This window comes from Rana temporaria, chromosome 12 (genome assembly GCF_905171775.1).
Source record: "Rana temporaria chromosome 12, aRanTem1.1, whole genome shotgun sequence".
Classification (NCBI taxonomy): Eukaryota; Metazoa; Chordata; class Amphibia; order Anura; family Ranidae; genus Rana; species Rana temporaria.
The window spans coordinates 134,806,647-134,950,473 of NC_053500.1; the positions used below are offsets into that span (position 1 = coordinate 134,806,647).

A 143,827-nucleotide genomic window follows, 5' to 3' on the forward strand; every position below is an offset into this window, starting at 1 on the left:
GATGTAAGGGGACACTCTGATGGGCACGCCTGATGTAAGGGGACACTCTGATGGGCACGCCTGATGTAAGGGGACACTCTGATGGGCACGCCTGATGTAAGAGGACATTCTGATGGGGGACACCTGATGTAAGGGGACATTCTGATGTAAGGGGACATTCTGATGGGCACGCTTGATGTAAGGGGACACTCTGATGGGCACGCTTGATGTAAGGGGACACTCTGATGGGCACGCTTGATGTAAGGGGACACTGATGGGGACACCTGATGTAAGGGGACACTGATGGGGACACCTGATGTAAGGGGACACTGATGGGGGACACCTGATGTAAGGGGACACTGATGGGGGACACCTGATGTAAGGGGACACTGATGGGGACACCTGATGTAAGGGGACACTGATGGGGGACACCTGATGTAAGGGGACACTGATGGGGACACCTGATGTAAGGGGACACTGTGATGTAAGGGGACACTCTGATGGAGAACACCTGATGTAAGGAGGCACCTCTTATATACCCCCGCCCCCGCAGAGGGCTCCATATCTAGCCTGTTATTGTCAGGTATTTGTGGCTGTGCCCCTCATAGACCCTTCTATGTCTCTCTGAGGCCTAGTCAGGCCCCCCGCAGTCTCCAGCCTCAGGCCTGCTTCTCTGAGAAGGCCCCCAGAGCTCGGCGTATTGTCTGTCTCCTCGCTCACATCCCCCCCACCCCACCTACTGCCTGTGACACGGCTTCCTCACCTCTGCTCCCTTCGCCGCTGAAGAGCCTCAGCCTTTGGGAGTACCAAGATGGCCTCCGCCGGAAATGACGCACATCCCGGAAAAGCAGAGGAGCGCGCACGGCGGGGCGTGTACGGCTTTCATTCGCCATTCCTGAGGGTGGGAGCTGTAAGAGCGGGGAACCGAACCGGCACCGGTAAGTGTGCTCGCCTGGCGCCACAGTGACGGCTGGAGGGAGGAGCGGGGGAAGGTCGCCGCTGTCATGTGACAGGGGAGTCACCATAGCGACGGCTAAGTGGGGAGAAAAGGGGGAAGTCTGACTGTTGCCCCTAGCAACCCATTAGGGCTAATGTCACCCGGGGTAAATGAGAGCTGGAAGCTGATTGGTTGATGTGGACTTGCTCTGGGCCCTGGAGAAAGGAAAGGGCCACATGACTGCCTGCAGCCTCTGAGTGTCACCTGTCAGTCAGAGGTTGTGCTGGGACTTGTAGTTGTCCAGCAGCTGGATTGGCCCCACCATGCTCAGCCAATGAGGAATGGCGCTGGGTTACGCCCCGGTCTGACCGCCATTGTAGACACAAGAAAGGTGTGGCACATGGCCCGGTGACCCCAGAATTCCTGCCATGGGGAGACCGACCATCCTACAGTCATATTCCAGTTATGGGTGGAGACTTGGGCGGGGCCGAGCCGTCCGTCCGCTTCTTATAGGACTTAGAATTGGAGAGTAATTCTGGGGTGGGGTCATACCCAAATCGGGGTGTCCCTAATTTTGTTGCCCTTTGCATAAATCTTAATGAGGTGCAGGGGTGTACTCAGGTGGAGGGAAGAAGAAGGGCGCTCTTGGGTGGAGGGTAGAAGGTGGTGCATTTAGGTGGTGGGCGGAGGGTAGAAGAAGGGCGCTCTTGGGTGGAGGGTAGAAGGGGGCGCACTCAGGTGGTGGGGGAAGGGTAGAAGGTGGTGCATTTAGGTGGTGGACAGAAGGAAGTAGGGGGGTGCACTCAGGCGGAGGGGGGGACGCACTTAGGTAGTGGGCCGAAGGAGGAAGAGGCACGCTCTCAAGTGGTAGGCAGGAGGGGGGCGCACTCAGGTGGTGGACGAAGGGTGGAAGGGGCGCGCGCTTAGGTGGTGGTAGAAGGGGGGCACACTCAGGTGGTGGACGAAGGGAAGAAGGGGGGCGCATTCAGGTGGTGGACGAAGGGAAGAAGGGGGCACACTCAGGTGGTGGGCGGAGGGTAGAAGGTGGTGCATTTAGGTGGTGGGCGGAGGGTAGAAGGTGGTGCATTTAGGTGGTGGACAGAGGGAAGTAGGGGGGTGCACTCAGGCGGAGGGGAGGACGCACTTAGGTAGTGGGCCGAAAGAGGAAGAGGCACGCTCTCAAGTGGTAGGCAGGAGGGGGGAACACTCAGGTGGTAAGCAGAAGGGGGAAGGGACACACACAGGTGGAGGGTAGAAGGGGTGCACACTCAGGTGGTGGACATAGAGAAGGTGGGGTCCACACCCAGAGGGTGGACGAAGACGGGGGGGGGGGGGCACTCGGGTGGTGGACGAAGAGAAGGGGGGCGCACTCAGGTGGTGGACGAAGAAGAGAAGGGGGGCGCACTCAGGTGGTGGACGAAGAAGAGAAGGGGGGCGCACTCAGGTGGTGGACGAAGAAGAGAAGGGGGGCGCACTCAGGTGGTGGACGAAGAAAAGGGGGGCGCACTCAGGTGGTGGACGAAGGGTGGAAGGGGGGCGCACTCAGGTGGTGGAAGAAGGGGGGCGCACTCAGGTGGTGGACGAAGGGAAGAAGGGGGGCACACTCGGGTGGTGGAAGAAGGGGGGCACACTCAGGTGGTGGACGGAGGGTAGAAGGGGGGCACACTCAGGTGGTGGGCGGAGGGTAGAAGGGGGGCACACTCAGGTGGTGGGAAGAAGGGGAGCACACTCAGGTGGTGGACGGAGAGGGAAGAAGGGGGGCACACTCAGGTGGTGGACGAAGGGAAGAAGGGGGACACACTCAGGTGGTGGACGGAGGGTAGAAGGGGGGCACACTCAGGTGGTGGGCGGAGGGTAGAAGGGGGGCACACTCAGGTGGTGGACGAAGGGAAGAAGGGGAGCACACTCAGGTGGTGGACGGAGAGGGAAGAAGGGGGGCACACTCAGGTGGTGGACGAAGGGAAGAAGGGGGGCGCACTCAGGTGGTGGACGGAGAGGGAAGAAGGGGGGCACACTCAGGTGGTGGACGAAGAAGAGAAGGGGGGCACACTCAGGTGGTGGACGGAGAGGGAAGAAGGGGGGCACACTCAGGTGGTGGACGAAGGGAAGAAGGGGGACACACTCAGGTGGTGGGCGGAGGGAAGAAGGGGAGCACACTCAGGTGGTGGGCGAAGGGAAGAAGGGGAGCACACTCAGGTGGTGGGCGGAGGGAAGAAGGGGAGCACACTCAGGTGGTGGGCGGAGGGAAGAAGGGGAGCACACTCAGGTGGTGGAAGAAGGGGGGCACACTCAGGTGGTGGACGAAGGGAAGAAGGGGAGCACACTCAGGTGGTGGAAGAAGGGGGGCACACTCAGGTGGTGGACGAAGGGAAGAAGGGGGGCACACTCAGGTGGTGGACGGAGGGTAGAAGGGGGGCACACTCAGGTGGTGGGCGGAGGGAAGAAGGGGAGCACACTCAGGTGGTGGGCGGAGAGGGAAGAAGGGGGCGCACTCAGGTGGTGGGCGGAGGGTAGAAGGTGGTGCATTTAGGTGGTGGACAGAGGGAAGTAGGGGGGTGCACTCAGGCGGAGGGGGGAGGTATTAGGTAGTGGGCCGAAGGAGCAAGAGGCACGCTCTCAAGTGGGAGGGGGGCACACTCAGGTGGTGGACGGAGAGGGAAGAAGGGGGGCACACTCAGGTGGTGGACGAAGGGAAGAAGGGGGACACACTCAGGTGGTGGACGGAGGGTAGAAGGGGGGCACACTCAGGTGGTGGGCGGAGGGTAGAAGGGGGGCACACTCAGGTGGTGGACGAAGGGAAGAAGGGGAGCACACTCAGGTGGTGGACGGAGAGGGAAGAAGGGGGGCACACTCAGGTGGTGGACGAAGGGAAGAAGGGGGCGCACTCAGGTGGTGGACGGAGAGGGAAGAAGGGGGGCACACTCAGGTGGTGGACGAAGAAGAGAAGGGGGGCACACTCAGGTGGTGGACGGAGAGGGAAGAAGGGGGGCACACTCAGGTGGTGGACGAAGGGAAGAAGGGGGACACACTCAGGTGGTGGGCGGAGGGAAGAAGGGGAGCACACTCAGGTGGTGGGCGGAGGGAAGAAGGGGAGCACACTCAGGTGGTGGACGAAGGGAAGAAGGGGAGCACACTCAGGTGGTGGAAGAAGGGGGGCACACTCAGGTGGTGGACGAAGGGAAGAAGGGGGGCACACTCAGGTGGTGGACGGAGGGTAGAAGGGGGGCACACTCAGGTGGTGGGCGGAGGGAAGAAGGGGAGCACACTCAGGTGGTGGACGAAGGGAAGAAGGGGAGCACACTCAGGTGGTGGACGGAGAGGGAAGAAGGGGGGCACACTCAGGTGGTGGACGAAGGGAAGAAGGGGGCGCACTCAGGTGGTGGACGGAGAGGGAAGAAGGGGGGCACACTCAGGTGGTGGACGAAGAAGAGAAGGGGGGCACACTCAGGTGGTGGACGGAGAGGGAAGAAGGGGGGCACACTCAGGTGGTGGACGAAGGGAAGAAGGGGGACACACTCAGGTGGTGGGCGGAGGGAAGAAGGGGAGCACACTCAGGTGGTGGGCGAAGGGAAGAAGGGGAGCACACTCAGGTGGTGGGCGGAGGGAAGAAGGGGAGCACACTCAGGTGGTGGGCGGAGGGAAGAAGGGGAGCACACTCAGGTGGTGGAAGAAGGGGGGCACACTCAGGTGGTGGACGAAGGGAAGAAGGGGAGCACACTCAGGTGGTGGAAGAAGGGGGGCACACTCAGGTGGTGGACGAAGGGAAGAAGGGGAGCACACTCAGGTGGTGGGCGGAGGGAAGAAGGGGAGCACACTCAGGTGGTGGAAGAAGGGGGGCACACTCAGGTGGTGGACGAAGGGAAGAAGGGGGGCACACTCAGGTGGTGGACGAAGGGTAGAAGGGGGGCACACTCAGGTGGTGGACGAAGGGTAGAAGGGGGGCACACTCAGGTGGTGGACGAAGGGAAGAAGGGGGGCACACTCAGGTGGTGGACGGAGGGTAGAAGGGGGGCACACTCAGGTGGTGGGCGGAGGGAAGAAGGGGAGCACACTCAGGTGGTGGGCGGAGAGGGAAGAAGGGGGCGCACTCAGGTGGTGGGCGGAGGGTAGAAGGTGGTGCATTTAGGTGGTGGACAGAGGGAAGTAGGGGGGTGCACTCAGGCGGAGGGGGGAGGTATTAGGTAGTGGGCCGAAGGAGCAAGAGGCACGCTCTCAAGTGGGAGGGGGGCGCACTCAGGTGGTAAGCAGAAGGGGGAAGGGCATCACAAGAATAGGTTGTCCCTCTTGGAAGATTTCCCACTGTTTTTATTTTGTTGTGCACCAAGTGCCTTTGCAAACCCAGCTATTGCCTTGTAAATTAGCAGTGACATCATCACTGTGCTGTATTTAGCCTGTGTAGAGAGCGAGCTGTGGGGAGGGATCCAGCAGGCTCCACCCACTACAGGCTGTCTGCAGAAAATTACATGAGGGGGTGGAGACCAGACCAGTCACCCTGTGCAAGGAGAGCGGGCCTGTGGGAGGGGCCCAGCAGTCTCCACCTACTATAAGGCTGCCTGCAGAAAACTACAGGAGGGGGCGGAGACACCCTGCACAAGGAAAGGGCAGCAGTGGGCGGTCTTTATTACAGGAAGTCTGACTGCACAGATCTGGAAGAAATACACAAAGTACACGGATCTTCATGGAAGAATACACACGATGTTCGGATTTAGACCCTATTGGCTTATTCCTTTAGTTCCGCTTTGCCCTTGTGCAGGATTAGTGCTGATGCCAGGCTGTTGGGTGTACTGTACGCCCTCATCGGGGTCCTGTGGAGAGCGATGGGCAGCGGTATGTAGTTCGCGATCACGCAGAGCTACATTTCCGTATGGCTGGCTGTAAAGCCGCTATTAGTGGCGCCCCTCCCCCGAAATCCGATGTTCAAGGCAGGTGATAAACGTCAATGTTCCTCGCCCAGCAGCCGCCACTCACCTATTCTGACAGACATTGACGCAGGAGAACACGCGCCTACGCACAGGCTAACCTCCCCCCTGCAGAGCCTTGCTCCATTTTATTAAAACTGAACAACGCCGGGGTAGGTTTAAAAATCTCCAACAATAGTCCTCGTTGTTTGCCGAATAAAAAACAGCGTGTTATTTCTCCACTTATTATTATTTTTTATGAGACGCATATATACGCTGGTAGAAAACCGATCACTAAATATACAGCAGTGACATTACTGCAAGATCGAGACAAAATCAACAATCGTCCACCATTAGTGGGGGAAATAATTATTTGATCCCCTGTGGATTTTGTTAGTTTGCCCACTTACAGAGAAATGAAGGGTCTGATAGAAAATGATAGATCCTTTATTTCTGTGTAATTGGGCGAACTTACAAAATCTGCAGGGGATAAAATAATAATTTTCCCCACTGTATGTAGAGTAAGGCAGGGCTCGACAAATCCCGGTCGCCATAGCGACTAGAAATAGGGTCCTGGCGACTTGGCTTGGAAGTTTTTTTTTTGTGAGCTGGCGCCATCTGGTGGTGAGCCGTTGGTATTACAAGTTATAACCACCAGATATGTAAGCTGGCGCCATCTGGTGGTGGCCGTTGGTATTACAAGTTAAACAGCAATTCTAATGTCATTTTTCACTATTTTCACTGCTATCTTCTTCCCTCTAATTGGAACCCCCAAACATTATATATATTTTTTATCCTAACACCCTAGAGAATAAAATGGCGATCGTTGCAATACTTTCTGTCACGCCGTATTTGCGCAGCGGTCTTACAAGCGCACTTTTTTGGGAAAAAATTACTTTTTTTAATTAAAAAATAAGACAACAGTAAAGTTATCCCCATTTTTTTTTTTTATATTATGAAAGACAATGTTACGCCGAGTAAATTCATACCCAACATGTCACGCTTCAAAATTGCGTCCGCTCGTGGAATGCCGACAAACTTTTACCCTTTAAAATCCTCATAGGCGATGTTTAAAAAAATCTACAGGTTGCATGTTTTGAGTTACAGAGGAGGGCTAGGGCTAGAATTATTGCTCTCGCTCGACCAATCGCGGCAATACCTCACATGTGTGGTTTGAACACCGTTTACATATGCGGGCGCTGCTCACGTATGTGTTCGCTTCTGTGCGCAAGCTCGTCGGGACGCGGCGCATTTTCTGGCTCCTAACTTTTTTAGCTGGCTCCTAGATTCCAAGCAAATTTGTCAACCCCTGTCTGGGGGACCTACGGCCCGGGGAGCACCGTTTTTTTTTTTTTTCCAAAGCCGAACACCCCTTCCATAGACCCCCATGTTAAACGTCAGTCTAGTCATGGGCATAGTGAGGCATGGGCACAGCGAGGCATGCAGGTAGGCACCCTAGGCTTATACTCGAGTCAATACGTTTTCCCATTTTTTTTGTGGTAAAATTAGGTGCCTCGACTTATATTCGGGTTGGCTTATACTCGAGTATATACGGTATAATGTGAAGTGTCAGAATGAAATCATGGAGTCTTTGTAAAGCTAGTGAAAGGTCCAATTTAAAGGCTCGCTCCATTCAGCACAGAGTAGAACATAGGTTGCCAGCCATGTACAGGTGAATGCGGTCTTTGTCCAGTGAGGGTCGTCTCTGGTCTGGGGAGGTCCATGGTGATTGATAATGGGAGATGTTGGCACGTGTTGCATGTTTTAAGACTTTTTTTCCTTTTCTATTACAATGATCGTGATCACACCAGAGCTGCCTGCTGACAACGGGACAGGAAGAGAATGAATTGCTCGCCCATCCTCTCCGTCCTTCGGGGTTTTCCTGTCTTTTTTTTCCCCAGCATGGTGTAGGCCCAGGGAGAGTCCTTCTGTGACGGAAAAGGATCGCTATTATTCTTTTCATTATGGTATCTGAGGTTGAATTATATCTTCTCAAAGTTCGGTTTATGATAAATCAAAATTAAAGTGGTTGTAAAGGTAGAATTTTTTTTTTTTTTTTTTATCTCCATGCATATAGGTTTATTTTTATTTATTTTTTACTTAATGCATTTGGTGTATGAAGGTAAAAAACCTTGTGTGCAGCAGCTCTCCCCCAGCCGCCTGAATACTTACCTGAGCCCCCTCGCGATCCAGCGATGTGCACAAAGGCCTCGGCTCTCCTGGGCGTCTTCCTCCTCTTTGGTTAAGACAGCAGTGGGAGCCAATGAGGAGAGAGTGGGCCGAGCCATGGCTCTGTGTCTGAATGGACAAACAGAGCAGTGGCTCGGGAGCCCCCCAGAGCAATTTGTTTTCTGTGGGGGCACTTGGCAGGAGGATGGAGTCTGGAGCACTGGCAGGGGACCTGAGAAGGGGAGGATCGGGTCTGCTCTGTACAAAACCATTACACAGAGCAGGCAAGTATACCATTTAGGGAGAGGGAAGGGGGATCAACGGTGTCAGGTGTTTTTTTTATTTTTTTTTGTATGCAATTCGATTTATCAGCCCTGCTGGGAGGGGGGGGCTTTGGTGAGGGATCAGGTCTAAATGGACCCCTGACCTCTCCCCTCTGAGACAGGGAATGAGACTGAGAACAGATGAATGGACAGGAGGCAGCGGCTCCTCTCCATTCATAAACGTAAACATCGTAAACACAGATTATGATCAGTTATGAAAGGATAGATGCAGTGATCACTGACTCTGTGCATTCAGAAAAGGAAGAAGCTAGTAAATAACATATTGACCGACTCCTTCCTCCGCTCTCCATCCTGAGAGATCTGGGGTCGGGGTGAGGACTGGAGAGAAGGAGGACACCGGGAGCCAGAGGAAGACCCGGGGAGAACACAGGGGACAGTTGGGGGTGATCAGTGCAGGCATTTACAAGCACTGATCCCCCTGTATAGTCTTCCAATAAAGCAGCTGACAGCCTCGGCACAATGTGTTGCCACCTGTAAGTGTCCCACTGTTCATGGTACCGATTAAGCTGTCTCATGTTTCTGTACACACCACTAAGGAATGTTGCTGTATGATACTGTTAAGAGAAACTGTAATCTCTATTTGACGTTTGTCATGGTATCCTTTTGTTAATGTTATCTCTTTTGTTCTATAAAAAAATACTTTGATTTAAAAAAAAAAGCAGCTGACAGCCACGGCAGGGAGAGGAGGAGAATCGGCTGTCAGCTGCTTTACTAAAAGGCTATACAGGGGGATCGGTGCTTGTAACTGCCTGCACCGATCACCCGTGAGGCTGAGGACGCCTGGCCCCATACATCAGGTATAGGATCAAGTATCGGAGCATTGGCACGAGTACTGATACTAGTGCAAATGCTTGGTATTGGCACCGGTACTAGTATCGGTATCGGTGCAAGCCTAGCCAAAACTATTGATAATTGGTATCGGCAAGTACTTGAGCACAAGTATCAGTACTCATATTCTCTCTTAAAGTGGTTGTAAACCCTGGGGGGGGGGGGACAACCTGTAAGACAAAGGTATAATAAGCTAGTATGCATTGCATACTAGTCCATTATGAAATGCTTAACTTGGTGCGAAGCCCTCCAGCGGCCCCTGCACACCAATAAGACGGCTGATATCTTCCAAGGTGTTTCTTCTGGTTCCACAGGCTCCGGCGCTGTGAGTGGCTGGAGACACGATGATGTCACTCCTGCACATGCATGGGAGCTGTCATTTACGGCACTGGCTCTGAAGGTCCGGCATGGTAAATGGTGCAGGTTTCAGAGATATTCACAGTACCTAGAGGCAGGGCTGTCTTAATGAGAGGGCACACCTGGGCGCTGCACGGGGGGCCCCTGTTTTTTCCCCCAAAGCAGCTGGTTCTTGAGCCCACTCTGCCCCAAAATTGGGGGCCCCATGATGGCACTGGGAGTGATAGATACACAGGGGAGGCAGTCTGCCTCCTACCTACTTGATGTCTGTTTACCTGCACTGTCATCATTGTAGGGGGCCCCAGAGAATTACTTTGCCCAGGGGCCCATGATGCTATTAAGACGGCCCTGCCTAGAGGTAAGCCTTATAGGCTTACCTCTAGGTACAAGTAAAAAAAAAAAAAGACTTCCACTTGAAATAACAGATATCAGTGCATCCCTAGTTCCCAGTCTCCCATGTTGGCATATTCTTACGCTGGGTATAGAGTGCTTGGTTCCTACTCTTTGGAATACATGGCTCAGGAGGACAAGCAGAGCAGGAAGTCTGTGCCGGCTTATCAGTGCCAAGGTGTTATTCATGGGGTGGAGACACAGGCTCATTACACAAGAAACAACTTGTATACTGTACACATTCCAAAGATGAGCTTTCAGATTCTACCATCAGAATGTCATTTTATTTCCTTGCCAGGTCGGCTCTGCAGTGGTGACATCTACCCAGTGGTCTGAATGCCTAGTTTGAATAATCCAGCCAATTAGGAAGCAGTGACTTTGCTGTGGAAACACTCATGTCACTTTTTCCTAGAGGCTGGACAGTCTGGTTGAGTGACGGCAGATCTATTATCTGGTGACATAGCGTAGACCGGCGGTACGTTATTAGGTTCAGGAAAGTGACGTGATTTGGGCGTGGCTTGTGGGAGTGTCATCGGACAGCACTTGCATTATTCCTCCTGGTAGAGCATAGAGCATTTCACAAGGGATGGTGATCCAAAGTATCCAATCGGATTCAATCTTTTTTTTTTTTTTTTTTATAGATCTGACTATGGCAGCAAGAGATGAGTGATCATTTTTTTTTGCTGCTGTAAAATTCACTTTTAGGCCTTGTCTGCGCTCAACCACACCTGCGTGTCTGTCACATGAGGACAAGCAGCTTTGTCTGTGTAGTCACTGCATCCTAATAAACAGTAAGTGCCGGTTCACACTGGGACAACTGGACTTCCAGCGCGACGTTACAAGGCAAGCAGCATCTTTGGAGCCGCTTTTGGGCGCTGAAAAATACGCTCCAAAAACGCCCCTCTCCATTGAAATGAATTGAAAGTGCTGTAAAACGCCTTGCCCTTTCACACTGAGGCACTGAAAAAACGCCCTAAAACGTTAGGTTCTTAGGCGGTGCTTTACCAGCGTTTTTCGGGCGCTGGCAGTGTGAAAGGGCTCTGAAAGCACTCGGGCTTTCACATTGGGATTGCAGATGAGGCTTCTTTCAGGCGCTTTACAGGCTTTTTTTTTTTTTTTTAAAGCCAAAGCGCCTGAATAACGCCCGAAAAACGCCCCAGTGTGAAAGGGGCCTTAAGATGGGGGATCCGACTTGGAGGCGACTTCCATTGAAATCAATGGGTACAAGTTGCCTTGAAGTAGCACAGGAACCTTTTCTGAGGTCGGAGTGACTTCCGTAGTGTGCATTAAGACGGCTCTCATTCACTGCCATGTAATTTGTCATGTTGCGCGACTTGGGGCGACACAAGTCACCCCCCAGGTCGCGGTAGTGTGAACCGGCTCTAGAGTGATTGTAAAGTCTCTTTTCTAAATAACAAACATGGATTTGCACAGAGCAGCCCAGTTCCTCCTCTTCTCGGGTCCCTCTTTGCTGCTCCTGGCCCCTCCCTCTTGTCGAGTGCCCCCACAGCAAGCAGTTTGCTATGGGGGCACACGTGCCGAATCACAGCTCCGTGTGTCCATTCAGAGTTCACATTTAGCAAATTTCCTTTTTTTGTTTTACTTCCTCTTTTGTATTCATAGATATTTGAATAGCTACACTGGCATGGACAGGACGTGCCAACAGTCACCTCTTACCAGCTTCATTATGCAAAATTAGGAAGGAGCTGAACTGTCACCAAATTTGTCATGAGGAGGGGGGAAGCACTTTGTCGTATGCACCCGATATCATTCCTGCCCTGCAAAATATGAACATTGTGAGCAATGACATTTTTCATCAGACGCTGACACGCTCCTCTATTAATACGTCTTAAATATTGCTTTGCACTTTTTGGACTGAAATCGTAAAAGAGCGTTTTGTAGGTGAAGATGTCGCATGTAAGGACACGGCTAATTACTTAGGGGTCCAAGTATAGAAAGTTTGTCAAAAGCATTTGCTCAGCCTTTGCAAATTTTGGCTGCCTCTGGCCTAAAGCGGGATTCCACCCGCGATTTTATTTTATTTTTTCCTAAAGTCAGCCGCTCCAAACATTGTAGCTACTGACTCTTAATAAGGACACTTACCTGTCCTAGGCACCCGCGATGTCAGCCCCCCCTGAAGCCGACCCCCTTGATCGTCCAGGGTACCGACGCCGCCATCCTCAGTAAGGGTAACGGCTTCCTACTGCGCATGCGTGAGGCTCGCGCTGCTTTGTGAATGAGCGGCTGCTTTCTGGGATACATATAGTTCTAAGGAATTTTTCTAGCTAAAAATAAATTTTTTTTTTTTTACTTGTAAACAAAGATTCCTAGAGAAGCCTGGTCCTTTAAAGTGGTAGCAAAGCCCCTCAAGGTTTTTCACCTTTATGCATTAAATGAAAAACCTTCTGTAGTGCAGCACTTTTCCTTACCTGAACCCGATCTGATCCAGTGATGTGCACAAGCTCAGCTGCTGCAGACATTGTTGCTCTCCTAATTGGAAATATTGATAGCAGCAGGAGCCATTGGCTCCCACTGCTGTCAATCAAAAACTGTGATGTGGGGCTGAGTCCAGCTGTCAGTATCAATAAACACAGCAGCGGGAATCGGTAGTGAGCCCGCACGGGTGCCCCCATGGAAATCGGCTTTCCGCGGGGGCACCCGATGAAGAGGAGGGGCCTGGAGCGCCAGTGAGGGGATCCCAGAAGAAGATTAAAAAGACTGAGTGCTGTAGTAGCACTGTTGCCATTCACTATTCTACTTTTGGCACCGTGGACAGAATTGTAGAAGGATAACCACTGATTTATTTTTCTGCACTAGGGTGCCCACTCTTGAACCATGGCTGAACACGAACCCACCTCAGAGCAGCTTGCACAGATCGCAGCCGAAAACGAAGAGGATGAACACTCCGTCAACTACAAGGCTCCAGCTCCGAAGTCCATCGATGAGATTCAGGCCATGGACCAGGATGATGAGAGTCTTCGGAAGTACAAAGAGGCTCTTCTGGGCGCCCTTCCCGCTACAGTGGGTGAGTTGTGAACAGATCAGCACGGCACACATCTGCCAGTGACAGCCCAGGTTCACACTAGTGCTGTTGCATAGTCATGTTTTTTATTTATTTTTTTGTGGTGGAGAATGCGGGCCTAGTCATGTTTTAAATACTTCATGCATTTTTTTTTTTTTTTTTTTGTAGCAGTGTTTTGGTTGTTAAGCACAAAACCCTGCCAGACAACAAACTTTGCACACTTGTAGAGGAGAAATGGGGCTACATGTGTGCCAAGTTCCGGGTCTAGGGGACCTAGGACCGGCCGGTACCGGGTCCCCAAAGTCACCGGAGAAATTACTGTTTAACATGGGAGTTTATGGAAGGGGCTTTGAAAAATCGGTGCTCCCCGGCCGTAGGTCCCCCAGACATTTGTAGACGAAGAGTGGGGCTACATATGTGCCAAGTTTGGGGTTTAGGAGACCTACAGCCAGTACCAGGCCCCCAAAGTCCGGGGGCTACATATGTGCCAAGTTTGGGGTTCAGGAGACCTACAGCCAGCCAGTACCAGGCCCCCAAAGTCCGGGAGATCAGGCGCAAAAAGGTGACTCCAGTATAAGCCAAGGGGGGCATTTTCAGCACCAAGAAAATCTGTCAGTATATACGGTATATTTGAAATACTTACCTCAGATGAAGCCTCCGTATTGGAGCTGACATCCTTGCTTTCGGCGTGTCTTCCGGGTTTGCGGCTCCGGCTACTCACAGCGCCGTCACATGCAGGATTTTTATTCCCAGCAAGGTCGGGCAACGCTGCCGGACCTTCAGCTGGGGCATTTAGAGCGCATGCGCCACTGACGTCAACGGCTGAATGCATAGGGAATATCTCCTAAACCGTACAGCAGGTGTCTCCAAACTTTTTAAGCAAAGGGCCAGTTTATTGTCCTTCAGACTTTAGGGGGGACGGACTGTGCCCAGTGAGAGTAGAAAATTCCCCCGGCATCAGTGCCCCATCATTGGTTTTAATGAGAGCAAGAAAAGTTGTTGTTGGAGGAACATGGAAATGGACTTTCTAGGCACTAGTCGTTTGAAAAAAGATTATTTTATTGATACAATCCCACATGGGCTATTGAAATAGAGAAATAGTGACCCATTCTTGATATCAATGAGGAGAATAGTACTTCATTGATGGTGTCAGTAGTAGTATATGTAATAGTGCCCCATCATTAGTGTCAGTTTTGTGGAATATTGCCCCAAGGACCAGATAAAAGCAAGCAAAGGGCCACATCCGGCCCCCGGGCCGCAGTTTGGAGACCACTGCCGTACAGGTTTAGAAGATATTAATTTTACCTACAGGTAAGCCTTATTCTAGGCTTACCTGTAGGTAAAAGGGTAAAATGTAGGTATACAACCACTTTAAAGGAGCCAGCGTACCTGTATGAAGGGTCGCTCAGGGCTGCTGACCTGCCGCATTATATATACGTGAGCTGGTCGGGAAGTGGTTAAGCGATTTTACCTGTAAAACCAATATTACTGTATTTTGTATCATCAGATCCCGAAGCTCCAAATGTGGTTGTGACCAAACTGACCTTGGTGTGTGCGGAGGCTCCTGGACCACTTGAGCTGGATCTGCAAGGTAATATTATTCCGTGTTTAATGTCTGACACATCAGATGCAAAAACTCTCCTGTGTGTTCCTGTCTGGTTTTAAAATCGGCCTGTTTCCGCTTTCCAGGGGATTTGGAGAAGTTCAAGAAAGAAACATTTTATCTTAAAGAAGGAGTTGAGTACAAAATCAAAATTAGTTTTAAGGTAAGAAGCAGTTATTGTATACAATGGAAAGACTTTATGTAAAAAGTGGTGGTCATTTGTAAATGGGTATTTTCCAAATATGCTGTTTAGGTGTTTTAGGCACTTTTTTTGTATGTCTTTTTTTTTTAATTTTTTGGAAGTTCAGCCAAAAATGAACTATAAATCTACACCACATTCTAAGACTAATCTATCTAGCCCTGTAAAGCAAAAATCGCTATAACTACAATTTCTGGAGGCGATTCGGTCCATTCCCACACTGCGCCATCAGAAGAGGCAACTGAAAACCCCATAGTAAGCCTCTATGGGTGACGTCACGTCCCAGGCATTTCCCAGTCGTTGTCGGTTCTCTCCTGCACACAGCATCCGTCGCTAGAGACTGTACCTGAGCAGATGATCCTTTTCTTGTATCATTTTTCTTTGGATTTACCAAAATCTTATAATATGACCTCAAACCTTTGAATTTGTATGTAATCAGGCCAGCCCTTGCACTATATAGTTTTAAAGGGGGTTGTAAAGGTAAAAAAAATGTTTTCCCTAGAGAGCCTCTTGAGGGGGCGAGCAGGAGAGTCAGGACACTCTACTTTGCAGATAGAGAAAGGAGCTGTGTGTTAGTGGGCGTCCTTACACTCCTTTTTTGCCCCCTCAAGAGGCTTTCTCCACACCAGGGAGAAAGCCTCGCATTCCTGTGTGGAGTTACAGACAGAAGAACAGGAAGTGAGGATTTCTCAGAAGAAATGAGGACATTTAACCACTTGCTTACTGGGCACATATACCCCCCTCCTGCCCAGGTGAAATTTCAGCTTTCGGCACTGCGTCGCTTTAACAGACAATTGCGCGATCATGCGACGTGGCTCCCAAACAAAATTGACGTCCTTTTTTTCCCACAAATAGAGCTTTCTTTCGGTGGTATTTGATCGCCTGTGCGGTTTTTATTTTTTGCGCTATAAACAAAAAAGAGCAACAATTTTGAAAAAAATACAATATCTTTTACTTGTTGCTATAATAAATATCCCAATTTAAAAAAAAAAACACATTTTTTTTTCTCAGTTTAGGCCGATACGTATTCTTCTACATATTTTTGGTAAAAAAAAAAAAAAAATCGCAAAAGTTATAGCGCCTACAAAATAGGGGACAGAATTATTATTTTTTATTATTTTTTTTTTTTTTACTAGAAATGGCGGCGATCTGCGATTTTTTTTTTTTTTTTTAATTGGGTGTGCGACGTTATGGCGGACACATCGGACACTTTTGACACATTTTTGGCGCCATTCACATTTATACTGCGATCAGTGCTATAAATATGCACTAATTACAGTATAAATGTGACTGGCATTGAAGGGGTTAACACTAGGGGGTGAGTAAGGGGTTAAATGTGTACCCTAATTAGTGTTCTAAGTGTGGGGGAAGGGGGGTGACTAGGGGGGGGGGTGACCAATCTATGTCCCTATGTACAAGGGACACAGATCCGTCTCCTCTCCAGAGACAGCACCGCTGTCTCTGTGTAAAACGGCAATGAGAGATGATCTCATATGTTTACATATGAGATCATCTCTCATTGGCCGCACAGATCGCATCGCAAATGGCCACTCTGATTGGCCGTTCGCGGCGATCTGTGATTGGCTGTGTCCAAGGGACACGGCCAGCACAGCAGTTCCCCGCTGCGCGCTCTGGAGCACGCGCGGGGAACGCGCAAAGGGGCGGACGTCAATTGACGTCCACTTGGATTTTGGGATCCGCGCTGTAGCCGTCATTTGACTATAGCGCGGGTCCCAAAAGGTTTAAAGCAAAATGGAAGGATCAGGTAAGTGGAGAAGGACTGCACTAAGGTAAAGGAAGCTTTTTAGGGATTTTTTTTTTTACCTTTACAACCCCGTTAATCCAAATCTAAACAAAATTGAATAAGAAATTTGAATAATGTATTGGCAGCCTATAGAAGTGCAGCAGCTGATTTATAACTCTAAAATCACTCCCATTCACATAAGGACAGTTTGGTAAAATCCCTGCAATGTATTTGGATCACCCAGAGGGGGATTTTTTTTTTTTTTTCTCAACAAGTGGGGTTACTCTTTACACCTTTTTGGAGTTTTTTTTGGATGGCTTTTGGCTGCAGTGTACCTTTCTCACCTAACCAGAGTTTTTGTTACAGGTGCACAAGGAGATCGTTTCCGGGCTGAAATATCAGCAGCAGACATGCAGGAAAGGTGTAAAGGGTAAGTGCCAGCTGTCATACCTACCATCTTACTACAACACCAAAAATGTCATGTAAATTCATAAGGGCGCTCTTTAGTTCAGTTTTGCATTCCTTCTACTTTAGCAGCAATGAAACTATTTTACGACCAATGTAATTGCATAGTTTAATGGTTCTTTAACCGCTTGCTGCGCGCAGATATAGGTGTGCAGGCAAAAGGACATACCTGTACGTCCCCTTTAAGAAGCGGTTGTTGCGGGCGGGCACGCCCGCCGCGATCTCCGTGAGCGCGCCCACGGGTCCCGTGGACTCTATCGCCGCAGGCATACCCACGATCGTCTCACAGAGACATAGAACGGGGAGATGTTGGTGTAAACACAACATCTCCCCGTTCTGCCTAGTGACACTGTCACTGATCGTGTTTCCTGTCATCGGGAACACGATCAATGACGTTTCACAGCAAGCCACGCCCCCCCCCTACAGTAAGAATCATGCCTTAGGGAACACTTAAAGCGGGAGTTCACCCAATGATCTTTTTTTCTCTTTTGCCCTTAGATGGATGCTTGTTTTGTCTAGGGGAATCGGCTAGTTGTTTTAAAATATGAGCCGTACTTACCCGTTTTCGAGATGCATCTTCTCCGTCGCTTCCGGGTATGGGTCTTCGGGACTGGGCGTTCCTTCTTGATTGACAGTCTTCCGAGAGGCTTCCGACGGTCGCATCCATCGCATCACTAGTAGCCGAAAAAAGCCGAACGTCGGTGCGGCTCTATACTGCGCCTGCGCACCGACGTTCGGCTTCTTTCGGAAAATCGTGACGCGATGGATGCGACCGTCGGAAGCCTCTCGGAGGACTGTCAATCAAAATAGGAACGCCCAGTCCCGCAGCCCATACCCGGAAGCGGCGGAGAAGATGCATCTCGTAAACGGTAAGTACGGCTCATATTTTAAAACAACTAGCCGATTCCCCTAGACAAAACGAGCATCCATCTAAGGGGAAAAAGTTTTATGTACGGGTGAACCCCCGCTTTAAACCCCTACAGCGCCACCTAGTGGTTAACCCCTTCACTGCCAGTGTCATTAGTACAGTGACAGTGATCAGGCCTCGTCTCCCAGTTGTTCTTCTCTGTCAAATCCTTTAGGCTCAGCCAGTCTGTTTACACTTGTTCACCCATAGAGCAAGAACGGGTTGTGTCCATGTCCACTCTGCAAATAATTGAGTGGACACGGACCTGTCCTCTGCCTGCTCTGCTCAGCATGGGATGAGCGGGCAAATCTCCTGCTCACACCCCACGTGAAAGGGGCCTAAAGCCTCTTGCGGCTGCTGAGCGTTTTTTTATTTAGGGTAGTGATAGGGTTGTTTTTTTTTTAAATGAGCTTCATTGACGTCAATTAACAAATACTTCTTTTGTTTACAGTGGATAAGTCAAACTACATGGTCGGAAGTTACGGACCTCGCGCGGAGGAATACGAATTCCTCACCCCCATCGAAGAAGCCCCAAAGGGCATGTTGGCCAGAGGCTGTTACAACATGAAGTCGCTTTTCACTGACGATGACAAAACCAAGCATCTCTCCTGGGAATGGAACCTGACCATCAGCAAGGAATGGAAGAAATAGGCCTGCCCAGGGATGCCCTCCAAAGGCTCACAATACCCCCTAGTTCCTCCGACTCTCCGAGAAGTGCTGCTGGATTGTGTTCCAACTCCGTACCCACATGGTGTCTCCTCCTCCACACCGCTCTGCCCCATAGAGTCCATCCCAAACCCCCATCCCCCCACCGAAAAAAAAAAAAAAAAAGCCAAGTGGGATTGACATTTCTGCCTCATGTGGACACCTGTTTGCCTTGCCCTTCCTGTGTTTTACGTCTAGTGTTGGATGACTGGGATGTGTTCACTGCTTAAATTATTGTGCCAAGTTCTAGATCTTGGCCTTATCAGCAGCAAGTTTTACACTGGGAGTTCAGAATCAAGGAATCTTTCGCTCTATCCTCTCTTCTCCAGTGTGTCCCAGCCCATAACCGCCTTATAATTATTTGCTGCCTTTTTTTTTTTTTTCTTTTTAATTTTCGTAGCCATGTTGCCTTAAAATGATTTTTTGCATTTTGTTGTAGTAGGAGCGATCTTTTCTGCTCCATGTTGTGCCTCGCTATTTTCAAGTCTGCCTACGGCACTGCACCGTCCCAGCCTCGGACGCGATGGCACGTGCACGTTTGTAAGCTGCTCTCGTCCCGTATTTTTAGCTGCGACCCAGGTCGCTAATATAGGCACTTATCAATCAATTTCTGAAGATTTCATTTTTATTATACTTTTTTTTTTTTTTTTAAATAAAGGAAAATCAGGAATTGAAATTCAAGATTGCATAGGACCAAACAGCTGCTTGGTGTCTGTATCGTGGGCCACAAGGGTATTATAACACGTGCTCAGTGGTGAACGGGGGGTGTATTATGTGATGTGCCAGCATAGTATTTGATCACATCATTGCCTGTACTCAGCCTGCCTCACCTTTTACACTTTGCTCGTGTGTTTATTCAGACCAGATTTGTGCAGTTGCTTGTATAAAGAGCACCATTCTAATGCTAGTACTGACAAATGAATGTGGGGGTCGTAGCTAAGACAAGGCTGCTTTTACATCTTGGGGTGGGAGAACTGTAACCGTGTCCTTTTTTTGGGGAATAGCCCTTATTTATTGCCTTTTCACACAACGTACTTATTTTGTGGTCCATGATTTAAAGTATTAACTAAAGGCAAAACATTTTTATTGGCTTTAGATAGTGGGTGAGGGGTTAAAACCTCTGTCATGTGTTTGTTTGTCTGTGTCTATTAGGAAAATGTACTCTCTTGTACTGATCACCAATATCAAGTAAGGGGGGGAGTTAAAAAAATAAAAAAACTGGAATAGAGGGGAAATATTCCAACAAGGACACCAGTTCTGGTGACAACCAGGGATTCTCTCACTTCTGCGGAGTCTACAAGACAGGAAGTGAAGAGAAATCTCTGTAATGAGACACAGATGGCAAAACGCCAACATTGGCTTAAAGGGGTTGTAAAGGTACAATTTTTTATTTTTTTTCCTCTAAATAGCTTCCTTTACCTTAGTGCAGTCCTCCTTCACTTACCTCATCCTTCTATTTTGCTTTTAAATGTCCTTATTTCTTCTGAGAAATCCTCACTTCCTGTTCTTCTGTCTGTAACTCCACACAGTAATGCGAGGCTTTCTCCCTGGTGTGGAGTGTCATGCTCGCCCCCTCCCTTGGACTACAGGAGAATCAGGACGCTCACTAACGCACAGCTCCTTTCTCTATCTGCAACGTAGAGAGCGTCCTGACTCTGCTGTAGTCCAAGGGAGGGGGGCGAGCACGACACTCCACACCAGGGAGAAAGCCTCGCATTACTGTGTGGAGTTACAGACAGAAGAACAGGAAGTGAGGATTTCTTAGAAGAAATAAGGACATTTAAAAGCAAAATGGAAGGATGAGGTAAGTGAAGGAGGACTGCACTAAGGTAAAGGAAGGTGTTTAGGAAAAAAATTTCCTTTACACAACCCCTTTAACCCCTCACCGAACTCTATCCAACCTGCTAAAAACAAAGTTCTGGCTTTTAGTTCTACTTGATCATTTCACTCTGGGAACTCCTTGGGGTATCTGACTTTGCAGCCCGGAGAGTCTTGGAGGGGGGGATTATCTCCTGAGACTGAATTGTGTTTTATTCATATATTTTTTTTTTTGTATTTGTTTTGTCTGTAATCCTCTCCCCAAAGATGGCATGATTCCAACAATCAATTGCTTTCCTTTTTATGAAAAATAAAATTATTCCAACTGGCTACACAATGCTTCCTCTTTGTAATGTGCTTCCTGTACAGTGGCCTCTCTTTCCTCCATTATTCACTGTGCTGCCAACGATGTGCACCTTCCAGCAATCGCGTCATTGTCACTACTAACGAAATTACGAATTTCTCTGCGTTTCCATGCAGCTGCCACTAGGTGACGCTCTTGAAATGTTTAATCTCTTTTTACATTGTCATGCACGTTATTAGCTGCATATCTGGCCAGTGATATAATGTGGCGCTCTCCTATTTTAGGTGACTATTACTAGGAAGAGTGCTACAATGATCTGAGGTGGCACACTGAACACGCGCCCATAATGCTTCTGCTACCACAGCAGGACTTGCCATAAATATTTCAGCTGCTCTCTGGTGGCATGCAGTTTTAGTTGAAATCTCCATGTCTTTTGAGTCATATCAAAATTAAAAGAAGAAAAAAACGCTTTTTATTTGAGATTACAATAGCTGAATATGATCTGAGGTCTAATGATTCAGTTGCAGATCCTGCGGCCCCAGGTGCACGGGGACGGGGTGTATGATTCTAAATGGGATCTTGCTGGCAGCAAGATCCCTTGTAAAATGTTGTCCTTACACTGTACTTGTGTAACATTTGCATACCCTATTGGCTGCTGTTGCTCGGGACCAACATGTAAATGTCAACAGTGCACCGCTAATTACACACTACTTGCCATCTAGCGTCCTCAGTTGCTAGGATGCAGGTGGCTCCTGCCTCCTAGTGCTTTTTGTTGCTAGAATGCAGGTGGCATCTATGGTTTCCAGGATGCAGACGACCCCTGCTGCCTAGTATCCTTGGTTTCCAAGATGCAAGCAAACCCCTCCTGTTTGCATCCTTGGTTGCTAGGGTGCATATGACCCCTGCTGCCTAGTATCCTTGGTTTCCTTGATGCAGGCAGCCCCCACTGCCTCACATCCTTGGTTGCCAGGATGTAGGCGGCCCCTTCTGCTTCACGTCAGTGGTTGGCAGGATGCAAACAGCTCCCGCTGCCTTGTGTCCTTGTTTGCCAGGATGCAGGTCCTTGATCGCCAGCATACAGACGCTCCCGCTGCCTCGCGTTTTTGATTGCCAGGATGCAGACGCTCCTGCTGCCTCGCGTTTTTGATCGCCAGGATGCAGATGCTCCTGCTGCCTCGCCTCCTTGGTTGCCAGGATGCAGATGCTCCTGCTGCCTCGCCTCCTTGGTTGCCAGGATGCAGATGCTCCCGCTGCCTCGTGTCCTTGATTTCCAGGATGCAAATTATCCTGCTGCCTTGGTTGCCAGGATGCAGATGGCTTCCGCTGCCTTGGTTACCAGGATATAGATGGCTTCCGCTGCCTTGGTTACCAGGATATAGATGGCTTCCGTTGCCTTGGTTACCAGGATGCAGGCGGCTCCCACTGCCTTGGTTGCCAGGACGCAGTTGGCTTTGTTTGCAAGAATGCAGATGGCTCCCGCTGCCTCACGTCCTTGGTTGTTAGGATACAGGCACCCATTCAGAACCAATATGTATTATCAATACTTTGTAATCTGCGGCACAGATATTGATGTTTTACATGTGGGACCTGATCAGCAGTGGCAGCCAGTAGAGTACATTTATAGCATTTACATGCATACAGCATAAAATATGCTCATTATATAGGTCCTGAAATGCAAATTGTTCCGGTTTACGCTACGGACCAGTGTATATGGGATCATAGAAAATGATACGGATGCATTCAAAATATGTATAAATGATGGGTCTGAACACGAGTATTGTACGCCCGTGTGCGTAGTCAAGGATTCTAGTAGGAGAGATTTGTATTCGATTTGCTGGCCAGACTCTTATGGCATTATCTTCCAATTTAAATATATTACCACTCCATCTCTGAGGACACTTTTTGAGCTCCAATGATAACTATAGGAGCAACAGATGATCTAATCAAATCCCCAGCTGCTCATTGGCTGACTGTCTGGAGAGTCCTGCCGACCCAAGAATGTGCGGGCGACTTGGTTAAAATTGGATTTGTGGTGAGTCATAATCCCCCCCTCCCCCGCACACATTTTCTGTCAATGAAAATGCCGGAAGTAAAGTGACATTTGCAAGCACATGAGACAATGTGCCAGAGGAAGAGGACTGTATTGATTTGCATAATGCTATCAGGGGAAAAATGCACAACTAGAAATAAATCCAATAACTTACTCTATGGCTCTGGGTTGATGTTGAAAGCTGGTCATACATTATACAATTTTCCTGTTCAATTTCCTTTAGATTTACCTTCAACCTTCAACTATGTAACCGCTTAACCACCGCCCTATAGACGAAATACGTCTACAGGGCGGTCGCTTAACTCTGGGAGGACGTCCATGGACGTCCTCCCAGAATCGTGCCCCATGGAGCGCGCACACAGGAATGTCCGTGACCGCCGGGCGGTGGCGGCGGTTTACCACGTGATCGCTCCGTCCAATGATGCCGGTTCCTCCCTCCCCTCTCTGTACCGAACGGTACAGTGTGGGGAGAGAGGGGATGCAGCACGAGTGCTGTGGGCTGGATCTGTGACAACTGCAGTCACAGATCCAGCCAGCCATTCATCCCTGCTCAGCTATCCCTGCCCCATACTGTGCAATACACAATACCCTGTGCAATACCCCACACTACTCTGCTATACCCCACACTACTCTGCAATACCCCACAATACCCTGCAACGTCGCCTATGGGGATTTTTAAGTATGCAAGTTTGGCGCCATTCCACGAGCGTGTGCAATTTTGAAGGGTGACATGTTGGGTATCTATTTGCTCGGCGTAACTTCATCTTTCACATTATGCAAAAGAATGAAGAAAAAAATACTAAATTTGCTAAATTTTATAACAGAAACAAAGAAAAAATCATTTTTTTTTAAAGGATTTTCAGTCTTTTTTCTCTTATAGCGCAAAAAATAAAAAACCCAACGGTGATTAAATACCACCAAAAGAAAGCTCTATTTGTGTGAAAAAAAGGACGAAAATTTAATTTGGGTACAATGTTGTATGACTGAGTAATTGTCATTCAAATTGTGAGAGCACCGAAAGCTGAAAATTGGTCTGCTTATTAAGTGGGTTTACGTGACTGGTGGTCAAGTGGTTAACATGGGTGTTCCATGAAAAGAGGGAAAATGACAACTGGCGTCATTTTTTTCCATTCTATTTGTGTATAGGTGAATTGCTGTTTTTTTTTTTTCTCGTAGTTCTGATTGCAGCAACCTCCCAGTATTTGTATTAATAGGGCTCCTGGGTCAGTGTGCTCTGCAGAATAATCCACGTACAAGGACATGACACACGAATGTGAACTCTGGCCAGGTGCAGATCAGAACAAGAGATTGAGAAATGTTCTGGTGCTTCTCTCTCTCTTTCATTGGTATTAAAGCAGCCACACAACTTAAAGGGGTTGTAAACCCTCGTGTTTTTTCATAGGATGCATTAAGGTGAAAAAACTGTCACTGCCCGGCCTCCCAGCCCCCCCCCCCCCCCGTTTTACTCACCTGAGCCCCGTAATCCTTAGAATGGAGACACAATCTTCCCCTCTGCCCATTGTTTCGGCTCTTGATTGGATAGATTGATAGCAGCCAGTGGCGTCAGGGGGGGGGGGGCTGTAGCCCAAAATGGGTCCCCAAAAAACCCCCACAGCTCGGGCATCCACAGCTTCAGTATTAGTCCCGAGCCTGAGCGGGGACCGATCTGACGCGGAGCGCAGCCGAGTGACATAGCAGGTCCCGCCTTCTGGAGCCTGTAACGCCTATGATGGACGTCCCACTGGTCCAATGCCGGGACCACAGGATGTGTGATGTCCATCATAGGTGCTGCAGGCTCCAAAAGGTGGGAATTATAATGCGGCCGCCACGCCACTATGAGATCCCCGATCCCCCCTCCCTGCACGGCGCTCAGGCGGGCGGCTCTCCCGATGATGATGAGCACCGCACACTACGGCTGAGCTGCAGGACACATGAAGTCTCTATCCTGGTCAGTGTGGGTCAGGTAGGTCAGTGTATGTAGATCAGTGTCAGTGTGGGTCAGTGTAATTGTCAGGTGGGTCAGGTAGGTGAGTTTAGTGGTCAGCATTGATGAGCACTGGTAAGCCAGGCGGCAACCAGCAAGTGAGCTTACCCCCCTACACACAACCCCACCGCCCAGCCAAAACCCCCTCCACACAACCCCACCTCCCAGCCAAAACCCCTCCCCCCCCCCCGGCGCTCGGACTTCGCGCTGAAGCGCCTGGTCTTTTGCCACCTAGCAACATCCCTGATAGCAGCGCAGCCATTGGCTCCTGCTGCTGTCAATCAAATCCAATGATGCAGGGGGCGGGGCTGAGGCATTCTGCGTCTATGGAAACGTTATGCAAAAAGGCCTTACATCAGCAAAATCTTTCTCAACTTTTTTTACACTTTAAATAAATATCAGGTCTTGGTCAACCCCTGCCAAAACGAATTCATCAAGGGTCAGTGAGAAAAAGCCCCTTACATCAGTAGTCATAATGCCAACCCTACAGACCAATAAAGATCACTGGGGTCATGTCATTGGCTCTGCCAAGTAGTGTTGGCCCAGGAACCATGCAGGTATTACTAGATTAAAAAAAAGAAAGGGAACCAGTGGCAACCTGTGAAGCTCTGGTGAACTCAATGCCCAAGGAGTGGGCTAAAGCATAGTTCCAGGCTTTTTATGTTTATTAAAAGTCAGCAGCTACAAAAAGTGTAGCTGCTGACTTCTAATAAACGGACACTTACCTGTTCCACGGTCCAGCGATGCGGCCACCCGGAGCGTCGCTCCTCTCCGCCGGCTCCTCCATATCCGGTCTGGGCACCCTGCCGTAAGGGAGGGGCCGCCTAGGTGGCCCCTGGGCGAAAGGAGGAAGTGGGACAGGAAGTCCCACTCCTAACGAATCCCCCACTGCCCCCCCCAAAAAAATGACATGCCAAATGTGGCATGTAAGGGGGCGAGGAGTGCTTAAACCGGAAGTTCGGGCCCTTTCACACGGGACAGATCGGTAATGATCCGCCTCGTGAACCTCCGCTTGCTCAGCGGAGATCGCTCCGCTGAGCCGGCAGATGACAGCGTGGTCCCTGCGCACTGTGCAGGGACCGCCCCCTCCAGATCTCCGCTCTTCTCTATGGGGGGGGATCGGGTGAACACGGACAGTCTGTCTGTGTTCACCCGATCCACTCTGCCGACGGATGGAAAAAATAGGATTTTCCTCCGTCTGCAGAATTTAGAGGATTGCGGACACTGATGAGATCAAAATATTGACACATTAGTCTAATTTGGACATTTTCACTTTGGTGTGTACTCACTTTTGTTCCCAACGGTTTAGACATTAATGGCTGTGTGTTGAGTTATTTTGAGGGGACGGCAAATTGACACCGTTATACAAGCTGTACACTCACTACACAACATTGTAGCAAAGTGTCATTTCTTCAGTGTTGTCACATGAAAAGATAGAAGAAAATATTTACAAAAATGTGAGGGGTGTACTTACTTTTGTGAGATACTGTATATATTTGATTAGTTACTATGGGCTATTGCATGTTCAAATAAGCCAGCACCATACAAAATAGCCTTTTTTTTTTTATCAGAAGACAGTGTTTAAACAAGCACAGACTTCTTCGATGACAGATTATACACAATGACAAGGATCCTTTTGTCTGACCTCTCTATACTAAAATGCGTTGTGAGAAGAAAAGCTTCTTGTCCTCGGAGTGCGTCGGCCACGTGTTTCTAAAATTGAGAGAGCTGCAGCTATTGACCAGCTTTTGTTCCTCCTGTGGAGAATAATGATGGAAAGTGTCCTAATATTCTATAGCTGATCCGATCAGAGAGACCAACGTGAGAAGAGTCATTCAGTATAGCGCAATCTCAGCATTGTCCTTACTCCCCCTCCCGCCATCTTCCTGCTCCTCGCTTTTCTTCTTCCTTTTACACAACTGAGTCCAATTAGAAAAAAATAGAATTTTTAAATATAAATATATCATTACATATACCGTATTTATCAGCGTATAACCTTAATTTTAAGAGGAATGTTTTAGGGGGAAAAAAACGTAACATTTTAATAAAGAACTTTGAAGCAAAATAAGGATCAGCACCCATCAATGCAGCCTCACCAGTGCCCATCAATGCAGCTTCACCAGTGCCCATCAATGCAGCTTCACCAGTGCCCATCAATGCAGCCTCACCAGTGCCCATCAAAGACAAGGCAGATCGACGTTCTGTCAATAGATAAGGTATGGATCCTGTGTTCCTGCAAAGCAGGAACATGGATTAACGCCTTCCCATAGTTCAAGCACCTCCCCCACTGTGAGAAAGCACAGGCTAGGCACATATTTAACCCTGTGATTGCCCCTGATGTTAACCCCTTCCCAGCCCAGTGTCATCCCTACAATACACATTGCACCCAGGGCAGCCACCTAGCCTCATAGTAGAAGGAACTTGCGGTACCTCCATCCCTACAATACACATTGCACCCAGGGCAGCCACCCAGCCTCATAGTAGAAGGAACTTGCGGTACCTCCATCCCTACAATACACATTGCACCCAGGGCAGCCACCCAGCCTCATAGTAGAAGGAACTTGCGGTACCTCCATCCCTACAATACACATTGCACCCAGGGCAGCCACCCAGCCTCATAGTAGGGGAGCTGCGGTGGCTCGACGCGATTGGCACTGCGCTGACAAGCCATTCACCTCTGCAGCTAGAGGTTCGGATCCCGGTCTCAGCTACATGTGAATTGAGTTTGGTGGTCTCAGCCCGGCTCCCGGTGGGTGTGCTATGCGAGGTAAGCTTGCACTTAGTACGCCCACCCCCCTCCCACAAAAACCACCACACTTACACGCACTCGAAATTGGGTTAACATGCACGCACTTTGACCACGCGGTCTCTAAAAAGAGAGGCGAAGGACTAACGGGGCTGGTTGAGCGGGCTAATCCTCTCACTCCCTTATAGGGAGTCCCTCTGCCCCGTTGGGCTTCAAAGCGGAGCAGGTAGGGCGGGCTGTGTGGGAGGACCCCCTCACACACCCACCATTGCCACCCGGGGCATGGAGAAAGGTGGCAGATTGTCTCTGGGGGAGGCCTGCCTACTCCAAACTCCTGCAGTCCGGCTCCTCTCTCGAGAACACGCACAAAATACACTTAAAAAAAAAAAAAAAAAGAAGGAACTTGCGGAACCCACATCCCTACAATACATATTGCACCCAAGGAAGCCACCCAGCCTCATAGTAGAAGGAACTTGCGGCGCCCCCATCCCTACAATAAACATTGCACCCAAGGCAGCCACCCAGCCTCATAGTAGAAGGAACTTGCGACGCTCCCATCCCTACAATACACATTGCACCCAGGGCAGCCACCCAGCCTCATACTAGAAGGAACTTGCGGCACCCCTATCCCTACAATACACATTGCACCCAGGGCAGCCACCCAGCCTCATAGTAGAAGGAACTTGCGGCACCCCCATCCCTACAATAAACATTGCACCCAGGGCAGCCACCCAGCCTCATAGTAGAAGGAACCTGCGGCACCCCCATCCCTACAATAAACATTGCACCCAGGGCAGCCACCCAGCCTCATAGTAGAAGGAACTTGCGGCACCCCCATCCCTACAATAAACATTGCACCCAGGGCAGCCACCCAGCCTCATAGTAGAAGGAACCTGCGGGACCCCCATCCCTACAATAAACATTGCACCCAGGGCAGCCACCCCTTCTGCACACCCCTTGCCCCTACCCTGATCTACAGTATTTGTAGCTGCTAGCTTTAATTTTTTTCTGAAAGAGCCTAGAGCTCTGCTTTAACTTTACTTTTCTAAATCTGAAGCTTCGGCTTGCATCAGAAGTTATTTAGGTATTATAGGTACTTATATAGCTCCATCAATTTGCGCAGTGCTTTACATATTATACATTCACATCATTCCCTGCCCTCAAGGAGCTTGCAATCTAAAGGCCCATAACTCACATTCATACATACATATAGTAGGGCCAGGAGACAATTAACCTACCAGCATGTCTTTGGAGTGTGGGAGGAGACCGGAGTTCCCGGAGGAAACCCACACATGCATAGGGAGTACATGCAAACTCCAGCCAGTTAGTGCTGTGGTTGGGATTTGAACCAATGACCCTAGTGCTGCTAGGCAAAAGTGCTAACCACTTATCTGAAGTTTGACACATTCTGTTTGGCTAAAGGTCCGGCCTCACAAATCGCAAGCCCAGAGGATTGGAGTGTGCGGGGTTAGTACTTTTTGCAACCCCTCCACCATCTTCAGCCCCGCTCCTGACGTCTTTACCTGTGCGTCCCAGTGATTAATCTCTTTTTGGTTCCCTGCACCAATAGGAAACCTTTCTTCTTTTTTTCTCCTGTGGCCCCATCATACAACCTTTACTTCAAAAAAAGGGGTTGGTCAGGTCCTGTGTCTAAGTCCTTGTTTATTTTACAGGTGGGTCCATATTTGCTTGGGGTGCAGAACATATACAACTCACCGGCGACTTTATTGGGTACGCCTGTTCAATTGCTTGGTAATACAAACTGCTAATCAGATAATCACATGGCAGCAACTCAATGCAATGAGGCATCTAGACGTGGTGAAAATGTCTTGATGAAGTTCAAACCGAGCATCAGAATGGGGAAGAAAGGGGATTTACGTGACTTTGAGCATGGAATGGTTGTTGGTGCCAGACGGGCTGGTCTGAATAATTCAAAAACTTTCACACACAACCATCTCAGGGAATGGTCCAAAAAACAGAAAATGTCCAGTGAGCGGCAGTTGTGTGGACAAAAATGCTTTGTTGATGTCAGAGGTTAGAGGAGAATGGGTTCCCGACGATAGAAAGGCAACAGTAACTCAAATAACCTCTTTTCTAACCAAGGTATGCAGAATACCATCTCTGAACGCAAAAGACATCGAACCTTGAAGCAGATGGGCTACAGCATCAGAAGACTAGGATTTAAGAATTCCAACTAAGAATAGGAAACTGAGGCTACAATTGGCACAGGATCACCAAACATCAATTGTAGCCACTGTGCCCACATCAATTGTCCCCACATCAATTGTCCCCACTGTGCCCTGTAAAATGCTGCCAGTCAGATTGCCCCCCCCCCCCCTGCCCGGCACTTACTTTTCTGGGGTTCGCCATCCTCCTTCCATGGTCCCTTGATGTCTTCTGCCGCCCTCGATGACGCTTCAGCCAATAAGGTTACTGATAACCAGAATCAGTGAACCTGATTGGCTGAGACGGCCGTCAGTCTTATCCAAGGGACGTAGCCCCCCTACGTTCCGAGGATAAGACATCTGGGAGCTGAAGGGCTGTACTCGGAAAGTCTATCGGAGCCGCTGGCTCCGATAGGCACTTCCGCACAGCCAACCAGCTGCCGTTATTCAGATAGCCGGCGCCCTATGTCCGGTTATCTGAATAGGCTGGCCACAATAACATACACTCATGCAATGCATGAGTGTATGTTATTTGCACGGCGCTGCAGAACTAAATTGTAAAAGCCTTAAAGGGCCCGTTTTTTTTTTTTTTTTAATGACTACAGGAGGGGGGGGGGGGTGGACGGCCCGCCACTGTACCTGAGTATTGTTGTTGACCATGTCTATCCCTTTATAACTACAGTGTTCCCATCTTCTGATCTCCTTCCAGCAGGATAATGCCCCATATCACAAAGATCCAATCATCTCACCACTGGACAATGAGGTCACTGCACTCCAATGGCCTCCACACTCACCAGATCTCATCCAATAAAGCACCTTTGGGATGTAGTGGAACATCATGGATCTGAAGCCGATCAAATCTGCAGCCACTGTCATGTCAACCAAAATCTCTAAAGGAATGCTTCCAACACCTTGTTGAATCTATGCCACGAAGAATGAAGGCAGTTCTGAAGGCAAATGGCGGTACTAGCAAGGTGTACCTAATAAAGTGGCTGGTGAGTGCATATTTTCTTTTGAAAAAAGCATGAGTGATAATACAAACCAAGAACTGGCCGCAAAAGAAGAAGAAACATTCTTACAATTGGCTCTTATAGGGACTTGTAAAGATGGGCAATTTTAAGCTTGCATCTGAGATGTGTTCAAGATAAATCTGAGTTCCTTCTGAACTGCTTTAACAATGCCATTGACTTATAAGGGGAGAAACGCAGTTCTGATGCAACCAAATGCCTGAGTACACGAGTCCTTACTTAGTAAACAGACTTTTTTACTTTACTGAACCTGATCAACCAGAAGTTCTGTAACAAGAGTGGATCTGTTTTATCTGTAATCAGGTGACAGTGCATTTGGAATAGTAAAGAAACAGGAAATGGAATTCCACCAATAACAAGCTATTGACTCTCCTGGTGGAGAACTTATCAGTGTAAAACATGACGTGTCCCAAACTCAAGGCGGCACACACCTGATTGTGCAAACACAGCACATCCCCGATTGGTGAGGCCAATAAATCATCGCGCCGCCTGTGCCACATTCATAAAGTGATTGCATGAGCCGAGTCACAACATCTGTTATGCCGCGTACACACGATCATTTTTCGGCATGAGAAAAAAACAAAGTTTTTATTAACCACTAGAGTACCGGGCCATCGTCAAATGACGGCTCCACGGTTACTCTGAAAATTCAACAGGACGTCATTTGGCGTCCTGTATTCTTGCGGCCACTGGGGGGCGCGCGAGCGCGCCGGCGGCCGCGCGCGCGCGCCCGGCGCGTCCCCGAGATGCCGATGCGCGTGCCTGGCGGTCGCGATGTCCGCCAGGCACTCGCGATCGGCGGCTACAGGGACAAGACGTGGAGCTCTGTGTGTAAACACAGAGCTCCACGTCCTGTCAGGGGAGAGAGGAGACCGATCTGTGTCCCTTGTACATAGGGACACAGCATCGGTCACCTCCCCCAGTCACCCCCCTTTCCCCACAGTTAGAACACAATTTAGGGATACATATTAACCCCTCCCTCACCCCCTAGTGTTAACCCCTTGAATGCCAGTCACATTTATACAGTAATTAGTGCATATTTATCGCATTAATCGCTGTATAAATGTGAATGGCGCCAAAAACGTGTCAAAAGTGTCCGATGTGTTCGCCGCAATGACACGGTGACAGTAAAAAAATCGCAAATCGCCGCCAATACTAGTAAAAAAATTAATAAAATAAAAATGCCATAAATCTATCAGCTATTTTGTAAACGCTATAACTTTTGCGCAAACCAATCAATATATGATCATTGCGATTTTTTTTACCAAAAATATGTAGAAGAATACATATCGGCCTAAACTGAGGAAAAAAAAACGTTTTTTTTTTTTAAATTGTGATATTTATTAAATAAAAAAGTAAAAAATAGTGTTTTTTTTAAAAATTGTCACTCTTCTTTTGTTTATAGCGCAAAAAATAAAAACCGCAGAGGTGATCAAATACCACCAAAAGAAAGCTCTATTTGTGGGAACAAAATGATAAAAAAATTGTTTGGGTACAGTGTAGCACGACCGCGCAATTGTCATTCAAAGTGCGACAGTGCTGAAAGCTGAAAATTGGCTTGGGCAGGAAGGGGCGTAAGTGCCCAGTATGGAAGTGGTTAAAGAGGAGTTCCACCTAAAAATAGAACTTCCTCTTAACCAATTTTTTTGGGGGGGGAGTGGGGGGGGGCTTCAGGAGAAGGGGACTTCCTGTCCCACTTCCTCCTTCTGCCGAGGGGCTGGAAAGGCGATTAGCTTAATCGCCTTTTTACAGCCCCTCCCTGTAGGCGAGCGCCTGTCCAATCGAAGGCGCCGCACCACTCGCGCATGCGCAGTGCCGCTCGCGCATGCGCAGTGGGTGCCAGGCCGTGAAGACGAAAGCTGTCACGGCCGGGGGTGCCCACAGTGACAATGAAGACGCTGGCCGGGGAGGGGGGGAGAGGAGCGGAGCCCCGGCCGGCGTGTCACTGGAACGCTGGAGCAGGTAAGTGTCAGTTTATTAAAAGCCAGCAGCTACACTTTTTGTAGCTGCTGACTTTTAATAAACTTAAAAAATGGGTGGAAAACCCCTTTAAAATGATCTAGTGTGGGCTACACATCATTTTTCGGCTTCTGAAAAACGACAAAAAAAAATTCGAACATGCTGCATTTTTTAACGTCGTTTTAAATTTTAAATTTAAAGTTTTTCGGGTAGTAAAAAATGATCGTGTGTGGGCTAAAACAACGTTTTAAACCCGCGCAAGTTATGAGACGGGAGCGCTCGTTCTGGTAAAACTACCGTTCATAATGGAGTAAGCACATTCATCACGCTGTAACAGATAGAAAAGCGCGAATCGTCTTTTACTAACACGGAATCAGCTAAAGCAGCCCAAAGGCGAATAGAACTTCCCCTTTAGAGTGCCATCGTACGTCACCGCGCTTTGTTCATCATTTTTTTTAAACGATGGTGTGTGGGCAACGTTGTTTTTAATGATGAAGTTGGAAAAACTTTGTTTTTTGGACATGCGGAAAAACGCCGTTTTTTTTCATGCCGAAAAACGACCGTGTGTACGCGGCATTACAGCATGCCCCGGGATCTGTATTGCTCATCCTGACATATAAGAAGGCCAGTATGGTGGCCTGAGTTTATGGGAGGAGCCCGGAGGGTATTTAAGCAGCCCACTCACACATGCTCTTTGTCGGTTCAGTGTGCGGTACTACACGTCACTGGGCCGACTCTTTCCAGCTCACCTCATGTCCGTGAGTCTGCGCATTCAATCGCATTCGACACCCTCCCGCCCTTCCCTTTTTCAGGGCACTTCTCAGCATATCCTTCTTCAATTAACTACCCATTACTTACCTTGGGTATGCCCCCTTTTCTTGGCATACCGACCAGACCACCAAGGCACACTTCAGGTCTATTTATGTTGTAAGTCTTGTCGCGTGTTTATGTGATCCACATCTCTCTCGGTCAGAGGGTAACGACCATAAATCATATAGCTTTATTAACAGCAGAGGACATCCTCCTCATTGACTTGGAAGATAATGTGCAACTCACGGGTTGAAAAGCACTTTGCATTTTTCAAAGCCATAATGGCTTAAAATAATTAAATTCCACGATTTTATATAGGTTTACCAAAAATGAACTGCACCCATAGGCGTGCGCAGGGGGTGTGCCTGGGCACACCCTAATCATCCGTGCGGCACAGATTCCCCTGCTGATTTTTCACCAAAGCACCCCAATGCAGCTCCTAAAAAAATTGAAAGAAGTAATAAAAAAAATGTAATTATTAAAAAAAAAAAACGGCTGGCACAACCTCTGCCCAACTGACAAGTCCACTGCTCTACTGATCCCATGCACTGCCCTATGAACACCGTCCATGTTTTAATACATTTGGGGTGCACACCCTAATGCAATAGGCTGTGCACACCTATGACTGCACCCAGTATTTTAGGATAATTAATTTCCTTGTATCATCTCCATTCTTTCATAATATGAACAATAGACATAGGAGTCATTCATAAGATGTGTTTGGTTGCACTATAATGTGACTGAATATCATCTATAATTGTTGTGCCTAGAGATTGATAATAAAGAGATTTTAAACCCAAGAACAACAATTTAATATACAGTATATTGCAGCTTACTATTCCTTACATGTGGTTATGGCCTTTTTCTTTTAGGCTTTCTTCATTTCTTTTCAACTGATGATCCTGCCAGTAAAACCCTTCCTGCCCTAGAGAGACAACACTTGCTGTATTGTAACCACGGTGGAGGATCTCTACTGTGTCTTTTTAGGATTTCTCACAGGATCCCTTCAAGGTCTTCCATGATTCCTCAAAGCATCCTTCCTGGGTCTTCCATGATTCCTCACAGGATCCCTTGTGGGTTTTCCAGGATTCTATACAGGATCTCTGCTGGGTCTTCCAGGATTCCTCAAAGGATCCTTTATTTGTCTTTTCCGGATTCCTCACATAATCCCTTCTGGGTCTTCCATGATTCCTTTAAAGGATCCTTTCTGGGTCCTCCACAATTCCTCACAGGGTCCCTTTTGGGTCTTCCAGGATTCTTGACAGGATCCCTGCTGGGTATTCCATGATTTTTCACAGATATCTTTCTGGGTCTTTCAGGATTCCTGACAGGATCCCTTCTGGGTCTTCCAGGATTTCTCACGGGATGCCTTCTGGGCCTTCTAGGATTCTTCACACGATCCCTGCTGGGTTTTCCAGGATTCCTCACAGGATCCCTTCTATGCCTTCTAGGATTCCTCACATGATCCCTGTTGGGTTTTCCAGGATTCCTCACAGGATCCCGTCCGGGTCTTCCCAGCTTCTTTACAGGATCCCCTCTGGGTCTTTCAGGATTCTTTATTTGATCTCTTCCAGGCTTCTTTACAGGATCCCAACCAAGATTACCAGGCTTCCTTGGACCTCCACCTCCTCCAGGACTTCCGTAGTTCCCAGTAACAACACCTTCTGACCAGAAGGTTATATAAGCACCAGCCTTTAAATTGGCTGGTGCTGTGTCTTATTGCCAGCTACTGGTGAGCTATAATACTTTCCTGAGAGTTGCCTGTTTGCTGCTGACTGGGATTGACCTGACTACCCTGTCGCTTGCTGTCTGCCTTGACCCCTGCCTGGACCTGACTACTCTCTGGTCTGCTGCTCCATAGCCTTTCTATTTCAGCCACCCTGGGGGCTGTGACCTGGTACCAGCTGCAGCAAAGAAATCCACGACTATCTCCACTGTCCAACCAGCTCTGGTGAAGACTAACTCCTTTGGATGACCTCATGTCCCCTGCTGGAGACATCATACCACATACAGGGGCAGCACTATAGCACTACCCACTCTCATATCACCCATAGCATTTTGTAGATCTGTGAACAATCATAACCATCGGCACAGGTAAAGGGTCCAGGACCTTATCAATCAGCTCAAAAGATTTTTTACCAGGATCAACAAGTTTTTTTTTTTTTTACTTATAGAACAGATTTAACAATACTTCTGAATAAACTGCTATGACAAGTCATGGGAAGCCTCAAAAGCAGCCTTTAGAAATATCACCCCTTTGCTTTGACTTAAGGGCCAGATCTATGTATTGATCTCATTGTGTGGGTAGGTGCAGCCTGGTGAGGTGGCAGAAAGTAGGTCCAGAGAAACAGAGAATATAATGTAATTGAAGTTCTGCAATTCAACCGGTCACACTCACAGGATGTAACAGCGATGTGTCAGTAGAAGAAGGTCACAGTTGTGCTGACAGCATCCGACTTGAGGAGCGAATTTCTGGCTGGCTGGTCTGTACCCAAGTGAGGAGGCTTCCAGGCTTCCCTACACTTTTCCTACCGATTTGGAGTCTCTCTCTGTCGCTAAGCACTGTCCCTGACACACGGAAGAGCTCTCCCTAGCCACATGCGGAATGCATAGACTCTGCCTGACCCAAGATGGGCAACAAAGTCACATGGCGCCAGCATCCAATCGGATATCTGCCCCCTGTAACTCAGGAAACCATAGAGGAACTTGGATCCTCTTCACTTTGCCGCTATGATTGAGCGCCATCTGCAGTGGAGAGAATAGACTGCAACTGCCTACAATGGCAATAGTCATGCTGATTGTCATGAACTCTGCAACGTTACAGCAAAACAAGATGGCCTAACTAATGTTTATTGGTTGACACATGGCACTCCGCTCATGCACTTTAGCATCATCAATTATAGCTACCAAATGATTGGTTTTTGGGCAGCTGAAGTGCGCAGCAGACAGATATGCAGTTCTTTGACCTGCAAGGTCACTAAGGAAGGCAGATCTTTCCCATATTATCCCGTCACAGAGATAGGAAGTGCCCAGAATCTCTCTAAGGCCCGTACACACGAGGGGATCTCCGCTGGAAACGGTCCGCCGGACCGTTTCCAGCGGAGATTCCTCCTCCGGATTTGGATCCGATGGCTTGTACTCACCATCAGATCAAAATCCGCACGGAATTCATCTGCGGTGACGTGTCGCGCCGTCGCCGCGATGATGACGCGGCAACGTGCGCGACGCTGGAAGGTAAGTACCTCCACGCATGCGTCGAATCATTACGACGCATGCGAGGGAGGGGAGCGGACGGATTGATCCGGTGAGTCTGTACAGACCACCGGATCAATCCGCTGGACCCGATTCAAGCGGATACATTTCTTAGCATGCTAAGAAATTTATATCCGCTTGAAATGGATCGGGCCGAGAAATCTCCGCGGATAAATATCCGCTAGGCCGTACAGACGACCGGATTTGTCCGCTGGAACTGATCCGCGGATCAATCCCAGCGGATAGATCCGGTCGTGTGTACGAGGCCTTAGGCCCTGTACACACGATCAGTCCAAACGGATGAAAATGGACTGAAGGTCCGTTTCATCAGTCCAAACCGACCGTGTGTGGGCCCCATCAGTCAGTTATCCTTCAGTCCAAAAATTTAGAACTTGCTTTAAAATTGAACTGATGGACTGATAACCGATAGGTCAAAACCGATGGTTAGTACGTAAAAGCATCGGTTCAAAACCCCCGCATGCTCAGAATCAAGTCGACGCATGCTTGGAAGCATTGAACTTCGTTTATTTCAGCACGTCGTTGTGTTTTACGTCACCGCGTTGGCACATCAGACCATCAGTCAGCTTCATCGGTTAACCGATGAGAACGGTCCTTCAGTGCGTTTTCATCAGTTTGGACTGATCGTGTGTACAGGGCCTAAGGGGTACACAGACAGCAATCAGAAAATGCAAAGCTCGCTATTGTGGCAATTTTCAGTCAATTTCAAACACCTTAGATCCACTTGGGAAACGCAAGTAATAGTGCAAGTAATTACCAGAAGCTATCCACCACCCTTAAGTTTCATCATCTACCAAAATTCAGTTGGTTGTGAAATCAAACATTGGCAGCTTCAATTAAAAATCTAATTGAAATTAAATAGAAAAAGGCAAGGGCAATCAGATTTTACCACAGCGTTCAGTTGAAGCAGTTTTAATCCCATCAATGTCAACAGACTTGCTATCCTGAAGAAGCCACTCATCTAACTAGTTAAATGATCTCAGCCAAAGGGGTTTAGAAATGATGTTCAGTCCACTTGCCCCCTCTGGCTGGGATCAGCTGACCACATGCCAGTATTTTACATGCTGTGCCAAGACCAAAACCAGAAGCGCTTGTACAGCTCTGGGCAGAAGCTTGTGAGTACGGGCCCTTGGCCAGACTGTGTAGATTATGTCTGTGTTTCTGGCATAGGTTCATTTAAACAAAAGCAGTACAATTAATCCAGCGTTTACAATTACTAATATGATGCTCAAAAAAATTTAAAGGAACGCTTTTTAATCAGCATATAGCATCAAGTCAATTAAACTCCTGGGATATTGATCAGGTCAGTTAAGTAGCAGAGGAGGTTGTTAATTTAACAACAGGTGCACTAGAAGGGCAAAAATGAGACGACCTCCAAAACAGGAATGGTCTTACAGGTGGAGGCCACTGACATTTTTCTTCTCTTCTCATCTTTTCTGACTGTTTTTCATTAGTTTTGCATTTGGATAGGGTCAGTGTCACTACTGGCAGCATGAGGCGGTACCTGGACCCTACAGAGGTTGCACAGGCAGTCCAACTCCTCCACGATGTGCCATTGCCAGTAGGTTTGCTGTATCTCCCAGCAGTCTCCAGAGCATGGAGGAAATTCCAGGAGACATAAAGTTACTCTAGGAAAGCTGGACAGAGCCATAGAAGGTCCTTAAGCCATCAGCTGGACCGGTATCCGCTCCTTTATGCAAGGAGGAACAGGATGAGCACTGCCAGAGCCCTACAAAATGACTTCCAGCAGGCCACTTGTGTGAATGCTTTTGACCAAACAATCAGAAACAGACTTCATGAGGGTGGCCTGAGGGCGCGACATCCTCTAGTGGGCAATATGGAGCTCGATTGGCATTTGTAATTGAATGCCAGAATTGGCAGGTCTGCCACTGGCACCCTGTGCTCTTCACAGATGAGAGCAGGTTCACCCTGAGCACATGTGACAAACATGAAAGGGCCGTGGAGAACATTATGCTGCCTGTAACATCGTTCAGCATGACCGGTTTGGTGGTGGGTCAGTGATGGTCTGGGGAGGCATATCCATGGAGGGACGCACAGACCTCTACAGGCTACACAATGGCACCCTGACTGCCATTAGGTATCGGGAAGAAATCCTTGGACCCATTGTCAGACCCTACGCTGGTGCAGTGGGTCCTGGATTCCTCCTCGTGCATGACCATGCTCGGCCTCATGTGGCGAGAGCATGCATCCAGTTCCTGGAGGATGAAGGAATTGATACCATTGAATGGCCCCCATGCTCACCTGACCTAAATTCAATAGAACACCTCTGGGACATTATGTTTCAGTCCATCGGATGCCGCCAGGTTGCACCTCTGTCTGTTCAGGAGCTCAGTGATGCCCTGGTCCAGATCTGGCAGAAAATACCCCAGGACACCATCCGTCGTCTCATTAGGAGCACGCCCCGACTTTGTCAGGCATGCATACAAGCACGTGGGGGGCCATACAAACTACTGAGTATCATTGTGAGTTGCTGCAATGAACTTTCAGAAAAATGGACTAGCCTGCCCGGACATTTTTTCCACTTTGATTTTCGGGGTGTCTTTGAATTCAACCCTCTGTAGGTTGTAAATTTTAATTTCGATCAAACGATGTGGTATCCTTTCATTCCTAACACATTACCCAGTCCATACCAGTGTAGATATCCAGCATGATATTTTTCCCCATTGAGATCTGATGTGTTTTCAAAGTGTTCCTTTGAGCAGTGTATACTCTGGAGAAATTTTCCATGTGACACTACTGCAAACAAAATGAGTAATAACTGTCACTTATCCTGAAACATCATTATCTGTTTGAAAGTCTGTTAAAATGATAGGTATGCTCCCAATTTATTTAAGCTTACTCAGAGAATGCGGCGTACCTGCTGAGCGTCAGATAATGTTCATGTTGCCATTCATCTTGTGCAACTGGTTTCCTGTTTGCAAAATTCAAGTGCCAGTATTGTCATTTTCAGAATGGTCCGGAATCTGTGAAAATATAGACAAAATGCCCCCTCACTGTAACACTAGGTTCACACATATGCGTGCGCATGGCAGCCCATTCATTTGAATGAGTTGCTGTGCCTCCTGAAATGCAGGGAAAAGGTCCCTGCAGCATTTTATAAATTGCAGTCCGCACGGGAATCGCATTGCAGGTGCCATTTCCAGTGCATGCCGCTTGCCATTACAACTAATGGCAATCGCACGCATTCACAGCGTTTTCTGTGCGGGTGGTTGGGGAAACAATCATTTGTTTTAATAAGGATTTTTTTTTTTTTATGTTTTATGAGCCTGAAAAACTGTTTTTTTACAACCCAAAAAATGATCGTGTGTACACGCCATTACCTCTGTGATTGCCAACAATGGTTTCTCCACCAAGTACTAAGTCATGTTTTGCTTGGGGATCAATGCATGGTAGTGTAAAATGGAGGTGGGGGTCCTCTTGAAAACACTCAATTTATCTGCAACACATTATAGAAAATACAACATGACAAAACTCCTTATCGAGGCTGTGTATAAAGATACCCGACTTTCCCAATAGTAACAAGCATTTTGGATTTTAAAAGGTGGGTGGCTGTCAAGTGAGAGATAAGGATTGGGGCAACATCCACTGTAAGATTATGGTTATCAGAGCTTCAACTGCAGAACCAAGTTGAGATGTGGTCGTATGATGTAACATCAAAAAAAAAATAATATTAATCATTGTGCAAGGTAGTTAAAACATTTTTTATGATGCTTTGCTGAACTAATAAGCATTTGGTTGGTAATCCGTACACAGCATGATACCAGTGGCATCACTAGGGTTGGTGTCACCCGGTGCGATAAAACATGGTGGGTCCCCCTCCACCAACTATAGTTGCCCTCCCAGTACAGACCCCCCCTCCATCAGTATAGACCACCCCCCTTGGTACAGACCCCCCTCCCTCGGTATAGACCTCCTTCTCCCTCAGTATAGACCTCCCCCCTCAGTATAGACCCCCCACCATTAGTGCATACCCCCCCCAGAACAAACCACCCCCTCCATTTGTGCAGACCCCCAAAGAAAAAAACACCTCCCCTCCATTAGTACAGATCCCCCAGAACAAACCACCCCCTCCATTAGTACAGACCCCCCAGAACAAACCACCCCCTCCATTAGTGCAGACCCCCCCCAGAACAAACCACCCCGCTCCATTAGTACAGACCCCCCAGAACAAACCACCCCCTCCATTAGTGCAGCCCCCCCCCAGAACAAACCACCCCTGCTCCATTAGTACAGACCCCCCAGAACAAACCACCCCCTCCATTAGTGCAGACCCCCCAGAACAAACCACCCCTGCTCCATTAGTACAGACCCCCCAGAACAAACCACCCCTGCTCCATTAGTACAGACCCCCCAGAACAAACCACCCCCTCCATTAGTGCAGCCCCCCCCCCAGAACAAACCACCCCTGCTCCATTAGTACAGACCCCCCAGAACAAACCACCCCCTCCATTAGTGCAGACCCCCCAGAACAAACCACCCCTGCTCCATTAGTACAGACCCCCCAGAACAAACCACCCCTGCTCCATTAGTACAGACCCCCCAGAACAAACCACCCCCCTCCATATGATATAGCTATGACCAGAAGAATAAACCAACCTAATCAGCAAGCCAACCCTCCCCCCAATTTCAAGCCGACACCCCCGCCCGTTACCGCACCAGCTTGGGCGGCTCAAGTACAGAGAACACTCGGGCGGCAGCTGGAGAGGAGAGGACAGTGTGCAGCCACGCCGCCCGGGTGGAGAGCAGATCGAGACAGGCTTGGGCAGGAGTGAGAGACAGAGGAAGAGGAGGAGAACACATGGCAGGCACGGCTGCGGCGCTGGAGGTGTGTCCTGGCTGAAGAAAAAAAACATAGTGGACCATCACCAGCAGATGACATGGCTCCGCAAATCATCACTGACTGTGGAAACTTCACATTGGACCTCATGCAACTTTTGTGCCTCTTCCACCAGACTCTGGGACCTTGATTTCCAAATGAAATGCTAAATTTTCCACAGTCCGTGTATGTCATCTGCTGGTGTTGGTCCACTGTATTTTAACAAGTCCAAAGTCAGCGCAGCCCTCTACCAGAAAATTCAAGAGAACTTCACGCCTCCCTCTGCTGACCAGCTTTATGGAGATGCTGATTTCATTTTCCGGCAGGACTTGGCACCTGTTGACACTGCCAAAAGTCCCAATACCTGGTTTAATGATCATGGTATCACTGTGCTTGATTGGCCAGCAAACTCGCCTGACCTAAATCCCATGGAGAAGCTGTGGGGTATTGTCAAGAGGAAGATGAGAGACACCAGACCCAACAATGTTGACGAGCTGAAGGCCACTATCAAAGCAACCTGGACTTCCATAACACCTCAGCAGTGCCACAGGCGGATCGCCTCCATGCCACGCCGCATTGAGGCAGTAGTTCATGCAAAGGGATCCCCGCCCAAGCACACTATACTGTACATGGGCATACTCAGTAAGCCAACATTTCTGTATTAAAAATCCTTTTTTTTGATTGGCCTTATGCAATATAAAAAAAATCTGAACTACTGAAGTTTGGGTTTTACTAGCTGTAAGCCATAATCATCAAAAAGAATGAAATGCTTGAAATATATCACTCTGTGTACGACACATCTATATAAAATATACGACTTTCCCTTTTTGAATTGAATTACTGAAATAAAGTAACTTTTTGATGATATTCAAATGTTATCAAAAAGATTCACCTGTAATAGGAGCCATAACATTTTTTTTCTGAAATAAAGGTTTTACTACATTTTTCAGGAATACACAAAAGACCATTCAAGTACAATTTCAGTGCAAACCCCATCCATAAGCGATGATAAAAAGGTTAAGAAAACAGTAATCCAAGATTTAAACTCAATAGGAGCCATACATTTTAAAAAGAAAGAGAGAACGTTTTTTAAATACGCATTGGAGAGACAAAGAGGGGTATTCATTTTTCACAGGATTTCGTCAGCAACTTGTGCACTGCATTTCTATATAAAGAGAGACAGTACAGTGACAATACAATTCAATACAAGAGTGTATGGAGGGCTATGCACATAAGAACTTAGGGCCAGATTCACGTAGAATCGTGGCGGTGTAACGTATCGTAGATACGTTACACCGCCGCAAGTTTTCATCGCAAGTGCCTGATTCACAAAGCACTTGCGATGAAAACTACGCCCGCGGCCGCCGGCGCAAGGCGGGCCAATTCAAATGGGCGTGTGCCATTTAAATTAGGCGCGCTCCCGCGCCGGACCTACTGCGCATGCTCTGTTTCCTAACTCCCGCCGTGCTTTGCGCGCCGTGACGTAATTTTTTCGAACGGCGACGCGCGTAGCGTACTTCCGTATTCCCGGACGTGTTACGCAAACGACGTTAAATTTTAAATTTCGACGCGGGAACGACGGCCGTACTTTAGACAGCGATACGTTTGCTGACTAAAGTTAGGGCACCTAAAACGACGACTAACTTTGCGACGGGAAACTAGACTAGCGGCGACGTAGCGAACGCGAAAATCCATCGGGGATCCGCCGTAACTCCTAATTTGCATACCCGACGCTGGTTTACGACGCAAACTCCCCCCAGCGGCGGCCGCGGTACTGCATCCTAAGATCCGACAGTGTAAAACTATTACACCTGTCGGATCATAGGGATATCTATGCGTAACTGATTCTATGAATCAGTCGCATAGATAGAAACAGGGATACGATGGCGTATCAGGAGAAACGCCGTCGTATCCCTTTTGTGAATCTGGCCCTTACCAACTAAAATTTAGCAAAAGGTAGAAGGGTGAGCTGATGAACAAAGTAAAAGTTCAACTGTTAGGTAGAGGCGAGGTGAGCGTTCCTAAGGCCCCTTGCCGCGGGATTCGACCGCTAGCGGTGCGGTATTAACCCCCGCTAGCGGCCGATAAAGGGTTGATACCGCCCGCAATGCGCCTCTGCAGAGACGCATTACGGGCGGTATTACTGCGGTTTCCCATTGTTTTAAATGGGAAGGAGCGGTGAAGGAGCGGTATACACACCGCTCCTCTCACCGCTCCAAAGATGCTGCTTGCAGGAGATATTTTCTCTCCTGCCAGCGCATCGGCTCAGTGTGGCCCCGTACACACGACCGAGTTTCTCGGCAGAATTCAGCCAGAAACTCGGTCGGAGCTGAATTCTGCCGAGAAACCCGGCCGTGTGTACACTTTCGGCCGAGGAAGCCGACGAGGACCTCGGCGAGGAAATAGAGAACATGTTCTCTATTTCCTCGTTGTTCAATGGGAAATTTCAGCTCGCCGAGATCCTCGGCGGCTTCACAAGGAACACGACGCACAAAACGATATGTTTTGCCCGTCGAGTTCCTCGGACGTGTGTACGGGGCCTGTGAAAGCCCTCGGCCTTTCACATTGAGACGGCTGGGCAGGAGTTTTTCAGGCGGTATTTAGGCGCTCTTTTTAGTACAGGCCGGGTCGGTATTAGGCTGGCAGCGAGGTAGCAGAAGGAGCAGGCAGATGCAAAGTCAAAACAGGCCGGATCGGGTGCAGGTAGAAAGCAGGAGAGTCAAGGACAAGCCGGGTCAGATAACAGGAACAGGTATCAGATACTGGGGAACAGAACACACGGAACGCTGTAGAGCAGACAGCATCTAAGTCTGGGTAATGACCCAGTTTAAATAGCCTGTCTGGCGCCAAAGCTGTCACGGGGGTGTGCGTCGCGACATGCACATGCACACATGCGCATGCGCACCAGCGGCGTTCTGGTAGCTGAAGTTCCAGGCCGTCTTCTACGGCCGCCATCTTGGATGCTGGCATGCCCTTCCTGACACTTATTTACTATTATAGTATATATCCAGGACCATACTTTAAATCAATAATTATGGAGTACTTTTGAAAAAATAAATGCCCCCATGGTGCCTTAAGGACAATAGCTTTCATTTATATTGACCTATGACATAAGATAATACCTTAATACTGGCTGATTGGGCCAACGCCTGAATTGGCATCTCTGGCGCTAGAAAATTAACTCAGTCTGCGTCATGATTGATAATCTCAGCAAGAACTTAGGGCCAGATCCACAAAGAAGTTACGTCGGCGTATGTATTGATACGCCGCATAACTTCTAGGATGCGCCGGCGGATCTTTTTTCTGTATCTAGAAAGCAAGATTCGCCGGATTTTTGCTTGGATACGACTGACGTAAGTCTCTTACGCCGTCGTATCTTAGTTGCATATTTACGCTGGCTGCTAGGTGGCGCTTCCGTAGATTTGCGCGCAGAATATGCAAATTAGGTAGATACGCCGATTCACGAACGTACGTGCGCCCGGCGTATCTATATGCGTCGTTTGTGTAATGCGTCGGACCGGCGTAAAGTTACCCCTGCTATAGTGAGGCGTACGCAATGTATGGACGTCAGGATAGCATCAAATTTTCCGTTGTTTACATTGTTTGCGTAAAACGTTCGCGAATAGGGCTTTGCGTAAGTTACGTTCACGTCGTCTAGGCATTGAGCGGGCGTAATTTAATTCGAAAATTAAAAAAGCGTCATTTACGTGGGGTCATGCTTAGTTTACATAAAACACGCCCCCCTGTTCCTCATTGGCATAGGCGTGCGTACAGGGTGTGCTAGGTGTGCCCAGGCACACCCTAATCACCCTGTGCAGCACAGATTCCCACTACTGCCCTGGTTCCCCCCTCCTTCCACCCGCAGCGCTTCCGGCTTCCCTACTCTCCTCTCCCTCCAGCTGTTGCTGCGGGTATGTTTAAGGCTTCATTTCCACTGGCGTTTTTACAGCCACTTTTCTGAGCGTTTTTTACAGCTTAAAAACGCCTGTCCATGTTATTCTATGGCATCATGCCCACATAGACGTTTTTGAGCTGCAAATGGCATAGGCGTTTTTGAGCTGTAAAAAAAACGCAGGACCAAGGCGTTCTGAAGCTCCAGAGTAGAGCTGTAAAAACGCCAGACGTTAAAAAACGCTCAAAAACGCGCGAAAACACTCAAAAACGCGCAAAAACGCTCAAAAACGCGACCGCGGCATTTTTAAAGCTTTTTTTTTTTTTTACAAAATAAACATGGACAGGCGTTTTTAAGCTGTAAAAAAGCCTAACAACAGTGGCTGTAAAAACGCCAGTGGAAATGAAGCCTTAGGATGAGTGTGGGAAGTGGTCGGTAAATATGTAACTTACTGGGCCCTTCCCTTTCATCGTGAGTGATTGCTACTATGTGTTTGATCTTTGGGGTGCACACCCTAATGCAATAGGCTGCGCACACCTATGCTCATTGGATTTAGGCGCGCTTACGCCGGCACATATACGCTACGCCGCCGTAACTTTAGACGCAAGTGCTTTGTGAATACAGCACTTGCCTCTCTAAGTTGCGGCGGCGTAGCGTAACTACGATACGCTACGCCCGCTTATATTTACGCCTATCTACGTGAATCTGGGCCCTATTGTCTGCGGAAGCTCCTAATGGACACCTATCCAAAGCAGAAAACGGCAAGGAAATTCTACTCCTTAATTTTGCATATCATTCAGCTGCAAATAGCAGTAAAAAAATATTCGTGAATAGCCTTGTGTGAGTCCTATTGTCATCACATCTCTACTAAGTACTAAGTACCCCAGCCTGACATTTTCCTCTGGGACACAGAACACTATCATTAGCCGTATAACTGTGAAAACAAGCTCCTCTATGTTTGCAATTATCAGGAAACATTACCATGTTTTGTCACCTTTGCAATAGAAATATTGACGATCAATCAAAGTGCAGAGAGCTGCGCATTTGTTGTGACACCCGGGAGCCACAGCTGGAGTGTATATTTGCTCATAGGCATTCCAGAAAACACTGTACACAGCTATACACATGTAATCAGGGGCATGTGCGTTCCCACACACACACAGGTGTATTTTGTAAAGTTTTACATTTTGAAAAATACGCCTTGTGTGTATAAATGCGAGTGCCAGTGTTCTGAAGAGAAATGCCCTCTGTCGAATAATGCCCCCCCCCCTGCATACGCAGCGCTTAAGCAGTAGGGAGCCGCTGAAAGCCTCCAAAAATCGGAATTGATGATCAGCTGTAGACGGCGCCAGCGCCAGTAGCCGACATTGTGCCCGGACGCTCCCGATGCTCTTGCAAGTCTGCGAGGGGCGGATTTCTTGATGATGGGCACGTGTGAGGGGCGGATGCCTACAGAAGGGGGGCGTATTTTGGAATGATGGCCAGTGCTATTTAGCTATCTAACACAAGCAATAGCACTGCCCCTCATTACTAAATACGCCCCCTGTATGGTCTTCTGCTGCTGTAGGCCATCTGCTTCAAGGCTTGATGTGTTGTGTGTTCAGAGATGGTGTTCTGCATACCTTGGATGTAACGAGTGGTTATTTGAGTTACCGTATTTATCTGGCTATAACGCGCCCCGGCGTATAGCGCGCACCCCCGAACTTGAAGGAAAATTCCTGAAAAAAAAAAATACAGTTTGGATGCCCCTCGTCGGTGTCTTGCCCGTCGTCCATCGCGTCCTGCCCGTCGTCCATCGGCGGCCTCGTCCGGTCCGGCGTCCTTCTGCAGCCATCGTGGTGTCCTCCCCGCTCAATCCCCGCTTCCCGCGCTGTGTTTGAACCACTGTGCCGACATATACCGAGCGCAGTACACTCGGGTATAGTCTGGCAGGCTCGGCTCCTCTCGCGTAAAGGACGTACAGGACGCACAGGACGTGACCGCGAGAGGAGCCGAGCCTGCCCGACTATACCCGAGTGTACTGCGCTCAGTATATGCCGGCACAGTGGTTCAAACACAGCGCGAGAAGCGGGTATCAGCGTATATCGCGCACCCACGATTTTGCCCTGATTTTCAGGGCAAAAAAGTGCGCGGTATACGCCGATAAATACGTTATGTGTTACTATAATATACTGTAAATAGTCCAAAAATCATACCTCCCAACTTTTTGAGATGGGAACGAGGGACACCTATTAGCAAAAGTATATAGGCATAGGACACACCCCCTTAAAGGAGAATTAAAAAAAAATATTGTTAAACCGACAAATGCTTTTTTTTTTACCACTACTATTCCTTTATATTGGCTTTTGACATTTACAAATGCAGAAATGTAAAAATGGGATGAAAAGTTTGATCCCGGGAAAAACACTTTTTGAAAGATAAATAGTGCATTTTATACAAAACTATATGGATCAGACCAAAATGAGGGACAAATGAGGAGGAAGGAGGGAAGGAGGGACTGCCCCTTGAAATCAAGGACAGTTGGGAGCTATGCAAATATTGCCAGAAACAAAACATTGGGCCAGATTCACAAACGAGATACGACGGCGTATCTACTGATACGCCGTCGTATCTCTGTTTCTAACTATGCGGCTGATTCATAGAATCAGTTACGCATAGCTAGCCCTAAGATCCGACAGGTGTAATTGACTTACACTGTCGGATCTTAAGGATGCAATTCTAGGCCGGCCGCTAGGTGGCGAGGCCATTGCAGCCGGCGTAGAATATGCAAATGAAGACTTACGGCGATCCCCGAACGACGAACGGCCCGTCTATCTAACTCTACGTCGTTTCCGTCGAGCCCTAGTTGTCTTAAGCCATGTTAAGTATGGCCGTCGTTCCCGCGTCGAAATTTAAAACTCAACGTCGTTTGCGTAAGACGTCCGTGAATGGCGCTGGACGCCATTTACGTTAACGTCTAAGCAAATGACGTCGGTGCAACGTCATTTAGCGCAATGCACGTCGGCTAATTTACCCGACGGAGCATGCGCAATACGTCCGGCGCGGTAGCGCGCCTAATTTAAATGGGACTCGCCCCATTCGATTGGGCCTGCCTTGCGCTAGACGGATTTAGGATACACCGCCGCAAATTTCCAGGTAAGTGCTTTGTGGATCGGGCACTAACTTGGGAAATTTGTGGCGGTGTAACTTAAATAGTTTAAGTTACGTTGCGCCCGGGCTACGTGAATCTGGCCCATTGTTCTTATTCTATATATCTCTACAAAACATACACCTTTAAATCCACTTCCAAAGGTCTTCTTTACTTTCCACCGTCTTCTCCACTTTCCACCGTCTTCTTTCTTTCTTTCAAGCTTGAAAGAGCATCCTCCAGATATTTGACCATTCTGTTATGAAAAGAAGAAAGTACTTTGTTAAACTGACCGTGGTAGAACTGGTAAAACTCCTCCAGCTGGACATGCATCACTTTGGGTCTTATGCCCAACGGGTGTCCTGCGTTTTAGGAAAAGCGGGTATGGTAAGTAAAAAACAAACTCTACTTCCCAGATCGATTTTTCTTGTGTTTAACCACTTCCTTACTGGGCACTTAAACTCCCTTCCTGCCCAGAGGACTTTTTGCGATTCGTCACTGCGTCGCTTTAACTGACAATTGCGCGGTCGTGCGACGTGGCTTCCAAACAAAATTGACGTCCTTTTTTTCCCACAAATAGAGTTTTCTTTTGGTGGTATTTGATCACCTCTGCGGTTTTAAATTTTTTGCACTATAAACAAAAATAGAGCGACAATTTTGAAAAAAAAAAAAAATTTTTTTTTACTTGTTGCTATGATAAATAGCTAAAAAAAATTTTTACATTTTTTTTTTTATCCTCAGTCTAGGCCGATACGTATTCTACATATTTTTAGTAAAAAAAAAAAAAAATCGCAATAAGCGACTGGTTTGCGCAAAAGTTATAGCGCCTACAAAATAAGGGACAGAATTATTATTTTTTATTATTTATTTTTTTTACTAGTAATGGCGGCGATCTGCGATTTTTATTGCGACTGCGACATTATGGCGGACACATCGGACACTTTTGACACATTTTTGGCACCAGTCACATTTATACTGCAATCAGTGCTATAAATATGCACTAATTACTGTATAAATGTGACTGGCAGGGAAGGGGTTAACACCAGGGGGTGAGGAAGGGGTTAAAAGTATTCCCTATCGGTCTCCTCTCTCCCTGACAGCACCGCTGTCTGTGAGAGCCGGCAATAGGAAATTATCTCATATGTAAACATATGAGATCATCTCTCATTGGCCGCACAGATCGCTTTATATATATATATATATATATATATATATATATATATATATATATTTTTTTTTTTTTTTTTTTTGCTTTTATAAAAGGGCCCAGGATGGCAACCCCCCCTTTTTTTTTATAAAAAAAAAAATCTTAATTTTTTTTTTATTTCTTTTTATTAAAGGGCCCAGAGGTCCCCAGAGGCCCTGGATGACTCCCCCCCCCCTTTTTTTTATATATATATATATATATATATATATATTTTTTTTTGTAAAGGGCCCAGAGGTCCCCAGAGGCCCTGGATGACTCCCCCCCCTTTTTTTTATATATATATATATATATATATATATATATATTTTTTTTTTTTGTAAAGGGCCCAGAGGCCCCCCGGCCACACTACAACAAAATTCCACACCCAGCAACAAACCATCAACCCCAGCAACATTAGACACCCCCTGTCCCCGAGCAGCAACAACAGATCTCACAACAGCCAGCATCAGTAGACCCTCCAGCAGCCAGCAGCAATAGACCTCTCCCTCAACAGTGGATCCCTACCAGCGACCTATAACCCTCCAGCAACAATAGATCCCCCACCAGCAACAATAGACCCTCACACAAACACAAATCTCCACCAGTGACAATAAATCCCCCCCCCCCCAGCCAGCATCAATAGACCCTCCAGCACACCCCTTGCCATTACATACATTCAGTCCTGGAGGTGCGGGAAATGCGCCCACCCCCCCACCCCCCCTGAACAAAAAAAACCTTGGTTTTATATCACTGTCACAAAAGCAGGGAAGGTGTGAGATTAATTATTAGAGGAGATGCACCACTCTTGGTAAATAGTTACATACATTTAATTTCTCAGGGCGGGGAACCTGTTCTTCTCGGTGTCTATAACCACGGGCAGCGCTGGCATTCCCCTGGCAGGCAAGAGTCACTATAAAGGAAAGGAAAAGCTCCTCCATGTTCTCACCTAAGAGACTAAACACTTCATTGGTTAGCCGCAGAAACGATTTGCACTTTCTATCGCTCCCGAAACTGAGACAGCTGTAAACCAACTGAGAGTGCAGCAGAGCAGAACCGTACACAAATACTGAGGTTTTAAATGAAATCTGTAATAAAAAAAAGATATATTGGGATAGATCCACGTACCTCCGCGCATCTTTCCGCCGGGAAAGATACACTACGCCGCCGTAACTTATTTTATTTTTTTCGAATCCTCAAAGAATTTGCGCCGTAAGTTACGGCAGCGTAGTGTATCTTTGGCGGCGTAAGGGCGCGGAATTCAAATGGATGTAATGGGGGCGTGTTTTATGTAAATACGTTGTGACCCGACGTAAACAACGTTTTTTTTGAACGGCGCATGCGCCGTCCGTGGGGGTATCCCAGTGTGCATGCTCGAAATGAAACTGGAACAAGCCAATGGTTAAGACGGTGACGTCATTCTACGCAAATCCCTATTCGCGAACGACTTACGCAAACGACGTAAAAAATTCAAAATTGGACGCGGGAACGACGGCCATACCTAACATTGAGTACGCCACCATATAGCAGCTTTAACTATACGCCGGAAAAAGCCGAACGCAAACGACGTAAAAAAATGTGCCGGCCGGACGTACGTTCGTGGATCGCCGTAACTAGCTAATTTGCATACTCGACGCGGAATTCGACGGAAACGCGCCCGGCGGAAAAAATGAATCTACGATCCGACGGCGTACCATACACCCTTGTGCGCACGCCTATGGTGCCGCCTCATCAGTGCACGTGATACGCCTAAAAAAGTCCATCATCTGCCAACTTTTTCTTTTCAATCTTATTTATCGGGACGTGGCACTGTTTTTTGTTTTCGTATCCACAGCTCCACTCTGTGATGATATGGCTCTTTATTTGATCAGTGCGGCCTATCAGTGCCCATCAGTGTTGCCCCATCAGTGCAGCCTATCAGTAAAGGAGATTTTTTTTTATAAAATATTATAACAGAAATTAGGAAATGTTTTATTTATTTTTTAAATCTGTCTTTTTTCATTTGTTTAGAAAAATAAATAAAAAAACAGTGGTGATTAAATTCCACCAGGCCCTGCTCCTCTCTCCTACCAGCCCAGCGACAGAGGAGGAGGGAACTCTGTGGTAACATCATGTGCCGCGGCGCGGACTCACAAGTGGGAACTCCCCCCCCCGAAAGGTGCCAATTATGTCACCGGAGGGGGAGAGGAGACAAATGAGCGGAAGTTCCACTTTTGGGTGGGACTCCGCTTTAAGGCTGCATTCACACCTCCGCGACAAGCAACGCCGCGTACGCGGCGTATTTTGCCGCGAATAGTGTATCTTTTTTTTTTTTTTTTTCAAATCCTTCCCATTGCTGTCAATGGCCAAACGCCAATGTCGCCTGAAAAAAAAGGGTCCGGGACTTTTTTTCAGGCGACAGGCATACGGCGTCTATGAGATGTGAACCATCTCCATAGACAGCAATGGGAATTCTCCCCTCTAGCGGCACGAGCGTCCGGCGTCGGGCGTTTTGTCGCCTAGATGTGAATGGGCTCTAACCCTTCGATCGCCCCTGATGTTATCCCCTTCCCTTGCCAGTGTCATTAGTACAGTGACAGTTCCAAATTTTTAGCACTGGTCCGTCAAAAAAGGGTCAAAAGTGTCAGTTAGGCATCTGATTTGTCCGCCGCAATATCACAGTCCCGCTACAAGTCGCTGATCGCCACCATTACTAGTAAAATACATTTAACCGCTTAAGGACCGCGTCACGACGATATACATCGGCAAAGCGGCACGGCTGGGCAAAAGTACGTACAGGTACGTTGCCTTTAAGGACCCAGCCACGGGTCGCACGTGCGCCGCCTGCCGCGCGCTCGCGACCCGGTCCTGTGCTCCATGACCATGCCCGCGGGACCCGTAGGACCTGATCGCCGCTGGTGTCCCATGATTGGGTCACAGAGCTGAAGAACGGGGAGAGGTGAGTTTAAACAAACCTTTCCCCATTCTTCCTAGTGAGAGTGTCAGTGATCGTCTGTTCCCGGTCATAGGAAACGACGATCAGTGATGTGCCACGCCCCCCTACAGTAAGAATCACACACTAGGGCACACTTAACCCCTACAGCGCCACCTAGTGGTTAACCCCTTCACTGCCAGTGACATTTTCACAGTAAACAGTGCATTTTTATAGCACTGATCGCTGTATAAATGACAATAGTCCCAAAAATGTGTCAAAAGTGTCCGATGTGTCCGCCATAATGTCGCAGTCGCTAGGCCAGCACAGACAGTTATTACCCCCCCCCCCCTTTATTTCAAATTACAAGTCAATAAAATATAATGTATGGAAGAAAATCCCCTCCGTAGAGAGGATTTCTCTGAGCTTTTACCTGCAGTGTTAGGCCAGTGACAGGCTCCCTGTGTATGGAGACAGGTACAGGGTCTCTGGAAGCTGACTGGTTGCTATGGAGAAGCTGACTAGTTGCTAGGAGGAAGTTGAGTAGTTGCTATGGGGAAGCTGACTGGTTTCTATGAGGAAGCTGACTGGTTGCTATGAGGAACCTGACTGGTTACTATGAAGCTAACTAATTGCTATTGGAAAGCTGACAGGTTGGTATTGGAAACCACCTTTTTCTCAGGATAGACAGTGGACGAGCTGACTGGTTGCTATGAGGAAGCTAACTGGTTGCTATGGGGAAGCTGACTGGTTGCTATGGGGAAGCTGACTGGTTACTATGAAGCTAGCTGGTTTCTATTGAGAAGCTGACTGGTTTCTATGGGCAGCCACCGTCTCTCAGGACAGTGGACAAGCTGACTGGTTGCTAAGAGGAAGCCGACTGGTTGCTATGAGGAAGCCGACTGGTTGCTATTGAGAAGCTGACTGGTTGCTATGGGCAACCCCTTCTCTCAGGACAGTGGGCAAGCTGATTGGTTGCTAAGAGGAACCTGAGTGGTTGCTATGGGGAAGCTGACTGGTTGCAATGAAGCTAACTGCTTGCTATGGGGTAGCTGACTGGTTTCTATGGGCAACCCCCTTCTCTCAAGACAGGCAGTGGGCAAGCTGACTGGTTGCTATGAGGAACCTGAGTGGTTGCTATGGGGAAGCTGACTGGTGGCTATCAAGCTAACTGCTTGCTATGGGGGTAGCTGACTGGTTGCTATGGGGAAGCTGACTGGTTGCTATGAGGAAGCTGACTGGTTGCTATGAGGAAGCTGACTGGTTTCTATGGGGAAGCTCACTGGTTGCTATGGGGAAGCTGACTGGTTGCTATGAGGAAGCTGACTGGTTGCTATGAGGAAGCTGACTGGTTTCTATGGGGAAGCTGACTGGTTGCTATGAGGAAGCTGACTGGTTGCTATGAAGCTAACTAGTTTCTATGGGCAACCCCATTCTCTCAGGATAGTGGGCAAGCTGACTGGTTGCTATGAGGAAGCTGACTGGTTTCTATGGGGAAGCTGACTGGTTGCTATGAGGAAGCTGACTGGTTGCTATGAAGCTAACTAGTTTCTATGGGCAACCCCATTCTCTCAGGATAGTGGGCAAGCTGACTGGTTGCTATGGGGAAGCTGACTGGTTGCTATGAGGAAGCTAACTGATTGCTATGGGGTAGCTGACTGGTTGCTATGGGCGACCCCCTTTCTCTCAGGACAAACAGTGGGCAAGCTATGAAGAACCTGAGTGGTTGTTATGAGGAAGCTCACTGGTTGCTATGAAGCTAACTAGTTTCTATGGGCAACCCCATTCTCTCAGGATAGTGGGCAAGCTGACTGGTTGCTATGAGGAAGCTAATTTTTTGCTATGGGGAAAGCTGACAGGTTGCTATGGGAAACCTCACCCTTCTCTCAGGACAGAGATTTGGGGGGGGGGGGGGGCTCAGCTATGACGTGTAGTGGTTCTCGGTGGGGGAGGGGGGTCTCGGTGGGGTGTCTATGCTCCCCCAGTCACGTCCATACACATAGAAGGAGGGTCCTGTCAGGAACTCCGGGCAAGCGAGTGGGAGGGGAGCTTCTCCTGACAGAGCATTCCCACCAGCCAATCAGCGCTCCTCCCGCCCCCTTTCCCGGCCCCGCGTCCTATCGGAGCCCGGGAGCGGAGCGCGGCCCAGTCACAGCTCAACACGAGCCGCTGTCCCGCCGATATAAAGCGCATGCGCAGAGTGTGGGCCTCCTTCAACCCAGCGCCACGTCCCGTACATCCCGGAGAGTCTTCAGTCATGCTGCGTTCCGCTCTCGCCGTGCTGGCCGCCGTCGTCCTCCTGGTCCGGGCCGACATCCAGGAGGAGAACCACGTACTGGTGGTGAAGAAAGACACGTTCGAGGAGGCGCTGAAGAACGACTATCTGCTGGTGGAATTCTGTGAGTGGGGAGACAGGGGGGAGGTGGGGAACCGGGAGGAGAGGGGGGTTCTAATTATCGCTCGTTATGATAAAGCCGGGGAGTGCGGTAATCTCTGCACCCCCCCTCCTTTCCCTTCAATCCGGGCACACCTGGGCGGGGCACCTGTGCTGAGTGACAGGGGGAGCCAACCAATGAGCGAGCACGCAGGGCCACGTCAGCCAATCGGGGAGCGCTGACTCTACCAGTGGGCGGGGCTTTAAGTTTGGTTGACGTGTACTTAGTTATGTAGACATGTCACCCTTTCCCTGCCGGGCGTGACGTCTGGGCCGCAGAGCTGACACTCTAATCTACTCTACACCGCACTGATCCTCATTCTACAGTTTAAGAGCCCTCCTCTTTTCTGTTAGGCCATAGACTGCTTATACAGAACAGGCCACACACTGTGCAATTACCATTAGCAATCAGATTGCACTGTATCTTATGTAAAGGAAGTGATCCAGTGCTTTTAAATTTGCATCCAATCAGACTGGCCCTTAAATTGCATTGATGGCAGATCTAAAGATTGTACTATCAGCCTCATACTCTATACCATGGGGTCTTCAAACTACAGCCCTCCAGTTCAGGAACTACAATTCCCATCATGCCCAGTCATGTCTGTGAATGTCAGTGTGTCCCAATGCCTCATGGGACATGTAGTTCTACAACAGCTGGAGGGCCGTAGTTTGAGGATCCCTGCTATACAATCTGATTGTACAATCTCCTCCTTTAGATCTGCCATCAATGTAATGGAAGGGCCGGCCTGATGCGGTACTATAGGGATGGATTGTTTGGCTGGGTTCATGCAGTAGCAGGTCCAGGAACGTATGAATTGCATGCCTGCAGGCAGAAATTGTTTGCTCTTTACTGGACACGGGAGGGGTGGGGGAGGGGGTGTACCGCCGTCCATGCATTTCAAAATGCTGTGCCTGCCTGGAGGACACATGGGGATTACTACTAGCAGCTATAGCCGCTTGCAATAATAGTACTTAAAGCGGAGGTTCACCCGTACATGACACTTTTTCCCCATAGATGGATGCTCGTTTTGTCTAGGGGAATCGGCTAGTTTTAAAATATGAGCTGTGCTTACGAGATGCATCTTCTCCGTCGCTTCCGGGTATGGGCTGCGGGACTGGGCGTTCCTATGTTGATTGACAGTCTTCCGAGAGTCGCGTCACGATTTTCCGAAAGAAGCCGAACGTCGGTGCGCAGTATAGAGCCGCACCGACGTTCGGCTTCCTTCGGCTACTAGTGACGCGATGGATGCGACCGTCGGAAGCCTCTCGGAAGACTGTCAATCAAGAACGCCCGCTCCCGAAGACCCATACCCGGAAGCGACGGAGAGGATGCATCTCGAAAACGGTAAGTACTGCTCATATTTTAAAACGGTCGATTCCCCTAGACAAAACGAGCATGAAGCTAAGGGGAAAAGAGAAAAAAATAAATATGTGAACTCCCGCTTTAAAGGGGAGGTTCACCCTAAAAACGACTTTTTATTACATTTGCCCCCCACATTACAATACGATTATGCCTATTGTGTTTTTTTTTTTATGCCATACATACCTTGGTACAGCTATTCACCCGTGGCTTCCGGGGTTGCGAGTCCCGCGGGAGTGGGCGTTCCTAACATGCTGGTGATTGACGTGATGACCAAAAACGAGCCCCCCCCCCCCCCGTCGTGTAAGCTGCGCCACGATTGCCGAAAGGAGCCGAACGGCGGTGCGCAGTATAGCGCCGACTCGCCGTTCGGCTCCTTTTGGCAATCGTGACGCAGCTTACGCAACGGGGGGGGGCTCGTTTTTGGTCATCGCGTCAATCACCAGCATGTTAGGAACGCCCACTCCCGTGGGACTCGCAACCTGGAAGCCACGGGTGAGATAGCTGTACCAAGGTATGTACAGCATAAAAAAAAACATAATGGGCATAATTGTATTGTAATGTAGGGGGCTGATGTAATAGAAAGTCGTTTTTAGGGTGAACCTCCCCTTTAAACATCTGGCATGCTGGTTGTACCCAAGTCTATTGATGGATCAACTTGGGGAAGTCAGCCTGCCCATTGGTGGCAGGGTGCATGGGTGCTACCCGTTTCTCCAGACACTCCCTCTATGCCCAATGGATGGATACACGCAGCTGCCACCCCTTTGTTGCGCTTTCTGAAATCGCATCAAAACCACAGGATATAGAGGCCTATGGCAAAGTGCAGCAAACTCGCATGAAAACTGCAGGTTAGCTGCGCTTTAGCGAAGGCGTGGCAGAGCAGAAGCCGTCTTTTACAACAGATTGTGTATTTTTGGTGCGCTTTTGGAAAACCAACATCAAAGATGCAGCATGCAGTCGTTTTCAGAGCGCAGCGCGCCCGTAGTGTGAACAGCCACATAGGATTCAATGGGGAATAGTTTTTGTGGGTTTTGTTGTCCCCCCCCCCCCCCCCTAGAAAAATGTGACTACTTCAAAAGGGGCCTAAAAGGGCGATTCTCAACTTTGTATTCAATGCTATAATCTGGACTAATTGTTCTAAAGCGGGTTCTACAATCGGGTTGTAACAATGCGTGACGGTGTAGCAAGATGTCGGCGACGGAACGTCACTTCCGGGGGAATTCTGTGATGGGGAGCGGAATGTGAAAAGACACCGGCTCATCCTCTAGTCCAGTGGTTCTCAACCTTTCTAGTGCTGTGACCCCTTCATAAAATTTCCCAAGTTGTGGGGACCCCTAACAGTAAAATTATTTTCGTAGCGTGGGTTGTCGGCACCCAAGTAATTTGCACCCCTAACCCACAGACATTTAGCGCTCCCTCAGTCCCTTCCACTCGTACAATATTAAAACACCTTATTGTATGTTTTAGGATGTTCCACACTTTCTTTTCATTTCCTTTTTATCTCTCTATCCTAATTTCTTTTTTCCCCCATCCCTCTATAGCTTTTTTTTTTTTTTTCTCTCCCTTTTTCTTCTTCCCCCTCTTTTCCTCTCCCTTCCATGTATTTATTTTTATTCCTTACTCCTTGGTGGGGGGAATGGGATGAGTGGATTAGGTGCTTTTGATCCAGGTCATCTGCTGATCTGAGAACTGTAGTGTGGACTCTTAATGGTAACTATAATCACAGGTAGTGTTACTCACTGTGTCTCCGCTTTACTGTCTACGACATTTTGGTGTCTTGTAGCGGTGACCCCTATGCCAAAATCAAGAGATAGGGTCTCCTCCAGCCCCTCCCACTTCACATTCCTCACTAGTCAGCTGACCTCTAGTCTCTACCCCCCAGCCATGAACTGAATGGGCAACTGCTAAGAGGATAAGTTGGTGTCCGCAGGCTCCAGGAACAGCACTTAGTCATAGCGCTGATACCCCAGTGTGAAACGCGTCAGCTATCAACCCTACATTTTGCTGTGACTTGTAGTGCTGTTTCCGTTTTTTAGCATTAAAGGCAACATTTTAAGAATTTCGTGGAAGTGCGGCTGTCCAATCTTTTTCTCCATAACAAGATGGTGGTTGTGGTCAGTAGTTGGGCAGACAAGACATCTGAAAAACGTCTGGGGGGGGTTATAAACCTCTAAATCTGTTTCTGGGAGCTCACCTGTCTGCTGTGACCATGACTTTACCACCTTGGTATGCCACTAATGTATATATTTGGATTGGACGCATTTTATACGGTCTCGGGTTACATTCTCAACATGAAGGAACCCTTGACATGACTTTCATGTCTGGGGAACTGCTGATATCTACAGCTCAGGGGTTATTGGAGAAGGCGGCGCATTGTGGATGAGAGTTCGAAATTGGTTTGTACATGGTGTATTTGACACCCTAAACATATGATGGTGTCATGATTTTCCATCACTTGTATACACAGTCTGTCTGTTCTGTCAAAACGGCTAACTCGTCAATCTCCCCTTGCTGCTAGAGTCACTGGAAGTGACGTGGTTGGATATTTTGGTAAGTTGGCATTTTCGGCATAACACCAGCGCCTGCCCCCAAAGCCAATCCAAGAATGGACTAGGGCAGGGGTCTTTAAACTGAGGCCCAAGGGCCGCCCAAGGGCCGGACATGGCCCTTTGCTAGTCTTCATGCGGCCCTTGGGGCAGTATTGCTCCCAATGATATGAGGCACTATTCCTCCCAGTGGCACCAACAATGGGGCACTATTTCTTGGACCAGTAGCAATGATGGAGCACTATTCCTCCTCCTACTGATGCTCAGGCCCTGGGGGATTTTCTACCCCAACTGGTCAGAATCCAGCCCCTCTGAAGTCTGAGACCATAACCTGGCCCTTTGCTTGAAAAGTATGGAGACCCCTGGACTAGGGTGAGGACATCACTGGATTCAGGGGCTGCCAAGTGTTTATACCAGTGATGGTGAACCCTGGCACCCCAGATGTTTTGGAACTACATTTCCCATGATGCTCAACTACACTGCAGAGTGCAAGAGCATCATGGGAAATGTAGTTCCGAAACATCTGGGGTGCCAAGGTTCGCCATCACTGGTCTATACCAAGTTGGCAGCCACAGTATTTGCCAGGAGTTCCACTTTTAGGCTTCTTTCACACAGGTGGACTCCGTCGCTGGGAGGGGATTGGGCAGCACTGCTGTCTCCTATGGGAGATCTGATAAAAACGGACAGCATATCAGTCTTCATCAGATCTCACCTGATCCACCATGGACGGATGGGGATGTATCGCCATCCGTCCGCTTTTTGTCCGGTTGGATGTCAGCAGACATGTCTCCACTGACATCCGACGCTCCATAGGACTGCATGGAGCGACCGTTGAGGTCCACCGTCAGAAATGACAGGCTGACCTGAACGGTCCAATTGTGTGAAATGGGCCTAAAGTGGTTGTAATTTCTTCCATGTGTCCAGTGAAAAGGGCCATCAAGTGTTGGCTATGAAACAAATCATCCTACAAAAGTTGTACCTGCTTGTCTGCAGTCATCCCTAGATCCATTCCAAGTGCTAAATTTATGAAGCTTGTCTGAGTTCAGAAAAAAGGGGGCAGGCAGCTGAAAGGACACTGCAGAGCTCGGTGAGAGCTGATTGGAGGGAAGAGACACACCCCCCTGTACACAGGGATAGAGCTGAGGCTGTCAATCAGCTGGAGATCCCTCCCCTGCCACTTATTTTTTTTGGTCTGAAGAGTATCAGAAGTGATTCATGCTGGGCAACAAAGCGGCAGACCGAAGCGACCTTGGGTGCTGTCAATTGAGACCAGTACACACTATAGAAGGATATGCTTTGTTCATGTCCTGAGGGTTACAACTAGGGTTGTCCCGATACTCGGAATCGGTCCCGATACTAGTATTTGCGGGAGTACTTGTACTCCCGCAAATGCCCCCGATGCCTCATCCAATACTCGCCCTCCCCGCTACGCCGCATCCCCGTTGCCGCCGCCGCTTGGTTAATACGGGCGGGGAACATTACAGCTTTCATTTGAATAGCTGTAGTGTTTCCCGCCGCGCATAGACACTCCCCCTTGCTCGGGTGAACTGTCCAATCCCGAGCAAGGGGGAGTGTATACGCGGCACGAAACACTACAGCTATTCAAATGAAAGCTGTAATGTTCCCCGTCCGTATTAACCAAGCGGCTGCATATATGGGGGGGGGGGGGACATGGCTGCATATATGGGGGGGGGGGGGGGGGGACATGGCTGCATATATGGGGGGGGGGGACATGGCTGCATATATGGGGGGGGGGACATGGCTGCATATATGGGGGGGACATGGCTGCATATATTGGGGGGACATGGCTGCATATATGGGGGGGACATGGCTGCATATATTGGGGGGACATGGCTGCATTTGGACACATTTAAAAAAAAAAAGTATCGGTACTTGTACTCGGTCCTAAAAAAAAGTGGTATCGGGACAACCCTAATTACAACCACTTTAAAGTATCGGCGGTCACTTGTTTGAGGCAGGAAGCTCTCCTCATCGATGGAGAAACCTTGGTAGAGAAGATGTTGCACCATACTTGTCTGTCTGAGATCCATTGCATCCTAGTCTCGCCTTTTCAGCAATGTTAATAAAATCCTGTTTTGTATTTTACCGTGGGAATGTGACTTTCTGTACAATTCTTCTTTTGAAGCTTCAATATGCAAACATAGCCCAAGGAGAACATAAACTGCTAGAAGGGAGACGGCTCTGAGTAAATAATAAAGGCTTATTGTATCTGAAGCCAAAACTTATTTTAGTGCGAGTTGCCCGTTCTGTGAGGTGCTAGGATGGGAAGTGTGAGATGGGTACCTATGAAAACTAGGTACCTACTCCCCCTAAAGACATGCCAAATGTGGCATGTCAGGGGGTCAAAAGTACTTCTTTAAGCAGTTGCATGCTTAAATAAAAACCTGCAAGACAAAGGCATAATGAGCTAGTATTACTAGCTCATTATGAATTGCTTACCTTAGGTCAGTGATGGCGAACCTTGGCACCCCAGATGTTTTGGAACTACATTTCCCATGATGCTCAACTACACTGCAGAGAACTACATAGGAGATGTAGTTCCAAAACATCTGGGGTGTCAAGGTTCGCCATCACTGCCTTAGATCGAAGCCCCCGCAGCGACCCTTGTTCCTCTCCGCCACGATACCTGGAGTGACTTCTTGGTATTGGCGCTGTGACAGCCCGGAGCGGTGATGTTGCTCCCGTGCATTTCCTGCACTTTCCCATTGAAGACCCAGTGCGCCTGCGCCATAGACATCACTGCCTGATTTTCTGCAAATATCTCGACCGTGTAGGTTAAAGCGGTTCTCCACCCTAAAGTGAACTCCCGCTGATCGGAACCCTCCCCCCCCTCCCCTCCGGTTTCACATTTGACGCCTTTCAGCGGGAGGGGGGTGCAGATACCTGTCTAAAGGTATTTGCACCCACTTCCGGCCCGGCATTCACAGGCAAAAGACGGGCATTGCGTCACATCCCGTTGACCCCCAACCCCCCCCCCCCCCCGTTGTGTGCTGGGAGCACACAGCGGGAGCCAATCGGCAGGTGCGACTCACACATGCGCCGTAGGGAACCGGGCAGTGAAGCCGCAGCGCTTCACTTCCTGGTTCCCTCAGCGTGGATGGCGGGGGGCAGCAGGGTGACGAGCGATCGCTCGTGCTGCGGACGGCGCTGGACTCCAGGACAGGTAAGTGTCCTTGTATTAAAAGTCAGCAGCTGCAGTATTTGTAGCTGCTGGCTTTTAATATTTTTTTGTGGTGGAACATCCGCTTTAAGGAGATATTACAAGCACCCGAAGGAGCTGCGGGCAGGAGTTTTTAGGTGAGGCTTCAGCCTAGCCTGCCGCAAATCTTGGGAAAAGGCCGTGGACTAGGCCAAAGCCGCAGCCTCACCTAAAATCCTGCTCGCCACAATCCTGGCAAAAGGCCACGGCTTCAGCCTAGACCGCGGCGTCCGGCCTCACTGCCTTTTCCCAGGATTGCAGTGGGCAGCATTTTTTAGGCGAGGCCGCGGCTTTGGCCAGTCCATAGAGCGCCGGTCCTATGGGGGAAAAAAAAAAAATCAATTTGACCTCCCAACTTTTTTTTTTCCCAGCCCTACCCCAATGGCTGAACTCGCACGGCTTCACTCCCGCAGCCCAGTGTGAACCTGGGCTTAGACTCCCCATCAGGGCTGGGACACTCCATCCAGACTGACCCACTTTGACAGGTCTCTCCCATGGCGGCCGGACAACTCCCGCACCCCCTTCCTGGCCACCCAAGCCCCCTCTCCCCCTTCACTAGCCGTTCTACTTTATTAGAGTAGAACGGCTGGTACTGGTACTTTTATAGGCAGTACCAGTAGGGAAGCTAGACATTATTTCACCCGGGGCAAAGAATCAGTTCGGTGCCCCCCCCCCCCCCTTATGGGACAAGATTAGGCAGAAGTGAGAAACTCCCACTCCATAGCTGTTGAGTCAGCTGTCTGTCCCCTCCCCCATGCTCCTCTGTTGCCCCCCTGCTCCTCTGGTCCTCCCCCTGCTTCTGTTCCCCCCAGGTGAGTGCTGTGGGGAGGGAGAGACAGAGGAGCGGAGGGGGGCGGAGGTACGCTGTCACTGAAGCCGGCCCACTGAGCCATCGGCCCACCGGGAAACTCCCTGTAGTCCCAATGGCCAGTCCATCCCTGCTCCCCATACATCAAGATATTTATGTGCCCATACCACATTTTAAACTTCCCTTGCTCATATCCCTTCTCTAAGCTTGACAATGAATGATGGTCCTTGTCTGGCCACCTTCTAATTGCATGGTGTTCGGCACAGGTCTATACTGGGGTTAACCCTTCTATGGTAAGGGCACAGGTTGGTGGGGTCAAGGACCTTGATGTATGAAATGCTCTGCTCTTTCTATTCTGTCCCTGCTTGGTTATGCCTTCATTTATAGATTCATATTTCTGTTTAGCCCCCGGGGCGATGTCAGGACGCTGACAAACGACGGCTCATAAAATCAAATGAGAAGCCATATAATGCAGGAATTGTGTGCAGAAGTTCATTTTATTTTCTGCATGTCATTTACCATCGTCTAGGAACATTGGGGGGGGGGGGGGGGGGGGGATATATGGATGTAAATTCTGTTTGCTGCTAGTGTAGCTAATGACCTGTGGAGGGTTTAAAAGGAGAATTTTAAGTATCTAAAGAAACATGCAGAGTGTAGAACATCCATCCGTTTATTTTATTGCAGTCTGTCCTCACTATTGAGATTGAAGCGCTATCTATCCATGACCATGGTCATCAAAACTGATAGTAACAGGAAACTATTTGTGGGACTAAAGGAGAAATCTGTAAAGGGGTTGTAAAGGTCTTGCAGCCCTCCTGGAATATCAGGCTAGGTCCTGAGGCAGGGTTTGCCAAATTTGCTTGGAATCTAGGAGCCAGCTAAAGTTAGGAGCCAGAGAACGCGCCCCGTCAACTTGCGCGGAGAAGCGAACGCATACGTGAGTAGCGCCCGCATATGTAAATGGTATTCAAACCAGACATGTGAGGTATCGCCCTGATCGTTGGAGCGAGAGCAATAATTCTAGCTCTAGACCTCCTCTGTAACTCAAAACATGCAACCTGTAGATTTTTTTTAAATGTCGCCTATGAAGATTTTAAAGGGTAAAAGTTTGTTGGCATTCCACGAGCGGAGGCAATTTTGAAGCGTGACATGTTGGGTATGAATTTACTCGGCGTAACATTATCTTTCCCAATAAAAAAAATTGCAATAACTTTACTGTTAATTCCCCCCCCCCCCCCAAAAAAGTGCGCTTGTAAGACCACTGCACAAATACGGCGTGACAAAGTATTGCAACGGTCACCATTTTATTCTCTAGGGCAGTGATGGCGAACCTTGGCACCCCAGATGTTTTGGAACTACATTTCCCATGATGCTCATGCACTCTGCAGTGTAGTTGAGCATCATGGGAAATGTAGTTCCAAAACATTTGGGGTGCCAAGGTTCACCATCACTGCTCTAGGGTGTTAGAATAAAAAAAAAATGAATGTGTGTATGTTTGGGGGTTTTACTTGGAGGGAAGGAGATGGCAGTGAAAATGGTGAAAGATTACACATTAGAACAGCTGTTTAACTTGTAATGCCAACGGCCACCACCAGCTCACAGAAGGAAGAGCTTGGGACTTCACAAAGCCGCGGCCTCAATTACCGGCCGTCGCAGGCCCGCCGCGATCGCGCAGCGGGGGCGCACAGACACAGGATCCTGTGCCCCCGCCGCGCAATCGCCGGTAATTAAGGCCTTGTAGGCCACAAAGCCACGGCCTCAATTGCTGGCCGCCGCGGGCACCAGGTCACAATTTCTTGTCGCAATTGCAACCTGGCGCCCGGATTTTGTTGACTCCTGCCCTGAGGCATAGCAAAACTGACAGCCACAGGCATGACACCCAGAGGCATGATGGGACTTGTAGTTTTGCAACAGCTGGAGGTCTGTTAATTGCCTATCCTTGTGCTAGATGTTAAGGAGTGACAGATGTAAGTAAGGTGGTGCAAAGGGGGGTGACATAGACAATTTGCTATGAATGGACAAAGTGACATGTCTCCACCGGAGGACCATGACAGACTTTGCTCAGCTTGGGCTATACTGGGCAGCCGGCTGCGCTATTCATTGTGGTTTGCAGTAAGCCTCTTCCCATGAGAATACTCGGTTGAGCACAGCTGCCTTGCCTTTTTTAGGGTCCGCTATTAAAATAAATCCATCTCTGGCAAAGCCTTCTTTCTGTAATGCTTTTTAATAAACGTTGCCTGCCAGGGCTTTGCTCTTTGGGTCCCTTCCTGCATCCAAGTTTAGCTAAATGCTGCCATAGATCAAGTTCATCATTTTAAGACTTTAAGGGTTTTATCTGCCCAACATGCAACCAACCTGTGATCTTGAAGCTGGCGTTTGAACTCTTACCCAGTTTGGCATGTTGTATGACTTGTAAATGTTTTTGCTTTCTAGATGCTCCGTGGTGTGGACACTGCAAAGCCCTTGCTCCTGAATATGACAAAGCTGCAAAGATGCTGCACGATGAAGGTTCAAATATCCGTCTGGCAAAGGTGGACGCAACAGAAGACTCGGAGCTGGCTCAGCAATTTGGCGTTCGTGGATACCCTACAATAAAGCTGTTTAAGAATGGAGACAAATCTTCCCCAAAAGAATACTCAGGTAACCCAACTTGATATCCTGCGTTTTAAAGTAGTTGTGCATAATATAATCTGCTGGGCATTTTTCATATACCTGCACCAGTCTGCAATGAACTCAAGTTTGTGTGTCTTGGCGAAATGCATTGACTGGCAGCAATTCAGTTTTGAGGGTCTAAGCAAGCTGGAATTTTTTTCAGAAGTCTAAGGCATATATACGCCTGAAGCGCGACGCCGCAGAAGCCTCTAATACGCTGGAGGGATGATTTTACATCTCCACACGAAACGCCGCACGCCTGAAGCTCAAAACAAGTCCCGGACCCTTTTTTTTCAGGCGGCTTCGGCTTTCGGCATAGGAGATGCCTGGGGGTTAGGCTGCATTCACAATCGCAGCGTTTTGTCACAGCAAATCGCGGTACAAAACGCTGCGATTAGGTACGCCAAGGTGTGAATGCAGCCCAAGTATTCACCGAAATATAATGTGCCTTTGTTTTAAGTAATGTAGATTTCCACCTTTCCCCAGTGAATATGCAAGGCATCAGTAGGCGCTTTGGACTCTCTGCTTTAGGATGATAAAGCGTTCATGGGTAGCCGCCATTTTGTTTAAAGTGGAGTTTCATTTAAGTCAGCAGCTACACTTTTTGTAGCTGTAGACTTTTAAATGGGTTAAACAAAATGGCGGCTACCCATGAACGCTTATAATAATCAAACGCTCGCCTGTCCCATGGTCCAGCAATGTGGAAGTACGAAGCCCCCTCCAAGGCACCAGCATGCTAACTGGGGGCACCCAGCTGGGCAATCTTCTGGGACATGTCCTATAAAATTGCCAGGAGGTGAACCTCCAGCGCTGCAGAGCCAGTGGAGCTGGGTGTGTAAACAGGGTACCTGTTTTCCCCCCAAAAAATGACATGCCAAATGAAGCATGTCAGGGGGTCACTTGCACTTAAAGCAAAAGTTCAGATTTTGGGTGGAACGCCACTTTAAGTAACCATTCCTCAAATGCTAGCTTTTTATGATTTGGAACGGGCATGTTTCAGGGCATGAAGTGAGGGAATCTCTCCAGTTAACTTTAGTCTTTGGGATAATGTTCCCAGCTGGATTCCCTTACTGGCACTAGCAGAAAATGGCTGTAAATCTCTCCGGTGGGGATAGCGGACTATGACCATATGAGTATTTCTAACTCCTTACCACATTTTACAAACGGCAAAAATGGTGTTGGCTTGTACCAATATTGCTGATAGTAAAGGTATTCTCATCTACTTTCAGCTGGCAGGGATGCAGCAGACATTGTCAACTGGCTGAAGAAGCGCACTGGCCCAGCCGCAACAACCCTGAGCGATGAGGCGGCTGTAACAGCTTTCATTGAAGGAAACGAAGTTGCCGTTGTTGGTTTCTTTAAGGTAAGGGGAAAGGAGTGTGTATGATGTACTACAATGATCAGTAACTATTTCCCAGTCTGGGCAGCTTTAAGATTGTATACTGCTCTAGCACAGGGGTAGGCAACTTCAGAACTCCTATCTGTTGTGGAATGAAGCATTGCAAGACTGACTTCCAAAGCATAACTCCCAAGGAAAGAAGCTTGATGGGACTTGTAGTTTCACCTTGGTGCTGAGGTTGCCTGCCCCTGTTCTAGCACATCCTGTGTATTTCTTAGTGTGGGGGGGGGCTTGTATAAAAAAACATCAGTTAGTGAAAGTTTACTGTACACACTGAACATGCCCTTAAAGTCTTCAAAGCTGTGGGAATCTTGCTGGAGGCTTTGCAATGCTTTGATGAAGAGCAGACTGTTGGGTTAACACAATGTTCGTGTGCATGGTTGGGGAAGCCTATTCATTTTGTGTGCTGGCACTCCATCTTAAAGTGGAGGTTCACCCCAAAAAAAAATTTAACATTAGATTGAGGCCATTTAAGGGGAGCAGAAACATTTATTTTATTTTTTTAATCGATGCTGTACTTGCCGTTTTCGAGATGTTCTCCCGCCGCTTCCGGGTATGGGCTGCGGGACTGGGCGTTCCTATTTGACAGCCTTCCGACCATCGCATACAGCGCGTCACAAGTTTCCGAAAGTAGCCGAACGTCGGTGCGCCGGCGCCATATAGAGCCGCACCGACGTTCGGCTTCTTTCGGCAACTGGTGACGCGATGTATTCGACGGTCGGAAGGCTGTCCATCAAATAGGAACTCCCAGTCCCGAAGATCATACCCGGAAGCGGCGGGAGAACATCTATCTCGAAAACGGTAAGTATGGCATTGATTTTAAAAAAAATACCAGTTTCTGCTCCCCTTAAATAGCCTCAATCTAATGTTAAAAAATGTTTTTCGGGTTAACTCCCACTTTAACGCGCCAGACCTGTTTCAAGACTTTGCACCATAGTGCATGGATGGTTCATTTAATCAACAGAAGTGATTTGGCATTAAAACATTGTGTTCCAGTTTAGAGATTTAAATGCAGTCTGAGGCCCCGTACACACGACAGAGGAACTCGACGTGCTTGGCACGTCGAGTTCCTCGTCGAGTTTTGGGATGAAGCCGCCGAGGAGCTCGGCGGGCCGGCTTCTCCCATAGAAGAACGAGGACAACGAGAAAATAGAGAACATGTTCTCTATTTTCTCGTCGAGTTCCTCGGCGGCTCCATCGAGCCAAAACTGTACAGACGACAGAGATTCTCGGCAGAATCCGGGTTTTGACCGAGTTTCTCGGCGAATTCTGCCGAGAATCTCTGTCGTGTGTACGAGGCCTGACACTTTAAACGAGCTGCTAGCAGGCTTCAGTAAGCTGTGGTACTTGGAGAAACCTAGCAGTAAATTTAAATTGACCACTATGACCACTATCTCTCCCTTTATCAGTTGCTATGCTTAAACTCGCCATATAATTTGCTTAACTTAAATGTACAAAGTCTTGGCATACAGCAGCCTGTAGTGAAGAAAAGCGAGGGAATTCCTTTATTTTCACTTACTTCCTGTTTGCTAGTGAAGGTGCTTTAAGAGAATTTTGACAAAATGGCCATTGGCTCACTTGTAATTTTTTAGCCAGTGGTTTTTGACTACTGTGGAACCTCGGCTTACAAGCATAATCCGTTCCAGGAGAACGCTCGTAATCCAAAGTACTCGCATATCAAAGCGAGTTTCCCCATTAAAGTCAATGGAAACAAATTCATTTTGCATTGACTTCAATTGCATGCAATACCACATGCGGCCAGAGGTGGGAGCCGGAGAGCTTAAATACCCGAGGACAGCTCAGCTGACCTCCAGAACAGTATTTCCATGTCTTTCCGATCACCACCATTTGGCCCCACCTCAGGCCAGACGCAGTACTGCACACCGTTTTGGCCCGAATCCTCGTATTGGGAGACCACACGCAATCCGAGTTAGGATTTTTCAAAATACAGCAATGCATATTGCAAAATGCTTAACTGCGTTACTCTCATCTGAGGTTCCACTGTACTGCTGAGACTAAAGGTCTTGGCAGGAGAGAAATATTCAGTGTTTTGTAAGGGCGCTCATTTCTGAAAACACTTTAAAAAAAGTGAACCAATACGTACACCTTCATCCATGGACTGAAAGCGCGTCGCCCTCAGAGGTGAGTGCAGTTAGAACCTGTGGGAGGGGGGGGGTTATTTTTTTGAAAAGGAAAAAACAATCTTGACACAAGCTGCATGTACAATGAAGGGAATATTCCTTACTTCACTTCAATTCAATTCATTCCAAACCTAAAGATGCTTTCTGCAGGTACTTGCTTTACATCTTGGAGGGCAATTTCCTCCACCTGCAGGTTTTTATTTTATTTAGAACTAACAAAAAATTTGCAGGATCAGTATAAACACTGGTTACACCTCTAAAAATGTTTTGTCTTCCAACAGGATTCCGAATCTGAGCTGGCAAAGGCTTTCCTGCAGGCCGCAGATTCAGTAGATGACCTTCAGTTTGCTATCACTTCCGATGATGCCGCCTTCTCCAAATATGAAGTTGGGAAGGATGGCATTGTTCTGTTCAAGAAGGTAAGGGCAGTTGATAATTGGAACGGTTTTGGTGCTATTTAATGATACAAAGATTGACTTGTCAGTTGGGTGATCATGTGGGGGAAAAATGCAATGGATAGTGACGCAGGTTATAGTATATAGGGGTGTATAATGCAAGTCCAACAGGTAGTCCCTTGAGCTTGGTTGGCTTTAGTGTGAGATGGATAGTCTATGGTAGGGCAGCCTTGCAATGGGAGCTGAAGCCACTCCAAACATGTACAGAAAGCCTCTTGCGTAAGACTGTATTTCATTTAATCAACAAGTGCATTCAAATTGCATTTGGGCCTCTTTCACACTGAGTCATATTTCAGGCGTTTTAGCACTAAAAATGGCGCATAAATAATCCTGCCCTAGCCCGAGGGCTTTCACACTGAAGCGATGCGCTGGCAGGAGGAAAAATCTCCTGCAAGCAGCATCTTTGGCTCGGTATAGGAGCAGGGTGTTTACCGCTCCTTCCCATTGAAATCAATGGGAAACCGCGGTATTAACCCTTTTTCGGCTGCTAGCGGCCGACTATTGTGGTAAATACAGCGGTGTAGCGCCACTAAGAATCATGCCGCTAAACCACCACCTCACATGCCCAGTGTGAAAGGGGCCTTGGGTATCTTTGTGCAGGCACAAAGTCCAGTGTGCTCAATCACTGTCTCCGCTATGAGCAAGGGTTGTTGGTTCTGTGTTTCCGTGTGTCTGGCCGCCATCCTGTCCAGCAGGGCTCTTCCAGGTTGCGAGCGGGATCCACAGCGAGGCTTGGCACTCAGCTAGTTGGTCAGTGCTGGAGAGCGGCGTCGGATGTTGTCACTGGCGTGAGGACAACGCGTTTTGGAGCATGCACACAAGGGGAATACTGGAGGTGTATTGACAAAGGAGCGCTGAGGGGCCTTCCATCTTCTCACGGCCTCTCTTCTAGGTGCTCTGGCACTGTGAGTGGCTGGAGACACAATGACATCAGTGCACCTTTAGAAGATATTTATTATACCTACAGTAAGACTTTATAGGCTTGCATGTAGGTAAAAATTACAGCAGGATTTGCTGCTTTAAGTAAATGGAATTGCATGTGTTCTACCTGTGGCTTGTACCGACTTCAGGACCCTTCTGGGAAATCCAGTCTGGTTGCTTTCAGAAGAGGTCCTGATCTAAAGAACACGGCTCACTGTTTACTTATGGGATGATCATTTCTGCTACTGTTTACAGAAAACTGAACTAATTTAATAAGCCATGGTTTAAAAGTAGCATATGATCTGTCATGCTTGTGCTCTCCAGGGCAAATTAACATGTAATTACCTTTCATCTAAGGTAAACAGACAAGGTTTAATCCCAGATCGCACCTTGTAACTGCTGAGCTTTGCCTTGCTAGTTTTTGATCATAAACTGCAGTGTTGTTGCTTTTATTACAGCTTAAAGCAGGAGGTAGGGCGCAAATCGGTTTACGTCTGCCACTCCTTAGAGGTGCATGGAGGGTCGAATTGGGTGGGCCTGACTGTGTGAAAAGGGCCCAAGGCTGCTTTCACACTGATCTGCTGCTGTTTGTCCTGCACCATGAGTGCAACGCAGTGTCCCTTTTATGCAGATCACTGCACTGATCTGCAGATCAGTTTGCAAGCAGCCCAGTAACCACTACAGAACAGATATGCCCATTTATACCCTGTGATTTTTAGAAATAAAATTACCTTTTAATGACTGCATTCTATCAGGAGGTCGTGGGCCACATCGGAGGGCTCTGTTGGGCACCCCTGGCTTAAAGGGTCGAGTACAAATTCCCCTGTAGCAAATAATGCATCCAGAGATGCTGTATTGTACATTTTATTTATATATATATATATATATATATATATATATATATATATATATATATATATATATATATATATATATATATATATATATATAAATTTTTTTTTTTTTTTTTTTTTGCTAAAAGCATGGACCAAACACATCACGAGTATTGTCTGCAGCAGATCTTTTCTCCATTAGATATCAAGCTTTGCCATATTTTGCACCCCCTTTAAGTTGAGCACACCTTCATTTTTGTTGTGCGACTAGCATGCAACAAACTATTTGTTCCATCATTGTGTACCAGGCTTAAGGTGTAAATGGGAAGTAAAGACTTGTGGCTTTAGCCGGTTTCCTACTGTGCAAGTCGCACTGTACCTTGTGAATGGTCCTATAGTCTTCTGGGACATGTGTCCCAGACTGGGGCAATAGGGGTGAACTTCTGGCTCAGATTGTCAAAGTGGGAGTGGTACCCACCAACCAGGTACCCCCAAAAGTGGCAAACAAGCAGATCTTCCCCTTCTGGGTGGCACTCTGCTTTAAGACAAAGGTGTTTTGTAGGCTGCTACTTGGACAACTAACATTCTAGATGCTCCTATTGGATGCAGATCTTTACTCTAACCCTTAAATAGATTTGATTGTAATCTCCAACTGTTTTTTTTTTTTTTTTAGTTTGATGAAGGCAAGAATGTGTTTGAAGGGGAAGCAACAAAGGATGAAGTGCTTAACTTTGTTAAATCCAATCAGCTGCCTTTGGTCGTTGAATTCACTGAGCAGGTAAGTCTTTGTTCATATTGCAACATTTTGGATCTGACTCCAAGCTAATGGCAGATGTCAAAGTCCATGTGCTTGATTTATGCTTTACATTTGCCATTCAGACACACTGATCTGCAGTCTCGACTGTAAGTACCCCTGATATTGCACCTCCCATGAAAGACTGTAAAATACTTTAGATGCTATGCTGCATCCATCATGGGGTGATGGGCCTTAAATGGTTCACTTTATGGCTGAAATCGCATCGCACAGGACTTTTTTTGGTCCGCACCTGTGCAATCCGATTCATGTCTGAACTTGCAGTTTGCAGTGATATGCGAGCTGAAATGGGGGTGTCATTAACAATGTATTGACACTCCCCAGCAGTTCGCTTATTGCAGAGTGAACTGCCGTGCAAGGCGGGAAGTGGATTCGCAGGGTTACTGCATTGCACTAGTGTGAACTGAGCCTTAATGGACAGTGTGAATGTACCAACTTGGGTTCAACTAGCCTGCCGGATTGGCTTCTGATTATTGCAAGCGGCTGCTAGCAATCGGATTTCTCCCAGCATGAATGGCTTTAAAATTCAGTGTATGGCGCTTTTTTTACCAACTTTTTACCCCCGCCAAAAAAGTGTACATGCCTTTTGCAAAAAAAAAACGCAAATGTACTGTTGAGTGAATAACTTGTATAGCGCTACAAATGCCAACTAAATCGCCTCAAGGTGCTTGGTATCAATTTCCTTCCTTATCCTTCAGAAGAAGTGGGTCTTGAGTTTTCTGAAGGCCCGATTTTCTTCCATTCAGATGTTGGTAGCGCGTTCCACAGCCGGGGTCCTGTTATAGTGGCTACAAAATAGGGGCTAGATTTATAACCTTTATTTTTTTTACTAGTAATGGCGGCTTTTTTTATTTATCGTGATTGCAATATTGCGGTGGATATATTGGACATTTTTGACATTATTTTGGGACCATTCATTTATACAGCGCTATAAATATGCACTGATTACTGTTTAAATGTGACTGACAGGAAAGGGTTAACACTAGGGGGTAATCAAGGGGTTAAATGTGTACCCTAAGGAGTGATTCTAACTGCATTGCAGGGGACTGACTGGCGGAGGTGACCAATCGGTGTCCAGTACATAAAGGACACACCATCAGTCTCTTCTCCCTGACAAATGATCTGTTTACACACAGATCCAGTGTCCTACTCAGTTATTGGACAATCAAGGCTGCCAGGCACGCGCATCGGGTTCCCAGTGACGCGGCAGGTGCGTGCCAGGGCATGCATACCCCCTAGTGGCTCGGGAAGGCAAGGATGTCATGACATCCTCCCAGAACGAGAGGCTTATCGTCCCGCCGTCATTTGGCAGGCAGTAGTCTAGTGGTTTAAACTTATGGCTGTAAATCTACCAAGCTCATGGCTTGAACTTATTGGGGCATTTATAAATGTACCTTGGTAGACTGAGTTAGGGTGGTGTTTGTACTTCATTGATGGGCCATGTCTAACTATTTTTTGCTTTTTCCAGACGGCACCAAAGATCTTTGGTGGGGAGATGAAGACGCACATTCTTTTATTCCTGCCAAAAAGTTCCACTGACTTCAAAGACAAGCTGGACAACTTCAAGAAGGCAGCCACTGGCTTCAAGGGAAAGGTGAGTGGTCACTTTGTGTGGATGAGGGAAATTTGTCTTTGGTGCTAAAAATGTTTCTTTTGGATCAGGGGTGGGCAATTATTTTTTCGATGGGGCCACATGAGAAACTAAAAATATTTTGGAGGGCCGGGCCAAAAGGCTAAACTCAATACTGCATAAAATCAATTGTATTTCTTTATAAAAAGCAGTAAATATCATTGTTGGACAACTGGTACGAGTACTTGTTATAGACATGACACAGGAGGGGGACAGAGGCTGGGGACATGACACAGGAGGGGGACAGAGGCTGGGGACATGACACAGAGGCTGCAAGTTATCATATCACTTCTTCACATCAGTATGCTGTGTCTTCCTCCTGTGCCCCTTTCACCTCTCCACAGATCTGACCTGTGGAGAGGTGAAAGGGGCACAGGAGGAGGACACAGCATACTGATGTCTAGGTAGGATAGCACTTCACACTCTGCTGCCAGACTGAGGAGGACTCGCCAGACAAGGGCAGTGGCACTGAGGGCAGGCGTCGCGAGTCCTACTCGAACGAAGAGAGTGGAGACCAGGGTCCACTCCAGGTCCGGGCACCAGCATGGCGGCTGGCCGACTGCTACAGTCAGTCGGGCGGGCAGAGCAGGCAGGCGCACTGGTCGGTCTCCGTCTGCCTTTACTCAGTCCACTCCATCACAGTGGGGGTGCGTCTGCAGTGTGTCCACTACATCTGCTGCTGTGTGCTATCCCGCCAGTGCCGCTCTCTAGAGTCCACACATTCTACGATGTTCCTCAGTTTCCCCACGCTGCTCTTTTGAATAGGCTGGCAGCAGTGTTAGCGCGAAAATGCGCTTTGATAATTGGCTGCGCGGGTGGTGGTGGGCTGGGCGGTCAGAGGGCGAGGCTATGCATAATGTAGGACTAGACGCTGCCTGCGCTGCGGCTCACATTTGGGTCTTTTTACGGGCACATTTCCCTTATTACGGACTTTTACGAACAGGGAAAAAGTGCCTTTTATTTACGTACTGTCCGTAATTCTACGGACGGTTGGCAACACTGCCCGGGGGCCGGATTAAAGGGTCCGCCGGGCCGTAGTTTGCCCAGGTCTGTTTTGGATGGTCTGCTGGCACCATCTGTAATGGACAAAATGTAGTTTTCTGAAGTTTTACTTTGTGATGCAGGGAACACTTTTTGGACTTTGAAATGCAGGGGGGGGGGGGGGGGTGCAGTTAAATACTTTCTGTAGAGAGCATAGACACTATTTCTAATTTCTTCTGTACTGATGCTTCAGAAGTGGGGAGAATGTTATATGGATGCAGATGCTGCTTTCTTTACAAATGGAGCTCTGCCTACTGTTTAAAACAGGGATCCTCAAACTACGGCCCTCCAGCTGTTGTGGAACTACACATCCCATGAGGCATTGTAACACACTGACATTCAGACATGACTAGGCATGATGGGAATTGTAGTTCCTGAACAACTGGAGGGCCATAGTTTGAAGACCCGTGGTTTAAAACATCTAAAAGTGAGATTGAGGTAACTGGTTTGCATAGTAAATTTATGAAAATCCAGGCTTTTTCTGTTTCATATACAGCAGGGATATGCAATTTGCAGACCTCCAGCTGTTGCAAAACTACAAGTCCCATCATGCTTCTGACTCTGGTGTCATGCCTGTGGCTGTCAGTCTTGCTATGCCTCATGGGAATTGTAGTTCTGCAACAGCTGGAGGTCCGCTAATTGCATATCACCGATATACAGGGAACAATTCTGTTCAAGTGACTGCTTGCCTTTGCAGAACTTCACCCTCCCAATTGGCAGTGGGGGTGCAGGAAGGCTATGGCATGGGAGTATGATTGGAGAGAATATGCAAAGTGCTAAACTTAAACTAGGTCCCCCAGAGCTCCAGGTTACAAGGTGTAAGTGGGTACAAGGATGACAGTGTGGGTGGCATAGGGAAGGCACACATGAACCATAGATGAGGAAGACGGCATCATGCAGGTTTGCTTGCTAAATGCATCAATGAGGAAAGTTTAACCACTTAAAGGGGAGGTTCACCCTAAAAATGACTTTCTAGTATTACAATGGCCCCCCACATTACAATACAATTATGCCTATTATGTTTTTTTTATGCTGTACATGCCTCGGTACAGCTAATTCACCCATGGCTTCCGAGTCCCGCGGGAGTGGGCGTTCCTAACTTGCTGGTGATTGACGTGATGACCAAAAATGAGCTCCCTCCCCGTTGCGTAAGCTGCGGCATGATTGCCGAAAGGCGGTGCGCAGTATAGCGCTGACTCGCCGTTCGGGTCCTTTCGCCAATCGTGACGCGACGGGGGGAGCTCGTTTTTGGTCATCACGTCAATCACCAGCAAGTTGGGAACGCCCACTCCCGTGGGACTCGCAACCCGGAAGCCGCGGGTGAATTGGCTGTACCAAGTTATGTACAGCATAAAAAAAACATAATAGGCATAATTGTATTGTAATGTGGGGGGCCATTGTAATACCAAGTCGTTTTTAGGGTGAACCTCCCCTTTAAACCCTAACTTGAAATCAAATGCCAGAATCGTTTTTGCTCGAAAGTTTACTTGGAACCCTAAACATTATCTATTTTAGTAAAGACCCTAGAGAAAAAATAATGGTGGTTGCAACCTTTATGTTGCTCTATTTGCACAGCAGTCATTCAAATGGATTTTTTGAGAAATTTACTATAATAAAACTAGCCAGTAAAGTTGGACAAATTTTTGTATGAAAGATTTTGCGCCGTGAGAATCGTTTATCTTGGCAAAAATCGTGATTCTCATTTTATACAGAATGGTGTAGATTTTACACAAGCGGGTATGTTGTGACCTCTACAAATCTCACCCATTCTAAATCTGGCTTTTTTCTATTCTAGATCCTGTTCATCTTCATTGACAGCGACCATGCAGACAACCAGCGTATCTTGGAGTTCTTTGGTCTGAAGAAGGAAGAATGCCCATCTGTCAGACTGATCACATTGGAGGAGGAAATGACCAAATACAAGCCACAAAGTGATGATCTGTCTGCTGAGAAGATCACCGAGTTCTGTGAAAGTTTCCTGGACGGCAAAGTGAAGGTAAGGAGGTCGATTTAACCACTTAAGCCCCAGACCTTTAGGCAGCTAAATTTCACCTAGTGTGTGTTTACAACTGTAGGGGGTGTGGCTGTAGGTCTGACGTCATCAATCAAGTCTCCCTATAAAAGATGACACATTCGATGCAGCCGCCACAGTAAAGCACGTGGAAGCCGTGTTTACATACAGCTCTCCCCGTTCTTCAGCTCCGGGGAGCGATCGCGAGGGGCGGCTAGAAACGAATAGCCGCGCCCTCATCCCGGATCGCTCCTGCACAATTTCCGACCGCCGCATGTACCGGGGGTCCCGATCGGACCCCCGGAAAGGCAGGGACATACGGGTACACCCATCTGCCTGTACGTGCCATTCTGTGGACGTATATGTACATGCGCCGGTCGTTAAGCCTCGCACACAATCAGATTTTTTGACAGGAATTGTGACAGGCTGTTGCTGGGGAAAATCCCACCATTTGTATGCTTCATCAATTGTCTGATTTTCTGTGGACAATTGTTTGTTGGCATGCTTTAAGATTTTTCAACAAAATTGTGTACACAATCAGAAAATCCAACACAAGTCCGGACAAAAATCCAAAAGCACATGCTCGGAAGCAATGCTTACCATAACACAACATTGGCAGAAGTTGCCCAAAGGGTGGCACTAAAGGGCTGAAAAAACACGTAGCTTTGTGTTGGCTGTGAACTTGTATTGCATGCAAACACCCTTCGGACAAGTCCTATGCTTTGCCTGCAGAAAATCCAATCTTGTGTGCCAGGATTTAGACTGCAGTTGATCAAGAGGTTTTCATTGTTTAGAAGTATTACTTGGTCCACAAGTGCCATATAACATCTGTGGAGAAGATTTTGGCCAATTGAACTTTTTTTTTTTTTTTTTTTTTGCCCATGTTCTATGACTCTGGCAGTTGTGTGCTATGTGGACTGTTAACCTTTTCACATGTCTAAGGCTGAAGGTTTTTACCCGCTTGCCTTCTATGCATTAACCAGCCTGGGCCAGAGGATCACACCAGATGTAAATGGCCTTCACATAAAACTATGTATTTTCAGATGACGTGCTACACTATGCCTTTCAGATTGCATCTAATACCACTGAAATCATGAGGAGGCTACATTGATGGCACTCTTACAATCTGAAAACAAAGGCTCATTGCCATTTTATTTTTTCATGCATTATTGGCAATTACATTTGTTTGTTCCAACACAAGGTGCCTTCCAGTATCTGGCTTCAGTGACAGACCTGGAATCTGCATGTTGTAAGAATTTCAAGAAAACAGGCTTCCTGATCTGATGGTATAAAAAGTACTTGTATGCTCTATTCCAGTGGTCGCTAAACTAGGGGCTGGTTGCACCCCTAGTTTTAGTTTTATATGAAGGCCGTTTACATCTGGTGTTATCCTGACAGGTCATTTAATGCATAGAAGGCAAGCGGGTAAAAACCTTTTCACGTGGTGAAGGTTAACAGTCCACATGGCACACAACTGCCAAAGTCATAGAACATGGGCAAAAGTTCAATTGGCCAAAATCTTCTCCACAAATGTTATACAGCACTTCTGGACCAAGTAATACTTCTAACAACGAAAACCTTCCTTGATCAACTGCAGTCTATTATCCTGGTACACACGATCGGATTTTCTGCAGGCAAAGCATAGGACTTGTCCGAAGGGTGTTTGCATGCAATAAAAGTTCAGCCAACACAACTGTGGTTTTTCAGCTCTTTAGTGCCACCCTTTGGGCAACTTCTGCCAATGTTGTCTTATGGCAAGCTTTTGACACATTTTTGGGACCATTGGCATTTTTATAGCGATCAGTGCTATAAAAATGCATTGGGATTACTATAAAAATGCCACTGGCAGGGAAAGGGGTTATGTATGTTCCCTGGGTGTGTTTTAACTGGGGGGGGACTCACTAGGGGAAATGACTGATCGCTGTTCATACATTGTATGAACAGACGGTCAAACATTTCTCCCCTGACAGGACCGGGAGCTGTGTGTTTACACACACAGCTCCCAGTCCTCGCTCTGTAACAATCGCGTGTGCCTGGCGGCAACCGTGCACGGGAGTCGGATGAGCGGGGGGCGCAGGTGCCCCTAGTGGCCGCTGCGAGAGCAGACGTAGAGCTATGGGCTCTCGCGCAGGGGAGCCAACCTGCCGCTGTAGAACTGCAAGCGGTTAAACACTGCTTTGCCTGGAATGCAAATGCATCTTAATGTATGGGAGAGCATGTCCGAAGAAATGCAAAGCTGCCTTTTGAGCTTGTTCATATTAATCTGAAAGTAAATGCCGACGTGTAACCAGGCAGAACATGACCTCATTACATTTTTTATTTTTTCATTTAGCCTCACCTGATGAGCCAGGATGTGCCTGAAGACTGGGACAAGAACCCAGTTAAAGTACTTGTTGGAAAGAACTTTGAGGAAGTGGCCTTTGATGAGAGCAAAGATGTGTTTATAGAGTTCTGTAAGTAAATATTAAAAAAAAATTTTTTTTTTTCCTACTTGTATGACTCGGTCTACAGTGTCATTGTGTATTATGTGTTTTTAGATGCTCCATGGTGTTTTCACTGCAAGCAGCTGGCACCAATCTGGGACCAACTGGCAGAAAAGTATAAGGACCATGAAAGCATTGTCATTGCCAAGATGGACTCCACAGCAAATGAAATTGAAACTGTAAAGATCCACAGCTTCCCCACCTTGAAATACTTCCCAGCTGGAGCAGATAAAAAGGTATTATAAAGTTTCAAATGAACCAGATGCTTATCCTCATATCTGCACTGGTTTCTTTTCACTTACAAATTAGGTGACCTAGTTCCTATAAAGTGTCCCAGTGTTATGTCTCTAGTTCTCGGGTATACTTCCACACAAGTTCTTTTGAGAGAAACGGTAACAAGAATTTCAAAGGTCATCACCAGGCTGCTTAAGCGACTATACTTCTGGAACATGTTTACTTTGACAACTGGGTCAGCCTGTGAAATCTACAACCCTTTCAAAGCAATTTTTATTTTATTTTTTGTCTTCAATACCCCTTCGTGAATTGCACAATTGTCTCCAATCTCTATACAGTAAAACCTTGTTCCAGAAGCTTACTTGTAGGGTTGTCCCGATACTAGTATCGGGACTGATACTGAGCATTTGCGCAAGTATTTTTACTCGCGCAAATGCTCTCGATGCCTGACCCGAGAGGGGGTGGAGAGCAGAGCAGTCCTTGTATGGAGGAGAGCTGCTGCCTAGTCCCCTAAGACAAAGCCAAGTCCCCCCCCCCCCCTGACGCTGCCGACATCTAGTTAATTTGCGCTTGGAACACAACAGCTTTCATTTGAATAGCTATGTGTTCCGCGCCTCGTCATGTATAGACACTCCCCCTTGCCCAGAAACTTTGATAGACAGATCACCTGTCCCAGGATTGGACGGGTGATCTGTCTATCAAAGTGCCTGGGCAAGGGGGAGTGTCTATACATGACGAGGCATAGCGGGGAACACACAGCTATTCAAATGAAAGCTGTTATGTTCCCCCCCCCCCGCGCTAATCTAAATGGCGGCGGGGGTGGGGGGGACTTTTTCTTTTAGGGGACACAACCCTACATACTTGTATATCAACGCAAATAATGGAAACTCAAATGATTAGTTCCACAACCATTTATTATAAAAAGATTGTAGCCATGTGATAAGTTGTGTAACCATAAGTCCATCCACAAGGGGATTAGAAGTAAAATCCTGCAGCAGCTACAGAGTAGAAGAGGCTCCTCTAAGGCCCCTTTCACACAATCTGACCGTTCAAGTCTGCCTGTCAGTTTTGACAGGCGGACCTGAATGGCCACTCCATGCAGTCCAATGGAGCGTCAGATGTCAGTGGAGACATGTCCACTGACATCCAATCCGCCAAAATCAGACGTATGGTGATACGTCCCCATCCGTTCATGGCAGATCGGGTGAGATCTGATAAACTGACATGCTGTCCGTTTATTTTTTTCATCAAATCTCTCCATAGGAGACAGCGGCGCGCTGCACAAGCCCCTCCCCACACAGTTATCTGCACGATAAACGATCAAAGTGGCAGTTCCGCCGTTTGATTGTTCTTGTAGGCAGCGGGAGGTGACGTCCCCCTCCCGGTGCTTCTCCGGGCTATTTTTTCACAATCTCTTGCTTGTAAGCCTGGAGGAGAGATGTGAGGTCTTATTGACCCCACGTCTCTCCATAAAGAGGACCTGTCACAGTGATTCCTATTACAAGGGATGTTTACATTTGTAATAGGAATAAAAGTGATAAAAAAATGTAAAAAAACACAATGCCCCGGTAGCTCGTGCGCAGAAGCAAACACGCATGCAAGTCCCGCCCACATATGTAAACACCATTCAAACCCCACAAGTGAGGTATGGTCGCGTGCGTTAAAGCGTGTGCAATAACAATTCTATCACTAGACGTGTGTGTGTGTCCGGTTGTAAAGTGATTAATAAAACTATAATCCTAAGTTTACTTGCATTTCGGCAACTTGGTCTTGACATCTTGTAGATGCTAATATACTTGTTATATTTTTAGATGGTTGATTATAATGGAGAGCGAACACTAGATGGATTAACAAAGTTCTTGGAAAGCGGAGGACAGGAAGGAGCAGCAACGGAGGAGGTGAGGCAACCTTAACAAATGCCTACTAAGGCAATTTTTTGTACACTAAAATATATACTTGATACTGTACAGTAATTTTTATCAAAATGCATATCTTCTAAAAACTGACTGTCGGCTGCTTGCAATGCCTCTTGGCACTTGTTGGTCTGCAACAGCTGGAGGGTTACAGGTTGAGCGCCCATGGTCTGATCTGTGCTCAGCCATTCAAAGAAAGTGAGGTGCTGTCCATGAATATGGGACTTCCTCTGGCTGAATCAGTTTGGGCCATCGGTTGGGATTGACTGGCTATCGGGAGTATCCTGATAGGCTGCCCTCTGATTCCTCTTGTACCAAATTGTAATGTAACTAATGTCTGCCTTTATATAGCGCTGTGCAAATTGTTGGCGCTATATAATCTGCATGCTGGCTGGTGTGCCCTGTACATGCCGTGTGCCCATCTGGGGGTACAACTCTTGCATACAAATTTCAATAGTGCTTAGATTTAGTTGTGCCATACAGTTCTAATCATGCTTAAAGCGGATCTCCACCGAAAAAAAATATTAAAGCCAGCAGCTACAAATACTGCAGCTGCTGACTTAATATTAGGACACTTACCTGTCCTGGAGTCCAGCGCTGTCTGCAGCAGAGGACGAGCGGTCACTCTGCTGCCCCCACCGCCATCCTCGGTGGGGGAATCTAAGTGCAACGCTCTGGCTTCACTGCTTGATTCCCTACGGTGCATGCACGAGTCGCGCAGCGCCGTCCTCACTGGTCCCTGTTGTGTTCTGGGAGCCGAGTGTTTCACAAAACAGGGTGGGGGCGGGAAGTGACGCACTACCCACAGTGGGTGCAAATGCCTGTCTTTGAAAGGTATCTGCAACCCCCCCCCCCCCCCCCAAAGGTGTCAAATGTGACACCGGAGGTGGGGAGGGTTCCGATGAGCGGAAGTTCCACTCTAAGATGAAGCTCCGCTTTAACACAAAAAAATGTATGGTTCTTGCTGTTCATGTAGGGGGGTTACACATAAGACTTTATTTTTTATTTATTATATCTTTATTTTATATTATGAGCCATGTAACAAATGCACCTTTTGCCTCGTAGGATTTGGAGGACTTGGAAGAAGCCGATGAGCCTGAATTAGAAGATGAAGATGATGACCAACACAAAAAAGATGAATTATAAAAGATAAAGAAAGATTGAAACTGCAACAGCCAGAAGACACTAAGAGTGGAGGGGGAGGAATGATGTCTGGGAATGTATTACGTTGTTGGAGCTCTGAAAAGCAGCCAGGGAAAATGCCATCAGTCTGTACGTTTTTCTTGTTTTGGGTAAAGGGAGCTTGAGGTTATTTTTTTATATGGTTGTCATTTTTTTTTTTTTCACTGTGATGCGTTATTTTTTTTTTTTAACACTTTCAGTAATCTGCCCTAATGTAAAGTTTGGCACTTGTTGCTGCTTCCTGTATTGTGTTGTCCTGTCTTTTATGTTTTTATTGTGAATGACTTACTCTAGATGGAAAGAACCATTGCATGGCTGGTGTCCTTAAGGGCTGTCATCTTCCTCCTTGTCTTGGCCACTCTTAGATTAGATGCGATTTAAAAGCTGTAATTGCAGTAATGGGTCTCGAACAGCAACTTTCCAGCATCTCTTTATCACATTGCCCTCCAGTGGCTTTCAGTATTTCATGCAGAGTACAGTCTCCCTGGACTGATGGCTCCCAATGGACGGCAGTCCCTCCAGTGACACGCAGCCCTGTATTGCAGTTATGTCCTGCCCGTCAGGACCCAGCCTCTGAGATTGCAACATATGACACTTTTTTTTTTGTTTTGTCACGTCACACGGGCAATTTTGAACATTTAATTCTGAAAGCATTCCATCATATTTAATTTGGGACGTGTTGGCCAAATAAATAATTTTAATAAAGTGTGTGGTTATCTTTTTCTACTTCTAAAATTTGAATGGAAAGTCCTATAAGCTGCGATTGCTGGTGAACACTAGAGCCATTCAGGGCATGGATTTCTTCTATAAACCATAGAGCAGGGAATATGCAGTTGGCGCACCGCCAGCTGTTGCAAAACTACAAGGGGTGTCATGCCTCTGGGTGTCATGCCTCTGGGTGTCATGCCTCTGGGTGTCATGCCTCTGGGTGTCATGCCTCTGGGTGTCATGCCTCTGGGTGTCATGCCTCTGGGTGTCATGCCTCTGGGTGTCATGCCTCTTGCATATCCCTGCCCATAGAGCCTTGTGAACAGTTTGGTTGTTGGACAACTAAGTGTCTGCTTTTTGTCAAAAGGGTGTGTGCCAGGATCTTGTCTTGCATACCAACGTTACACAATTTTCGTGCCACAAACATAGTAATGTACTACAATGAATTTCAGCTCTTGAGCGCCACCCTTTTGGCCTCTTCTGCCAATTTTGTGGGGTTTTAGCATTGATTTCAATTATGAGGTGTACTGACCATACAAAAAATCTGACATGGGAGCCTTTGTCCGCCAAACATTTACTAGCCTGATCAATATTTGTTAGCCATAAATTGGGGAAAACAATTGTTTAACCACTTGCCTACATGGCACTTTCACCCCCTTTTCTGCCCATTTTTCAGCGCTGTCGCATTATGAATGACAATTGCACAGTCATGCAACAATGTACCCAAATTACATTTTTACCCCCCCCCCAATAGAGCTTTATTTCGGTGGTATTTGATCACCTCTGCGGTTTTTATTTATTGCGCTAAAAACAAGAGGGACAATTTTGAAAACACTTTTTTTTTTTTTTGCTATAATCAATTTGAACAAATTTTTCCTCAATTTAGGCTAATATGTATTGTATATATTTCTGGTAAACAATCGCAATAAGCATGTATTGATTTGCGCAAATTTTATAGCGGCTACAAAATAGGGGATAGTTTTATAGCATTTTTATCTTTACTAGTAATGGCAGCGAGCAGCAATTTTTTATGGTGACTGCAATATTGCGGCGGACACTTGACACATTATTGTAACCATTCGCATTTATACAGCGATACCTGCTATAAAAACATTTATTACTGTAAAAATATGACTGTCAGGGGTTAACACTAGGGACAATCAAGGGTTAATGTGTTCCTGGGAGTGATTCTTACTGTGGGGGAGGTGACTGATGGTGTGTCTCTATGTACAAGGGACAGGCCATAGGTCTCGTCTGCCTGACAGTGATGCGGCGCATGCCCTAGTGGCTTTGAAAGGCATGACGTCCGTCCAGAACAATGGGGTCTTCCTCCGGCTGTCATTTTACGGCAGGTGGTGGCCAAGAGGTTAAAGGGGCATACCAACAGTAAGGATTTAGGATGGACAATCCCTTTCCAACAAGCAACCCGTGTACAAGGCTTTAAGCATCGTACACGCAGTCAAATTTTCTGACAGGAATTGTGACAGGCCGTTGCCAGAAAATATGACTGTTTGATCTGTCAGATAATTGTTGGATTGTCCAACAAATGTTGGATAGCATGCTTTCAAATTTTCCAACAACAAATGTGTCATGTTGGTTTTTTCCAATTGTGTGTACAAGTCTGTCGGCAAAAAAAAAGTACAAACATGCATGCTTACCAAACCGCAGCATTGGCAGAAATTGACCAAAGGGTGGTGCTAAAGAGCTAAACCTAGTTTGATGGCCAACGATTCTTTGCTGTTTGTATGCAATACAAGTTCTCGGCCAATGCCCTTCGGACAAAAGTCCTACGCTTTGTCCAATAAAAATCCGATCGTGTGTACGAGGCTTTCCCCTCTGATTTTTCATTTAACTCCATTAGATGTCGGGTGAATGTAGCGATACACATCTGCTGTGGCGTAACCACTTCCCGCCCGGTCAATAGGCAATTGACGTCTGGGAAGTGGTTGTGAAATCCTGACTGGACATCTATTGACGTCCTGCAGGATTTCATGCCGGCGTGTGCCAGTGGGGGTGCGCAGTGATCGGTGATGCGGGGGTGTCAGTCTGACACCCTGCATCTCTGGCGCAGGCTCTTTACCACGTGATCAATCACGGCTGATTACGATGTAAACGGGAAGAGCCGTTGATCGGCTCTCTCTCACTCGCGTCTTGACAGTCGCAAGGAGAGCCGATCGGCGGCTCTCCTGACACGGGAGGTTTGCGCTGATTGTTTATAAACAATCAGCGCAGCCCTCCCTCAGATGCCACCATTGGACCACCAGGGAATGCCCAATAGAGCAAAAAACACAATTGGTGCCCACAAATGGGCACTGACTGGTAACAGGGGCACTGGCTAAAATGATGCCCAGCAATGCCATTAGTGTCCATCAGTGCCACCTCTTAGTGCCCATAATTGAAGAAGAAAACTTACCTATTATTTACAAAAAAATTAACAAAATAAATGATTTTTTTTTTCAAAAATGACTTTTAGTTGTGCTAAAAATCGCAGAGGTGATTAAATACCACCAAAAGAAAGCTGTTTTTTTGTGACTGTGACATTATGGTGGACACTTCGGACAATTTTGGGACCATTGTCACAGCAAAAAATGCATTTAAATTGCATTGTTTATTGTGAAAATGACAGTTGCAGTTTGGGAGTTAACCACAGGGGGCACTTTAGGAGTTATGCTTCACCTAGTGTGTTTACAACTGTAGGGGGTGTGGCTGTAGGTCTGATGTCGTCGATCGTGTCTACCTATAAAAGGGATCACTCGATCGATGCAGCCGCCACAGTGAAGCACGGGGAAGCCGTGTTTACATACGGCTCACCCCGTTCTTCAGCTCTGGGGACCCCTTACCCTGTGCTGGTGATGGAAAGCAAAAAGTGTGGGCGTCTGAAGGAGGGCTGCTGAATGCTGAGACCAGTGGCACTGGAGAGGGTGCTGCAAAGGTGGAGAATCTGTAGAAAGTGTTCTGTCATCCTCTCTGCTTACTGCTAAGGCAGGATCTGGCAGAGGCGTTCTGTCCTCCTTTCTGCTACCAACTGCTAAGACAAGGTTGGGCGGAGAAGAGGGGGTGCCGCAGCTGCAGGAGAGGTGCAAGGGCCACATGAATTGGCTTGGTGGGCTAGATTTTTTTTTGCCTGTGGGCCTTGTGTTTGACACAAGCTCCATAAAGACACGGACAAGTGAGATTGGGGTGGAGGAACTTGACTGGCCTGCAGAGTCCTGACTTCAACCCGATAGAACACCTTTGGGATGAATTAGAGTGCAGACCGTGAGCCAGGTCATCTTATCTAACATCAGTACCTGACCTCACAAATGCTCTTCTGGAAGAACGGTCAAACATTCCCATAGACACACTCCTAAACCTTGTGGACGGCCTTCCCAGAAGAGTTGAAGCTGTTATAGCTGCAAAGGGCGGGGCCAACTCAATATTGAACCCTACGGACTAAAGTCTCGTACGCACGGTACGATTGTTGGCAGGGGTTTGTCCTAAAATCTGACTGTTAGAACACTCCTTCTGACAATTGTTGATCAACAGATTCAGATACATTGCAGTATCTGCCGGCGCAACGTATGTCAGATAAGTTACGCCGCCGTAACTTTGGGCGCAAGTTCCGTATGCAGAAAGAACTTGCGCCCTTAGTTATGGAGGGCGTAACGTATGTGTGGCGGCGTAAGCCCGCCTAATTCAAATGGGGATGTTGTGGGCGTGTTTTATTTAAATTTAAGATGACCCTGCGTATTTTACGTTTTTTTTGTGAACGGCGCATGCGCCGTTCGTGAAAGAATCCCAGTGCGCATGCTCGAAAATTACGCCGCAAAGCCTCATTGGTTTTGACGTGAACGTAACTTACGCAAAGCCCTATTCGCGAACGACTTGCGCAAACGCCGTAAAATTTTAAAAACTCGGCGCGGGAACGACGTCCATAAAGTTACCCCTGCTATATGAGGCGTAGCTAATGTTCAGTATGGATCAATGCCACCCATGAGTGCCCATCAGTGCTGCATACCAGTGCTGCCTATCAGTGCCACCTCATCGGTGCCCGTAATCAAAGTAGAAAACTTACTTCTTTACAAAAAAATTAACAGAAAAAAATAAAAACTACATTTTTTTTTCCAAATTTTCTGTCTTTTTTTAGTTTTTGCGCAAAAAAAAAATTGCAGAGGTGATCAAATACCACCAAAAGAAAGCTCTATTTGTGGGAACAAAATGATAAAAAAAAATTGTTTGGGTACAGTGTAGCATGACCGCGCAATTGTCATTCAAAGTGCGACAGCGCTGAAAGCTGAAAATTGGCTTGGGCAGGAAGGTGCGCAAGTGCCCGGTATGGAAGTGGTTAAATCACAAAAAAATAAAAAAAACCCAGAGGTGAAAAAATAATGATAAAAATGTTATGTTGTGTTGCATGACCGCGCAATCGTCAGGTAAAATAGCGGTGCTGAATAGCAAAAAAATGGTCTGGCCATGAAGGGGGTAAAACCTTTCCGGAGGTCAAGTGGCATACCACTGGTATAATCCACTTGGGTATGGCGTCGGATACTCCTCCATAGAAATGTGACCTCTGCTTCCATGTCATTCTGCAGTTGCTGAGGTCACTGGTCTCCTACGTCAGCATCTTGTCTAGTCAGGAACCCTTGGGGGTAGATATGGTCAACACAATCTCAAGTCATTAACCACTTGCTTACTGGGCACATAAACCCCCTTCGTTCCCAGGCGAAATCTCAGCGTCCGGCACTGCGTCGCTTTAACTGACAATTGCGCGGTCGTGCGACGTGGCTCCCAAACAAAATTGGCGTCCTTTTTTCCCCACAAATAGAGCTTTCTTTTGGTGGTATTTGATCACCTCTGCGGTTTTTATTTTTTGCGCTATAAACAAAAAAAGAGCGACAATTAAAAAAAAATATATATTTTTTTTTACTTGTTGCTATAATAAATATCCCAATTTTTTTTTTAAAAAACTCTTTTTTTTCTCAGTTAAGGCCGATACGTATTTTTCGACGTATTTTTGTAAAAAAAAAAAAAAAATCGCAATAAGCGACTGGTTTGCGCAAAAGTTATAGCGCCTACAAAATGGGGAACAGAATTATGATTTTTTTTATTATTTTTTTTTTTACTAGTAATGGCGGCGATCTGCGATTTTTATTGGGACTGGGATATTGCGGCGGACGTATCGGACACTTTTTACACAAATTTGGCGCCATTCACATTTATACAGCGATCAGTGCTATAAAAATGCACGAATTACTGTATAAATGTGACTGGCAGTGAAGGGGTTAACACTAGGGGGTGAGGAAGGGGTTAACTGTGTAGCCTGGGTGTGTTCTAACTGTGTGGGGGGAGGGGCTGACTGGGGGAGGTGACTGATGCTGTGTCTCTATGTACAAGAGACACAGATCGGTCTCCTCTCTCGCTGACAGGACGTGGAGCTCTGTGTTTACACACAGAGCTCCACGTCCCTGCTGTCACCTGCCGTGTCACCGACGATCGCGTGTACCCGGCGGACATCGCGGCCGCCAGGTACAAGCATCGGGTCTTCGGCGATGCGCCGGGACAGTTTTTACTCGCCGCGCGCCACCCAGTGGCGCGCGCGGGTAATGCACATAAAAGGCCGTGTTTAAACGCCCACTTGGCACTTGAGAGCCGCGCTGCGGACGTATTTTGTCTATAGCGCGGATCTCAAGTGGTTAAAGGATACACAATTTTGCCAAAAGTATTGGGACGCCTGCCTTCACCCACATGGGGCCGGATTCAGATACGAGATACGACGTCGTATCTCTGAGTGCGGGCCGTCGTATCTATGCGCCTGATTCAGAGAATCAGTTACGCATAGATTTCCCTAAGATCCGACCGGCGTAAGTGTCTTACGCCGTCGTATCTTAGGCTGCATATTTACGCTGGCCGCTAGGTGGCGCTTCCGTATAGTTACGCGAGGAATATGCTAATTAGGTATTTACGCCGATTCAGAAACGTACGTCCGGCCGGCGCATTTTTTTTACGTCGTTTACGTTAGGCTTTTTCCGGCGTAAAGTTACCCCTGCTATATGAGGCGTAGCTAATGTTCAGTATGGACGTCGTTCCCGCGCCAAGTTTTTAAAATTTTACGGCGTTTGCGTAAGTCGTTCGCGAACAGGGCTTTGCGTAAGTTTTACGCCCAGATACGAGAATCTGGGCCTGACTGTATCATATGCTATTTTTTTTTTTATATAACCCGTAATCCTCTAATAATATCCATATTTCTTTATGCAGTACAGTACTGCTGTAGGATAGCTTTTCCACTTGTTTGGTAACGCAGCCTTCTCCTTGCAAGCCATACGTGCTAAAGTCTTTTAATTCTTTTCTTAATCTGTCTTGCAATTGAAACCATGTAGCTCTGAGAAAAGAGAGAGGGGGGGATCTATTTTCTTGGCATCAGAGTAGCCATTTTTCTATAGCATTAAAGCCTTCCTTTTTGCGCTCTCCGATCATTTTTGGACCCGGCTAGACAGCCTGACCTAGCATGGCTGACCCCCATTTAGCGAGTCGTGTCCTAGCATCCTCCTCCTCCTCCTGTGTGTGGACAGATAGCTGTCTGATCACGTCGACAGGGCTTGTCAGGGTTTCGCCGTTTGCGAGCGCTCGTTCCCCAACCCTCAAACTTGCAGCCAATTTTTGTTTCTTGCTTGTGACCCTGCAAAGCTCCGAGTAGCAGCTGCTCTCTCGATCAGTTGACCTGGTAAGATGAGCCTTTCCATGAACTGCAGTGGGCGTCCGCATCGGTCGTTCGCCTTACAGTGAGATGAGATGAGTGTCCCTTAAATAGATGGGGAAGGCAGAGCTATAAAAAGGGGGGTTTTGTGTGCCGCTTCTGCTCGTGTAGGAATTGGTCATCAGCCTTTTCGGATCTGTGTCTCGGGGGCAACGGACCTTAAAAAAACAAAATTCAAAAAGAAAGAAAAAAAGTGGGCGAAAGATTTGCCACGATCGGTGGGGCAGTACCCAAAAACCCGTTTCTACCTTTTGTGGAGACGACCTATCAGACAGCGCTGGCGCTAAGTTCACCTTCCGCCACCCCCGATCACGGCATCCTCAAGATGAAGTTGTATCCCACCCGGCGGTCGCGGAGCCTGAGGTCGACGCGGTCGGTGCATTTTCCAAACGAAGTCGTCTTCCTGGATCACATTCGTCAGGGTGACCTGGAGCAAGTTGGGAGGTTTATACGCGCTAGAAAAGTGACGCTGGATAAAATCTACCTAACAGGTGAGGGGCATCGATAGTCGATAGATATGGAGCTAACAGAATAAGGACGTTTTTTTGGGGGGGGGGGGGATTCGGTCAAACTGTTCCAGCAGGTAAAGGAAGCCTTGCTGACCATCTTTAAAAATAGCCACCAATGTTGCGCACCATGGCTCCCTGCCTCCAGGGGTTTGCCCACTCTTGGTCATAATTGTGAGCTCCAACAAGCTGGACCCTCTCCACCAATGACATGCGTTTGTAGGTGGCACTTGTTTGTTTGCTGCTCGGGAGTTGATAATGTTTACTTTTCAGAGGTACAAAAACGAATGCAAAACGTGCGTTTTACGACAATTTTTTTTTTTTTTTAATTGTGATACGGAACATCTGTAGATGTTGACCCAAAAAGGCTGATGGCACACGGTGCCAAATAAAGCATTTCTGTAGACAGCTATTCAAAAATACTAGCCACTATTTTTGTTGGGGTTGACCAAAATTTGTGAATATTCTATACCACCAAAAAAACTCTTAATATATTAAGTGATGATAATTGATCTGGGGACAACCTCAACCAATACGATGTGATAAAGGGATAAAGAAAAGTAGAGTCTTGTTTTAATCTGCTCAAAGAAAAATATTTTCTACAAATTTTGTAAAATTGTGTTCAATAATTCTAAAAACCTATCAGGTGTAATAAAGCCAGGCAAATGTAGAAACGTGTGCATTGTCTATATGTCTGTATATATTGTCTATATGTTAAGAGATTGACATATTTCTGTATAGGAAAGATATAGACGTGATAATATGTCATTATATTTATTGACTTAAATTAACGAAAATTGTGTTCAATAATTATAAAAGCCCAAAAAGGGGTGTAATATAGCCAAAAGAATGTACAACTTAAGCACTGTCTATATATTGAGATTCCGAGGGCCAGATCCAGAGAGAATTGGATCGGCGCAGCGTATCAGAGATACACTACGCCGCCGTACCTTACCTGGCGTATATTCGAATCCTCAGCGAGTTCGCGCCGTAAGTTACGGCTACATAGTGTATTTCTGGTGGCGGATTTCAAATGAAGCGCGTCCCCGCGCCGAATGAACTGCGCATGCGTCGTCCCGAAATTTCCCGCCGTGCATTGCGCTAAATGACGTCGCTAGGACGTCATTTTTTTAACTTAGACGTGAGTTACGTCCATCCCTATTCACGGACGACTTACGACGTTAGAAAATGCGACGGCCGCGCGTACGTTCGTGGATCGTCGGAAATAGCTAATTTGCATACCCGACGCGGAAAACGTCATTTAGGGCAATGCACGGCGGGAAATTTAGAAACGGAGCATGCACAGTTCATTCGGCGCGTGGGACGCGCTTCATTTAAATGAAACACGCCCCCTAATCGCTGACTTGAATTCCGCCGCCAGAGATACACTACGCCGCCGTAACTTACGGCGCAAAATCTTTAAGGATTCGAAATTACGCCAGGTAAGGTACAGCGGCGTAGCGTATCTCTGATACGCTGCGCTGATCTATTTGTATGTGGATCTCGCCCATTGTCTATATGTTAAGAGATTGACATATTTCTATATGTCTGTATAGGAAAGATATAGACGCAATAATATGTCATTATATTTATTGACTTAAATTGGAGGAAATTGTGTTGAATAATTCTAAAAGCCCAAAAAGGGGTATAATATAGCCAGAATAATGCACAACTTAAACACTGTCTATATATTGAGATTATATAAGTCTGTATAAGACCTATCTAGAGAGATATAGATATGATTATATCAGTCATTATAATTATTGACATAAAATTGGGAGAAAATTGTGTTCAATAATTGTAAAAACCTATCAAGTGTAATAAAGCCAGACACATGTAGAGACTTGTGCATTGTCTATATGTCTATATACATTATCTATATGTTGAGAGATTGGCAAATTTCTATGTCTGTATAGGAAAGATATAGACGCGATAATATGTCATTATATTTATTGACTTAAATTGGAGAAAATTGTGTTCAATAATTATAAAAGCCCAAAAAGGGGTGTAATATAGCCAGAAGAATGTACAACTTAAGCACTGTCTATATATTGAGATTCTATATTTCTGTATAAGACCTATCTAGAGAGATATAGATATGATTATATCAGTCATTATAATTATTGACATAAAATTGAGAAAATATTGTGTTCAATAATTCTAAATGCCCAAAAAAGGGATGTAATATAGCCAGAAAAATGTACAACTCATGGCCCGTACACACGGTCCAAATATCGTACGACTTTTTTCGCTTAATAGTCACAAGTAGAAATTAAATAGGTTACTAAAGTCACGAAAATTCCCGTACGACAGAAAAAAAAAATCGGAAGTGGTCATGTGTTGTAATGTGTTTGTATTGGCTTTTCGGACGACAACTATACTGACTAAACGAAAATCAATAGATTTGATAATTTCAGTGAATATATTCATTGACTAAAAATTGTAGAAAATTGTATTCAACAATTCTATGAGCCCAAATAAGGTGTAATATAACCAGAAGAATGTACGACTTGGGCATTGTCTATATATTATTGTCTACATATTGAGATATTGTGGTATTTCTATATACTATATATTTCTATATATTGTCTGAATGTTGAGAGATTGACGTATTTAATGTTTTTGTATATGTCTGCATAAGATGTATCTGCAGAGATATAGATATGATTATATCAATTTTTATATATATTGACTAAGAATTAAAAATAATTGTACTCAATTATTCTATAAGTCTCAAATAAGGTGTAATATAACCAAAATAATGTACAACTTGGGCATTGTCTATATATTGAGAGATTGAGGTATTTCTATATGTCTGTATAAGACATATCTGGAAAGATATAGACATGATAATATCAGTTTTACATATATGAGATTATTTTATTCTTCACTTGATGAGTTTATATTCCAAGGCTCAATATGCCCAATTTTGTTTATTAATCTGGTTTTGTCACACCCTATATAAGCTTTTATTCAATAACATTTTCTACAATTCTTTAGTCAATTTGTGAAGTATAATTTTCTTTGGTCTATGGGGACAAAATACACCTGGCCTTCTTTTTCTTCCTTATTTACGTCTATTCAAAAATATTAAAGTTCACTTTGTTGACCACTAACTCTATGGAGAGGTGCTGGATGCACAGCCAACTCAGCATTTTAAAAACAGTGGCTTGGTTGCCTGAAAATAACAATAGAGTTAAGCTGGGCTTTTTTCTCAGAGAATAGGTGCAGGAACTCACCTCTCCCAAGTCACCCCCTTGTCTCCGTCCCCTACCCACCTCCAATCACAGTCCCTTGTTTCCACCCCTACCCACTTCAAAGCACTGTCCCTTGTTTCCACCCCCCTACCCACCTCCAAGAACTGTCCCTTGTTTCCACCCCCTACCCACCTCCAAGCACTGTCCCTTGTTTCCACCCCCTACCCACCTCCAAGCACTGTCCCTTGTTTCCACCCCCTACCCACCTCCAAGCACGGTCCCTTGTTTCCACCCCTACCCACCTCAAAGCACCGTCCCTTGGTTTACACCCCCTACCCACATCCAAGCACCGTCCCTTGTTTCCACCACCTACTCACTTCCAATTACTGTCCCTTGTTACCACCCCCTGCCCACCTCCAATCACCGTCCCTTGTTTCCACCCTCTACCCACCTCCAAGCATCGTCCCTTGTTTCCACTCCCTACCCACCTCCAATCACCATCCCTTGTTTCCACTCACTACCCACCTCCAAGCACTGTCCCTTGTTTCCACCCCCTACCCACCTCCAAGCACTGTCCCTTGTTTCCACCCCTACCCACCTCAAAGCACCGTCCCTTGGTTTACACCCCCTACCCACATCCAAGCACCGTCCCTTGTTTCCACCACCTACTCACTTCCAATTACTGTCCCTTGTTACCACCCCCTGCCCACCTCCAATCACCGTCCCTTGTTTCCACCCTCTACCCACCTCCAAGCATCGTCCCTTGTTTCCACTCCCTACCCACCTCCAATCACCATCCCTTGTTTCCACTCACTACCCACCTCCAAGCACTGTCCCTTGTTTCCACCCCCTACCCACCTCCAAGCACTGTCCCTTGTTTCCACCCCTACCCACCTCAAAGCACCGTCCCTTGGTTTACACCCCCTACCCACATCCAAGCACCGTCCCTTGTTTCCACCACCTACTCACTTCCAATTACTGTCCCTTGTTACCACCCCCTGCCCACCTCCAATCACCGTCCCTTGTTTCCACCCTCTACCCACCTCCAAGCATCGTCCCTTGTTTCCACTCCCTACCCACCTCCAATCACCATCCCTTGTTTCCACTCACTACCCACCTCCAAGCATCGTCCCTTGTTTCCACCCCCTTACCCAAATCCCAGCACCATCCCTTGTTTCCACCCCCCTACCCACCTCAAAGCACCAAGTTGACTTTGTTGACCACTAACTGTATGGAGAGGTGCTGAATGCATGGCCAACTTATCATTAAAAAACAGTGGCTTGATTGCCTGAAAATAACAATAGCATTAAGCAGGGTTTTTTTCTCAGAGAATAGGTGCAGGAACTCCCCTCTCCCAAGTCATCCCCTTGTTTCCACCCCCTACCCACCTCCAAGCACCGTCCCTTGTTTTCACCCCTTACCCATATCCAAGCACCATCCCTTGTTAGCATCCCGTACCCACCTCCATGCACCATCCCTTGTTTCCACTCCCTACCTACCTCCAAGCACCGTCCCTTGTTTAAATCCTTGTTTAAAAGGCAGAAATAGGGAAATCCTGAAATGTCCAACAAGAAAGTGGAAACAGAGTAGGGAAAGGAAATATTAATTGCGATCCCTATATTGTGTCTCCCAGGCATGGGTGCTTTGCATGAAGCTGTCCTCTCTGGGAATCTGGACTGCGTCAAGTTGTTGGTGAAATACGGAGCGGACATCGAACAGAGAGATGAAAACGGCTGGACCCCTCTGCACATGGCATGTAGTGACGCACATCCGCACATTGCCAGGTGAGCTCTGTGATGGTATGAAATCGAACTTCTTACTGTATGTGTTGTAAGAATGGGCGTGGAGTGCAGAAAGATAAGTCGATAAAGTGGCTAGATATAAATTATTCTTTTTTATTAATAGGCAGTAACCAACATGTTATGGGAGTTTCCAAATCCTCCTTATTTAGGGCTTCAGATACCATTCTACTTAGAGGCGAGAAACTTGAAGGACTGGTGTCACATACCTTTCATGGTAAGGGGGCAGGCTCGGAGAACAGTAGCTATAGCAGTAGAAAGGCTCCCACCAACCAGCACAGAAGCAGGTCAGCCTGGAAGATGAAGCGGGCTCATCTGAGGTTGAGGGTTCAAGTACTAACTGGCAGAGATGTATTATGGCCTAGGCCAACAAGGCCCAGGCCTAGGGCGGCTCTTTGTGGGGGGCGGCGAAAAAGCAGGTACACAGCCAGGAGGAGGAGCCGAGGAGAGACACAACCGAGAGAGCCGTGCTGCACAGTAACCAGGAGGTAAGGGGGGGGGGAGCAGATACGAGGTGAACGAATGAAGTGATGGGAGAGGAGAGGGGAAAGATGCTCTGTCCCCCTGTGCTCATCCCACCCTGTCCCTCTGTGCTTATCTCACCCTGTCCCCATCCCACCCTGTCCCCCTGTGCTCATCCCACCCTGTCCCCCTGTGCTCATCCCACCCTGTCCCCCTGTGCTCATCCCACCCTGTCCCTCTGTCCTCATCCCATGAAAATGACAGGACGAGTCTTAAAAAGGAAGGGGTGCGTCATATATAAAGTAGGGGGTGCGTGAGTTTCACCAGGCCTAGGGCAGCACAAAACCTAAATACACCCCTGCTAACTGGTATTCACCAGAGCTCCCGAGGGTGAAGATGAGTTTTGCTGTGTGTTAGTACCAGGTCGCGGTCCTCAGGATTGCCCCACCAGGAAGTGAGCAAGCTGAGGTCTAGTAGCAGATCTAGCAGGCTGGGATCAAGCAGAAGCATAGTCAGTAGGTCAGACAGACCGCTGTCTAGCATCTCAGGTGGCACAGCAAGAAGAACCACAGCCAGGCACCACAGATGTCACTGGTTCAATTCTGGACCCTGACATTGCCTGATGCAGAGCAGTTTCCACTCAAGCCCCCTAGAAGTTGAGAAAGGATCTGCAAGGGAGGTGGAAAGTCACAAGTGCTAGGGTGTTGACACTGTGGACTGGAACTTGTACTTGGTAGTACACTGAGGATGAGCTTAGTTAAGTTAAAGTCACATCCCAAGCCTGGTCTGGTAACCTCCAAGTGGGATGGCACCAAGTTGTAGGCAGGATCAGAGTCAGGGACAGTCAAAGGTTAGCAACAAAGGGGCAGTGAGGTATGAATTCACTAGACAGGACGAAGTCGGTAATCCAGGTAGAGGTCAGTAGCAGAGATAGACAGCAAACAAAGCTGACAAGGGTAATCCGAAAGTGAGGTCAGGTGAAAGCTGGGTCAATCGCAGAATTGGAATAAGTATCAGTATCAAAAACACTTGTCAGGAGTCAACACCAGATCTGTGTGGCTACGCTTAGAAATTGAGATTAGACTATATATAGTAAATTTATTATTAGTAATTAAAACAAAGAGCATCCACACACCAGCAAAGCGAAGCAAGCAAATGTGATGATACAAGTGAACAACAACCATATACCCAAAAAGCCTATTGCATTAGGGTTTGCACCCCAAAGCTCAAACACACGTGTGTGTCTATATATACTGTATATAGCACACAGATCTCCCTGCTGGCATAGTGAAAGAGTAGTGCTGCGCACTATGTGACTAGGGTGTGCCCAGGCACATCCGGAACACCCTGTGCACACCCCTATAAGTAACAGCAATGGGATGGGGAGACGTCTGATGTGTTGAAAGGACCTCTGATGTGATGGGGGGGACCTCTGGTGTGATGGGGGGAACCTCTGAGGTTATGGGAAGAACTCTGATGTAATGGGAGGACCTCTGATGTGATGGGAGGACTTCTGATGTGATGGGGAGACCACTGATGTGATGAGGGAGTTCTTTCATGTGAAGGAGGGCTCTGATGTGATGGGAGAACCTTTGATGGGATGGGGGGACCTTTGATGGGTTGGGGGGCCTCTGATGTGATGGGAGAACCTTTGATGGGATGGGAGAACCTTTGATGTGATGGGGAACCTTTGATGGGATGGGGGACCTCTGATGTGATGGGAGAACCTCTGATGTAATGGGGGACCTCTGATGTGATGGGGAACCGCTGATGTGATGGGGGACCTCTGATGTGATGGGAGATCTTCTTATTTGATGGGAGACCCCTGATTTGATGGTTGAACCTCTAATAAGATTGGAGACTTCTGATGTGATAAAAGGACCTCCGAGGTGATGGGAGGAACCTCTGATGTGATGGGGGGGGAACCTCTGATGTGATGAGGAAGTCCTTTCATGTGAAGAGGGCTCTGATGTGATGGGAGAACCTTTGATGGGATGGGGGACCTCTGATGTGATGGGGGACCTCTGATGTGATGGGAGAACCTTTGATGTGATGTGGGAACCTTTGATGTGATGTGGGAACCTTTGATTGAATGGGGGAACCTTTGATGGGATGGGGGACCTCTGATGTGATGGGGGAACCTTTGATGGGATGGGGACCTCTGATGTGATGGGAGAACCTTTGATGTGATGTGGGAACCTTTGATGGAATGGGGGAACCTTTGATGGGATGGGGGACCTCTGATGTGATGGGGGAACCTTTGATGGGATGGAGGACCTCTGATGTGATGGGGAACCGCTGATGTGATGGGAGATCTTCTTATTTGATGGGAGACCCCTGATTTGATGGCTGAACCTCTAATAAGATGGGAGACTTCTGATGTGATGAAAGGACCTCCGAGGTGATGGAAGGAACCTCTGATGTGATGGGGGGGAACCTCTGATGCAATGGGAGGAACTTTTGAAGTGATGGGGGGAACTTCTAAAGGGATGGGGGGAACCTCTGATCTGATGGGAGGACCTCCGATATGATGGGGAGACCTCTGATGTGTTGGGGAAGTCCTTTCATGTGAAGAGGGGCTCTGATGTAATGGGGGGGTGGGGGGGTCTATGGTGTGATGGGGTGAAGTTAATTTAATCAAGGCTGTTGTGTTCATCGTCCCAGGCTCAGGTTTCCCATTGATAAGTAACATTTACATTTTTTTCATTTTTAAACTGGGGTGCCTTGAGATTTTACTCACTTTTATAGGTTGCCGCGTCTGAAAAACAATTGGGAAGCGCTGCAGCTGCACTAACAGATACTAAAACATATCCTTTTTATGTGCCTCGTTATCTAATTATGAGTCACCTTTTAGCTAATATAATCCTATAAAGCACTTTTGGTATTAGCGATAATCTTTGTCTGTTCCTACTTTTGCTCCATGTATTGTTTGCGACTGTACAGTCCTGTTGTCTCCCATGTTAAACGTCAGTCTAGTCATGGGCACAGTGAGGCATGGACACAGTGAGGCATGGGCACAGTGAGGCATGGGCACAGTGAGGTATGGGCACAGTGAGGCATGGGCACAGTGAGGCATGGACACAGTGAGGCATGGACAGGGACACAGTAAGGCCCCGTACACACGACCAGATCTATCCGCTGGGATTGATCCGCGGATCAGTTCCAGCAGACAGATCCGGTCGTGTGTAGGCCCGAGCGGACATTTTCCAGCGGATAAAAATCCAGCCGATGGATTTCCAGCGGATAAAAATTTCTTAGCATGCTAAGAAATCTCTCCGCTGGAATCCTGTCCCTCGGACTTATCCGGTCGTCTGTACAGACTCACCGGATAAGTCCGCCCGATCCCCATCCCTCGCATGCGTCGAAAGTGATTCGATGCATGCGTGGAAGTATTTACCTTCCAGGGTCGCGCACGTCACCGCGTATGTTTTCCGCGGGGATTTTGATCTGATGGTGTGTACAAGCCATCAGATCAAAATCCGGAGGAGGAATGTCCGCTGGAAACGGTCCGGCGGATATCCTCTCGTCTGTACGAGGCCTAAGGCATGGACACAGTGAGGCATGGGCACAGTGAGGCATGGGCACAGTGAGGCATGGGCACAGTGAGGCATGGACACAGTGAGGCATGGACACAGTGAGGCATGGATACAGTGAGGCATGGACACAGTGAGGCATGGACACAATGAGGCATGGACATGGACACAGTAAGGCATGGACACAGTGAGGCATGGGCACAGTGAGGCATGGGCACAGTGGGGCATGTACACAGTGAGGCATGGACACAATGAGGCATGGACATGGACATAGTAAGGGCTCTTTCACACGGAGTGGATCCGTAATTGATCCGCTCTGTTAGCCCGTTTGGCTCAGCGGGGATTCCTCCGTAAATCTCCGCTGAGCTGTCGGCGGACAGGGCGGTCCCCGCACACAGTGCAGAGACCGCCCTGTCTCTCCTCCGCTCTCCCCTATGGGGAATCGGATGAATACGGGCCGTGTGTCCGTATTCATCCGATCCGTTCCGCCGGACGGAAGAAAAATAGGGTTTTCTTCCGTCCGCAAAAGCGGATCTTTGCGGACGCGGATGGTTGCGGACGTTAGCGGATGCATCATGCGCTAACGTCTGCAATCCCATAGGGCTTCATTACAAGTCCGTAAACGGACTTGTAATAAACGGACCGTTTGTCCGTATTTGTGAAAGGGCCCTAAGGCATGCACATGGATACAGTGAGGCATGCACATGGACACCCTAGGCTTATAATCGAGTCAATACGTTTTCCCAGTTTTTTGTGGTAAAATTAGGTGCCTCGGCTTATATACGGGTCGGCTTATGCTCGAGTATATACGGTACATTTATTTATTTGAGTACAGTGTTGCATGACCGCGCAATTGTCATGTAAAGTAACACAGTGCCGTATCGCAATAAATGGTCTGGTCATGAAGGTGGGGGGGGGGTAAATCTTACAGAGGGCAAGTGGATAAGGGTCTGCCTGTGACAGCAGCCATGTGTTCTCCTGAAGGAGACTGGCCTGTCACGTCTTGACATAAGATCACTGTCACATTTTTTCCAAGTGATCACTCAAGAACAACAGCAGGTCACCTTTTTGGATGAGGCCGGAGGACTTCTCGTGAACCCGGCAGATGACAGATGTCTTCACGTGGGACCAAATTAAACAACAAAAAATACAATTCCCAAGAAGACAGATAAAAAGTTATTTTAGGTAATTTGTTCAAAAAGTTTATAATTATTTTAATATCTTCAAAATCTTTAAAGTCAAGTAGCAAAAAACGAACTAAAAGTGGAATTTCGGCAGAGGTATGAGTGACAGCTGATGAGTCAGAGATAGGGACTACTTATGGGGATTACAGGGGCTTAGGAGTTGCTACGGGCAGAGCGACGCACCCAAGTTGTCGCAGGGCTCGGTTACCAGAAGTGTGGGTTGCTTTCTTTTTAATGCCGGCCGGCAAGACTGTTTTAGCGTTTTACAATGCATCCGGGAAAGTATTCACAGCGCTTCGCTTTTTCCACATTTTGTCATGTTACAGCCTTATTTCAAAATGGATTAACCCCTTAACGCCCGCCGCACGACTATTTACGTCCGCAAAATGGCACGGACAGGCAGATGGGCGTATATATACGTCCCTGCCTTCTAGCGGGTGGGGGGTCTGATCGGAACCCCCTCCGCTGCGTGCGGCGGGCGGATTCCCTCGGGGAGCGATCCGGGACGACGGCGCGGCTATTCGTTTATAGTCGCGATCGCTCCCCGGAGCTGAAGAACGGGGAGAGCCGTATGTAAACACGGCTTCCCCGTGCTTCACTGTGGCGGCGTATCGATCGAGTGATCCTTTTTTATAAGGGAGACTCGATCGATGACGTCAGACCTACAGCCACACCCCCCTACAGTTGTAAACACACACTAGGTGAACCCTAACTCCTACAGCGCCCCCTGTGGTTAATTCCCAAACTGCAACTGTCATTTTCACAATAAACAATGCAATTTAAATGCATTTTTTGCTGTGAAAATGACAATGGTCCCAAAAATGTGTCAAAATTGTCCGAAGTGTCCGCCATAATGTCGCAGTCACGAAAAAAATCACTGATCGCCACAAATAGTAGTAAAAAAAAAATAATTAATAAAAATGCAATAAAACTATCCCCTATTTTGTAAACGCTATAAATTTTGCGCAAACCAATCGATAAACGCTTATTGCGATTTTTTTTACCAAAAATAGGTAGAAGAATACGTATCGGCCTAAACTGAGGAAAAAACTTTTTTTTATATATGTTTTTGGGGGATATTTATTATAGCAAAAAGTAAAAAATATTGCATTTTTTTCAAAATTGCCGCTCTATTTTTGTTTATAGCGCAAAAAATAAAAACCGCAGAGGTGATCAAATACCACCAAAAGGAAGCTCTATTTGTGGGGAAAAAAGGACGCCAATTTTGTTTGGGAGCCACGTCGCACGACCACGCAATTGTCTGTTAAAGCGACGCAGTGCTGAATCGCAAAACCTGGCCTGGGCATTTAGTTGCCTAAAGGTCCGGGGCTTAAGTGGTTAAATTCATTATTTTCCTCAAAATTCTACAGACAATTCCCCATAATGAAGTTTGTTTGAAATCTTTGGAAATGTATTAAAAATTAAAAACGAAAAAAAAAAATCCCATGTGTATAAGTATCACGGCCTTTGCTCAATACTTTGGTATGATGCTACAAGCTTGGCACTCCTATTTTTGGGCAGTTTCTCCCCTTCTTCTTTGCAGGACCTCTGAATCTCCATCAGGTTGGATGGGGAGTGTCGGTGCCCAGCCATTTTCAGATCTCTCCAGAGATGTTCAATTGGGTTCAAGTCTGGGCTCTGGCTGGGCCACTCACATAGGTAGATTCAGGTAGAGTTTGGCCGGCTTATCAGTGGATAAGCCGACCTAACTCAGAATCTACGCCGCCGTATGTTTAAGCGTATGCTCAAACAGAGATACGCTTAAACATATCTAAGATAGGCCGGCTTGCGCCGTCCTATCTTAGATTGCAATTTTTTGGATGGCCGCTAGGTGACGCTTCCATTGCGGCCGGCGTCGATTATGCAAATGAGCTTGTACGCCGATTCACGAACGTACTCCTATGAGGTGGAATAACACTGTTAAAGTATGGCCGCCGTTCCCGCCGCGAGGTTCGAATTTTTAAAGTCGTTTGCGTAAGTCGTCCGCGGAAACCTAGCTCTATTAAAACAATGGAAAGGGGGAAGCAGGGAGGGAGCATGGACTGGTGTATAAACTGATGGGTGGCATCAGATGGCTTTATCACTTTGCCCTGAATTGGCAAAGTATCTCTTTATATATGACTATACTTGACATTCAACACCACAATGTATCATTTCACCACCACCGTGCCATCAATTGTCGCCACTGTGCCCATCAATTGCCACCAGTTTGCCCCCTCAAAAATCGCAAGTTTGCCCCGTAAAATGCCACCAGATTGCCCCCCCACCCGGCACTTACCTTTCTCGGGTCAGCCATCCTCCCTCCACGCTCACTCGATGTCTTCTCCCTCCCTCGATGTCACTTCAGCCAATCAGGTTACCGCTGGCTCTGATAGACACTTCCAAAACCAACCAACTGCTGTTATTCAGATAGCCGGCGCTCATCAGGGGGCCGGCCATCTGAATAGTGGGCAGCAGCGGCGCCGGCAAAATACATAGATTCATGCAATGCGTGAATCTATGTATTGTTGACTTGAGTGACGGGTGCAGGAGAGAGAGGGGGCGACGCTCCTGCGCCCACTATGGACGCACCGCCACTAGACTCTGGCTTATTTTCGGGGGAAACGCGGTAATACAGTACCTACAGGTACCCTCAGGCAAAGCCTTTACCATTGCTGTCTTCACCCAAGTAAGTGACATCACCATTGATTGACCGTGTTGCTCTCTTGCTCCTCTTTGATTTGGCATAAACAGAAAGTTCCAGCTCTTACGTATTCGGTTCCGCTATCAGCAGCTGCGAATTTCTGATCTGTGTTGTTATCTAGTAACCAAATTGAAACAGTAACACGGCCTCTACTACTGCCTCCCTCTGTAATGTGACTGGGGAGGAAGACACGGAATACTGGACAGAGTAGATCAGCTTCCACATTCCATCTGCTGGGCGGTTTTATGGGCAAATTCAGGAGGATGGCGGTGTTTCCAGTTTCTGCTTGGTCATGTTTTCTTGCATTGGCGCCTACTATTAGTAACAACTGAACATGCCCTCTGCCCCCCCGGGAACACACCTCTAAGCCATTATAAGTTGATTATCGTGTCTTAGAAAGGTTTACAAGAGTGCTTTGATTGCAAGTGAAGGAAATAAAAGTAAGAGACTCAAGAGAAGCTCCATAACAGCTTAACATGAGAAATATTTTACATGACTTTTTTATTATCAGATTAACCTTTGCATTTTATTTATTGTAAGCTTAGACACGGATCAGTGTACATTTGTCTTGGCACCCCCAAGCTTGTCTGTTATCTCATATCCTGTATATATGGTTAAAGTGGAGCTCCAGCCTTTTAATGTTTATCATCCACTTAAGGACCGGACCAAACCAAGGGGTTTTTACAATTCGGCACTGCGTCGCTTTAACAGACAATTGCGCGGTCGTGCGACGTGGCTCCCAAACAAAATTGGCGTCCTTTTTTCCCCACAAATAGAGCTTTCTTTTGGTGGTATTTGATCACCTCTGCGGTTTTTATTTTTTGCGCTATAAACAAAAATAGAGCGACAATTTTGAAAAAAATTCAATATTTTTTACTTTTTGCTATAATAAATATCCCCCAAAAACATATATAACATTTTTTTTTTCCTCAGTTTAGGCCGATACGTATTCTTCTACCTATTTTTGGTAAAAAAATATCGCAATAAGCGTTTATCGATTGGTTTGGGCAAAATTTATAGCGTTTACAAAATAGGGGATAGATTTATTTATTTTTTTTATTTTTTTTACTACTAATGGTGGTGATCAGCGATTTTTTTCGTGACTGCGACATTATGGCGGACACTTCGGACAATTTTGACACATTTTGGGACCTTTGTCATTTTCACAGCAACAAAAATGCATTTAAATTGCATTGTTTACTGTGAAAATGACAGTTGCAGTTTGGGAGTTAACCACAGGGGGCGCTGTAGGAGTTAGGGTTCACCTAGTGTGTGTTTACAACTGTAGGGGGGTGTGGCTGTAGGACTGACGTCATCGATCGAGTCTCCCTATAAAAGGGATCACTCGATCGATGCAGCCGCCACAGTGAAGCACGGGGAAGCTGTGTTTACATACGGCTCTCCCCGTTCTTCAGCTCCGGGGAGCGATCGCGATGGAGCGGCTATAAACGAATAGCCGCGCCGTCGTCCCGGATCGCTCCCCGCGGGAATCCGACCGCCGCATGTAGCGGAGGGGGGGTCCCCGATCGGACCCCCGACCCACGTCTAGGCAGGGACGTACAGGTACGCCAATGTGCCTGTACGTGCCATTCTGCCAACATATATGTACATGTGGCGGTCGGGAAGTGGTTAAAGGTCAGCAGCTACAAAAAGTATAGCTGATGACTTTTAATAAACAGACACTTACCTGTTCAACGGTCCAGCGATGCGGCCGCACGGAGCGTCGCTCCTCTCTCCGCTCCTCTCCTCTGCGCCTCCATTCACATTCTTCTACTGGCAAGATTGCCAGTACTTCCACTGCCATTTCCCTGACATAGCCTTTTATAGGCCAGCAGGGGGATCCACCTGTCATCTGATGTGCCTCTGGCGGACATTTCTTCTACTGGCAAGATTGCCAGTACTTCCACGGCCATTTCCCTGACAACGTGTCAGCGGGTATACAACTGCTTTAACCACTTGACCACTGGGCACGTAAACCCACTTAATAACCAGACCAATTTTCAGCTTTCGGTGCTCTCACAATTTGAATGACAATTACTCAGTCATACAACATTGTACCCAAATGAAATTTTCGTTCTTTTATTTCACACAAATAGAGCTTTCTTTTGGTGGTATTTAATCACCGTTGGGTTTTTTATTTTTTGCGCTATAAGAGAAAAAAGACTGAAAATTCCTTAAAAAAAAATGAATTTTTCTTTGTTTCTGTTATAAAATTTAGCACATTTTGTATTTTTTCTTCATTCTTTTGGATAAATGTGAAAGATGAAGTTACACCGAGTAAATAGATACCCAACATGTCACCCTTCAAAATTGCACACGCTCGTGGAATGGCGCCAAACTTCGGGAGAAATTCTGCCCTATCATTGGTGTCATTGGGAGGAATTCTGCCCTTCATTGGTGCCAATGAATAAAAAAGCCCCCCAAGGGCCAGATGAAATCAAGCAAAGGGCCACATCTGGCCCCCGGGCCGCAGTTTGGAGACCACTGAGCTAGTGCATTGTTGGTTCACTTACCTTTTCCTCCTATTTCCCTTCTAAATGTTTGCATCCACTTACTGTTGACTGGTACTGTGTGGACGGTCTGTTGCGTTCAGCGCTGTGTCACATCGCACCGCAACCAAAATAAAAGACCGTTGTCTGAGAATATAGGGCGCGGAGCTAGAAGGTGGAAAGAAGAAGTGGCGTACGTATTAAAAGTTACAGAAAAGCTTACTCAAGCTATCAGATTAAAGTTGTCTGAAGATGGAAATCCCCTTTAAAAATAACGCGGGGTGAACAATGCGGGACATCGGAACGATGTCACTGTGTAACCATAAAGCAATCCCTTAATCCGTCTAAAACCCCACACAGGAACTGCCCAACTAGAGAAAGCAAGAAGCCAAAAAGGAACGTTTATAACTCATCCAGGCCGGTTGGGTGCTATGAAAAAACTGCAGCCTGGGCCGTTACATTAATTACTGAGATGAGATGGACAAATGAATGGGGAGTCCCAATTTTGTTAGAGATCCGCCATTCGTTTATTAGTACTTTCCTGCTGCAGTACCCAAAATATGATTATTATAATAATACTATATTATTAGTTCAGACCTGATCTTAATGCCTCTAATACTAGTGAACTTTGTTTAACCACTTAAGCCCCGGACCTTTAGGCAGCTAAATGCCCAGGCCAGGTTTTGCGATTCGGCACTGCGTCGCTTTAACTGACAATTGCGCGGTCGTGCGACGTGGCTCCCAAACAAAATTGACGTCCTTTTTTTCCCACAAATAGAGCTTTCTTTTGGTGGTATTTGATCTGCGTTTTTTTTTTTTTTTTTGCGCTATAATCAAAAATAGAGCGACAATTTTGAAAAAAATGCAATATTTTTTACTTTTTGCTATGATAAATATCCCCAAAAAACATATATAAAAATATTTTTTCTCAGTTTAGGCCGATACGTATTCTTCTGCCTATTTTTGGTAAAAAAAAATCGCAATAAGCGTTTATCGATTGGTTTGCTTTGCACAAAACTTATAGCGTTTACAAAATAGGGCATAGTTTTATTGCATTTTTATATTTTTTTTACTACTAATGGTGGCGATCAGCGATTTTTTTTCGTGACTGGGACATTATGGCGGACACTTCGGACAATTTTGACACATTTTTGGGACCATTGTCATTTTCACAGCAAAAAATGCATTTAAATTGCATTGTTTATTGTGAAAATGACAGTTGCAGTTTGGGAGTTAACCACAAGGGGGCGCTGTAGGAGTTAGGGTTCACCTAGTGTGTGTTTACAACTGTAGGGGGGTGTGGCTGTAGGTCTGATGTCATCGATCAAGTCTCCCTATAAAAGGGATGACTCGATCGATGCGCCGCCACAGTGAAGCACGGGGAAGCCGTGTTTACATACGGCTCTCCCCGTTCTTCAGCTCCGGGAGCGATTGCGAGGGGGTGGCTAGAAACGAATAGCCGCGCCTGTACCGGGGGGGTCCCGATCGGACCCCCGACCCGCGGAAAGGCAGCGACGGGCACGTCGTTCTGCCTGTCCGTGCTATTTTGCCGGCCGTAGGTCCCCTGGACCCCAAACTTGGCACACATGTAGCCACACTCTTCCTCTACTTCCTGTACAAGTGTTTGTTGTCTGGGGGACCTACGGCTGGGGAGCACCGATTTTTCAAAGCCGAGCACCCCTTACATAGACTCCCATGTTAAACGTCAGTCTAGTCATGGGCAGTGAGGCATGGGCACAGTGAGGCATGGACACAGTGAGGCATGGGCACAGTGAGGCATGGACACAGTGAGGCATGGACACAGTGAGGCATGGATACAGTGAGGCATGGATACAGTGAGGCATGGACACAGTGAGGCATGGGCACAGCGAGGCATGCACATTGACACAGTAAGGCATGGACACAGTGAGGCATGGACACAGTGAGGCATGGACACAGTGAGGCATGGATACAGTGAGGCATGGACACAGTGAGGCATGGACACAGTGAGGCATGGGCACAGTGAGGCATGGACACAGTGAGGCATGGGCACAGTGAGGCATGGGCACAGTGAGACATGCACATGGACACAGTGAGGCAAAGTGAGGCACAGTGAGGCTTGCAGATGGACACCCTAGGCTTATACTCGAGTCAATACATTTTCCCATTTTTTTGTGGTAAAATTAGGTGCCTCGGCTTATATTCGGGTCGGCTTATACTCGAGTATATATGGTAATTGGTTGCACCAGAGATTTTTATGAAAAAAAAAATAGTTTTATGTTTATATTTTTCTAATTTTACTTCACCAACTTAGACTATTGTGTTCTGCTCCATCACATATAATTCAGATTAAAAAAACATTGAACTAAAGGCTGTAATGTAACAAAATAGCCAAGGGGGGTGAATACTTTTGCAAGGCACTGTATACTGCGGTCAGCAAGTGGGTAAGCTGCAAATTATTACATTTTGGTTTTTGGGTTTAGATCATTTTTAATATTCATAAAATATTACTGTAGTATAGAAAATGTATACATTTATTATTATTTTAATACCGTGGTGTTCTGATGCCAATTGTTGTGCCAATCTCTTTTGCCCATGTAGCCTTGGCGGTCTGTGTTTGTATCGCACGTGAAATGACAGATGTAGGATTGGGGTTGCAGCAAGGGCATGCCCTTACGTTGATATATTTGGACTTTGCACCCTTCTTTGCCATGTTGGGTGGTACGCGATGGCATGGAGCCCTCCGCCCCTTGTCCCTGGCTGTATGAATGCTGTGAAAAGCTTCGACTGGCATTTAAGACAATCCCTTTCAAGTTGATCTTGGGCAGTGCCTTGCCATTTAGTGCTGGGGGAGGAGAGGGCAAGTCACATTCCCAAGACATGTGTTGGGACCAGTTTAGCCTTTTCTCCCCCAGCAGCTTACCGCGGTCATCCCAGCTTCGCACATGAGAAGTCTACATGTTACTACGTCCCTATGAATGAGACAAAACTTTGTTTTTTTAGAGGGTTGGAACTCCTTTTAGGTTTTAGACCACGGTGGACCTTTTCTTCTGAAAATGCAAGTTGCCTGGCTGTTATGCTGATGAGCTAATGGTTTTCATAAATTAGCAAGGTGCGAGCATGCAGGTCCTGATTTTGCTTTAACCACTTCCATACAGGGCACTTATACACCTTCCTGCCCAGACCAATTTTTAGCTTTCAGCGCTGTTGCACTTTGAATGACAATTGCGCGGTCATGCTACACTGCACCCAAACTACATTTTTATCATTTTGTACCCACAAATAGAGCTTTCTTTTGGTGGTATTTGATCACCTCTGGGATATTTATTTTCTGCAAAAAAAAATAAAAAATGACCGAACATTTTGAAAAAAAAAAGTTTTTTTTTGTTTCTGTTATAAAACATTGTAAATAAGTACGTTTTCTCCTTCACTGATGGGCACTGATGGTACTGCACTGACGGGCACTGATAAGGCGGCACTGATGGGCACCGATAAGGTGGCATTGATGGGCACTAATATGTGGCACTGATGGGCGGCACGGATGGCCACTGATAAGCGGCATGGATAGGCGGCATGGATGGGCTAGGATAGGCGGCACGCATGGGCATGGATAGGTGGCACAGATTGGCACAGATAGGCGGCACGGCTGGGCACGGACGGGCACGGATAGGCGGCACGGACGGGCACAGATAGGCGGCACGGATGGGCACAGATAGGCGGCATGGATGGGCACTGATAGGTGGCACGGATGGGCATAGATGGGCACTATTGTATGTGTTGTACTAATGGATGCCAATCAGTGCCAAACAATGCCTGCCAATCAGTGATGCCCATTGTGGGCACTGATTGGCATTCATTGCGGCACTGATTGGCATCCATTTTCTGTGTCCTCCTCATCCCTGGTGGTCTAGGGTGGCATCCTTTATTTTTATTTTTTGAATTCCTGGTGGTCCAGTGGGCATCCCTGGTGGTCCAGTGGGCATCCTCGGGGGGGGGGGGGGCTGTGCTGATGATCGATTAGCACAAACCCCCCCCCCCCTGTCACAGGAGCAGCCGATCGGCTCTCCTCTACTCACGTCTGACAGACGTGAGTGAGGAAAAGCCGATTGGAGGTGATTGGAGGTGTTGGTGGCACCGCAGAGGGTGGGGGATGGAGACAGGGGTTGTTGGTGGCACCACAGAGGGGGATGGAGGCAGGGGGTGATTGGAGGCAGGGGGAGATTGTGGCACCGCAGAGGGGGGTGAAGACAGGGGGTGTCGGTGGTGGTGGCAGAGGGGGATGGAGGCAGGGGGTGTCGGTGGTGGTGGCAGAGGGGGATGGAGGCAGGGGGTGTCGGTGGCAGAGGGGGATGGAGGCAGGGGGTGTCGGTGGCAGAGGGGGATGGAGGCAGGGGGTGTCGTGACTAAATAATTTGCCCTTTTTATATCGAAAATAACAAAAATATGTTTTTTTACCTTAATATCTACCTTAAATCACATTGCTATTTGCCAAACCTACTTGTTTGTAGCCTAAATACTGAAACTTGCACCTAAAAATGTAATTTAGTAACTTTTGTGAAATGCCAGTAAAAATGTGGCTGGGCCAGTAAATTTCGGGTGTCGTGCCAGTAAATTTCAATCTGGTAGGTTGGCAACACTGGCGTTAATCCAATTTTTTTTTCTCCCTCTGAACCCAGGTATCTTCTAGCTCTTGGAGCGCAAAAGGATGTTGTGAACAGCGAAGGGGAGACGCCATCCGAGCTTATAGACTCTGACTGCGAGGAGTTAGTTCAGATCTTCTCCACGAAGAAGGGCGACTGATGAACCCTTAACAATTGACTACCAACCCCAGCAGAGGTGCATTTTTTTTTTTTTGACACGTGCTGCCCCCTGGTGGGAGCTGGTTGAGCAACACAGACTGCAGCGGATTTCTTCCAGAGCTCTTGCCCACTTAACCCAACTCACTCCCAAGCAGACACATCGTGCCACCTAGGATGGGCAAGGTGACCCGGCAGCAAGAGCGCGTGTCTCAAAGGTCTTCAAGAGGTCTTTAATTAAATAAAGCATGTTTGGATTCATTATGGCCGCCGCCAGTGACCCATTCACTGGTATAACTGGGTTGTGACTGTGCAGTCAAGAGGACAATACATTACCAAGGAAGGGAAACGCGTTACCTGATTTTCCTATACACGGGGCAATGTAGTTTTGTCTACTATGTTTTTTTTTTTTTTTTCGTTTTTTTAGAATGTACATATCTTTATACAAAATTGTGGGTGTACTAAGCAGTGTATTCTTTTATAACTCCACATTAACAGAACAGCTTTTGTTAGACAAAAAAAGCATAAAGATAAAAAAAAAAATGATAAAACAAAAAAAAAAAAATAATTTAAATATAATTGCTGACTAAAATGGTGCTTTTTGTGCATATGGGACACTTATTTTATTTATTGGCCCGGATTCAGGTACGACTTGCGCATTATTTGGCACAGGGCAACGATTTTGCCCTACGCCCCCGCAAATAATTTGCGCTGCCCTCGATTCACGGAGCAGTAGCTCCGTAAATTGCGAGGGCGCGCCCCGGCAAAATTGCCCGGCGTAAGCGCGCGCAATGTAAATGATCCCGCCGGGGGGCGGGAATCATTTAAATTAGGCGCGCTCCCGCGCCGAACATACAGCGCATGCTCCGTCGGGAAACTTTCCCGACGTGCATTGCGGAAAATGACGTCGCAAGGACGTCATTTGCTTCAAAGTGAACGTGAGTGGCGTCCAGCGCCATTCACGATTCACTTACGCAAACGACGTAAAATTCGAACGTCGCGACGCGGGAACGCCGGGTATCCTATAGTATTGGCTGCGCCTGCTATTAGGATGTGTAACCTTACGCGAAACCCGACGTACGCAAACTACGTAATTTGCGTACGCAGGGCTCGCGCAACGTTGTGAATCGGTGTTAGTATGCAATTTGCATACTATACACAGATCACAATGGGAGCGCCCCCTAGCGGTCATCGCTAGAATGCAGCCTAAAATCTGCGTGGCATAAGAGGCTTATGCCACGCAGATTTTAGGCTGCAGTCGGCGTAACGAGTTCTCTGAATCAGGAGCATTCGTAACGCCGGTGCAAGTCAGCAATTGCGCTGCGTAACTATGGTTACGCAGGCGCAATTGCTACCTGAATCTGGGCCTCTGTATTTTATCTATTGGTGGTGCCAATTTTTGTGCAGTTACTACACGCTAGACTTTGGGGGCCAGATCCACGAAGAAGTTACGTCGGCGTATCTATTGATACGCCGCGTAACTTCTAGGATGCCCTGTCGTATCTTTGTTAGATAGATCCGACTGACGTACGTCTTAGTACGCCGTCGGATCTTAGGTGCATATTTACGCTGGCCGCTAGGTGGCGCTTCCGTTGTGTTCCGCGTAGAGTATGCAAATTAGCTAAATACTCCGATTCTCAGAACGTACGTCCGGTCGGCGCATTTTTTTACGTCGTTTACGTAAGGCTTTTTTCGGCATAACGTTACCCCTGGGTCTATGAGGCGTACGCAATGTTAAGTATGTTCGTCTGGCCAGCGTCGATTTTTCCGCCGCGTACGTCGTTTGCGTAAAACATTCGCGAATAGGGCTTTGCGTAAATTACGTTCACGTCGAAAGCATTGACTATTTGCGACGTGATTTCGAGCATGCGCACTGGGACACCCCCACGGACGGCGCATGCTCCGTTAAAAAAAAAAAAATTTCATTTACGTGGGGTCAAGTTGAATTGACATAAAACACGCCCACATCTTTGTCATTTGAATTCCGCGCCTTTACGCCGAAACATTTACGATACGCAGCCGTAACTTTAGACGCAAGTGCTTTGTGAATACAGCACTTGCCTCTCAAAGTAGCAGCGGTGTAGCGTAACTACGATACGCTACGCCTGCTTAAAATTACGCCGATCTACGTGGATCTGGCCCTGGATGAGCTTACTTGGTTTTAGGCTAGGTTCGCATCTATGCTTTTGCAGAAACGTACTACAGTCCTATTAGCATGATCTCCTATGGGTCCCGTTCTTTTATATTTTGCTATAATAAATATTTCCCCAAAAAATGTAAAAAAAAATAAATAAAAAAATGTCTTCATCAGTTTAGGCCAATATCTATTCCTCTACATATTACTGATAAAAAAAAAAAAAAAAATCGCAATAAGTGCCAGGGCCGTCTTTAATGCTGCCCTGGGCCCTGTCATCATTGAGGGGCCCAAAAGCAGCTGCCCCATACTTGCCAACTCTCCCATTTTAAACTGAGGTTTTAGTTCAGTGCTGTGTCCTGATAGCCCAGCTCTGCCCTATTGTTGTGCACAGGTGACTCACCTGCAGACTCTGGCCCGGATTTACGTAGAGCGGCGTTTCTTTAGAGCGGCGTAGCGCATCTCATATGCGCTACGCCGACGTAACATAGAGAGGCAAGAACAGTGGCCCAGATTCAAGAAGCACTTGCGCCCGCGCAACCATAGGTTACGCAGCGCAAGTGCTTACTTGCTTCGGTGTAACGAGTGCTCCTGATTCAGGAACCTCGTTACACCGACTGCAGGCTAAAATCTGCGCGGCATAAGGCTCTTATGCCTCGCAGATTTCAGGCTGCATTCTTGTGGGGGCCGCTAGGGGGCGCTCCCATTGTGTATCAGCGTGTAGTATGCAAATTACATACTACCACTGATTCACAATGTTGCGCGAGCCCCAGGCTACTTTTAGCGCAAGGCTGCCCCTTCTAATAGTAGGGGCAGCCAATGCTAAAGTATAGCCGGCCTTCCCGCGCCGTGAAATTTGAATTTCACGGCGTTTGCGTAAGTGAAACGTGAATGGCGCTGGACGCCATTCACGTTCACTTAGAAGCAAATGACGTCCTTGCGACGTCATTTGCCGCAGTGCACGTCGGGAAAGTTTCCCGACGGAGCATGCGCTGTACGCTCGGCGCGGGAGCGCGCCTAATTTAAATGATTCCCGCCCCCGGCGGGATCATTTAACTTGCGCGCGCTTACGCCGGGCAAATTTGCCGGCGCGCCCTCGCAATTCACGGAGCTACTGCTCCGTGAATCGAGGGCAGCGCAAAATATTTGCGGGGGCGCAGGGCAAAATCGTTGCCCTGCTCCCCCGCAAATATCGCGCAATTCTACTTGAATCTGGGCCAGTATTTACAAAGCACTTGCTCCCTTTGTTGCGCCGGCGTAACGTAAATTGGCCAGGCGTAAGCCCGCCTATATCAAAATACGAAGTAAGTGGGCGTGATCTATTAAAATGAAGCGTGACCCCATGCAAATGAAGGGCTGAACGAACGGCGCATGCTCAGAATCACGTCGCGTATACTCCCTAAGATACGACGGCTCAATGCCTACGTCGTGAACCTAACCTACGCCCAGCCCCATTCACGTACGACTTGCGTAAACGGCGTAAAATACGACGGCTGTTCCGTCGTCCATACCTTTGCATACTCGCTTTGATATACAAGTGCTTTGGATGACACGCATTTTTCTGGAATGGATTATGCTCGTAATCCAGGGTACTCCTGTACATACCATAAAACGCATTTGAATATATGTAAAGTACGCTTTGACATGCATTAATTTATTTATTTTATGTGATACAGACCGATGTAAATTGCTTTTATGTGAAGAGTAACAATGTAACAGGATCCCAGCAGGTGTAACAATGTAACACATCCAGTATGTTTCCGATGAAATGTCACCAATCAGCACACCTGTGCGTTCTTCCTCCTGGACGTCCATTGTAATAAAATGCTGTTCTGAAGAATGAAGAAGAGTTTCTTTTATGTTTGTATTTCAGTTAACAAGATGGTTCTCCTGCCTTCGCTTGAATCAGAAAAGGGCCCGGCGACTCGCATGCTCTTGAATAAAAGTCCTTTATTTCGTTACATGGGCACAGGCTACACCGACGCGTTTCGGCTAAGAAGCAAAATGATACCCCAGCTCCACTGGGGTGGATTCAGGTAGGGGCGCCCACTACTACGGAGGCGCAGCGTACCGTTTTTACGCTACGCCTCCGTAAATTACTTGCGCTTCGCTTCATTCACAAAGCAGTAGCTCCGTAATTTGCGTGTGCGCTCCGTAAAACTGCCCGGCGCAAGCGCGCGTAATTTAAATGATCCTGTAGGGGGCGTGGATCATTTAAATTAGGCGCGTTGCCGCGCCGAACGTAGTGCGCATGCTCCGTCGGGAAACTTTCCTGACGTGCATTGCGGTAAATGACGTCGCAAGGATGTCATTTGCTTCAACGTGAACGTAAATGGCGTCCAGCGCCATTCACAATTCACTTACGCAAACGACGTCATTTTTAAAAATCGCGACGCGGGAACGACGGGTATACGTAGCATTGGCTGCCCCTGCTAATAGCATGGGCAGCCTTACGCAGAAACCGACGAACGCAAACGACGTAAAATGCGAATGCAGGGCGTGCGTACGGTTGTGAATCGGCGTGAGTATGCAATTTGCATACTCTACGCTGACCACTACGGGAACGCCACCTAGCGGCCATCGTAAGAATGCAGCCTGCGATACGACCGCATAAGAGCCTTATGCCAGTCATATCTTAGGCTGCAGTCGGCGTATCCAGCTTTCTGAATACAGAAAAGTCGATACGCCGGCGCACCTAAGCAATTGCGCTGCGTATCTATGGATACGCAGACGCAATTGCGCACTGAATCTACCCCACTGCCAATATGGTGATCTACGAACTGTGGACCGGTGCTCCAGACCCCAAAATGCAATGCTTGAATCAGAAAAGGGCTGGCGACTCGCATGCTCTTGAAAAAAAGTCCTAAAAAGTCCTAAAAGTCCTATTTCGTTACATGGGTACAGGCTACACCGACGCGTTTCGGCTAAAAAGCCTTCATCAAAGCCCCAGCACCTCTGGCCACATTAACCACTTCCCGACCGCCGCATGTATATGTACGTCCACAGAATGGCACGTACAGGCAAATGGGCGTACATGTACGTCCTTGCCTTCTAGCGGGTGGGGGGTCCGATCGGGACCCCCCCCCTCCCCGCTACATGCGGCGGTCGGATTCCCACGGGGAGCATTCCGGGACGACGGCGCGGCTATTCGTTTATAGGCGCTCCGTCGCGATCGCTCCCCGGAGCTGAAGAACGGGGAGAGCAGTATGTAAACACGGCTTCCCCGTGCTTCACTGTGGCGGCTGCATCGATCGAGTGATCCCTTTTATAGGGAGACTCGATCGATGACATCAGACCTACAGCCACACCCCCCTACAGTTGTAAACACACACTAGGTGAACCCTAACTCCTACAGCGCCCCCTGTGATTAACTCCCAAACTGCAACTGTCATTTTCACAATAAAGAATGCAATTTAAATGCATTTTTTGCTGTGAAAATGACAATGGTCCCAAAAATGTGTCAAAATTGTCCGAAGTGTCCGCCATAATGTCGCAGTCACGAAAAAAATCGCTGATCGCCGCCAATAGTAGTAAAAAAAAAATAAAAATAATAAAAATGCAATAAAACTATCCCCTATTTTGTAAACGCTATAAATTTTGCGCAAACCAACCGATAAACGCTTATTGCGATTTTTTTAACCAAAAATAGGTAGAAGAATACGTATCGGCCTAAACTGAGGAAAAAAAATACATTTTATATATATTTTTGGGGGATATTTATTACAGCAAAAAGTAAAAAATATTGCATTTTTTTCAAAATTTTTGTTTATAGCGCAAAAAATAGAAAACCGCAGAGGTGATCAAATACCACCAAAAGAAAGCTCTATTTGTGGGGAAAAAAGGACGCCAATTTTGTTTGGGAGCCACGTCGCACGAGCGCGCAATTGTCTGTTAAAGCTACGCAGTGCCAAATTGTAAAAACGCCTTTGGGCATTTAGCAGCATATTGGTCCGGGGCTTAAGTGGTTAAGTACTGCATACACCAGTCACTATGGAACGAATTATCTGAGTTTCCATTGATTCCTATGAGGAAACTCGCTTTGATATACAAGTGCTTTGGATTACACGCATTTTTGATGAAGGCTTCTTAGCCGAAAGCGTCAGTGTAGCCTGTACCCATGTAACGAAATAAAGGACTTTAATTCAAGAACATCCAAGTCGCTAGCCCTTTTTCTGATTCAAGCATCGCATTTTGGGGCCTGAACGTCCTGGTTAGAGCGCCGGTCCACGGTTCACCATATTGGCAATGGAGCTGGGGTATAATTTCGCTTCTCTCCTGCCTTCCCTGTGTATTCACCCAATGGTCCTATAAAAAGAAAGAAAAAAAATCAGCGACTAAGCCCTGGTTCACACTGCTGCGACTTCTCATGCGACTTGCTGCGACGCAGTCTCATGACAAAGTCAAAACACATTTGTTTCAATGGGTGCCGTCTTAATTGCTGGACCTCAAGTCGCAGCGACATAAAAAAAAAAAAATGCAATGTTGAGGATCACAAAAGTTGCAAGGACGTCGTTTCTTTGTCTTATCTTTGCGACTTTGGCTTCGACTTCAGAGGGTTTTGTAAGATCAATAATATGTGTCGCACTCTGTATTGTTATCATTGGCCAAAGTCGCAAAACATCAAAGGCGCATGCGTAAGTCACGTTAAGGCTCGGTTCACAGCTGTGCGGCTCTTGATCTGTTGTGCGGGCGTAACGTATCCGCACTTGCTCCGTAAGTTGCGGCGGCGTAGCGTAAATCACCCGGCGGAATTCAAATTCGGCGGGTAGGGGGCGTGTATCATTTAAATCAAGCGCGTCCCCGCACCGAACGAACTGCGTATGCGCCGTCCGTAAAATATCCCAGTGTGCATTGCTCCAAATGACGTCGCAAGGACGTCATTGGTTTCGACGTGAACGTAAATGACGTCCAGCACCATTCACGGACGACTTACGCAAACGACGTAACTTTTTAAAATTTCGACGCGGGAACGACGGCCATACTTAACATTGGCTGCGCCTCATATAGCAGGGGCAACTTTACGCCGGGAAAAGCCTAACGTAAACGTCGTAACTTTACTGCGTCGGCCGCGCGTACGTTCGGGAATTTGCGTATCTAGCTAATTTGCATACTCGACGCGGAATTCGATGGAAGCGCCACCTAGCGGTAAAAAAAAAATGCAGTTTAGATCCGACGGCGTAAGAGACTTACGCCTGTCGGATCTAATGGATATCTATGCGTGACTGATTCTAAGAATCAGTCGCATAGATACGACGGCGCAACGCAGAGATACGACAACGTATCTGGAGATACGCCGTCGTATCTCGGTTGTGAATCTGGGCCAAAAAGTGCATTTTATAATTTTACTTATAACTCTATATTGATCAGACCGAAATGAAGGAAAAATGAGGAGGAATGAGGGACGTTGCTCCAAATCAGGGCGGACCCTTGAAATCAGGGACAGTTTGGCGCTATGTGACTACACTGTCCATGGTTAGACCTTTCCTGTGAAGACTGGAAGTTCAGGGAAGCAGCACTGAGAATGCAGAAGCCAGCCGCATGGAAAGTTGGAAATGGCGAGCGGTGGGATAAGAATTACATTTTTTTTTTACTGGGGAATGTTTATTTTATTGTGCTCAAGGAGTTAAATGAAACAAACGCCCAGCTGCTTGTAATCTCCCCATGGGATGACTATACAAGAGCGTTGTCACCCCATAACAGGAAGTGCCTGAAGTTCCCTTCTGACGATGGCCAATAGAGCCCAGCATCAGCACCCTGGAGATCTTTGCCTAATCAGGATGTGAGGACTTCCCAGGGACTGGAATCCATGTGGACCGCAGCTGTGTACACTAGAAAGCAATGTAATTAGATCTAACAACACTGACCCAGGAATGAGACACTCGCTCCTTTGTCTCCGAGTTCTTGGATCCCAGCACAAGGATGAAACACGGCTACATGTGGGGATCACGCTGGGGTCTCAGGCGAGCGCATTCACAGCTATGCATGGCAGTAAGGTGAGGTAAAATGCGCGTTTGCATTGCTGCAATGGAGGGTAACAAACAGTGAGAGGATAGGGGCTTTCAGGGCGCCACAATCAGTACCCAGTTAAAGGGGTTGTAAAGGAAAAAAATGTTTTTCCTAAATATCTTCCTTTACCTCAGTGCAGTCCTCCTTCACTTACCTCATCCTTCCATTTTGCTTTTAAATGTCCTTATTTCTTCTGAGAAATCCTCACTTCCTGTTCTTCTGTCTGTAACTCCACACAGTAATGGGAGGCTTTCTCCCTGGTGTGGAGAAAGCCTCTTGAGGGGGCGAGCAGGTAAGTCAGGACACTCTCTACTTTGCAGATAGAGAAAGGAGCTGTGTGTAAGTGGGCGTCCTGACACTCCTGCTCGCCCCCTCAAGAGGCTTTCGCCACACCAGGGAGAAAGCCTCGCATTTCTGTGTGGAGTTACAGACAGAAGAACAGGAAGTGAGGATTTCTCAGAAGAAATAAGGACATTTAAAAGCAAAATGGAAGGATGAGGTAAGTGAAGGAGGACTGCACTAAGGTAAAGGAAGTCATTTAGGGGGGAAATTTAATTTTCTTTACAACCCCTTTAAGTACCAGGCCTTTTTCTAACATTTGTTGTTTACAAGTTTAAAGGGGTTGTAAAGGTTTGTTTTTAATTTTCTAAATAGGTTCCTTTAAGCTAGTGCATTGTTGGTGCACTTACCTTTTCCTTCAATTTGCCTTCTAAGGGCCAGATTCTCATAGAATTGGCGTAGTGTAAGCCATTTACACTACGCCGCCGCAAATTACTGGAGCAAGTGCCGTATTCTCCAAGCACTTGCTCCGTAATTTGCGGCGGCGTAGTGTAAATGTCCCGGCGTAAGGCCGCGTAATTCAAAGGGGGCGGCTTGTATTTAAATTAAGCGCGCCCCCGCGCCGAATGAACTGCGCATGCGCCGGGCGGAAAAATAGCCCAGTGCGCATGCTCCAGCTCACGACGGAAAACGTCAATGACGCCGACGTGAGCGTCATTGACGTAAAGTCGTCTTCGCGGACGACTTAGGAAAACGACGGAAAAAGACGACGCTGACCCGACGCCATACTTAACATGGCATACGACGGACCTACGTAAACTTACCCCTCATATAGCAGGGGCAAGTTTACGCTTACGTAAACGTCGTAAATTCACTGCGTCGTCCGTGTGTACGTTCGGGAATGTCGCGTAAATAGCTCATTTGCATAGACGACGGGGAAAACGACGAGGCGACACCTAGCGGCGGGGAAAAAAAATGCATTTAAGATCTGACAGCGTAAGAGCCTTACGCCTGTCAGGTCTAAGGGATATCTATGCGTAACTGATTATAAGAATCAGTCGCATAGATAGGCCGGGCCAGATTAGGACTTACGACGGCGCACTCCACACCAGGGAGAAAGCCTCGCATTACTGTGTGGAGTTACAGACAGAAGAACAGGAAGTGAGGATTTCGCAGAAGAAATAAGGACATTTAAAAGCAAAATGGAAGGATGAGGTAGGTGAAGGAGGACTGCACTAAGGGAAAGGAAGCTATTTAGGAAAAAAATACCTTTACAACCCCTTTAAGCACAAATTTCTGATAATTTTATGGAGAGGACTAAGAAAATATAACATGTCAGTGGTTCAGCAGAAAACATAGCACAGTGAGGAAGGTTTGTGGTCCAGGATGATTGAACAGTCAAAATTAGAAGCGGCGTCCCCCCCTCACCCCCCAAACAGTTGCAGAATGTTGGCTGCCCACATACCAGAAGCAGTGCGGCCACTTTATGGGGGCGCTGGACTAATTTGCCCCTCAGCCCAGTCCGCCCCATAAGACTGGCGCTACTCTAACAGTGTAGCGCAAGCCGGCGGGGACTCTTTCCGTGCTGCCCCCCCCCTGCGAAGTGCTGCCCTAGGCCTGGGCCTTGTTGGCGTAGGCCAGGATACAACATTGATCTGGATCCAGTCTTCCCATTCTCCTCTGATATCAACAAGGCATTTTTCCTCCACACAACCTCCGCTCACTGGATATTTTCTCTTTTTCGGACCCTTCTCTGTAAACCCGAGAGATGGTTGTGTGTGTGAAAATCCCAGTAGATCAGCCGTTTCTGAAATACTCAGAGCAGTCGTCTGGCACCAACAACCATGCCACGTTCAAAGTCACTTAAACCCTCTTTTTTCCCCATTCTGATGCTCGGTTTGAATTTCAGCAAGTCGTCTTCACCACGTCTAGATGCCTATATGCAAGGAGTTGCTACCATATGATTGGCTGATTAGCAATTTGTGTTGCCAAGCAACTGAACAGGTGTACCTAATAAAGTGGTCAGTGAGTGTTTGTATTTAACCACTTCCCACCCGGTCAATAACAGATTTACATCCGGGAAGTGGTTCTGAAATCCTGACTGGACATCTATTGAGGATTTCATGCCCACACGCGCCCGTGGGGGCGCGCAGCGCGGCGATCGGTGATGCGGGGTGTCAGTCTGACACCCTGCATCTCCAATCTCGGTAAAGAGTCTCCGGCGGAGGCTCTTTACCACGTGATCAGCCGTGTCCAATCACGGCTGATCACGATGTAAACAGGAAGAGCCGTTGATGGCTCTTCCTCACTCATGTCTGACAGACGCGAGTAGAGGAGAGCCGATCGCGCAATTGCCATTCAAAGTGCGACAGCGCTGAAAGCTGAAAATTGGCTTGGGCGGGAAGGTGCGTAAGTGCCCGGTATGGAAGTGGTTAATCATTTTCTTCATCGTTTTTACCTGGAAAACTTTGCTAGTGTAGATATCTATAAGCCCCGAGGTGGTTGTTGGGTGCCGCCATCTTGGGTGTGATGTCAGCAGCCTCAGAACTGGCCCCTTTCACACATTAAAGGTCACGCAGGGAGGTGGGGGGCAGTGTAGCTGGGCCAGCACAGATGGTAATAAGACACTTATCAGGAAGAGGAGAGGGCTGTGACATGTATGGAAGGAGGGGGCTGTGTAGCTGGGCCAGCACAGATGGTAATAAGACACTCCCAGGAAGAGGAGAGGGCTATGACATATATGGAAGGAGGGGGCTGTGTAGCTGGGCCAGCACAGATGGTAATAAGACGCTTATCAGGAAGAGGAGAGGGCTGTGACATGTATGGAAGGTGGGGGCAGTGTAGCTGGGCCAGCACAGATGGTAATAAGACGCTTATCAGGAAGAGGAGAGGGCTGTGACATGTATGGAAGGTGGGGGCAGTGTAGCTGGGCCAGCACAGATGGTAATAAGACGCTTATCAGGAAGAGGAGAGGGCTGTGACATGTATGGAAGGTGGGGGCAGTGTAGCTGGGCCAGCACAGATGGTAATAAGACGCTTATCAGGAAGAGGAGAGGGCTGTGACATGTATGGAAGGAGGGGGCTGTGTGGAGAACTGACTCTTCCTGAAGAGGTCACTTCTATAGAAACTTCCATTAAAAATCAATTTATAGAAGAAAAACACTGGAAGGAAACATAAATAGGGTAAGCTCCTGCGCTGTCTGAAAAGTGAAGGGAAAGGACAAACTAAAAATACTGCTGCAAATATAAAAGTCTACCTCGATAGACTGAAATGAAGCAGAAAGATTAAATTACAATACTTGCGCTGTAAGGTGTAGGACAGGGAGTAGGTGATGGACAGTAATAATTTGTGAGTGACTGGTGAAAATATTATTAGTGAAAACAATATTATAAAACATATAACAGTGAGACCAATACAGGGACAGTCCTTGATGAGCAGGTCTACACTCCAGGAAGGTCCGGATCCAGTGCAGTTCTGCCGTGCAGTAATGTGCTCCAAACGGAGATAAATCCTAATCTCCAGTGTAAGAATAAAAATAAAAATGCAATCAAAAAGTAAATAAAGATACGAAAAATACACGGAAAACAGTCCTGAAGGAAATATATATATGAGACCCTTAGATCCGTAATATAGGTGGGAATAGGATAGTTGAGCCAACACCAAAGTTATATGTAAACACCTTTGGTGAACCCAGCTGCTCACCTCGAGTTAACCACAATATGTCCAGGTTAAAATGGTCTAGATGGTTGCAATCCACAAATAACACATGTAAGTCTCCATCCGATATTTAACATGAAAAAACAGAGTAAAAAAGACAAAGAAAGGCTGATGGTGAAATACCGTCACAAAAAAGATATTGGCAAATGGGATCTTGACGAATGGAAATGCACTCACATGTGAGTGAGAGATCTCAGACTCATATCCACGAGTACCGCACTCGTCGGTCCCTCTATCTTTCCTCTGCTTTTTTCCCCTAATTCTCGTGGTTCAGATGCTGGCTGTTTAGATCTCCCCGGGGTTTCTCAGTGTGTGACACTGTCTCAGCTGATATGGGCTTGTAGTAACTCCTATCCCTCTCTCATTAGCTCAGATGGAGCGCTCAGATGGCGTTTGCAATGTGAAAAGGGGTGAGAGAAACATATCCATAGTATAGCCCAGTCAGCAATATAAACCGAGTTTATTAAAAGCAACAGTTAAAAAACTCACATAACAATGCGGGAACTCAGCAACAATCCTTACGAGCGGCGAACTCGTATGTCCGTTCGTCAGATGTTTGTGGTGTGTCCTGCCTACCAATCCCGACGCGTATCGTCACAGTCACGTGACTTCATCAGGGGATTGGTAGGCAGGACACACCACAAACATCTGACGAACGGACATACGAGTTCGCCGCTCGTAAGGATTGTTGCTGAGTTCCCGCATTGTTATGTGAGTTTTTTAACTGTTGCTTTTAATAAACTCGGTTTATATTGCTGACTGGGCTATACTATGGATATGTTTCTCTCACCCCTTTTCACATTGCAAACGCCATCTGAGCGCTCCATCTGAGCTAATGAGAGAGGGATAGGAGTTACTACAAGCCCATATCAGCTGAGACAGTGTCACACACTGAGAAACCCCGGGGAGATCTAAACAGCCAGCATCTGAACCACGAGAATTAGGGGAAAAAAGCAGAGGAAAGATAGAGGGACCGACGAGTGCGGTACTCGTGGATATGAGTCTGAGATCTCTCACTCACATGTGAGTGCATTTCCATTCGTCAAGATCCCATTTGCCAATATCTTTTTTGTGACGGTATTTCACCATCAGCCTTTCTTTGTCTTTTTTACTCTGTTTTTTCATGTTAAATATCGGATGGAGACTTACATGTGTTATTTGTGGATTGCAACCATCTAGACCATTTTAACCTGGACATATTGTGGTTAACTCGAGGTGAGCAGCTGGGTTCACCAAAGGTGTTTACATATAACTTTGGTGTTGGCTCAACTATCCTATTCCCACCTATATTACGGATCTAAGGGTCTCATATATATATTTCCTTCAGGACTGTTTTCCGTGTATTTTTCGTATCTTTATTTACTTTTTGATTGCATTTTTATTTTTATTCTTACACTGGAGATTAGGATTTATCTCCGTTTGGAGCACATTACTGCACGGCAGAACTGCACTGGATCCGGACCTTCCTGGAGTGTAGACCTGCTCATCAAGGACTGTCCCTGTATTGGTCTCACTGTTATATGTTTTATAATATTGTTTTCACTAATAATATTTTCACCAGTCACTCACAAATTATTACTGTCCATCACCTACTCCCTGTCCTACACCTTACAGCGCAAGTATTGTAATTTAATCTTACTGGAAGGAAACAATTCCATTTTTTTTTTCTGCTTTTACCAGCACTTTTTATTTATTGATAAAAGGGTCTATTTTAATAAAAAGCTACAAATATATATATATATATCCTGACACTTGTGTGTGTGTCACCAGCAGGGAAAAAAACATACAAAGGGACTCTTGGTTGTCACAGTCATCCATATCTCCATAGAGATGACTGGCACTATATAACCACGCCCCCCTCCCTCTCCCGACGTCGCTCGCTCATGCGCAGTGCACGCGATCGGACTTTTTGACAGGTTGGAGCTTTTCCCTGGAGCGCGCGCGCGCGCCCCCATATGCACTGCCTCCCGTGGGCGCGCCTGCCTTGACGTGACGTCACTTCCTCTCCGGGCCTGCCAGCTGGGAACCGGAGAAACAGCAACAGTGGTAAGGCGCCGGAAGTAGCGGCCAGTAAACCGGAAGATGACGGTTGCCTAGTCGCCTGGGATTCCCTAGTGGTGTTCGGTAGTATGTGTGGGCGTGGAAGGGGGCGTCGGGCTGTGTGTGTATAAAGGCCCCCATTATCTCCCTTTCTCTCAGTGTAATGGGTCCTGTGTGGGTAGTGAGCTGTTGCCCCTGGCAACCTGCCACATTATTGGCCCCGGTTTCCACAGAGAGGACTCCTGATTGGTTGCTATAGACAGTGTAGCCAAATGGCTTACCTCAGTCTGTGGTTCTTTTGTGTTGCTGATCTCCATAGCAACCACCAAGAGAGTGCTGGAGAGATGGAGCCTGGTTGCTAAGGGCAACGTCATCCTGTGCCCTGTAGGTTGGATAACCTTAGAAGGTTGATGGAGGAGAGGAGCCGTCACCCGGCTTTCATTTGCAGGATCAGCGCCGGACCTCCAATCCCCTCCATGGAAATGATTCCTCCTGTGTCTAATGTCTGTCCGCATATTATACAGCGCCGCGCAAACTGTTGGCGCTATATAAATCCAGTATAATAATAATAATAGTGGCCCAGATTCAGTAAGCAATTGCGCCTGCGTAACCATAGGTTACGCAGCGCAATTGCTTACTTGCCCCGGCATTACGAATGCTCCTGATTCAGGAACATCATAACGCCGACTGCAGCCTAAAATCTGCGTGGCATAAGGCTCTTATGCCACGCTGATTTTAGGCTGCATTCTTGCGTTGACCGATAGGGGGCGCTCCCATTGTGCTCAGCGTATAGTATGCAAATTGCATACTAACACCGATTCACAATGTTGCGCGGGCCCTGCGTACGCAAGGTACGGAGTTTCCGTACGGCGTATTTAGCGTAAGGCTGCCCCTTCTAATAGGGGCAGCCAATGCTAAAGTATACCCGCCCTTCCCGCGTCGCAACGTTCAAATTTTACGTAGTTTGCGTAAGTGATTCGTGAATGGCGCTGGACGCCATTCACGTTCACTTTGAAGCAAATGACGTCCTTGCAACGTCATTTGCCGCAATGCACGTCGGGAAAGTTTCCCGACGGAGCATGCGCTCGGCGCGGGAGCGCGCCTAATTTAAATGATTCCCGCCCCCGGCGGGATCATTTACATTGTTTGCGCTTACGACGGGCAATTTTGCCGGCGCGCCCTCGCAATTTAGGGAGCTACTGCTCCGTGAATCGAGGGCAGCGGCGCAAATTTGCGGGGGCGCAGGGCAAAATCGTTGCGCTGTGCCTCCGCAAAAAAAGAGCAAATCTCTTTGAATCTGGGCCAGTATTTGCAGGATAAAACCGCCCATGTTTATTGAAAATCTGGAAGCGGGATGCAAATATTTGCAACTTGTAGGATCGTTTTGAAACTGTTAACTAGGGATCGACCGATATCGTTTTAATTTTTTATTTATTTTTTGGTGCCGATACGATTCCGATAATTCGGCCACCTCTCCTGCCGATCGCTGATATTTTCTACATTTAAAATGTGTTTTTCTTTGTTTTTTTTATGACTGTTATTGCTGTCACTAGGAATGTAAACATCCCTTGTGACAGTATTAGGCAGTGACAGGTCCTCTTTATGGAAATATCAGCGGTCTACAAGACCCCCAAACCCCTCTACACTTCAAAGTATTCAAAACATCAAGATCAATGGGCCAGATTCACGTAGAATCGCGGCGGCGTAACGTATCCTAGATACATTACACCGCCGCAATTTTTCATCGCAAGTGCCTGATTCACCAAGCACTTGCGATGAAAACTACACCGGCGGCCTCCGGCGCAAGGCGGGCCAATTCAAATGGGCGTGTGCCATTTAAATTAGGCGCGCTCCCGCGCCGGACCTACTGCGCATGCTCCGTTTCTTAACTCCCGCTGTGCTTTGCGCGCCGTGACGTCATTTTTTTGAACGGCGACGCGCACTTCCGTATTCCCAGACGTCTTACGCAAAAGACGTAAATTTTTAAATTTTGACGCGGGAACGACGGCCATACTTTATACAGCAATACGATTGCTGTGTAAAGTTAGGGCACCCAAAACAACGACTAAATTTGCGACGGGAAACAAGACTAGCAGCGACGTAGCGAACGCGAAAAACCGTTGTGGATCCGCCGTAACTCCTAATTTGCATACCCGACGATGGTTTACGACGCGAACTCCCCCCAGCGGCGGCCGCGGTACTGCATCTTAAGATCCGACAGTGTAAAACAATTACACCTGTCGGATCTTAGGGATATCTATGCGTAACTGATTCTATGAATCAGTCGCATAGATAGAAACAGAGATACGACGGCGTATCAGGAGAAACGCCGTCGTATCCCTTTTGTGAATCTGGCCCATAGTTTTTGAATATTTTTTTTATTTTATTTTTAAACTGGCGCCTTTTAACCACTTCATTACTGGGCACTTAAACCCCCTTCGTGCCCAGACCAATTTTCAGCTTTCAGCGCTGGCGCATTTTGAATGACAATTGCGCGGTCATACAACACTGCACCCAAATTATATTTTTATAATTTTTTTCCCACAAATGGAGCTTTCTTTTGGTGGTATTTGATCACCTCTGCGATTTTTTTTTTTTTTTGCGCTATAAACATAAAAAAACAGAACATTTTGAAAAAAAAACCCAATATTTTTTACTTTTTGTTATAATAATATCCCAATTTATAAAAAAAAAAAAAAAAAAAAAAAAATTTCCCTCGGTTTAGGGCGATACGTATTCTTTTACATATTTTTGTTAAAAAAAAAAATCGCAATAAGCGTATATTGATTGTTTTGCGCAAAAGTTATAGCGCCTACAAAATAGGGAATAGATTTAATATTTGTTTTTTTTTTTTTGTTTTTTTTACTAGTAATGGCTGCGATTTGCGATTTTATTTTTTTTTTTTTTTTTTTTTTTTTTTTTTTGTCAGGCCTGCGATATTGCGGCAGACATATCGGACACTTTTGACACAATTTTGGGACCATTCACATTTATACAGCGATCAGTGCTATAAAAATGCACTAATTACTGTATAAATGTGACGGGCAGTGAAGAGGTTAACACTAGGGGGGAGAGGAAGGGGTTAAATGTATTCCCTGGGTGTGTTCTAACTGTGTGGGGACTGACTGGGGGAGGTGACCAATGCTGTGTCCCTATGTACAAGGGACACAGCATCAGTCTCCTCTGACAGGACGTGGAGCTCTGTGTTTACACACAGAGCTCCACGTCCCTGCTGTGTTCCCGACGATCGCGTGTACCTGGCGGACATCACGGCCACCAGGCACACGCATCGGCTCCCGAGCGATGCGCCGGACACGTTGTTTCCCCGCTGCGCGCCCCCAGCGGCGCGCACTGGGAATGACAACAATAGGACGTCCAAAGACGTCCACTCGGCACTTGAGAGCCGCGCTGTGGACGTCTTTCGTCTATAACGCGGCCCTCTAGTGGTTAAAGCGGATGTCCGCTGAAAAAAAAATATTAAAAGCCAGCAGCTACAAATAGCTTGGCTAGATTGATAGCAATGCAGCCATTGGCTCCCGCTGCTGCCAGTCAAATCCAATGACGCAGGGAGTGCACCTGCACGGGTGTCCACCTTAGGGGAGCTTTCTCAAACGTGGGTAGGAGCCACTAGCGCCGCCGGGGGACCCCTGAAGAGGCGGATTGGGGCCACTGTGCAAAATGAACTGCACAGTGGAGGTAAGTTTGTTATTTAAAAAGAACGGGGGTTTTCAACCCCTTTAAGGACTGAAAGCAGAATGACCGCCTTGTTTTCTGCAGCATGCACTGACCTGTCTTTTGGGGGTGTAAACTTATAAATTAGTGATGTCACCTCTAGGGTTGCCACCTCATCCCTTTAAAACAGAACACATATGAATTACACAGGTTCTGGGGCTGATTTAGATAAGGCTCCACTTGAGTTCAATGACCACCTTAATCAGCCACAGAACCTGTGTAATTCATATGTGTTCTGTTTTAAAGGGATGAGGTGGCAACCCTAGTCACCTCCTAAACTTTTCTCTGGCGCCCTACAATTTTTTTTCCCCCACCCCCCCTAAACCAGCTGCATACAGCGATATGTCTGATCCACCCCACACACTCCTCAATGTTTTGGTCTCTTCTTACACAGCCTCTCATACCAGCATGACGTGTCTAGGGTTTCTCAGGGATCTCTAGGTTGTTCTTCCAGGATTTGGCAGGCGCAGGCCTCAAGCATTGCAGATTGGGGACACTCGATATCTCTTTGCCTTCCCACAATGCTGTGTGTATGGACGGGCCGGCCAGCGCTTTCTATGCTATGTATGGACTCTGCTAATAAGTATCTGACTCCCTTTCTCTCTCTTTCTCAAAATTTTCTCCTGTTAGACTTTCCAGGACAATCGTTTTCCTGGCATTCCTCTGACAGACCAGCAATGAGCAGGTGAGAATATTAATGCTTTGTATGAACTGTGTTGCCAGATTATTGTTGGTATTCGTTATTTAACCACTTGACCACTGGGCACGTAAACCCACTTAATAACCAGACCAATTTTCAGCTTTTGGTGCTCTCACAATTTGAATGACAATTACTCAGTCATACAACATTGTACCCAATGTTTGGTGGTATTTAATCACTGTTGGGTTTTTTATTTTTTGCGCTATAAGAGAAAAAAGACTGAAAATTCTGTAAAAAAAAAAAGAATTTTTCTTTGTTTCTGTTATAAAATTTAGCAAATTTAGTATTTTTTTCTTCATTCTTTTGCATATATGTGAAAGATGAAGTTACGCCGAGTAAATAGATACCCAACATGTCACCCTTCAAAATTGCACACGCTCGTGGAATGGCGCCAAACTTCGCTACTTAAAAATCCCCATAGGCGACGTTGCAGGGTATTGTGGGGTATTGCAGAGTAGTGTGGGGGTATTGCAGAGTAGTGTGGGGGTATTGCAGAGTAGTGTGGGGGTATTGCAGAGTAGTGTGGGGGTTATTGCAGAGTAGTGTGGGGGTTATTGCAGAGTAGTGTGGGGGTTATTGCAGAGTAGTGTGGGGGTTATTGCAGAGTAGTGTGGGGGTTATTGCAGAGTAGTGTGGGGGTTATTGCAGAGTAGTGTGGGGGTTATTGCAGAGTAGTGTGGGGGTTATTGCAGAGTAGTGTGGGGGTTATTGCAGAGTAGTGTGGGGGTTATTGCAGAGTAGTGTGGGGGTATTGCAGAGTATTGTGGGGTATTGCAGAGTATTGTGGGGTATTGCAGAGTTGGGGCAGGGATGGATGGCTGGATCTGTGACTGCATTTGTCACAGATCCAGCCCACAGCAGCTGCTGCTGCTGCTGCATCCGCTCCCTCCCCTCTCCTCTCACACTGTACCGTTCGGTACAGAGAGGGGAGGGAGGAACAGGCGTCATCACATGACGCCGGTTTGTTTACAAGTGATCGCTCCGTCATTGGACGGAGCGATCACGTGGTAAACCGCCGCTATCAGCGGCGATTTACCATGATCCCCCGGCGGTCACGGACATTCCCGTCCGCGCGCCCCAGAGGGCGCGCAGGAGCGCAATTCTGGGAGGACGTCCATGGACATCCTCCCAGAGTTAAGCAACCGCCTTGTAGACGTATTTCGTCTATAGGGCGGTTGTTAACTGGTTAACTGCATGTCGTAGCTGAAAAAGTGATCCGGAGTCTTAGAGATGATCCAGTGAAGGAGGATCCTGCTTTACTTTCTGACATTTGAAGAAAGTGGTGTTCATTTATATGCATTGGCGCAGGGGAAGAGACCTATAAAGAGAACCTGTCATCCTGAATGGTTAAAGAGAAATCTGGTTGAAAAAAAAAAAAAGTTGTGGCCAATGGTTGTTGGAATACACAGTGGAGTGGTGTGTCTAAAAAAAGTTATTTTTTTTTTCTCTTTTTTTTTTTTTTTTAATAGCTCTACGGTGCCCCGTGTAGTTTATAACGGCAAGCGCCCCACAAGCAGCACGCGCTCTCCAAGCAGCAGCGAGATATTCACACCAGCTCATGAGGAGAATGTACGGTTCATTTACGAAGGTGAGAAAGCCCATCAGTGGGACCTTATCACTTTTTACTCTTAAAGGGCACAAGGTTTTTTTATCCTATTGCATTCTATCCATTAAACTTTTGCATGCAGCTCCCCCCTAAATACATAACTGAGCCGGATTTTGATCCAGCGATGTGCACAAGAGCCAAGGCTCTCTCGCACCTCATTGGCTCGGATGCATAGGTTACTGGCTCCCCCTGCTGTCATGTCATTTAGAGCCAGTGATGAGAAGTGGGGGGCAGGGCTGAGCCATGCTCTGTATGTGTTGCATCTATCACAGCCTGCCTGTCCTCCAATGGCAAAGACTTGTGCTAGCACCCCCCACCCCCCCCGCATCACCAGTCACTGGGAGGTTCAGTGTAATTGTTTCTCCACCCCTATCTCTCTAAGCCAGGGGTCCTCAAACTACGGCCCTCCAGTTGTTTAGGAACTACAATTCCCATCATGCCCAGTCACGTCTGTGAATGTCAGAGTTTTACAATGCCTCATGGGATGGATAGTTCCGCAATTGCTGGAGGGCCGTAGTTTGAAGATCCCTGCTGTAAGCTGAGAACAGAGGTTTTGTGATCACTTATAAAAGAAAAAAGTTGTGTGTGTGTGTGTGTGTGTGTGTATGTGTGTGTGTGTATATATATATTGTACATACAGTGCTGTATGGGCCAGTTGCATTTGGCAGAATTTCTTTAAAACTGCTGCAAAATGCTCGTTGCACCCAGTCTGGCTCAAGAAGTTGCCTCTTTTTGGTTTTGATGTGTGCCAGGCTTCAGTGATGACCAGTCACGCATTGCTTTATGTTCTCATTCTTCATCAGCATGGCAGAGTGTGGAGCGGGACCTGAGGAACCAAGTGTCTGGTGGGGAACGTGGATTTGTGGAAGAATATGTGGAGAAGCAACCAAGCAACAACCTGAAATGTAAGTCTTGCTATTTCATGACATCCCAAGTCCTTTCATTTTATGTAGCCCAACCTGCATATAGGTAGTTATATGCTCACCCGTTAAAAATGGACTAACATAAGTTCAAGGGTACCTGTCTTTTAAAGAAATATAGGAGCTGTTAGTAACATTTTCTTCCAGCAGCGGTCCAAATCCCATGTTTATGCGAAGAATCTGATCCTTCAGATCTCAGCTCCCTTATTTTATATCAAAGCACCCCTCTTTTATCACAATCTTGTCTTTTGTATCAGTGTCCTTAGCCCCACTTCACATCACAGGTGTGTTCTCAGTCCCCCCTTCACATCACAGTTCTTCCTTCACAGTAGTGTTCTCAGCCCCCCCTTCACATCACAGTTCTTCCTTCACAGTAGTGTTCTCAGCCCCCCCTTCACATCACAGTTCTTCCTTCACAGTAGTGTTCTCAGCCCCCCCCTTCACATTACAGGTCTTCTTTCACAGTAGTGTTCTCAGCCCCCCCTTTACATCACAATTCTTCCTTCACAGTAGTGTTCTGAGCCCCCCCCCCCCTTCACATAACAGTTTTTCCTTCACAGTAGTGTTCTCAGCCCCCCTTTCACATCACAGTTTTTCCTTCACAGTAGTGTTCTCAGCCCCCCTTCACATCACAGTTCTTCCTTCACAGTAGTGTTCTCAGCCCCCCCTTCACATCACAGTTCTTCCTTCACAGTAGTGTTCTCAGCCCCCACTTCACATCACAGGTCTTCTTTCACAGTAGTGTTCTGAGCCCCCCCCCCTTCACATAACAGTTTTTCCTTCACAGTAGTGTTCTCAGCCCCCCTTTCACATCACAGTTTTTCCTTCACAGTAGTGTTCTCAGCCCCCCTTCACATCACAGTTCTTCCTTCACAGTAGTGTTCTCAGCCCCCCCTTCACAATACAGTTCTTCCTTCACAGTCGTGTTCTCAGCCCCCCCCTTCACATCACAGTTCTTCCTTCACAGTTGTGTTCTCAGCCCCCCCCTTCACATCGCAGTTTTCTTCCTTCACAGTCGTGTTCTCAGCCCCCCCCTTCACATCACAGTTCTTCCTTCACAGTAGTGTTCTCAGCCCCCCCTTCACATCACAGTTCTTCCTTCACAGTAGTGTTCTAAGCCCCCCCTTCACATCACCCCCCTTCTGCAAATCCTTCAGTGGTGTCCTCGGTCCCCCCCACATTACTGTCCTTGGCCCCCCTATCTTAGCATCCAAGCACCCACTGGTCAACTTAAAGGGTAACTCCACTTTTGTAGGAAAAATAATATAGCATATACAATTGCAACACAATTGATATTGTAATTGAAGGTTATTAAAAATGACCTTTCCTTTTCAAGCTGCAGCTCTGTAATTTTCTGTGAAATGCAATATGGCAACCTGGAGGCGTTCTGTACACAGAACCTCCCCCAGATATGTAATTTCCTGCTTGTATGGTTGGCTCACTGATTTTTCCAGAAGTCTGCACTAAGATGCAAATCAGAATTTGAGCATCCCCTGCAACCAAATTATTATTTTTTTTTTTTGGTGAGATGCTCCCAATAGGAAATCTAAGGCCCCTTTCACACGGGGAAGATCAGTAATGATCCGCCCCATGGGGATCGCTCTGTTGATCCCCGCTGAGCCGGCGGATGACAGGGCGGTCCCCGCACACTGTGCAGGGACCGCCCCGTCTTTTCTCCACTCTCCCCTATGGGGGGATCGGATGAACACGAACCGTCTGTCCGTGTTCACCCAATCCGATCTGCCAGACGGATGGAAAAGTAGGTTTTTCCTCCGTCACACTTTGGCGGGTCGGATGTCAGCGGGCATGTCACCGCTGACATCCGCCGCTCCATAGAGGAGCACGCAGCGCCCGTTCAGGTCCGCCTAAAAAACTGGCAGGCGGACCTGAACGGGCCTCCCGTGTGAATGAGCCCTAAAGGGATGCAGGCCTAGCAGTTTTCCACATTAGAGGCCTGCAGGTGCAGCAGCTGATTGATAATTATGAAACAACTGCCGTTAGACTCACTTCTGCACATGGGCACAGAGACACATGCATGGATTTCTTCAGTATAACAAAAGGAATAGGCATCACATTTTGTTATAATCCCTACAACAGATCACCCAGAGGGGAATGTTTTTTTTTTTTTCTCAACAAAAGTGGTGTTACTCTTTTAAAAGAAATAAAGTCGGGCAACTCCTGCCTTCCATGTACAGCCTCCCGATGTCTGCTCTGTGAAAATGACAGCAGTGCCTGGGGGGGAAGAACTGGCTCTGAAGTGGCGTGACTGCAGTAGTTTTGATGGGGCAGTCACTCAGTCCGGATCCAGACCGCGGTCCACCATTTAGTGACGCCTGATCTTGTTCAGTATTTCCAGAGTCACTAGCCGTCCAAGTATGCAGATCAGAAGTTCTGATTTCTGTTATTAACTATCTGCCCTATTGTTTCAGGTCAGTGACTCAAAGCTTTAGAACCAGCCTGGCAACTAGCATGTTCAAAAAAAAAAAGGTCAGCAATGGCAGCCTATCTATTCTTTGACATATAAATATTCTTGTAAGTGTTTTTTTTATAAGATATCGGAAAACACAACAGGTCCTACAGAAGTGAATCAGGGACATCTAAAAGGAAGAATGATAATAGATGTGTAACCAATAAACAGATGGAGTGTGGAGAGAATGGAATGGTGTGTCCATTGTATGGTATGTGGAGTGGCTGAGGTTACAGATGACGGGAAAATGACCGGCTTGAAAGCAGAGAGTTTTTAAGGAATATTTTCATGTTCAGAGATGGTGTAATAAAATCAGAGATGGCTCCTGAGCCCCGAATTAACGTGGGCACGATCCCGCGTTGCTATCTTCTCGGCTATTCAGTGCAAAGATTGATAGTAACGCAGCCATTGGCTCATGCTGCTGTCAATCAAATCCAATGACGCAGGGGCGGTGCCGAGTCATACACTCGGCGTCTATGGACGCCGAGTGTATGACACAGGAGCGCGCCCGGAAGGTAACCCCTTCGGGAGAGAGCGACCCAGAGGGGGTTGGCTATTGCGGGGAGGAGCCGCGAGAGCCACCGTGGGACCCCAGAAGAGGACAATCGGGGCCACTCTGTGCAAAATGAACTGCACAGTGGAGATAAGTGACATGTTTGTTATTTATAAAAAATAAAAAACTTAAAGGGGTTGTAAAGGTAAATATCTTTTCACCCTAATGCATCCTATGCATTAAGGTGAAAAAACATCCGATGGTCCCCCCCCCCGAGCCCCCGTTTTACTTACCTGACCCTTCGAAAGTCCCGGGCGTGTCCATGTGATCCTCTTCGGTTCCCAGCCTGGCCGTTGATTGGCTAGGCTGGACGGATTGATAGCAGCGCAGCCATTGGCTGGCGCTGCTGTCAATCACAGCGGATGGGGCGGGGCCGAGTGATACAGTCGGCGGTTATGCCCGCCGCTGTATCACAGGAGCGCGCTCGCAAAAGCTTTCTACCATGCTCGCTCGCTCGCATGAAGGTAGAAAGCTTTTGCGAGGAGGAGCCGAGACAGCCGCCGAGGAACCCCAGAAGACAGGGTTAGGGTACACTCTGTGCAAAATGAGCTGCACAGTGGAGGTAAGTATAACATGTTTGTTATTTAAAAAATATATATATTTTTTTGCCTTTAGTGACCTTTTAAAACTTTTAATATCACTTACCCCTCAAATACCACATTTGGTCTGTCATTTTTTTGGGGGGTACCTAGTTTTGACAGGTACCCAGCTCCCACTTGGCCCACCTAGGCAACTTGAGTAGAAGTTCTCCTCTCAGACCCCCAGAAAATTGCCGGCCATTCAGGAGGTGCAGCGTGACTCGTGCATTCGCAGTGCGCAACCGGCTGTGAAGCCACAGGCTGTCGCAGCCGGGCGCCCACAGTAGTGATCCCAGTGCGGGGGAGAGAAGCGAGGCTTCGGGCGGCCGCATCACGGGTACCTGGGACAGGTAATTGTGTGTTTTATTAAAAGCCAGCAACTACAATTTTTTTTGTAGCTGCTGACTTAAAAAAAAAAAAAAAACGTCTGGAACTCTGCTTGAAGATCTCGATCTTGTGATTAAAAAAGGATCCTGGCGGCTGAGTTTACTTCTGCTTTAATGGTAGAAACTAATGTGAATGGGATTATTGTTCTCTTTAAAACCCAGTTTTTTGTATGTTGGTCCTCCTATAAATAAGACAAATAGCGAATACTCCCCCATATTAGTGCACAGATGTCAGTTGTAGTTGGGAGAATACATTTGTTATCGCTCTTTCTGGATTTGCATTTACCGGATTTCCTTTCTGTTCTCTCCATTAGCTTTCAAACCAGTTGATCTGAACGACCTGAAGAGGAGAAGCACACAGGACCCCAAGAAGTCATAACTTTCTTACAGCCGCTCGACTTTTTCCAACTGGCACAATTGGGACTTCACCTTCATCCGTTTCCATTTGGTCGTCCATTACTGACAGAACGAATCTTCTTTGAGACTGTACTGTGTGGACTAGGCAGAGTTTTTCTGCGTCACCCCCCCCCCCCCAAATCCCTTATCGTCCCTTCCCCAGTAAGAAGAGAAAAAAGCTTCCCCCCCCTATACCCTAGTTTGTCCTTTACCCTCCACCCCGAGCATCTAAAGCCCCCCAAAAAAACTATTGAAGCTCCCCCTTTTTAATTTTTATTTAACCAACTGAGATTCTGACTTTGAGGGTGGTATTGTATATTTATGCGGTAGCTGGGTCCATGTTCAATCCCAGCATCAAAAGTTCCATAGGTCAACTAGCTATTAAATGGCTCATCATACCGTGTTCAGCTGTTGTCCTGCAATACCATCCAGACTACTCCTTCTATTAAAGATTAAAACAAAAAAAAGCAAGAGGCCTTCCAGTGTACTAAAATGTGGATGACTGACAAAGAGCGGCAAAGCAATGTGAGTATACAGACCGGGCTGTAAAAAAGTGTATCCTGGATAAGAAAGAATACATTTGTTGTTTTATCGAAAAAAAATCTTTTTCTAAGATGGTTTGAAGAAGCAGCCTGTGTTGAGTTGAGAGGTATCTTGATATAGCGCGAAGGCAGGGCTCGACAAACCCGGGCGCCAGGTCGCAATTGCGACTAGAATTAGCGACCTGGCGCGGCACAGCTGGGGTACCCTGCCTCCGCGCGCATACTACTTTCTGGAATCTGGCGCCCTCTTGTAGTGTCTGTTGGTATGACAAGACAACCAGCAGTGCTAATGGAGCTTCCCTGCCTGTTTTCATTGCCCAACAATCTCCTTCTTTTAGAACCCCCAAACATTATATATATATATATATATATATATATATATCGATTTTTTTTTTATTCTAACACCCTAGAGCAGGGGTGTCCAAACTTTTTTCAAAGAGGGCCAGATGTGATGAAGTGAATATGCGTGAGGGCCGACCATTTTGCCTGACATTTTTTTAACCTATTAAAATGTGGTCTAAGTGTGTTCGTTCGAGCGCCAATACACTGCCCAACACAAATTCTCTTGCCTTTGTGGCTGTGTGAGGTGAAGAGATAAGCCTGGGCGTGTTATTTGGATATACCGTATTTATCTGCGTATAACACACAGGTGGACTTTAGGTGGAAAAAAAATGTAAATAAAAAACTGTGAAGCAAAATAAGGGTCATTGCCCATGCATGCAGCCTCTCCATTGCCCATGCATGCAGCCTCTCCATTGCCCATGCATGCAGCCTCTCCATTGCCATGAATGCAGCCTGATCGATGTCCATTTGCAGCTTCGGAGGGAGGGGGGCGGGATGAGCACCAACAGATTACATACAGGAGAATCTCCTGTTTACACAGCAGCCTCTTTAATACATTTTCTCCCACCTCCTATGATAGACAGAGGAGTCATCCAATGGCAGCCCAGAAGACGGGACTTTCTATTACAGATGTAAACAGAAGATTCTCCTGTATGTAATTTGACAGCACTCGTTCCCCCTCTCCCTGTCCCCTCAGTATATATCCAAATTCCCAGGGGGGCCACATTAAACTGGAACGGGGGCTGCAATTGGCCCCCGGGCCGGACTTTGGACATGCCTGCCCTAGAGAATAAAATGGCGGTCGTTGCAATACTTTCTGTTACACCGTATTTGTGCAGTGGTCTTGCAAGCGCACTTATGTTAATTAAATTTTTTTTATTTTTTTTTATACTGTGAAAGATAATGTTACGCCAAGTAAATTGATACCCAACATGTCACGCTTCAAAATGGAATGGCGACAAACTTTTACCCTTTAAAATCTCCATAGGCGACGTTGAACTAATTCTACAGGTTGCATGTTTTGAGTTACAGAGGATGTCTAGGGCTAGAATTATTGCTCTCGCTCTAACGATCGCAGTGATACCTCACATGTCAACTGACAGGCGGACCTGAACGGTCCGTCCGTGTGAATGAGGCCTTACCCGCAATGGAGGCAGCAGTGTATCCTTTCGGCTTCACGCCGGGAACCTTACTGCCGACATCACTGGACTCCAGGACAGCTAAGTGTCCATTTATTAAAAGCCAGCAGCTGCAGTATGTGTAGCTGCTGGCTTTTAATATTTTTTTTCCCCCAGACCTCCTCTTTAAATACCACCAAAAGAAAGCTCTCTTTGTGTGAAAAAAATGCTGAAAATTTCAAATGGGTGCAGTGTTGTATGACCGCGCAATTGTTATTCAAAGTGGGAGAGCGGTGAAAGCTGAAAATTGGCCTGGGCAGGAAGGGGGTGAAAGTGCCTGGTAGGCAAGTGGTTAACCACTTGGGGACCGCCGCACGACGATATACGTCCACAGAATGGCATTGGCATACAGGTACGTCCCCTTTAAGAACCCAGCCGTGGGACCCGCGGGCCCGATCGCCGCCGGTGTCACAGAGCTGAAGAACGGGGAGAGTGTAAACAAACCTTTCCCCGTTATTCCTAGTGGCTTGTCAGTGATCGTCTGTTTTCTGTCATAGGGAACGATGATCAGTGATGGAACACGTCCAGCCACGCCCCCCTACAGTAAGAAAAACACTAGGGCACACTTAACCCCTACAGCGCCCCCTACAGGTTAACGCCTTCACTGTCATTTTCACAGTAATCGGTGCATTTTAATAGCACTGGTCGCTGTAAAAATGGCAATGGTCCCAAAAATATGTTAAAAGTGTCCGATCTGTCCCCCATAATATCGCAGTCACGAAAAAAATCGCTGATCGACCGCCATTAGTAGTGTAAAAAAAATATATTAATAAAAATGCCATAAAACGATCCCCTATTTTGTAGACGCTATAACTTTTGCGCAAACGGATCAATAAACGCTTATTGCGTTTTTTGTTTTTTTTGTGAGGGGGGTTCCTGATGTATGCGGACACTGTGACAAGGACACATGATGTATGGAAACGCTGTGATGGGCACACAGTGCATTACTTTGCTTAGGGGCCCATGATGTCATTAAGATGGCACTGTCTATGTGCCCGCTTCACACCACAATGGAGCCAAGAGGTGCGGAAAAATGCAGCATCACTGCTCTGCTGCAGTGCATAGAAATGTCTCCTCTTTTCTCCCTTTTGGGTCTGTTATGTACATTATTATTATTGATAAACCATTGAAAATGTTTTATTATATCTGATAAGTGCAAAATAGACCCGTTGACCCTTCCCGTGATCTGATATGTACTGTATTTACCGGGGTATAGCGCGCTCCCGCGTATAGCGCGCACCCCTAAACTTGACCCGGATTCCTGTGAAAAAAAGATTTTTTGTACTTACAGTTTTGGTGTCTTCCGCGGCGTCCATCAGCGGCCTCCATGGGTCCGGCGTCCATCTGCGGCTTCGGGTGTCCTCTTCGTCGGGTCCGGCATCCTCGCGTCCTCCCCGCTCGTTTCCCGCGCCGAGTTTGAATACTGCACCGACATATACCGAGCGCAGTACACTCGTGTATCGTCGGGCAGGCTCGGCTACTCTCGTGGTGACATCAGGGCGAGAGTCGCCGAAACTGCCCGAAGATACACGAGTGTACTGCGCTCGGTATATGCCGGCGCAGTATTCAAATTCAGCGCGGGAAAGCGGGTATTGGCGTATACCGCGCACCCACGATTTTGCCCTGATTTTTAGGGCAAAATAGTGCGCGGTATACGCCGATAAATACGGTAATAGAGAGGACGAGGTGTTCTGTAGTCCCATCCTAGGGTGACAACACTGCTCCTCCATAGATACAGAACTGTTGTCACTGTAGCACAGGAAATGCGTTTACTGGTAGGAGCGACAGGTGGAAAAAGAGAACCAACCCAGTTGGCACATCTAAGGGCTGGGTATAGTTGGCACTGCAACAAACTCTGTTATAACGTTTAATGTCCTCGTTCTGTTGTCCCAGCTGTAGCACATGATAGTATTGATGTGCGTCGCCTCTGGAATGTACTAAACCCCGAGCCGGAAGATTGCTCAACCCTTCAGCCAGATCAGCTTGTACTTAAACATAAGCGGGTTGCCTGGCACAAGCAGGGGGGAAAAAAAAAAAAGACTCTTGGCATCATTACCCAGTTTGCTAGGAATTCCTAGTACGAAAGTGTGAGCTCATTACTTGATATTGAAATCATGTCAAATAAGAAGGCAGAAATAGACTCCGGGGCTTGTTGACTTGCGCTGCTTACTGATAAAGACTGAACTCGGGAAGAAAGTCACCGGCGTTGCCAAGGGCGCGGTGCCAATGCTTAGCAGTTAAAAAAAAAAAAAAAAAGTGCACACAGGTGTCTTATGCCTCCGATTTGTTGCAAAACTGTTGTCTTCATCGTCCATTGAGGGACACAGGAATTTTTAGAATTCTCGCACTGTTGGGTCATACTGTCACCTACGGCCCCTTTCAGACTGGGGCGGGAGCCACGCTGGCGGTATATCGCCGCTAAAAATAGCGGCGCTATACCGCTGGGATTGCCGCGGGAATCATCCGCTAGCGGTGCGGTATTAACCGCCGCTAGCGGCCGATAAAGGGTTAATACCGCCCGCAATGCGCCTCTATAGAGGCGTATTGCCGCGGTTTCCCATTGTTTTCAATGGGAAGGAGCGGTATACATGCCGCTCCTCTCACCGCTCCAAAGATGCCGCTGACAGGAGAGTTTCTCTTCCGTTCATAAATGGACACAGCATCCTTTGACAGTAGGGTTATATCCGCTTCCCTTTAGGAGAGTAACTCTCCTAGAAGGAAGGTGCATAACCCTACTGTCAAAGGATGCTGTGTCCGTCCATGAACGTCAGAGAAATGGATTTTACGGTGAGTACATGGACGGACACGGCATCCTTTGACAGTAGGGTTATGCACCTTCCTTCTAGGAGAGTTACTCTCCTAAAGGGAAGCGGATATAACCCTACTGTCAAAGGATGCTGTGTCCGTCTATGAACTCGGAGAAATGGATTTTACGGTGAGTACAAAAATCCCATTTTCTCTTTTGTTCATAGACGGACACAGTCTTCATTGACCTTAGGGTTATGCTTCTTCCTACCAGGAGATAGAAGCATAACCCTAAGGTCAATGAAGGCTGTGTCCGTCTATGAACTCAGAGAAATGGATTTTACGGTGAGTACAAAAATCCTTTTTTTTTCTCTCCCGCCAGCGCATCGCCTCAGTGTGAAAGCCCTCGGGCTTTCACATTGAGTAGGCAGTGAAGGAGTTTTTCAGGCGGTATAGCAGCGCTATTTTTAGCGCTGTACCGCCTGAAAAACTCCTCAGTGTGAAAGGGGTCTAAAAGAAAAATGGACACTTGCAACAAAGAAAGCTATTGGCCAGCACTGTATAACCGTCATGCCTTTTCTAGTGTCCTCAGTAGAGTGGACATGCTCTTATAACCACCTCAATACCGGGCACTTAAACCCCCTTCCTGCCCAGGCCATTTTTCAGCTTTCAGCGCTGTCGCACTTTGAATGACAATTGCGCGGTCGTGCAACACTGTACCCAAAAAGAGCTTTCTTTTGGTGGTATTTGATCACCTCCTGCGGTTTTTATTTCTTACAAAAGAAGAGTGACAAGTTTAAAAAAAAAAACACAATGGGGGTTGTTTACGAAAAGGCAAATCCACTTTGCACTACAAGTGCAAAGTGCTCTTGAAATTGCACTTGGAAATGCAGTCGCTGTGGATCCGAGGGGGATGGGCAAGGAAAAAATAAAAACAGCATTTTAGCTTGCACATGATTGGATAATAAAATCAGCAGAGCTTCCCCTCATTTCAGATCTACCCCTCAGATTTACAGCGATTGCACTTGTAGTGCAAAGTGGATTTGCCTTTCCTAAATAACCCCGAATATTTTTTACTTTTTGCTATAATAAATATCCCCAAAAAAAGATTTAAAAAAATAAATAATTTTTTTTCTCAATTCAGGCCGATATGTATTCTTCTACATATTTTGTTTCAGACGTCATCATGTGCTTAGGTGATCATCATTGTCCGATTTTCGTATCGTGTGTACGGGCCTTAAGGGTTCCCTTCACTAGAATGAAGGGATCAAGCCCAACCCCTGAAAAACAACCCCACACCATAACCCCTCCTCCACCAAATGATTTGGACCAGTGCACAAGGCAAGGTCCATATTGACATGGGTGAGCGAGTTTCGGGTGGAGGAACTTAACTGGCCTGCACAGAGTCCTGACCTCAACCTGATAAAATGCTTTTGGGATAAATAAGAATGGAGACAGGCCTTCTCGTCCAACATCAGTGCCTGACCTCACAACATTTCCATAGACACACTCCTAAACCTTGTGGGACGGCCTTCCCAGAAGAGTTGAAGCTGTTATAGCTGCAAAGGGTGGGCAACTCAATATTGAACCCTACAGACTAAGACTGGGATGCCATTAAAGTTCATCTGTGTGTAAAGGCGGGGTGTCCCAATACTTTTGGCAGTGTACCTACCTAGCAGATCCAGCAGTGTCCTGCTGTGATTGACTGTGCCATTGCCACAAGCCAGGTCCTTTAGTTTTACTTTTAAGTGTCTTCATGTTCTAAATTTGGCAAATCCTCCACCAGATGGCGCTCAAATATCAGTACATGCAGTGAGACGATACGCTGTTCCCAGGAAAATAGTGCACTGGAGTACTCAGGAATCAGGTTGGTCAGTGTTGGAATCGGGTAGGTTAGTGTAGAAATCAGGTAGGTTAGTGTAGTGGTCATGGTAGGAATCAGGTAGGTCAGTGTTGGAATCAGGTACCTTAGTGTAGAAATAAGGTAGGTCGGTGTAGGAATCAGGTAGGTTAGTATAGTGTCATGGTAGGAATCAGGTAGGTCAGTGTGGGAATCAGGTAGGACAGTGTAGTGGTCAGTGCAGGAATCAGGTAGGCCAGTGCAGTGGTCAGTGTAGGAATCAGGTAGGTAAGTGTAGTGGTCAGTATAGGAATCAGGTAGGTTAGTGTGGGAATCAGGTAGGTAAGTGTAGTGGTCAGTATAGGAATCAGGTAGGTCAGTGTAGGAATCAGGTAGGTAAGTGTAGTGGTCAGTGTGGGAATCAGGTAGGTCAGTGTAGTGGTCAGTGTGGGAATCAGGTAGGTCAGTGTAGGAATCAGGTAGGTCAGTGTAGTGGTCAATGTGGGAATCATGTAGGTCAGTGTAGGAATCAGGTAGTTCAGTGTAGGAATTAGGTTGGTCAGTGTGGGAATCAGGTAGGTCAGTGTAGGAATCAGGTAGGTCAGTGTAGTGGTCAGTGCGGGAATCAGGTAGGTCAGTGTAGGAATCAGGTAGGTCAGTGTAGTGGTCAATGTGGGAATCATGTAGGTCAGTGTAGGAATCAGGTAGTTCAGTGTAGGAATTAGGTTGGTCAGTGTGGGAATCAGGTAGGTCAGTGTAGGAATCAGGTAGGTCAGTGTAGTGGTCAGTGTAGGAATCGGGTAGGTCAGTGTAGTGGTCAATGTAGGAATCAGGTAGGTCAGTGTAGGAATCAGGTAGGTCAGTGTAGTGGTCAATGTGGGAATCATG

General features: G+C 47.3%; 4 protein-coding genes across 8 annotated transcripts; all 4 read left to right on the top strand.

Moving 5' to 3' along the window:
• Positions 1-809: 809 nt before the first annotated feature.
• Positions 810-19,757, top strand: ARHGDIA (Rho GDP dissociation inhibitor alpha). The gene is made up of 6 exons (XM_040330810.1): positions 810-917; positions 12,720-12,927; positions 14,432-14,515; positions 14,614-14,690; positions 16,837-16,900; positions 18,294-19,757. Exons 2-6 carry the CDS (start codon positions 12,738-12,740, stop codon positions 18,491-18,493), a joined length of 615 nt encoding a protein of 204 aa, XP_040186744.1. The 5' UTR covers positions 810-917; positions 12,720-12,737; the 3' UTR covers positions 18,494-19,757.
• A 35,073-nt stretch (positions 19,758-54,830) lies between these two features.
• P4HB (prolyl 4-hydroxylase subunit beta) lies at positions 54,831-83,414 on the top strand. Of its 2 annotated transcripts, none has more exons than XM_040330815.1 (11): positions 54,831-55,030; positions 65,433-65,639; positions 66,881-67,014; positions 69,473-69,610; positions 72,074-72,178; positions 73,683-73,808; positions 76,681-76,881; positions 79,229-79,349; positions 79,434-79,615; positions 81,425-81,508; positions 82,592-83,414. In XM_040330815.1, exons 1-11 carry the CDS (start codon positions 54,889-54,891, stop codon positions 82,670-82,672), a joined length of 1,521 nt encoding a protein of 506 aa, XP_040186749.1. In that variant the 5' UTR covers positions 54,831-54,888; the 3' UTR covers positions 82,673-83,414. The 2 variants fall into 2 exon arrangements, with proteins under 2 accessions (XP_040186749.1, XP_040186748.1); XM_040330814.1 differs by having other exon boundaries at positions 54,832-55,030; positions 81,425-81,511.
• A 6,804-nt stretch (positions 83,415-90,218) lies between these two features.
• PPP1R27 (protein phosphatase 1 regulatory subunit 27) lies at positions 90,219-111,342 on the top strand. Its single transcript, XM_040330816.1, has 3 exons — positions 90,219-90,640; positions 95,486-95,636; positions 110,658-111,342. Exons 1-3 carry the CDS (start codon positions 90,475-90,477, stop codon positions 110,779-110,781), a joined length of 441 nt encoding a protein of 146 aa, XP_040186750.1. The 5' UTR covers positions 90,219-90,474; the 3' UTR covers positions 110,782-111,342.
• Positions 111,343-124,852: 13,510 nt separating this feature from the next.
• MCRIP1 (MAPK regulated corepressor interacting protein 1) lies at positions 124,853-136,763 on the top strand. Of its 4 annotated transcripts, XR_005744485.1 has the most exons (6): positions 124,853-124,960; positions 129,317-129,371; positions 130,856-130,974; positions 131,796-131,897; positions 134,342-134,399; positions 136,211-136,763. XR_005744485.1 is itself a non-coding variant. In XM_040330817.1 (5 exons), exons 2-5 carry the CDS (start codon positions 129,364-129,366, stop codon positions 136,273-136,275), a joined length of 294 nt encoding a protein of 97 aa, XP_040186751.1. In that variant the 5' UTR covers positions 124,854-124,960; positions 129,317-129,363; the 3' UTR covers positions 136,276-136,763. The 4 variants fall into 4 exon arrangements, 3 of the variants coding, with proteins under 3 accessions (XP_040186751.1, XP_040186753.1, XP_040186752.1); XM_040330817.1 differs by lacking the exon at positions 134,342-134,399 and having other exon boundaries at positions 124,854-124,960; XM_040330819.1 differs by lacking the exon at positions 134,342-134,399 and having other exon boundaries at positions 124,956-125,038.
• The last annotated feature ends 7,064 nt before the right edge of the window (positions 136,764-143,827 follow it).

Coding starts and splice junctions, on each gene's coding strand:
- PPP1R27 (XM_040330816.1), top strand. CDS start 90,475: ATGAAGTTGTATCCCACCCGGCGGTCGCGGAGCCTGAGGTCGACGCGG. Junction 90,641..95,485: donor GGATAAAATCTACCTAACAG/GTGAGGGGCATC, acceptor TGTGTCTCCCAG/GCATGGGTGCTTTGCATGAA. Junction 95,637..110,657: donor GCACATCCGCACATTGCCAG/GTGAGCTCTGTG, acceptor CTCTGAACCCAG/GTATCTTCTAGCTCTTGGAG.
- ARHGDIA (XM_040330810.1), top strand. CDS start 12,738: ATGGCTGAACACGAACCCACCTCAGAGCAGCTTGCACAGATCGCAGCC. Junction 12,928..14,431: donor CGCCCTTCCCGCTACAGTGG/GTGAGTTGTGAA, acceptor TTGTATCATCAG/ATCCCGAAGCTCCAAATGTG. Junction 14,516..14,613: donor ACTTGAGCTGGATCTGCAAG/GTAATATTATTC, acceptor TCCGCTTTCCAG/GGGATTTGGAGAAGTTCAAG.
- P4HB (XM_040330814.1), top strand. CDS start 54,889: ATGCTGCGTTCCGCTCTCGCCGTGCTGGCCGCCGTCGTCCTCCTGGTC. Junction 65,640..66,880: donor TTCCCCAAAAGAATACTCAG/GTAACCCAACTT, acceptor ATCTACTTTCAG/CTGGCAGGGATGCAGCAGAC. Junction 72,179..73,682: donor TCGTTGAATTCACTGAGCAG/GTAAGTCTTTGT, acceptor TGCTTTTTCCAG/ACGGCACCAAAGATCTTTGG.
- MCRIP1 (XM_040330817.1), top strand. Junction 130,975..131,795: donor TGTACGGTTCATTTACGAAG/GTGAGAAAGCCC, acceptor ATTCTTCATCAG/CATGGCAGAGTGTGGAGCGG. Junction 131,898..136,210: donor ACCAAGCAACAACCTGAAAT/GTAAGTCTTGCT, acceptor TCTCTCCATTAG/CTTTCAAACCAGTTGATCTG.